The sequence below is a fragment of the Felis catus genome, chromosome B1 (assembly GCF_018350175.1).
Source record: "Felis catus isolate Fca126 chromosome B1, F.catus_Fca126_mat1.0, whole genome shotgun sequence".
Taxonomy (NCBI): Eukaryota; Metazoa; Chordata; class Mammalia; order Carnivora; family Felidae; genus Felis; species Felis catus.
Genome location: NC_058371.1, coordinates 118,480,582 through 118,624,760, shown reverse-complemented (window position 1 = coordinate 118,624,760; position 144,179 = coordinate 118,480,582). Strand labels below are relative to the sequence as shown.

The window sequence follows — 144,179 nt, the reverse complement described above, 5'->3', positions numbered from 1 at the left end:
TAATTATAGAAGTATGCGTCATTTATAACAGTGTTGCTTTGCATGGAGATCCTTTCATTCAAATTAACTAGCGTATGTATAATGTTCAACAGTTTTACTCAAATTAATTAACATATGTAAAATGTTCAACAGTTTTACCATACAAAAAGCTGTTTGGTAATGACCTCCTCTCATAGGAGAAGAAACATTTTGGCTCAACGTTACTTCTCCCTGGGAATCCTTTAGCTCTGGAGGTCTTAAGATGCCCAACATGAGGTCTAGAGAAATGAGAACTGAGTACCAGTTGTTTGAGTTGTGCTCTCATCTATGGGAAAATGTTGATAATGATTTCTGATAATCTGCCGATTGGGGTTTAAGGCACAAACTCAAGGCCATCAGCATCCTTAAACCTTTTACTTGTTTTTACTGCAATTTTCTCCCAATTCACTATGTTTATTTGAGGCTTCAAATCACTTTGTTCTTGTTGCGCTGATGCCTTCCCCCCTTCTCTCTGGTTCATTCCTTATTTACCATGTTTGAGGGCAGAGCCCAAGTGAAGCTTCACAGTGAAGCTTCCAGTAGCTTCTCTCAATCATATTCGGAATAATTTATTTTGCAAACTGATCATGTGATCTAACTTTGATATCCATTTAGTGAGATTATTAAGATACTATGTAGTAAGGGCACATAAAAACTAGCCATAATGCGCATATAGAACTAAAGAAAAAATACTTGCTTCCAATAATTTTTAGTCCTTCCTTTTTTTCTGCATAACAGCATGTTGGATTTGGCAAAAAAAAAATGTTGAGAATAGGGACTATGTCAGTCCTACATTTAGGTTTTGCTGCATAATGTGGATATTTAAGTTTAATAGCTTTCCCTGTCTTGACTGTTAGACTTCGTAAATATCTCTATTCTATCCTTGAAAACCCATGATGATTCTAGAAAAGCTACTGACTGGAAATGGCATAGTATTTGGTACTTCATTCTAAATTCAGCTTTTCTGTGGCCACTGTGGCTGCCTAATTCCCTTCCCTCTTCTTTGTGACTCTCCTAAAGGCTTTTGGCAAACTGCGTCTTTGCCCCAATCTCCTTAGAGTCACATTAAGTTTAAATAACATAAAGCTCTTTTCCCTAGCAACTATTTTCCCATCTCAAAATTACATCTTTTGCAGAATGAGGTTATCTAGGGAAGTATCTGTTAATACATATCAGCTCAGATCAATATGCACACTTAAGTAGTTTTCCTAAGTAATTAAAGGAATAACTTTTAACTTTCTGTGAAGAAAATAGTTGCTGAGTTAATTTGATTAAGTACAGGGAAATAATTGTGTTTGCAGTTATTAAAATTTTTCCATGTAGTAAAACTATGATTCACAGATCTGCTTAAAAGTCTATCATATAGTTCTCTTAGTAGAAATTGTTTTAGTGCAAACTAAGTATAATACTGATCCTAGTGATACAACATAAGTTAATCTGCAAAGATCATACATCTTAGTTCAGTTTTAGGGCATCCCTAGCAAGATGGTTTTGATTGATTAATATCAGCTCCTTGGCATTAGCTCTGGAATTTAGTGCTCTGGATTTTAAATACCAATAATTTTTTGATTTTTGAAACATCCAGTTTCTCTGCTCTAACTTTTATTTGTTTTTCTGGGGGATAATTTACTTGGTAGAATGATAATCTGTAAATATTATTTTCCTTCAATAAAACTTCTCTCCTGCAAGAATAATTATTTTTAATTGGGGGTTATAATCCAATGCTAACATTGTTTATTTTGTTGCTCAAATTTTTTATCTTTAGTCGTTGGGAGCTTCTTCAGGTTGTCTTCTGTATATTTTTTGAAATATCAAATTTTCCAAGCTAATCTTGAATTTTCCCTGACTTCAGACTTAGCATCAGGTATTTTCCAAGGGGAAATAAATTCTTCATTTTATTGGAGAATGATATTTAGAGAGCATTATCTGGGCACTGGGTGTGCTCATTGCTGTTGGGGTGTACTGCTACTAAGGTCTCTAAACAGACAGAATAAGGAAATATTTGTATGTCTATGACTATGTATACACATATATCTGTACTTGTTTGTCTTTGTGTTTATATAAAATAATTATGTATTTACAGTAATATATCCAACTCTAATGCAGTACGAGAGGGTTTATTCTAGCCTTCCTTCTTGCTTATTTGTAACTTTTTTTTTCTGACAGTGAGTACCCTCTCATTATCTACAGTTTATTTAATTATTATTTATATATTGATATACATACCTATACATGGCACATATATATTTGTGTGTATATGTATACACACACACATATATACATGTATATGTATACAAATGTATATGTATATATGTATATGTATGTGTGTGTGTGTATATATATATATACACACTATACCTATGTAATATACCTATTACACTGTGTGTGTGTGTGTGTGTGTGTATGTATATATGTATATTACACTGTGTGTGTATGTATATATATATATATATATATATATATACATACATGTATATATATGTATACATGTATATATATATACATACACACACACACACACACACACACACACACACACAGTGTAATAGGTCCAGAATTGCTAACCTGTATTCCTGTGAGAATCAAATTTGTCATTGATAATATAGTGTTTAGGGGTACCTGGGTAGCTCAGTTGGTTAAGCATCCAACTCTTGGATTTGGCTCAGGTCATGATCCCATGGTTTGTGGGATCGGGTCCCACCTCAGGCTCTCTAGTGACAGCACAAAGCCTGCTTGGGATTCTCTCTCTCCTTCTCTCTCTCTGCCTCTCCCCTGCTCATGCATGTGCCTGTGCACATACCTTCTCTCTTTCAAAATAAATGAATAAAGTTAAAAAAAAAGAATACAGTGTTTATATGTAGTTTTTTGGGGTCTTTAGTCTTGCAGTATCCAGTCAATATGCTCTTTTCCAAAATTACTTAGATAAGCTTCTCTCCCCCGCCCCAATCCCCAAATGCCCTTCAGTGAGGTTACACCAGATATTTGCAATGCAGTTAGATTAATTTCACAGTCTGCTTTCTATCCTGGGATCTCCCAGCAGTCTGTTAATTTTTTAAAACATTGTATAAAGTAAAGTTTATTCTTTGTGGTATACTGGTTTCTTGAGGAGGGACGGTGACAAAAATACATAAAGAGATGTGTCCACCACCACAGTACTACACAGGACAGTTCCATTACCTTAAAATTTCCCTTGTACAGCCCTTTTATAGTGGGAATCTCCCTCTCAACCTCTAGCAATCACTGATCTGTTTTTCATTTCCATAGTTTTGCCCTTCCAGAATGTCATACAAATGGAATCATGTAATTTGTAGGTTTTGGGTTTGACTTCTTCTACTTTGCAAAATGCAGTTGAAGTTTCTCCATATTGTTGCTTGAATCAATAGTTCATTTCATTTTATTGCTGAATACAGAACTCCATTGTATGGATGTACCACAGTTTTTGTTTGTTCGCTTTTACTTTTGTTTTTATTTATTTATTTACTTGTTTTTATGAATTTACCTGTTAAAGGACATCTTAGTCATTTTTAGCTTAGGGCAATTATGAATAAAGCAGCCAAAAGCATATGTGTGTAGGTTTTTGTGTGAACATAAGTTTTCAATTCACTTGAGTAAATGCCTAGGAGTGAAATTTCAGGTTGTCGGATAAAGGTTTGTTTACCTCTATAAGAAACTGTCAAATAGTTTTCCAGTTACTCTATTGGTTTGTATTTCCACCAGTAATGAATGAGAGTTCTTATTGCTCCATACTGGCTTTTAAATGAGTTAAAATTCCTTTTATTTTAAACTGTGCACAGTCTCAAAATCACACTGCAACTAAGCTGATATAATATTATTAAAAAAATGTTTTATTGAGTAGTGCCTGGGTGGCTTAGTTGATTAAGCATCAGACTTCGACTTTGGCTCAGATCTCATGGTTCTTGAGTTGAAGCCTCACTTTGGGCTTTGCGTTGACAGTGCAGAGCCTGCTTGGGATTGTCTGTCTCCCTCTCCCTCTGCCCCTCCCCCACTTGTGCTCTCTATCACGTATGTGCTCTCTCTGTCTCTCAAAATAAATAAGTAAACTCAAAAAAAAGTTTTATTGAATAAAACGACACAAAACAAGGTAAATTATTAATATCTATAAAACTAAGGGAAAGGTAACTTGCATCATATTTTTGTGTTGTTATTTATAGTTTTATCCAGTTTCTTTGGAGTGGGCTGCTCTCTTTTAAAACTAATGATCCATAAGAAAAACTTTTTTTTTTAATTTTGGAATTAAATATTTTTAAATCCTAAAACAATAGCAGCTCTACATAAAATGTAAAATTTAGAAAAGTTTCCAAAAAAAATTAAAAACTATTTTTACAAAACAAGATTAGGCAGTAAACTTGCTTGTTTTATTTCTATGTAGGAAATAATAAGGAAATATGAAAAAATTTGGAGATTTAAAAGTAATGATTTACTGTGTGGTAATGAAGTTATAGAGATTATGGCATGTATAATCAAAGAACATAGTAAGAATATAGTAGAGGTACTGAGAAAAAAATGAGTTAAATCTGAACACGTAGACTTTTATGCCTTAAGCCATACTTTAGAAAACTCTAGAACATAACAGAATGCACAAGCATGCTTTCCATTAGCTATCAGAGTGATGATGTCATCATACATCATTTAATCTCCAGAAAACACTACCATACATTTATGAAGAATGGGAGTGAAATGGGCAACTTACATTTTCAGCTTATTATGAAAATAGTCATGTGTCTGTCCACTGCTACACACTGAGAACTGCTGTTTTAGGCTGTGACTAGCCACTGACAGGTTGGATTGAAGGAGAAATATAGGAAAGCATAACTAAAGGTTTAAATTCTTAGGTGCCTTAGTCATGGAACATTAGCAAAGTGAGAACATCTTAGTCTTTGTTAAAATAATTAAGAGACAAAGTCAAAACCACTTTGTATATCTGTACTATTTGTTTTTACTAATAGAGCCCATGAACTTTTTTTTCTTCCAAGATTTTATTTAACTTCAAGTTAGTTAACATATAGTGTAGCATTGGTTTAGGAGTAGAATTTAGTGATTCATCACTTACATATAACACCCAGTGCTCATAGTAACAAGTGCCCTCCTTAATACCCATCACCCATTTAGCGCCACTCCCCCACTTCCCTCCATCAATCCTCAGTTTGTTCTCTTAACTCTCTCTTAAGAGTCTTTTATGGTTTGCTTTCCTCTGTGTTTTTATCTTATTGGCCCATGAACACTTTGATAAACATGTATTATCAAAATTTGATAATGCAATAGAGTTTTGTCATCAGTAAGCAGGTAGGCCAATAATCTGTTATCTAAACAGAATGAAAGGGGTGTTACTAATTATTATGCAGAGCCAACAGATGCAAAACAGGTTTGTCCCAGGGGACAAACCAGAATATAAAGTCATCTTATCTTTGAAACATATGTTCTGGAGCTTGTTGGATTTCTAAATCCGTGAACACTGTAGCTTATACATTTCTCACATTAAGACTCAGTAAAGTTTAAATTCCTGAGGGTTGCTGAATTTTTATGATAAATAGCAACATTTAGCAGTGATGAGATTTGAATGCTGAAATTTTGGTTGGCTCACTCAGTAACTAAGTTACTTCTGTATATCATTTTGACATAATTGAATCTATTTTATATACGATGGAATTGAATGAAATGAAATAATGAAAAGCATTGTCTGGTCCTAAATTATATGTAGTTACCATTAGTATGTTCTCTTGACTGTGCAAAGGCTTCACATCAATGCCAAACATACAAAATAGGTGCATACCCTTTGTGAAAAGAAAAGACCAGAAGTAGGAGAATGAATCTTTAGCCCAATAACTTATTATTATTGATGTTATTGCTATTTTGGTTATATGTAAGTGTGTTATATTAAACAAGAATAATGTTGACAGTCTTATGAAGAAAAATATTTAAGATTGTACCTTTATAAAGGTATATTTGGTGGCAGAGAGAGCCAATGAAAAATGATTTGATACAGTTTATCTCTTTTTTATCTACTAGTGGCTATAGACCAGGGCAATTACCTTGGAACAGAAACAACAGAATGAAATATTTATGAGGATTGGTTTAGAAAAATCTTTGGGAAGTAGTTACTGTTTTTACAATGTTTTCATCTGGGTTTTGCAATATCGAGTGATTGTCATGTGTGGTGTTTGTTCCTTTAAGAAGGAAGGAATCCTCCCCAGACAAGTGGAGAGCTGACACATGGACATGAAGGAATGGTCTCAGAGATGCCACTGTCTTGCTTTGCGTAGTCTTGAGCCACTAACCCACCTTTCCTTCAGTTGGTAAAGAATGGATTATAGGAATATTGCACTATTCCCCAAAAGCCATTGAAATGAGTAATTAATAGGAATTATTACAAAGCAGTAGTTTCTGTTTTGTAGCCCTCCATGGGCCTAATTATCCACTTTCCAAGTTGTCTAGGATCCTCACAGTGCCTTCTTTCTTATGCTGCATGTCTTTTTGGATATTTCTTCCTGAAATAATGCTTTCAATGGAGAAAGAGAAAATTCGTTAGTCTACAGCTTTTTTTTTTTTTTTTCAGTCAGTGAGGTTAATATCCAACATTTACTGAAAAACTAATTAAGGGTATTTGAAATACAATAGCCATTTCTTCCCACCCTCTTAAAAGACTGTTTTCTAGTCACATTCCCCCAAAACTCTCATCATGAAGCTCTCCATCTACAGAGTACTTTATCCTGCCAAGCTTTGGATCAGGGGGTGGTGAGCTCATTTCTTAAATCATCCTCTACCGCATCTGAATTCTTTCATAGAATGTCACATTTAAAGCCTTTATAAACAGGTTCTAGCTCTGTGGGTTTTTTTTTTTTAATTGTAAAAAGTAATAAACTGTGATAGATGATTATTTCAATATACATGGCCTTTAAAAAACTTCATTAAAATTCCATTAAATTAGTTCAGTCTCTATAGTTTGATTGAAATCTGTGGATCTTGTCTTTCTTTTATTGACTGTTATTCTTTTTGTTTGTTTGTTTTTTTAACTGCTTTTTGTCTAAACCTTTTGAAGAAACCTTCTGCTTTCTTTGGGAGACATTTTATTAATGAATTAATTAAAAATGTTTATTTTGTGTGTGTGTGTGTGTGTGTGTGTGTGTGAGAGAGAGAGAGAGAGAGAGAGAGAGAGAGAGAGAGAGAGAGAGTGGGGGAGGGGCAGAGTGAGGGTGAGGGAGAAAGATTGAATACCAAGCAGGCTCCCTGTTGTGCAGAGCACTAAACAGGGCTCCATCCCAGGAACCCATCCCAGAGACCATAAGATTGTGACCTGAGCCAAAATCTAGAGTCCTACACTCAACTCAACTGACTTGAGCCATCCAGGAGCCCCAAGGAGACATTACCTTTACAGTGAGGAAAGGTAGTATAGTGGTTAGGATGTGAGCTCTGGGTCCAGACTGCCTAGGTTCAAGTGAGGATATTAATTGGGCCTTCCTCACAGGGAAATTACAAATATTAAATAAGTTAATTCATGTAAAATGCTTAGTATTATGACTGATACGAAATAAGTATTTAATAAAATTTATTGAGGGCCTACTATAATTCAGGGCCGGTGATGTAAACACTTAGGGATATAGCTAAACTAAAAAGAGAACACATCCTTAAGAACTGAGTTTAGAAGGTCAAATGCACATTAAAACAAATAAATGGAATGGAATGCAAATGGAAACTGCATTGTACTGACATCATACTGGTTATAGAGGTGGTATAAACCTGGGTGGTTCTTCAGTCTTCCTAGAGGAGGAGTATTACAACTAATCTTGAACTTCGGCTGGATAATGAAGAAGAATCGGCCGGCCTCTGTGACTTTGGAAAGACAGAGCAGGTGGCATCCTGCGCAGGTGGGGTCTGTGATGCCCTTGCTGGAGTCATTCCTAGGGACTTGCCCAGGGTCCACTTCTCAAGCATTCTAATGATTTAGAAAGTTCAAGGAATTAAATTGCTTTTTGCCCAAACTAGGTAGAGTAGATTTATATACTTTTTTCAGTAGAACCCTGACTAATATAGTGACTTACATATATTTTTTTCCACATTACTTTTAAAGAAATCATACTCCTGACAACTGTCTGCTCCTAATCTTGGTCATCTGTTTGCTGTCAATCAAGTAAGGTAGGCATCACATCTATACTTCTGAAATGCCAAGTCATTTTCTGGATCATATTTTTAAAATGTATTTTAAATATACATTAGTATCAATTTGTACATTTCAAAGAACTTAACCTTAATGAACTCCAACTTGCTTAAATGTAAAATATAGACACTAATATCTATTATATATTATATATATATAATATGCATATTATATATGCTGTGAAGAGACAAAATAATTGTTTTCATCAAAATGCTTTGAAAACTGCAAAGGACTAATGTAAACATTAGACACTAAACCTATTTTTTTCTATGATCAAATCTTCAGGAATTTTTTGTAGTGAAACACATAAAAGGTACTGTTTCTGAGATCACATAATTAGCAGTAGAAACAGACACAAAATCACATGTATTAACCTATGGAAAGGCTAATAAATATTTGACAATCTAAATGGAAATTTAATGTGCATCTATGTTATAGTTTCATTTTTCTCTGTATGTGTGTTTGGAAAAGCATATTAATGAAAGCATTAATTGAATGAATTAATTAATGAAAGCACTAAAGGGCGTGATGGCAGGCTATGTCATCCTATTTTCCTGAGTGAAGAGCTAAGGAATTATATAGATACTTCCAGTCTTTAAATATTTTGCATTTGTTTTCTGATCACTCTAGACATTTTCTTATCTTGAATTGTTAAAGTAATTTCTCTGAATTTGTATGAATTATTTTCTTGTGTTTCTGTTGTGTGAATCATTTCTTTTGTGGTGTTAGGTTTCGAGAACATTTTTATGGTCTAAGAGTCATCTTAAACATGTTTGTGTGGTTCTTTTAAGATTCTTATTGTTTTTGGGGCGCCTGGGTGGCGCAGTCGGTTGAGCGTCCGACTTCAGCCAGGTCACGATCTCGCGGTCCATGAGTTCGAGCCCGCGTCAGGCTCTGGGCTGATGGCTCGGAGCCTGGAGCCTGTTTCCGATTCTGTGTCTCCCTCTCTCTCTGCCCCTACCCCGTTCATGCTCTCTCTCTGTCCCAAAAATAAATAAAAAACGTTAAAAAAAAAAGATTCTTACTGTTTTTAACATTTCATGATGGACCAAACAGGAGTATATTGAAGTCCCTTCCTGCTGAACGCAAGCAAATGATTTCACTGCTACAAGTACCTCAAAGGAGTTTCCAAGTAACTTTTTAAATAAACAGCAAATACAACCAATAATTGAGTTCTGACTTAGATTCAAAAATGGTATCAGTGATGTCAATATCTTTGGTATCTTTTATCTCATTTTCCAAAATGTTTTCTTTTTCTTTTTCTAATGTAGCTACAGCCATATAAATCCTTATTATCTATTTTCATTCCAGTAGAAAACATATAAGCACCAAGAACAAAATTTGGATGAAACTGGTATTGTATTGAATCCCTGTTAGAATATTTAATCACATAGTCCATCACAGATTGACTCAAAATACTTAAGTTGTGAGTTCCTTTGAAGGAATGCTTTGGAAAGGATTTTGAATATCCTTTTACTTGGGCAGGCAGCATTCAAGGAATGCAAAAACAGTATGTGACAGAGACCAGCTATTTCCTTTTTCCTTGTATTTTTCTTTCTTTCTTTCTTTCTTTCTTTCTTTCTTTCTTTCTTTCTTTCTTTCTTTCTTTCTTTCTTTCTTTCTTTCTTTTTTCAGTATATGAAGTTTATTGTCAAATTGGTTTCCATACAACACCCAGTGCTCATCCCAAAGGGTGCCCTCCTCAATACCCATCACCCACCCTCCCCTCCCACCCACCCCCCATCAACCCTCAGTTTGTTCTCAGTTTTTAAGAGTCTCTTATGCTTTGGCTCGCTCCCTCTCTAACCTCCTTTTTTTTTTTCCTTCCCTCCCCCATGGGTTTCTGTTAAGTTTCTCAGGATCCACATAAGAGTGAAACCATGTGGTATCTGTCTTTCTCTGTATGGCTTATTTCACTTAGCATAACACTCTCCAGTTCCATCCATGTTGCTACAAAGGGCCATATTTCATTCTTTCTCGTTGCCACGTAGTACTCCATTGTGTATATAAACCACAATTTCTTTATCCATTCATCAGTTGATGGACATTTAGGCTCTTTCCATAATTTGGCTATTGTTGAGAGTGCTGCTATAAACATTGGGGTACAAGTGCCCCTGTGCATCAGTACTCCTGTATCCCTTGGGTAACTTCCTAGCAGTGCTATTGCTGGGTCATAGGGTAGGTCTATTTTTAATTTTCTGAGGAACCTCCACACTGTTTTCCAGAGTGGCTGTACCAGTTTGCATTCCCACCAACAGTGCAAGAGGGTTCCCGTTTCTCCACATCCTCTCCAGCATCTATAGTCTCCTGATTTGTTCATTTTGGCCACTCTGACTGGCGTGAGGTGATACCTGAGTGTGGTTTTGATTTGTATTTCCCTGATAAGGAGCGACATTGAGCATCTTTTCAAGTGCCTGTTGGCCATCCGGATGTCTTCTTTAGAGAAGTGTCTATTCATGTTTTCTGCCCATTTCTTCACTGGGTTATTTGTTTTTCAGGTGTGGAGTTTGGTGAGCTCTTTATAGATTTTGGATACTAGCCCTTTGTCCGATATGTGATTTGCAAATATCTTTTCCCATTCCGTTGGTTGCCTTTTAGTTTTGTTCGTTGTTTCCTTTGCTGTGCAGAAGATTTTTATCTTCATAAGGTCCCAGTAGTTCGTTTTTGCTTTTAATTCCCTTGCCTTTGGGGATGTGTCAAGTAAGAAATTGCTATGGCTGAGGTCAGAGAGGTCTTTTCCTGCTTTCTCCTCTAAGGTTTTGATGGTTTCCTGTCTCACATTCAGGTCCTTTATCCATTTTGAGTTTATTTTTGTGAATGGTGTGAGAAAGTGGTCTAGTTTCAATCTTCTGCATGTTGCTGTCCGGTTTTCCCAGCACCATTTGTTAAAGAGACTGTCTTTTTTCCATTGGATGTTCTTTCTTGCTTTGTCAAAGATTAGTTGGTCATACGTTTGTGGGTCTAGTTCTGGGGTTTCTATTCTATCCCATTGGTCTATGTGTCTGTTTTTGTGCCAATACCATGCTGTCTTGATGATGACAGCTTTGTAGTAGAGGCTAAAGTCTGGGATTGTGATGCCTCCCGCTTTGATCTTCTTCTTCAAAATTAGTTTGGCTATTCGGGGCCTTTTGTGGTTCCATATGAATTTTAAGATTGCTTGTTCTAGTTTCGAGAAGAATGCTGGTGCAATTTTGATTGGGATTGCATTGAATGTGTAGATAGCTTTGGGTAGTATTGACATTTTAACAATATTTATTCTTCCAATCCATGAGCACGGAATATTTTTCCATTTCTTTAAATCTTCTTCAATTTCCTTCATAAGCTTTGTATAGTTTTCAGCATACAGATCTTTTACATCTTTGGTTAGATTTATTCCTAAGTATTTTATGCTTCTTGGTGCAATTGTGAATGGGATCAGTTTCTTTATTTGTCTTTCTGTTGCTTCATTATTAGTGTATAAGAATGCAACTGATTTCTGTATATTGATTTTGTATCCTGCAACTTTGCTAAATTCCTGTATCAGTTCTAGCAGACTTTTGGTGGAGTCTATCGGATTTTCCATGTATAATATCATGTCATCTGCAAAAAGTGAAAGCTTAACTTCATCTTTGCCAATTTTTGTGCCTTTGTGTTCCTTTTGTTGTCTGATTGCTGATGCTAGAACTTCCAACACTATGTTAAACAACAGCGGTGAGAGTGGACATCCCTGTCATGTTCTATTTCTTTTTAATAGAAATTATTTGTTTCCTTAAAAAAATCAATAAGACAAAGGTAAACAACCACCACTGTATCTACTAGTAAACTTTTCTATAAAAAAACCACAACCTCCAATAGCTCTAAAATTAGCTTAAAATAACAATTTATTTAGCTCCCATTGCCTCTGGGTTGTTCTGATCTGGGTTGGCCTTGCTGATCACAGCTAGGTTTACTTAGGTATCTATGATCAGCTGGTGTGGTGGCTAGGTCTGACTGGTTCTGTATGGCCTCAGTTACATGTTTGGCAAATGCCTGGAATGACCAAAGAGCAGGTGGACCATATATCTCTCCACATAGGTTTTAAATGCAACAATAGGCAAGCTCTATTCTTGTTCCAAGCATTAAAAACAAATTCTTGGCAACCTTCTACTTGCATAATAATGCTTGCTAATGTTCCATTAGGTGAAGTAAGTCACATGGCTAACCCAGATTCAAGGGCTGGAGAAATGGACTCTTCCCTTTGATGGGAGAAGAAGAGTTGGTAGCCATTTATGCAGTCAGTTTCAACATCATTCAAAACTCTTTGAAAATACAATCACTCTCCAAATTTCTATACAGCTACATGCACAAAGCTGCAATGATCAAAGTATTAGTAATAAAGTAGATGACCTTCTATTGACTGAATGTGTTTCCCTAAAATTCATATGTTGAAACCCTACCCCTTAAGGTAATGGTATTAGGAGGTGGGACCTTTGTGAGGTAGTTAGGATTAGATGAAGTCATGCGGGTGAAGCCTTCATGAATGGGATTAGTACCCTTATAGGAGTCACCAGAGAGCTCACATCTGCTCTCTGTTATATGCCATGTGAGGGTACAACAAGAAGTCAGCAGTCTGCAATACAGGAGAGGGCTCTCATCAGAGCCTGACCATGCTGGCACCCTGATTTCTGACTTCCAGCCTCCAGAACTGCAAGAAATAAATTTCTTTTGTTTATAAGGCACTTAGTTATGGTATTTTGTTATAGCAGCCTGAATGGACTAAGACGATGCCCTTACTGCTGAGAAGTACTTTTCTCTAACGTTAAGTCAAGACACTTATTGTAGAGAGGCTGCTATTAAAATAAACACGTTAATGTGCACACCCTGAGCAGTCAACTAAAACTTAGTTCTTTGCAGAGGTTTGGGTGAGAGTTAGTTTTTCAAAAGTTAATGTAGGTTAAGTCCATAAAAAAATAAAGATACACTTCCTGAATTGTATTTTCTTCTAGAAAGAAAGTATATTCAGTGATAATAGTATAGGGAGATATTTGTGTAATATATTAATGTATTACATACAACATGTATAATCACATATATTTTATTTTCTCTAACAATTATTAGGATATTACATTTCAGGGTTTAAAATTATTTTTTAATATCTATGTTTATTCATACTGATGGGAACATGTACAAAGTGGCCATGATGGGAGAGATGGAAGTATGTCTGGGCCTAACAGTATACGTCTTGACTTATCTAGGTGGATGTAGCTTTGCTAATGTTGAATGTCTAACTTTCCAACAACCGAAACCAATGTTGAGCCCCAAATATTGGAATGGCTGAATAGATTGGGACTTTTCACTCTGAAGCTCTTTTGAGAGGAATATATACATACTGCAGGTAATGGTTTGCCTGCAGGGTCTCAGCCATCACCTTTATCTGAGAGTATAGTGTTTGATCCACTGTCATAGAATTCTCAGAATTCTTCATCATATTGGATGAAGAGACCCAATTTATAGCAAGAGTGTATGGAAATACACCCATGAACATGGAATTCACTGGTCATATGACATTTTGCACCACCCAGAAGCTGCTACCTCGTAGAGGGTTGTAATGGATTGCTGAAGGCCTGGTGAAGTTCTGTTTAAAGACAACATTTTAGTAGCATTGGGAGTCATCCTCTAGATCTCAATATATACCATAAGTAAAATACTTTTCTATGGTTTTGATCTTCAAAAAGGGTACTACATGGATCTGGGAAACAAGGGGGTCTAAGCAGGACCCGTCACTTGCCATCATTCCTATTGACCACTTTGGAGAAATTTGAGTGCCTCGTTTCTAGAACTCTGGGTTATTGAATTATAAGCCATAATTCCACTTGTGTCCTCTGTCCTCCTCCTGGCAGAGGTAACTAATTCTTATGATCAGGACAGAGTATGGACATTATTACAAATTGAGGGCAGGAAGAAATATGTTTGACTAGCAAGCAATCCACTCAGTACTCCCCTTCTTAGTACTCTCCTGCCCATTTTTTTTAATAGTCAAAATAGTTTATTTTGTTTATGAATATGGGTCTTGAGTCAGCCCAGGTAGGCTGTTCTAACACAAGTTTTGTCACGCTGTTGTGTTCAGATAGTGGCTAGGGCTAGAGTCATCTCAAAGGTATCTTCACTGATGTGTTTGAGGCATAGTCTGGGGAGACTCAAATAGCTGAGGGCTGAAATAGCTGGGAGTCCTTAGGCATCTCTCTCTCTCTCAACAGCCCATTAATTTTTGTTGCTGTGTGCAAAATTGCTGTTGCTCTACTTTTTTGAATGAATACACCACAATTTATTTATCCATTCTACTGCTGATGAGCATTTGGGTTGTTTCTAGCTTGGGACAATTATGAATAGTACTGGTATAAGCATTCTTTTTTTTAATGTTTATTTTTGAGAGAGAGAGTGAGTGAGAGAGGGGTAGAGAGAAGGAGACAGAGGATCTGAAGAGGGCTTTGGGCTGTCAGCATAGAGCCTGATGTGGAGCTCAAACTCACAAACTGGAGATTGTGACCTGAGCTGAAGTTGGATGCTTAACTGACGAGCCACCCAGGTGCTCTGGTATAATAAGCATTCTTAAAAAAATTTTTTTTTCATGTTTATTTATTTTTGAAAGAGAGAGAGACAGAGTGTGAATGGACAGGGGCAGAGAAAGAGAGATGCAGAATCCAAAGCAGGCTCCTGGTTCCCAGCTGTCAGCACAGAGCCCAACATGGGGCTTAAACTCACAAACTGTGGGATCATGACCTGAGCCAAAGTTGGACGCTTAACCAACTGAGCCACCCAGGCACCCCTGATATAAGTATTCTTGAATGCATTTCGTGGTACACATATGGGAACATTTTTAAGATATATACCTAGGACTGGAACATTACAGGTTTAAATTGAAAATTAACATCTTTCAAAAACAGTTCTAGTGTATGTTTGAACAAAGTAGTGATAAAAGTTTCAACAGCTGTTTGCTTTGGTTTCTTTCTTCCAACTGTCTCTCCTTCTACCACCAACACAAGGGTTTTTTATATCCCTCTGATCTGGTGCTAACCACAGTTGTAAAATGAATCATTTGCCTTCTCGAATTTGACCATCTTTTACATATAAATAAATGAAAAGTATTTTTTCTCTGGATGAAATTGTTGATTGTGTCAACATTTTTCTGTAGTTAAAAACTTTTCTGAGTTGTGCCTGAAACTTATAAAATCGTTTTCTTGGGATGGTAGTCAATCCATCCATCATCCATCTATTCATCAATTCATTGTTTAGCTCAGTGGGCCCAGTGTAATCATAAGAATCTTATAAAAACAATATGTTTGATAGAGACATTAGCATCATGCCCCCCTGTGATGGGAGCAAAACAAGTATGACTACTATCATTACTTCTTTATTTATTTATTTATTTATTTATTTATATTTTTTTATATGAAATTTATTGACGAATTGGTTTCCATACAACATCCAGTGCTCATCCCAAAAGGTGCCCTCCTCAATACCCATCACCCACCCTCTCCTCCCTTCCACCCCCCATCAACCCTCAGTTTGTTCTCAGTTTTTAACAGTCTCTTATGCTTTGGCTCTCTCCCACTCTAACCTCTTTTTTTTTTTTTTTCTCCTTCCTCTCCCCCATGGGTTCCTGTTAAGTTTCTCAGGATCCACATAAGAGTGAAACCATATGGTATCTGTCTTTCTCTGTATGGCTTATTTCACTTAGCATCACACTCTCCAGTTCCATCCATGTTGCTACAAAAGGCCATATTTCATTTTTTCTCATTGCCACGTAATATTCCATTGTGTATATAAACCACAATTTCTTTATCCATTCATCAGTGGATGGACATTTAGGCTCTTTCCATAATTTGGCTATTGTTGAGAGTGCTGCTATGAACATTGCGGTACAAGTGGCCCTATGCATCAGTACTCCTGTATCCCTTGGATAAATTCCTAGCAGTGCTATTGCTGGGTCATAAGGTAGGTCTATTTTTAATTTTCTGAGGAACCTCCACACTGCTTTCCAGAGCGGCTGCACCAATTTGCATTCCCACCAACAGTGCAAGAGGGTTCCCATTTCTCCACATCCTCGCCAGCATCTATAGTCTCCTGATTTGTTCATTTTGGCCACTGACTGGCGTGAGGTGATACCTGAGTGTGGTTTTGATTTGTATTTCCCTGATAAGGAGCGACGCTGAACATCTTTTCATGTGCCTGTTGGCCATCCAGATGTCTTCTTTAGAGAAGTGTTTATTCATGTTTTCTGCCCATTTCTTCACTGGGTTATTTGTTTTTCGGGTGTGGAGTTTGGTGAGTTCTTTATAGATTTTGGATACTAGCCCTTTGTCTGATATGTCATTTGCGAATATCTTTTCCCATTCCGTTGGTTGCCTTTTAGTTTTGTTGGTTGTTTCCTTTGCTGTGCAGAAGCTTTTTATCTTCATAAGGTCCCAGTAATTCACTTTTGCTTTTAATTCCCTTGCCTTTGGGGATGTATCGAGTAAGAGATTGCCACGGCTGAGGTCAGAGAGGTCTTTTCCTGCTTTCTCCTCTAGGGTTTTGATGGTTTCCTGTCTCACATTCAGGTCCTTTATCCATTTTGAGTTTATTTTTGTGAATGGTGTGAGAAAGTGGTCTAGTTTCAACCTTCTGCATGTTGCTGTCCAGTTCTCCCAGCACCATTTGTTAAAGAGGCTGTCTTTTTTCCACTGGATGTTCTTTCCTGCTTTGTCAAAGATGAGTTGGCCATACGTTTGTAGGTCTAGTTCTGGGGTTTCTATTCTATTCCATTGGTCTATGTGTCTGTTTTTGTGCCAATACCATGCTGTCTTGATGATGACAGCTTTGTAGTAGAGGCTAAAGTCTGGGATTGTGATGCCTCCTGCTTTGGTCTTCTTCTTCAAAATTCCTTTGGCTATTCGGGGCCTTTTGTGGTTCCATATGAATTTTAGGATTGCTTGTTCTAGCTTCGAGAAGAATGCTGGTGCAATTTTGATTGGGATTGCATTGAATGTGTAGATAGCTTTGGGTAGTATTGACGTTTTGACAATATTTATTTTTCCAATCCATGAGCAGGGAATGTCTTTCCATTTCTTTAAATCTTCTTCAATTTCCTTCATAAGCTTTCTATAGTTTTCAGCATACAGATCTTTTACATCTTTGGTTAGATTTATTCCTAGGTATTTTATGCTTCTTGGTGCAATTGTGAATGGGATCAGTTTCTTTATTTGTCTTTCTGTTGCTTCATTGTTAGTGTATAAGAATGCAACTGATTTCTGTATATTGATTTTGTATCCTGCAACTTTGCTGAATTCCTGTATCAGTTCTAGCAGACTTTTGGTGGAGTCTATTGGATTTTCCATGTATAATATCATGTCATCTGCAAAAAGCGAAAGCTTGACTTCATCTTTGCCATTTGATGCCTTTGATTTCCTTTTGTGGTCTGATTGCTGATGCTAGAACTTCCAGCACTATGTTAAACAACAGCGGTGAGAGTGGGCATCCCTGTCGTGTTCCTGATCTCAGGGAAAAAGCTCTCAGTTTTTCCCCATTGAGGATGATGTTAGCTGTGGGCTTTTCATAAATGGCTTTTATGATCTTTAAGTATGTTCCTTCTATCCTGACTTTCTCAAGGGTTTTTATTAAGAAAGGGTGCTGGATTTTGTCAAAGGCCTTTTCTGCATCGATTGACAGGATCATATAGTTCTTCTCTTTTTTTTTTTGTTAATGTGATGTATCACGTTGATTGATTTGCGAATGTTGAAGCAGCCCTGCATCCCAGGAATGAATCACACTTGATCATGGTGAATAATTCTTTTTATATGCCGTTGAATTCGATTTGCTAGTATCTTATTGAGGATTTTTGCGTCCATATTCATCAGGGATATTCTCTTTTTTTACTGGGTCTCTGTCTGGTTTAGGAATCAAAGTGATACTGGCTTCATAGAATGAGTCTGGAAGTTTTCCTTCCCTTTCTATTTCTTGGAATAGCTTGAGAAGGATAGGTATTACCTCTGCTTTAAACGTCTGGTAGAACTCCCCTGGGAGGCCATCTGGTCCTGGACTCTTATTTGTTGGGAGATTTTTGATAACCGATTCAATTTCTTCGCTGGTTATGGGTCTGTTCAAGCTTTCTATTTCCTCCTGATTGAGTTTTGGAAGAGTGTGGGTGTTCAGGAATTGGTCCATTTCTTCCAGGTTGTCCAATTTGTTGGCATATAATTTTTCATAGTATTCCCTGATAATTGTTTGTATCTCTGAGGGATTGGTTGTAATCATTCCATTTTCATTCATGATTTTATCTATTTGGGTCATCTCCCTTTTCTTTTTGAGAAGCCTGGCTAGAGGTTTGTCAATTTTGTTTATTTTTTCAAAAAACCAACTCTTGGTTTCGTTGATCTGCTCTACCGTTTTTTTAGATTCTATATTGTTTATTTCTGCTCTGATCTTTATTATTTCTCTTCTTCTGCTGGGTTTAGGCTGCCTTTGCTGTTCTGCTTCTAGTTCCTTTAGGTGTGCTGTTAGGTTTTGTATTTGGGATTTTTCTTGTTTCTTGAGATAGGCCTGGATTGCAATGTATTTTCCTCTCAGGACTGCCTTTGCTGCGTCCCAAAGCGTTTGGATTGTTGTATTTTCATTTTCATTTGTTTCCATATATTTTTAAATTTCTTCTCTAATTGCCTGGTTGACCCACTCATTCATTAGTAGGGTGTTCTTTAACCTCCATGCTTTTGGAGGTTTTCCAGACTTTTTTCTGTGGTTGATTTCAAGCTTCATAGCATTGTGGTCTGAAAGTATGCATGGTATAATTTCAATTCTTGTAAACTTATGAAGGGCTGTTTTGTGACCCAGTATATGATCTATCTTGGAGAATGTTCCATGTGCACTCGAGAAGAAAGTATATTCTGTTGCTTTGGGATGTAGAGTCCTAAATATATCTGTCAAGTCCATCTGATCCAATATCTCATTCAGGGCCCTTGTTTCTTTATTGACCGTGTGTCTAGATGATCTATCCATTTCTGTAAGTGGGGTGTTAAAGTCCCCTGCAATTACCACATTCTTATCAATAAGGTTGCTTATGTTTATGAGTAATTGTTTTATATATTTGGGGGCTCCGGTATTCGGCACATAGACATTTATAACTGTTAGCTCTTCCTGATGGATAGACCCTGTAACTATTATATAATGTCCTTCTTCATCTCTTGTTACAGCCTTTAATTTAAAGTCTAGTTTGTCTGATATAAGTATGGCTACTCCAGCTTTCTTTTGGCTTCCAGTCGCATGATAAATAGTTCTCCATCCCCTCACTCTCAATCTAAAGGTGTCCTCAGGTCTAAAATGAGTCTCTTGTAGACAGCAAATAGATGGGTCTTGTTTTTTTATCCATTCTGATACCCTATGTCTTTTGGTTGGCGCATTTAATCCATTTACATTCGGTGTTATTATAGAAAGATACGGGTTTAGAGTCATTGTGATGTCTGTATGTTTTATGCTTGTAGTGATGTCTCTGGGACTTTGTCTCACAGGGTCCCCCTTAGGATCTCTTGTAGGGCTGGTTTAGTGGTGACAAATTCCTTCAGTTTTTGTTTGTTTGGGAAGACTTTTATCTCTCCTTCTATTCTAAATGACAGACTTGCTGAATAAAGGATTCTCGGCTGCATATTTTTTCTGTCTAGCACCCTGAAAATCTCGTGCCAATTCTTTCTGGCCTGCCAAGTTTCAAAAGAGAGATCAGTCACGAGTCTTATAGGTCTCCCTTTATATGTGAGGGCACGTTTACCCCTTGCTGCTTTCAGAATTTTCTCTTTATCCTTGTATTTTGCCAGTTTCACTATGATATGTCGTGCAGAAGATCGATTCAAGTTACGTCTGAAGGGAGTTCTCTGTGCCTCTTGGATTTCAATGCCTTTTTCCTTCCCCAGTTCAGGGAAGTTCTCAGCTATGATTTCTTCAAGTACCCCTTCAGCACCTTTCCCTCTCTCTTCCTCCTCTGGGATATCAATTATGCGTATATTATTTCTTTTTAGTGTATCACTTAGTTCTCTAATTTTCCCCTCATACTCCTGGATTTTTTTTATCTCTCTTTTTCTCAGCTTCCTCTTTTTCCATAACTTTATCCTCTAGTTCACCTATTCTCTCCTCTGCCTCTTCAAGCCGAGCCGTGGTGGTTTCCATTTTGTTATGCATTTCGTTTAAAGCGTTTTTCAGCTCCTCGTGACTGTTCCTTAGTCCCTTGATCTCTGTAGCAAGAGATTCTCTGCTGTCCTGTATACTGTTTTCAAGCCCAGGAATTAATTTTATGAGTATCATTCTAAATTCACTTTCTGTTATATTATTTAAATCCTTTTTGATCAGCTCATTAGCTGTTGTTATTTCCTGGAGATTCTTCTGAGGGGAATTCTTCCGCTTGGTCATTTTGGATAGTCCCTGGCGTGGTGAGGACCTGCAGGGCACTTCCCCTGTGCTGTGGTGTATAACTGGAGTTGGTGGGCGGGGCCGCAGTCAGACCTGATGTCTGCCCCCAGCCCACCGCTGGGGCCACAGTCAGACTGGTGTGTGCCTTCTCTTCCCCTCTCCTAGGGGTGGGATTCACTGTGGGGTGGTGTGGCCCGTCTGGGCTACTTGCACACTGCCAGGCTTGTGATGCTGGGGATCTGGCGTATTGGCTGGGGTGGGTAGGCAAGGTGCACAGGGGCAGGAGGGGCAGGCTTAGCTCGCTTCTCCTTAGGTGATCCACTTCAGGAAGGGCCCTGTGGCAGCGGGAGGGAGTCAGATCCGCTGCAGGAGGTTTGGCTCCGCAGAAGCACAGAGTTGCGTGTTTGTGCGGAGCCAGCAAGTTCCCTGGCAGGAACTGGTTCTCTTTGGGATTTTGGCTGGGGTTGGGCGGGGGAGATGGCGCTGGTGAGCGCCTTTGTTCCCCACCAAACTGAGCTCTGTCGTCAGGGGGCTCAGCAGCTCTCCCTCCCTCCCTTTGTCCTCCATCCTTCCCGCTTTCCGAGCAGAGCTGTTCAGTTATGACCTCCCAGACGCTAAGTCACGCTTGTTGTCGGAACACAGTCCGTCAGGCCCCTCCGCTTTTGCAAGCCAGACTCGGGGGCTCTGCTTGGCCGGCGAGCCGCCCCTCAGCCCCGGCTCCCTCCCGCCGGTCCGTGGAGCGTGCACCGCACCCCGCCCTTCCTTCCCTCTCCGTGGGCCTCTGGTCTGCACTTGGCTCCGGAGACTCCGTTCTGCTAATCCTCTGGCGGTTTTCTGGGTTATTTAGGCAGGTGTAGGTGGAATCTAAGTGATTAGCAGGACGCGCGGTGAGCCCAGCGTCCTCCTACGCCGCCATCTTCTCTTCCTTCCTCATTACTTCTATTCTGTATTTTACTGGAGTTCTTAGCAAGTATAAAAAAGCTAGAAATAGAAATAAATGTTAAAGAACTAGGAAAAAAAATAAAATTGTTATGGTTTGCAAGTGATATGGTGCTGTTTGTAGAATATACAAAAGAATCTGTAGACATATTTTTAGAACATATGAGTGAATTAACAAGGCTATCCAGATGCAAAATCAACATACAAATATCAATTTTATTCCTATGCACCAGAAACAAATAGGTATAAGATAAAATTAAAAATTGATACCATTAATATAGTATCTTAAGATACCTAGTATTTACGAATAATTCTAATGATTTCTACACAGAAACTTACAAATTATTATTGAGAAACACAAAAGAAACTTAAAGGAATGGAAGTATATATGTTCATAAATTAAAAACTCAATATTGTTTAGGTGTCAATTTTCCTCTCATTTATTCTTATATTCAGTGCAATCTCAACTAAAGGTGAACAATTTTCCTGTTAAAATGACAGGCTAATGCCAAACTTTAATGAACCTAGAGTAGCCAAGACTGCTGGAGGGATTTCACCTAACACATATCGACTTACTAAAAGCAATAGTATTAAGACAGTTTGGAACACAGATAAATATACCAATGGAATAGAACAGAATCCAGAATGATATGTACACATATTCATACTGCCAGAAAGTGGCATTTCAATGTGATGAGGCAGGAGAAAGATGGTCTTTTTAATAAGTGGTGCTGAAGCAATTAGATGTATGTAAGAAAAAAAATCTTGACACATACTTCACACCATACACAGAAATCATTCCATACAGATTCCAGATCTAAATGTCAAAAGTAAAACAAAAAAGATTCTAAAAGAAATCCAAGGAGATTATGTTCATAAATTCGAGGTAGACAACCATTTCTTTAAAGACACAGAAAGCACTAACCATAAAGGGAAATATTGGTAAATAGTAGTATATTGAAATTAAGAACTATTATTCATCAAAAGATATTAATCAAATCTTAGAAAATTCAAGCCAGTAGAAGAATATATTTAAATGCACATAACTGACAAGGTACTCATACTTAAAATGTATAGCTATCCTACAAATCAATTAGAAGAAACAAGCAATCCAATAAAAAATTGAGCAAGGGTCTCAAGTAAGCACTTCATAAAAGAATAGGTTAATATTGCCAATACATTTTTAAAAAGGTGCTCAACTTCACTGGTCCTAAGTAAAGAATTAAAACAGTAATATAACTTGTCCTGGCAGGGGCCAGGTCAGCTATTGTGAAAAAGATAACCCAAAAGTTGATGAGGGTGTGGAGCAACTAGAAACAATAGGAGAATAAGTTACTGCAACCACTTTTAAAACCTGTTTGGCAGCATTTACTAAAGCTGAACATACATATGCCCTACAACCCTATGACCAATGCATCTAAAGACAAATATAAGAATATCACTTGGCATCACTGTTCGTAATGACCCAATACTGGAAACACCCCAGTGTTCAACCATACAATATAGTATGATAACTACATACAGTGGAGTACTATACCAAATTAATCTAACATACCAATTTTCAAATCTCATACAGTAAAAGAAGTTCCCAGTGACTACTTTCAAATGTTACTTAAGTTTTGCTTCCAGTGTTGAATTTTATTTTTGGTCGTGCGCTATGGATTTGACATAGTCTTAGAACAAGGATAGAACAATTTCTGTCATCATATAATAGATCCTATGTTGTATGTTGGAGATGGTGTGAATGGAAATAATTTGGGGAAAAATGTTCAATGTCTGTTTCTGATAAATGTTTGGTTTTAGTGTTGTACACAATTTCATAGAAAAATCATGTTTCATGATGAAATTAATCTTTCTCTTGTCAACGAAAGTTTGTTAGATACATGTCATGATCATTTCTCAATAATGTAAAATGTATAGCATTTGTAGCTCAAAAGGATGAGGGAAGTTGAATTGCGTTTCAGCTTTTTAAAACTGCATAATAATTTTTCCACTCTTTTAATACCAAGCACCTACATAAATTTTCAGTGTAGCATTATAGCACTGTGACTTTTGTATATTTCTACACAATTGTCCTGAGCCTTAAGCATTGTTTGAGAGATAGTATTTAATATAAATAATAAGATTATAATCCAGTCAAATGAGCTGTAAAGGGAAGACTTTCTCTCATAAATACTTCTTATTAATAGCTTACTTATTTTGCTATTATTTGAAGGGTGGATTATAACTAGAAGCTGGCAAGGAAATTATACAACTTCTGTTCAATCTTCTTAAAGAAACTGTCTAGCAACTGAGTAATCTGAATGAATTGGAGTTTGTGATTCTGATTTACTTATTTCTGTGTGTTGTTTCAAATTTTATTAGAAGCTGACTGAAGCAGATAGTTATTATTATTATTATTATTATTAATTATTATTATATTCTAGGAATTTCTTAGAAAAATAAAAGTCACCGTATCTAATTTAATTCCCAGAAAACCCCTGTGAAATCGTTATCATTCCCATTGTACTGAAGAAAACTAAGATTCAGAGAGATCATACATTGGGATTTAAACAATGGCCTGTATGAATCCAAACTTTATGCTTTAACAATTGCATTCCTTTGTTTAATTCATTTGTTCTTTTAACCATTAATTTTTCATTATATGTCAGTCATAGCTCTGGATCTGAGACTGCATTGGTAAATAAGCCAACCAAGATTCTTGCTCTCATCAGCTTTCAGTCTGGTAGCAGAGACAGATATAAAGGAAATGAGCAAATAAATAAACAAGAAAGATATCAGATAGTGATAAATGTATGAAGGATATTAAAAGATGATTATATGATAAGAGATTGAGAGATCAGGGAATATTTCTAAGAGGAGATACAATTGTAACTGAGATCTGATTGACAGTAATTAGCCAGCCATGACAAGATCAGAAGGTACTCTTTCCAGGCAGAAAGAACAACTAATGTAAAAGCCCAAAGGCAAAAATCTAGTCCTAGGGACAGAGGAAGGTTAATATGGTTGAAGCAGAGTGGGTGATGTAAAGCATAAAGCCAGATGAATCAAGGAGGCAGGCAGAATACAATCATTTAAGACTTTGTAAACTAGGGAAATATTGTATATTTTAAGTGTGATGAAAAACCACTGGAGTTTCTTTAAACTGACTGTTGTGTGAATGATGAATTGTTTATGATCAGAGTAAAGGCTAAGGATCCAGCTCCGTGGTCACTGTAGTGATATAGGTGAGAGATAATGTTAGCTAAATGTAGGAAGTAATGCAGATGGAAAGAAACAGTTTTTAAGACAGAGTTGACAGACTTTTAAACTGGTTATTTTGGGTAGGAGGGAAAGAAAAGAATCAAAGATAGCTTACTGGTTTAAGCAACTTGTTGGATGGTAGCATCATGTATTGAGATGTAGATCAGAGGAAGAGTTAGTTTTGGGGGTGTTATGACCACCTCCGATTGGTCCCATTGGTGAAGGAAGGATCCTATCCCCAAAATCTAGGAGATGGTCAAACGTCCTGATACTGGATGGATGAGATTGACAGCAGTTTATTAGTCATGTATTCTTAGCCCAGGGGAAGAGGGCACTACATGCTAGATTAGGCCATATAGGTGTTGTACTTGGAGGCTGGCTGAACCAGACGGGCTGTGGAAGGCAGGCCTTGTGGTAACAAGAGGGTGCAGGGCCCATCGGTTCCTGCAGAGGATATGATTAGCTTGTTTGAGGAATTTCATGGGCCAGCTGGGAGGTGAATCTGTTAGGTTGAAGACGAGGTGGGAGGGGTGCATTTGGTCCAGCTGATCGGAGAAGTACTAGGGGAACCTTTCCCACTGGGTAGGAGCACTTCTGGAAAGAGCAGGGGAACTCACAGCTAGACTTTTGAGACCCTGTGAGACTTGAAGACATCAAGATATCACTTGAAATGTTAGTTCTTATAATACAGGTGGGGCATTGAGTTCTTTTGACCATATTATATTTGAGATGCCTGTGTGAAGATTCCATTCATGTAGAAATGTCAAGTTGGATAAACACAACTAGAACTGGAGATAATGATTTAGGAGGTAGAGATATGTATCTAGAAGTCAGACTTGGAGGTAATGATTTAGGATATGTAACTAGAGATCAGTATTGGAGGTGATGATTTAGGAGATAGGGATATGTTAAACAATAGGTCTGGGTGGGAGAATATATAGACAGAGAAGAGAAAAGGGCCCAGGATTTAGCTTTGGATACATTTCCACATTGAGAGGAGTATCAAAAAGACCAAGAAGAGTAGCTGGAGAGAGAGGGAGAGGGAGAACGGAAGGGTGAATTACCATAATCCAAGAGAAGCACTTCAAGAAGGAAGTGATCATATGTGACAAATGCTCCTGAGTTGTCTTGTAAAAGAAGTAATCATTGAATTTATAACCTGATAATCTTGAGCAGAGAGTATCTGTGGAGTTGTGGGAAATGGGGAGAAAATTGGACATTATTTGCTGGTCCCCATTTATAGTTCAGCGAAACCAGTGTTGTCTACTGGTCTCTAGCATTTTGTTATTGTTTAATTTTGACAGTAGCAACAACAAAAAATACCCGATGGAATCTGAGCCACATGCATATAGAAAATAAGCATTCATTTTTTTTGCATGGGAAGTTAGCCTTATCTCTCTTTCAGAGGCCACTGTAAGAATTTGTGAGGTGAGTATTTATCACATGAGAAACTGCAGTAGGGCAGAGGTACAGCAACCACCACATGGCCCTGCTTCCTCTCATGTCACACTCCCTCAATACCTACGCCAGAGCCTTGCTCACCTTTTGGTTTCACAAGCAAGACAGGTCCCTGCTTCAAAAAATTGGATACACTTTTATCTGTGCCTGAAAAAATAATCTCCCATTTTCTTCTGGATAATCAGGATCATCCTAGGTTTCTGTTTAAATGTCTGTTTCTCAGGAAAACCTCCCTGGCCTCTCAAATTAGGTTGTTTCCTTCCTAAGCATTCTCATTGTGATTTTTTTTCCCTTTACAGCTCTTCAATGGTCATAATTAAATGCATACCCAGGTAATTGTTTGAGTACCATCTCTTCACTTGTCCGTAAGTTCTAGGAAGTCCTGATCTCTATTTTGTTCTTAATGATATTTGTAGTGTTTGGCACAAATCCTAGCATAGCATGAATGAACAGTACGTGTTTTGATCTTTTCTCAGTCATAAGTAGAAGTGAAAAGGATTCATTTAACAGTAAGGATAAGAACAAAGCCCATTTCAATTTTTTTGTTGTTGTTTTACCTATGCCTAAGATGACTTATTGGACTAGTTTTTTTTAGAATATTAGTATTGTGGGGGCGCCTGGGTGGCGCAGTCGGTTAAGCGTCCGACTTCAGCCAGGTCACGATCTCGCGGTCCGTGAGTTCGAGCCCCGCGTCAGGCTCTGGGCTGATGGCTCGGGGCCTGGAGCCTGTTTCAGATTCTGTGTCTCCCTCTCTCTCTGCCCCTCCCCCGTTCATGCTCTGTCTCTCTCTGTCCCAAAAAAAATAAATAAACGTTGAAAAAAAAATTAAAAAAAAAAAGAATATTAGTATTGTGCATTCAACTTTGCTTTTTATAAAAATCTACTCAAAGTTTGAACTGTCATATTAACTTAATAATAATAATAATTCCAAACAGGGCCACCCTAATTAATATAAAATTCTGCAACAAAATAATTCTATCTATCTATCTATCATCTATCTATCTATCATTATTTTAATATTGCATATGTCTCTTAAACAGTAATAAATGACAGTTATGGGAAGGCTTTGTTAGTAATGGAATAATGCCTCAGAGTTACTTCATGCATGATCCTCACTCCAGCTTTGACTCATTCTGAACTTGATGTCACTCCATTCCAATCTCTCCATATGTCTTTCTTCCACCTTAAGCCATTTATCTCTCCACTCAAACTTGATCCTTTTCTTTTCCTTCATCTCATCCCTGACATTAAGAGGTTAGTGTCAGACATCGAGTGAACACATATGTTTTGTATTTTTTTTTTAATTTTTTTTCGTTTTATTTATTTTTGAGACAGAGAGAGACAGAGCATGAACAGGGGAGGGGCAGAGATAGAGGGAGACACAGAATCTGAAACAGGCTGCAGGCTCTGAGCGGTCAGCACATAGCCCGACGCAGGGCTCGAACTCACGGACCATGAGATCATGACCTGAGCCAAAGTCGGACTCCTAACCGACTGAGCCACCCAGGCGCCCCTGAACACATATGTTTTAAATACCATGGTAATGAAACAAAGCTAAATATTTCATATTAAAGTCTTCCTGAAATAAACATAAATTATTGCATTAATGTTTCTGGGTCAAAATAAAATGTTTTGTATCCAATAAAGCCAACGGCTTATACCAATAATGTAGAAGAATAAAAGATCTATTTCATTGCTTGTAATGATTCAGAAAATTCACTTCACACTGAGTTTGATCTGAAATATTATAGACAGGAAAGGCGTTGGTCATTTGTAATCAGATTAGTGTCCATTCCTATGACTTTGATGAATGGCTGGAAGAACCTAAGGAGAATGTGAGGAAGATTTGAGCACTTCTTTGGTTGTGTGAATCTAAATTGATATTGTAAAAGGTAACTGGCTCTATCTGGCAGGAGTAATTTATTATTTGGCATATTCAAACCTCAAGGCAATTTTAGTGTTGCCTAATGATGTACCATCATCTTTACTCTTTTTTTAAATAAATTTTAAAGTGTTTATTTTTGAGAGAGAGAGAGAGAGTGAATAGGGGAGGGGCAGAGACAGGGAGACACAGAATCTGAAGCAGGCCCTAGGCTCTGAGCTCTCAGCACAGAGCCTGACGCGGGGCTCGAACCCACAAACCGTTAAGATCATGACCTGAGCCAAAGTTGGACACTTAACTGACTGAACTACTCAGGGGCCCCTATCTTTCTTCACTCTTAATTTTGAAAGTAATTTAGAGTTAGTGGGAAAAAACTTGTGGATTGTTTAGGCCTCTTTCCCTCTGTGCACTCTGATTTCTATGCTTGACTTTTTCTTCTCTTTGAGAATGCCTATTTATCCTTCAGGATCTACCTCCAGCATCACCTGTGAAAATTATTCTCTATCCATCTCTTCTTTCCTCATAATTCTTCCAGGTAGGCAGAGGTGCTCTCCTCAGTCTGTTCCCATGGCACCTTACCATATATTTTTTAATAATTTATTTTGTTGTAGTGAAATTATTTTTCATAAATGACTGGGCTTAATGTTTTGAGGATTCAACAAGATAGATGCTACATTTATCAACAGTGTCTTAGTAGCAGATAAGAATTGCAGTCTGAGGGAAAAAATAGAGAAAGCCAATAAAAGAAAATGACATTATATAATAGCCTTTTTTGTGATTCTGTGTTCTTCAATTTCCTGAATAATTGTTTTTCCATGGAGGAAATTAATGCGCCGTTTAGCCAATATTCTGATATTTTCTCCAGTTCCCTGTGAGGTTTGCTAAAACAACTCTCCTGATTTGGAATCAACCCTGGGATACCCTCAGCTTAGAATAAGAACCAGAATGGGAGTTTATTCATCAGGATAACTAGACCTCGTGAAATATCTCAGCATCTTATGGATCAGCATCTTCTCTGAAACACCACATATTTTGAGAGGTTTGGAAGTAGTAGTTCATCTACTTCAAAACTGCCACATAATATTCACACTTTAAAGATTAAAATGTCAAAATGTGTCAGGGTTGTTTGTTTCCTAAGATTATTATCAGAGACAGACATATACAACCTTTGCTTCACCAAGGTCATGTGGCTGGATCTCACTCTACTAGTCGAAGGCATAGGTAGTTTTTGGAGTCAGACTGCCTGGGTTCAAAGTTAAGTTTTACCAGTAGCAAGCTGTGATTTGGGCAGGATGTTTAAAATTTCTGCTTTAATTTCTTTATTACTTTATAAGATAGTGTGAAAAATTAATAAGCTATTCATGACTAAAAATATAGACTAAGTGCTCTAATTGGTAATAAGGAGGGTGAGGGTGATTGAAGCTGGTGATGAACTTGATTTGCCGAAATAAACACATTAACTTAAAAGTAAATCTCCTACTAAATTGGGCATGCTTTTCTCTTGCCTTCTCACAAATATTTGCTGTTCAAAACAGACAAAATAAGAGGAATAAATTGAGCATCCTCTAAGTCTACGTTGAAAGGAAATCTTCATGGCCTCGGTAAAATATTATGGACTATTGTGAATGGTCTATACCCTAATAGTCTATATACTCACTATATTCTCTGAGGATGGTCATAATAATAAACTGAATTATTATTACATAACGTGTAATTATATTTTGCTAATTATGTAATGTTTAGATATTTTTAGTTGCTTTCACTTTTATCTATAAAGGGCTGTCCTTCATAGTCTGCTTTTCTGTTATCATATGAGGTAGGTGGGGACTACCTTTTATATTTGACCATGATCTCCATGGACTCTGACAGGCATAAAAAGGAAATAGCTGATTCACGGATGCAGAAGTTCCTTTGATTTCTGAGAGAAATCAGGAGATGAAATCTGAGAGAGACTAAGCCAGGAGAGGAAGCAGACATATCTAAATTTAAGGTAATAGGTTTCTCAGCCTGAGGAGAACAGCTAGCATGTAGACCTTAGTTGTCATACTCAGGGTCAAAAGAACTTGCAAAGAGGTTGCTTAATTTTGGTTCACTAAGAATTTGAACCTCCAAGTCTGAAAGAAGGTTTCCCATAATCCAAGAACAAAGAGGGATACTTCCTATAAAATCTTTCTTGCATGCATACTCACAAAACTTGAAAACAGTTTTTTCCTAAAATATTTAAATCTTCTAAATTAAGAGTTCCATTCTTCAATGTTCATATAAGACTGGTTAAAATATTTGTTAATCGCCTAAGAAAATATAGCACCTTTCAGTATTTAAGAGTAAGCGATTGAATTACAGACCAGAATATTAAGAAAAACTTACATGTAATTAGTGAAAAATTAGTGTAATGATTAATGATTTTGCATGTTTATTTGCATATAAGGAGCACTTTTACTTATTTTATGTTTTAATACCCATAGTCAATAGTAGAGGAAGCTAATGATATCTCATTTTTCCATTTGAGTATATACATATGTTTGTGGTGCATGTGTTTTTATTTTATTTATTTATTTAAAAATTTTTTTAACATTTATTTATTTTTGAGAGATACAGGGAGACAGAGCACAAGCAAGGGAGAGGCAGAGAGAGAGGGAGACATAGAATCCAAAGCAGGCTCCAGGCTCCGAGCTGTCAGCACAGAGCCTGATGCAGGGCTCAAACCCACGAAATGTGAGATCATGACCTGAGCTGAAGTCAGACGCTTAACCAACTGGCCACCCAGGTGCCCAGGTGCATGTGTTTTTAGACATGACAGCCATTACAATGTGATACTAAAGGAGTCCATTGCCAGGAGAAGAGGTATACCCAATACTTATCCTCTGGAATTTCATCACTGCTAAGGACCAATGCTGGCTGTGTGCTTCCCATGCTTCCCTTTTCTGAATTTGAGTTTGTAATTATGTTCATTCTGTCCCTTCTCCACCATTGTATACTGGATGTGGAGTGGGGCAGAAGGCTTGCCATTTTAGATTGTCGATTGCAGGACCATGAGTAACCCTAGCCTTATCAGATGGAGAGGACTGTGCACCACCAGGATATCCTGGTCTTTGAGCTGGACACAGTAACTGGACGCCATTTTGCGATGTCTACAGTGGGGTGTGTGGGGGTATATTCTGTGTTGAGCACTAATGTTGCGCATAGATATTTGATGATCAGATGAGTAATCTGCGGCAGAAGCTAGATTTCCATCAAAGAATTATGCTGCCCTGCCACAGTGCAAGGTTGTTGCTAAGAAGCAGCTGCCTAACCAAGGTCTATATTTCTCTGGCTCTCTTGCTTTAGGTGGTACCATGCGTCTAGTTCTTGTCAGTGGAATATAATTAGGAATGAGGTATACCTAAACTTTCCCACATGCCTTGATTCAAGAAAACTCACTCACATTGGAAGCTGAGTTTAGAAAATACCAAAGCCGCAGAGGAAAAGAGCTTAGTTCATTGAGAGCCACATACTCTAAAAGCAAGAGTTCTATCTTTGGACTTCATATGAAAAGTAAACTGTTTAAGGTAAAGTTTTTGGCATCATACATTTAATTGATCATTACTTAATGCAAATATGTATTTGGTATTTAAAAGTCAAATTATCAAAAGAAAAATTATTTAACTTTTATTTTCTGATGGCTTTAAGTTGACTATATGTTTGTAGAACTATTTTCAACTTTTGTCTGTAAGTGAATGCCGCATCTGATTTTTAAAACTATTCTTCATTTTTTTTTATTGAGGAAGTTGTCAACTTTAGTCAGTTCATCATAGACCTATGTTTTCCATACTATAATCTTGTTCTTTAAGTTGTAGAGGACTAAGAAATCATTTGTCCCTCTGGTTCCTCTTAAAGCTTTTCTGTTTGTAGTCAACTATCTCTTTATCATTCCCACTGTAAGCATTCGCAGACTCCACCTTGGGCTAACATAAGTGTAGGAAAAAGGCAGAGCACTGACTTGGCCAGGGGTGGTATGGGACAGAGGGAATGGGTGAGATGCAACTGGAAAGGAAGAGATGGAACTCCTGTGTAGCAGCAAGGTCTACCCTGGTGAGTAGGGAGGTAACGTTTCACAATTGTTTGGACCAAATAGTCTGGATGACTATACTTAAGTAAACAAACACTGTTATTCTGACCTATACTCACAAGGCCTTGAATGAAAGGGTAAAGAGTGTTGTGTAGGAAATTGATGCTCTTTTTGATCTCTTGTGCCTTTATTATGTAAGCAGAGAAAGTTTAATTTCAGCCAAATCCTTTCATTTTTTAGTAATTAGCCATATTTGTCAAGATTGTCATTTCAGCATGAATTCTTTGAATATACAAATATATTTTAAGGTATGCAAATTGTCTTTGAGATGTCAGGGTCCTTTTCCTAGTACCCAACATTTTTAAGTCAGTTTCTCTTGCTTAAAAGCCTCATTCTACTCTTCATTGATCCAGGGTCTCCATTGGACCCCCCACTAGGTCAGTTTCACTTGGTTTCTCTTTGCTTCGTTCAGGTTCTCAGTGGCTTCTTGGGCGCTCAGAATTTGTTGGTGTCATGATTGCATATTTTGATATCAATTAGTTCAACCATGCATCCTGCAAACTCTCTCCACCCACTATGCTTACTTATGTAAGACTTAATGGTGCTATGTTAAATAAGGAGTCATTTACTTTTGGGTCTGCCTTTTAGGAACACAAAGTTGAAGCTTTACATGTTTTAGTGTTTTCCTTAGCCTGGTGCATAAACATATATGCTCAGGGGATAAATTCATTAAAATACCATTTGTCCTCTCAGGCCACCTAAGGCCACCCACACAGATCCACTCTTGGGCTATTTGGAGGTTGGAGGCAGAAGAGACCCAGCAATTGAGATCTCTGGTACAAATGAGAGTTCTGATTTAGCACACAGAACCATATTCTGATGCCTTTTCATTTATACACTAGGATCTTTTTCTGTAGCTTTTCCCATACACTTTAAAAGGAACTACAGTTGTCTTGTTATAAACTGAAAATAGCATTTTATTGGTAATAAAGTATAAATTAATCAAAAGAGTTCTTCACCTAGTCCTCCTGAAACCTCAGGCTGGGAAGGGTTTCAAGCTCATTAGGAGGAGTTTGGGTCATTCCTCATTCCTTGTTTGTCTTGTCAGAGTCATAGAAGCTATTTTAATTAAACATATGTTTATGAAGGTGACATTATATCTAGACAGCAACTATGTTAATTTCCCCTAGTGGTGATGTCATCTGCCAATCAGTAGCCAAATATTCTAACCTCTAAAAACTGTGTCAATTGTTCTTCATGTTCGCTAGCCACAGTAACAATAACCTTGAAAAAAGTGAAGAAATTTCCTGAGAATTTAATTAAAATAAACAGCTTCACCTTTTTCCTCAGAATAATGCTCTTGAAAATTTTGTAAAATATGGTTAACAATAGCCATAAAAATAAATAACCGAAATAAAAGGAAAATTGCAAACTGTGCTTGTAGTAAATAAGATATTTACATAACATTTAAATACATTTTCTTTCCCCAAGGCACCTGTAACAGACATCTATCATTCTTACTGAATACCTAGCGTGTGTGTTTGGGGAATTTCCACTTATAAGGCAGAGCCTGTCTCCCATGTTATAAACAGAAATTCTAATAGTCCTTTTCAACTGGGCTTGGAGCTAAGGGCAAGCACCCAGCCTAGGCTGTACCAACTGGATGCAGCCACTGTGGGCTTTGGATTGAAAGCTAGTGAAGCAAAGCAGCAGAGATGCAGGAGGACCCATTCCAGTGGAGGTGTGGCTGCGGTGGCACCGACATGAGATTAACAGAGGCTAAAGCAGCAGCAATACTAGCAGCAGCCTTGGGTGCCTGGTTTTGGTGATGAAAATTTTGCAAATGATAATGATTGTGCCCAGCAGTTCTGGTGGCAGTATTGCCACTTTAACGGCTCTGAGATGTTCTTTTGTCTATGGCCGGTGACTGCATTGCCCCAGGCCTGATGTTCCAGCTCTCAAAGAGAGTTTGTGAGTTACCTTAATGTGTTTTACAAAATTCTTTTTGACTAAGATTACCTGAATTCATTTCTTTTTTTTTCCTTAATTAAAAAGTATTTTTTTTAATCTTTGTTTTTGAGAAAGAGAGAGACAGAGCACAAGCGGGGGTGGGGGTGGGGGCAGAGAGAGAGGCAGACACAGAATCCAAAGCAGGCTCCAGGCTCTGAGCTGTCAGCACAGAGCTCGATGAGGGGCTCGAACTCATGAACCTTGAGATCATGACCTGAGCTAAAGTCCGACATTCAACCGACTGAGCCACCCAGGTGCCCTTGAGTTCATTTCTATTGCTTGTAACTAAAAATACCGAATCACTGGATTGCTTTTTATTATATGATTGGAAACCTATTGCGACATGCGTCTGAGTCTAGGGTAAATTTTATCTATGGGCTGGGATTCTCTGAAGGAAATACTTAAGTTCAATTTCAGAGTCTTTTGGTTCCTGGACCCAGTTCCAATGTGTGTGTGTGTGTGTGTGTGTGTGTGTGTGTGTGTGCAAGTGAGGTCTTCCCACACAACACCAAGCAATTCTCAGACACTCGCAGGGAGTTTCTGAGAATTCAACTCAATTCTGACACTGTCTACCCGGAGGTAGCATCAGGATCCACAGGTTAGAGGCTCGGTCCTATAAGACTGACTGCTTCCCCAACTGGCTCCACCTCATATGCCAGTCTCAAGCCAAGGTTGCTGCCTGTGTTTCTTACCCTTTGGTGACAGACTGGAGTTTCCAACAACCCTCTCCAATTCAGGATGTCAATTGCAAGTCCTGGTTGTTACCTATATTTCTGACCAACTGGCTGTAGATCAGAGGTTCCCATTACCTCCTCCTGGGGTTCAATTAATTTGCTTGAGCAGCTCACAAAACTCAGAGAAATATTTCACTTACTAGATCACTGGCTTATTATATACTTATAAAGGATATATAAGAACAGCCTGATGGAAGAGACGCATAGGGCAAGGTGTGAGGAAAGTGTGTGGAGTGTCCATGCCCTCTCCAGGTGGGCCACTCACCTAGTGGAGACTGTGTTCACCAACCTGGAAGTTCCCTGAATCTAGTGCTTTTGTGTTTTTATGGAGATTTCATTACATACGCATGATGGATTAAATCACTGGCCACCAGCAATTGATTCAACTTCATTCCCTCTCCTCTCTCTGGAGGTGAAAGGGTGGGACTGAAAGTTTAATAATGTGGTTAGTTCTCACGGCAACCAGTCCTAATCCTTAGGTGGAGTCCAAAGTCACTGCATTAACATAACACCTCATCATTGCTCTCAGAATTTAGGAAATTCCAAGAGGTTTATAAGCTTTGTGCTAGCAATGGGACGTAGGACCAAACACATATTTCTTATTATAAATCACAATACCTCATAGGATAATGGCCATAATAAGGGCAAACATTATAAGAAATTCAGTTGCATTTGTAAAAGAAGAACCAATCCTTCCACTAGTTTGTAAGGTCCTGTTAAGGTCTGTTCAACCAACAGTTTTTCTTGCTGATTTGATGGGTTTTTCCCTTTGGGCTCTTTTAATGATATAGGATATTGATATTCCCATTAGATTTGCTCCTTGAAATCCTTATTCCTTTTTGTTCAAGCAGTTTTATTGATGTATAATTTATACCTGGTTAAAGCATACAATCCAATGGTTTTTAGCCTGTTTACAGAGTTGTGTAGATAACACAAAAATCTAACTTTAGAGCATTCTCATCATTCCCCAAAGAAACCTTGTACCCACTAGCAATCACTACCCTTTTCCACTCCTTTCTCTCCCCTCCAGCACAAGACAGCCAGGGAACAGCAAATCTGCTTTCTTTCTTTCTAGATATATCTATTCTGTTCATCATATAAGTGGAATCATACAGTTTGTGGTCCTTTGTGACTGGCTTCTTTCACTTAGTATAATGATTTTGAGTTTCACCTATGTTTGTAGCACCATTATTATTTCATTTCTTTTTATAGATTGCCAAATATTTCATTTTATTGAAATATCATGTATTGTCTATTCATTTGTCAGCTAGTAGGCATGTGGATCATTTCCACTTTTTGAGAATTTGAATAATTCTGCTATGAATGTCTGTGTACAAGTTTTGCGTGGACATGTTTTCATTTCTCTTGGGTAGATACCTAGGAGTGGAATGGCTGGAACCTATGGAAACTCTACGTTTGACGTTTTGGAGAATTACCAAACCCTTCCACAGCAGCTGTACCATCTTTCACTCAACTCAATTTCAGTATATCCACGTTTTTGCCAAACTGTGCTATTGTCTCAATTTTAATTATGGCCATCCTAAGTGGATGTGAAGTGGTATCTCACTGTGGTTTCCCTAGTGACTAATAATGTTGAACATTTTTCATATGCTTTTTTGGACATTTTTATACCTTCTTTGGAGAAATGTCAATTCAAACCCTTCAACCATTTTGTTTAAAAATTTTTTTTTAACGTTTTTATTTTTTGAGGGATAGAGACAGAGTGTGAGTAGGGGAGGGGCAGAGAGAGAGGGAGACACAGAATCCCAAGCAGGCTCCAGACTGAGCTGTCAGCACAGAGCCTGATGTGGAGCTTGAACCCACGGATTCATGACCTGAGTTGAAGTCGGATGCTCAACCAACCTGAGCCACCCCACAAACCCTTCATCCATTTTTAAACTGTTTTTTTTTTGTCTTTTTGTTGTTGAGTAGTAGGAGTTCTTTATATATTTTGAGTATGAAACCCTTATCAGACATATGATTTGCAAATATTTACTCCCATTCTGTAAGTTGTCTTTTTACCTTCTTGAGAATGTCCTTTGATGCTCAAAAGTTTTCAATTTTGCTAAAGTCCATTTTATCTATTTTTTCTTTGTTGCTCATGCGTTTGGTGTCATAGCTAAGAAACCATTGCTGATTCCAGTGTCATGAAAATTTACCTCTATGTTTTCTTCTAAGAATTTAATGCATTTAGTGCTTATCTTTAGGTTACTGATGCATTTTGGATTCAGTTTTGTATTTTGTATTGTAATTCTTTGCATCCTTATTCTTTTCTTTTTTGTGAATCCAGTTCTCCTAATTCCATTTGTTAAAGAGATTATTCTTTCCCCATTTAATGGTTTTAGCACTCTTGTCAAAAATCAATTAGCCATAGATGTACAAGTCTGTTTCTGGACTCTTAATTCTATTCCATTGGCCCAAGAATATGTCTGTTTTTGTGCCAGTACTACACTGTCTTTATTACTGTAAATTTGTACTAAGTTTTGAAATTGAGAAGTGTGATTGGAGCCCTTCAACTTTATTGTTCTTTTTCAAGATTGTTTCATCAGTGTGGCTACCCTGCAATTTCATATGGATTTGAAGGTTGACTTTTCCATTTCTGCAAAAAAATGCTGTTTATAATTTTAATAGGGATTGAATTGACTCTTTAGATTGCTTTGGGTAGTACTGATGTCTTAATACTAAGTTTATTATTTGTTTGATCCATGAACATAGAATGTCTTTTCATTTATTTGTTTTTAACTTCTTTTGGCAATGTGTTGTAGTTTTCAGTGTATGAGGTTTTCACTCCCTTTAGTAATATGCTGTTGGATTCAGTTTACTAGGATTCTGTCAAGGATTTTCGTAACTATATTCATAAGGGATATTTGTAATTTTGTTTTCTTGTGATTTTTTTAATCTGGCTTTGTTATCGGGTTAATGCTGGCCTCATAGAATGAGCTGTAAATCTTCCTCTTCTAGTTTTTGAAAGAATTTGAGAAGTCTTGCTGTTATTTTTTCTTTAAATGTTTGCCAGCTGTTCTTAGTCTTTTTGTTTTTATTTATTTATTTATTTTTTACTAATTCCATCTTTTTATTTGTTATAGGTATTTGAGATGTTCTATTACTTCTTGATTAACCTTAGGTAATTTTTGTATATCTAGGAATTTGCATTTTAACTGGATAATCTAATCTAGTATTCTTTTATCATTTTCAGTTTTGGTTTTAGTTATTTGCATCTCTCTCTCTTTTTTCTATGATTGTCTAGCTAAAAGTTTGTCAAATTTGTTGACCATTTCAAAGAACCAACTCGTGGTTTTGTTGATTCTCTCTATTGTGTTTCTATTCTCTATTTCTTTTATCTCTGCTCTAATCTTTATTATCTCCTTCCCTTTAGTAGTTTAGGGTTTAGTTTGTTCTTATTCTAACTAGAAAGTGTGTAAAGTCGAGCAATTGATTTGAAATATCTCCTCTTTTTTAATGCAGCCATTTGCACCTGTAAATTTCCCTCCAAACACTACTTTCACTGCATCTCATAAGTTTTGGAATATGTTTTACTTTTCATTCATCTCAAGTATTTTCTAATTTCCCTTGTGATTTCTTCTTTGATCTTTTGATTGTTTAATAGCATGTAATTTAATTTCCACATTTAATTTATGTCCTGATGCTTTGGATATGTGGTGGTCAGGTGAAAATATCCTGTTTCTTTTTTTCTCTTCTGTTTATGGCAAGTTGGTAAGATAAGGTAGGGGACACTTGGTTTCTATCTGAGTGGGACAGAGGAATGGATCACAGCAACTCTTGGAAATGGGTAGGTAATGAGGGTCATTGCTGACTCCTGACACAGAATTATCTTTGGGCATTCTTCTCAAAGCACATGGGAGAAGGCGTTGAGAGAGCAGTCTGTGGAGCTGCCCAGGAAGCCTACAAAGAAGTTTTTCTGCATTCTCAGCTATCAGCTGGTGGGACTTAGGTTTTAAACTTGTCTGTTGATTGTTAGAGCCCTGAAGTCATGGCTCTACAATGCTATGTTATATACTCAACTTCATACTGTTTCAGCTCCACATTCCAATTCACTTGCTCCTGGTATCCACACCGAATATTTTTCTACATTTTGATAACTTTTCTTTCTATAGATTTTTTTTTCCTGCATCAAGTTAACTTAGGAAAGCTAGATATTTTTAATGAGAAAAGATAAGGAGGATAGTTCTGAGGGTGAGTGTGTTCAGACAAGACAGGACCTTCCATAATATATGTTTTGCTAGCCAGTAGGAAAATATTAGGGCTGCTTTCATTTTTAATCCTATTTTTAATATTTTACAGAAAAAAAAGCAAAAGCAAATATGTCAGATATTACCACATACACGAAGGGTATGAACATATTACACCCTATTCAGTACAATTACCACAACTTAAAAATGCTTTATTCACTAATTACAAACTTTATATTCATTTATTTCTTATATACACAGAGTTTTCACCAAGCTATTTTACAACACACAATCACTGACCTTGTACAGAGAGCTGTTGTACTTTATTCTTCATTCCTGCTTGGCCCTAAGGGGTATTATTACAATATTATTCTACATGACCAGTGTCATGCTTCATTTCCTTAACTTTTGGAACACTATTGGCAACAAGTGGGATCTCAACTTGTTACTGTTAAACCTGTGAGAAGTTGTAACTCTCCTGCGTTTGCATTTGATGGAATCATTTACCAGACACGAATCAGAGGTTTTCTGCTGAAATTCTGCATCAACAAAATTCAAGTTCAGATTTAGAGCTGGCCAGCATTGATTTCTCACATTTATTTTGTGCTTCTGAGGTTTGATACTAAGCTCCCTGGCATTCTTCTATGTGCTTTGTAAGAGTGGAGGTCACTTTGAAGTTGGTCGGATCTCTGCTGATAAGAGATTGGCAGGATCTGGAAAGGAATACAGATTTGGCTGCTGGGTCAGAAATGTCACCATCATGAAATTGGGAGATGGAATAATGCAGCAGCATACTAAGCTTACTAAAAAAATAAAAGCTCTTAGGTAGGATTCTACAATAATCATGTTTCTTTAATTTTTTCCTATGCAAGTAATTTCAAAAACACTTTTTCCAGATGCAAAATAATGAAAATACAACATTAATTATTTATTTATTTTTGTCTTTTATAAGTATTTAAAATGATGCAAAGCTTCTTGATTCTCTCAGATTTTTCCCAAAATATTTTGTATTTTTCTGTCACTGATATAAATCCAAAATATCCTAGGATATTTTAACTATCTCCCTAGTATTTCTAGCCAGTTTTTACCTTCAAACATTGAAAAAGATTTGCAGTGAACTTTAACCTCAGAAGGTAGGGTGAATTTTGGAGAGAAATTATTCCAAGCCCTGACAAATGTGAAAATATCAACATAGCTTTATTTAAAGTGACCTCTACTGAAAATTACTTCCATGTGTATTATTGTATAATTGTCAGTGTCAGAATTCAGGCAAAAGGGCTAAAATCTTCTCTCTTTCATACTGTTCTTGTTTTATAATTATTTTTTAAACTTTTGACCTTAAAAAGTTCTGCTTTATAAGTTTTCATTTAAGAGTCACAAACAGTGAGTTAATGATGTCAGTTTCCCCTTAAAAGTGTTAGAAAAGTACGATCTGGACCTCAGGTATTTCTGTCACACTCAAAGGATGATACTTGCTATACCCAGCAACACCAAATCTACTGAAAAAGACCAAAAAACCAAAGCCAAACCAAACAAAACAAAACAGCAGATTGAAGGACTATTTTTCCTTAGATGTTTTAGCAAATTATACTAAGTGCTCCTACTATGTGTGAAGGCCAAGAGTTGTTTTTCAACCTATATTTGGTGGTAGCTGACTACAGTGAAACTGAAGGCCAAACTTCACATCCACATTCTGCAGCTAAAGATGGTCCTGTGTATCTAGAATGTTAATTAATGCTAGTCTCATAATCATTTGTAAGTTTAAGGAGATAATGTGTGCTTTAAAATATTAGACTTTTGTTGACACTTTGACATTGTATGATAAGCATTTACATGTTTTGGAATGAACATTTAAAAACATTATATTCAACAATGAGATACTAAATAATGATAAATTTGCTTATCCAAAGCATGCACACAAGCTTCATAGTGTATTGAACTGTTTGTGGCAACCCTGTAATAACCATTGACTATTTTAGCATTCAAGTTTGAATTTAGTTCTTTGAAGTTACATATATTGAGATGATTGTATTTGCATACTCGTGTCTTTATGTATGTGTGTCTGTTTATCGGTGTAATCAGAAGAAATCAGCTTACATACATGGTGGGGTTGTTTAGACTTTGAACACTTTGTAACAATCAAATATTTCTGGCTTTGGGTTCAAAATAGGAAAAAGGATTGGCAAATTTACTTTAGCGGTGGCAACAGACTGTGATTTCCTCTTGAATAATTGCTTTTATCTTGTTTTTCAAAACAATAGCTGATTCTATATTGATGGAGGTATAACAATCCAGTAAAGCATTACAGGTAATTATTTTAGCTGGATAGCTTTAAAAAAAACTAACTGAATATTTTAGACTTTCTGAAAAGTTTGTGTGGTACATCCACATTCTCACTTGATCTTAGCCAAAAGGCCGAGAAGTGATGACATCCACATTCTCAGAAGGTTTCTGCTTTTTTGAGGAAGATTGACAGTATCTTTAATCCAAGGAAAGATGATTTATAAGCACTGAGGTCTGGAAGATAAATTCTACACTTAAAGTAGATCTTATTTTGTTATGGTTCTCAGAAATATGTCAGTAAATTTTTGTTATAGTAAATAGATGCTTCCTCAGGACCATTAGCTCACTTCTTTCTAGGGGGCTTCTGAATTATTTAAATAGACAAAATACACCTCTCTGTGGAGTGGTGTATATCATACTCTTGTTTGCCTACTATTAGTTCACATACATCCAAAATATTGTCCTGCTTTCTATTCTAACAGTTGATTCACCTTTCTACATATGTTTATTAGTATATACAGGTAGTACATAGACTTTCTTTTCTAAGGATTTTCATTTGAGTATATCTTCTGATACTTTTCCCTAGTCCTTACACATTTTTCAGTGGGAGGAGAAAGAGGATAAGGATGCTCCAAAATTGATAAAGTTGATGTCCAACTTCTTTGTTTCTCTTTGAGTTCTGGGGGAGAGACACTTCTTTGGTGCTGGTAGATATTCCTGTCTGCCATAATAATTATGAGTTTCTGTCTTTAATTCTTGCCTACAAAAATTGGTAACCCAGTTTCAGAGACAATTGGGATTCTCCCCTTCATTAGAAGGCATCTTTAGTGTTTTATAATCTGCCTATTTTCTTTAAAAATTTTTTTTAATGTTTCTTTATTTTTGAGAGAGAGACACACACAGAGCGAGAGCAGGAGAGGCGTAGAGAGAGAGAGAGAGGGAGACACAAAATCTGAAGTGGACTCCAGGCTCTGAGTTGTCAGCACAGAGCCTGATGCAGGGCTCAAACTCACGAACCATGAGATCATGACCTGAGCCGAAGTCAGATGCTTAACCGACTGAGCCACCCAGGCGCCCCTATAATCTGCCTATTTTCTAAAAATTTTTAAGTATTTGTGAAAAATAGAGGATCATAGGAATTTGCTTTGTCCTTTTAAGATCCTAACTTTGACTATTTCTTAGCTTGGTATTTTAAAATATGTAACAGTCAAAAAGTAAAGGATTTTTTTTTCTTTTGATGCCACTTTCTCAGAAAAAATAATAAAAAGAGTGACATGTACGTTGTATAATAATTTTACTAGATTTCCTTTCCAGTTACATTTCATGGAGAAAAATCTTTAAATCTTTAAAATTTTTCATTCTTCCAAATGAGTTCATTTGAGTAAAGATTTTCATTAATTCCTACTTTTTGAGGCTGATTTTCTTTCATTCTAATGAGAAAAATGAGTCATTTAACTTTTTTCTGTTTTATTAGATGAAAATATTTAATTTATATAGATTTTGTTGTCACTCACCACAAAGCTTCTTTAATCTTTGGGAAAAATCATATGTCACTTTAGTGTCACAAATACATATGCAATTTTAAAATTTCTTTTATTTTTAAAAAAGTTTATTTTGAGAGAGAGAGAGAAAAAAATCATGAGTGCAAGTGGGGGAGGAGCAGACAGAGAGGGAGAGAGAGAGAGAGAGAGAGAGAGAATCCTAAACAGTCTCCTCACTGTCCATGCATGGCCTGACTAGGGGCTTGAACTCACCAACAGTGAGATCATGACCTGAGCGGAAATCAAGAGTCTGATGCTTTAACCGACTGAGCCATCCAGGCACCCCTGTAATTGCAACTTTTAAATGAGAAAAATGGAACATTTTAGAAGTATTTTTCAGATCTATGTTTAGTTTGTTGCATGTAATAATTTGGAATTTTCAAAGCATAAATTAAGAGCCCATTTTATTTTTGAGGGGGTAAATCTCTTAATAGTGTCTTTGTTACATTTCTCTGCTACCTTTCTCAATTGAAGCATAGCTGCTCCAAAATTGCCCTCTGTTTCCAGAGAGTAGGTAAGACAGGACTGCTAAACAGGAGAATGGGGGCTTATGCTGGCACCATGATGCCCTAACGCTAGTCTTGCACTTCAGAAAATGGATTTAGGAATATTCATCCACGGAGGTATAGGGTGAACTTATGAAGCTTGACGTGGTGGAGGCAGATTTGGAATTCCTGCGGGAACAGCCACTGAAACTTGGGTCTCTTGGGGTTGCTCTCTTCTTTCGACTGGCTTTGGAGTTGTCTGGGTCACTGGGCTCAAACACCACTGTCACGGACTCCATCCTGGTCACCGTGTAAAGGCTGCTTTGCCGAGTCGGGTGAAACCTGGTGGTCTTGAGCTCCAGCTCATCATAGCTAGAAACTTCAATGAAAGGGCACCAGCGAAATGCTCTCTTGAAGCCAGCTCGAAATCTGAAGAGAAAGAAGCAGGCCACAGAGAGAAAAAGCCATGTTTTCAAGTGGAAATTTCCTTCAATTGCCACAGAAAACCCTATTTAAGGCAATTAAACACAATCAGTTTTTGAATTTGATTTTCTAGTCAAACTCTTAAAATGTATGCTGCACTATTGGTACTAATCTTTTAAGTTTTCTTCATGAATTGAGTCTTAACTTCCTGTCAGTTAGAAGCAAGTCATTGAATAGTAAAGTTGTCCAGCATCAGGTAATCCATATGCCAAAGAAACAGTGTACATTTCTTCAGTAATTTTATACATCTGCATAAGTGCACTTGAATTAGGCTTGCCAGTTAAGGCACTTAAAAATGATGCATTTCAAAATAGCTTCTTTTAGAAATGATTACACATTTATAAATTAAAGTCTCGTTTAATGTCAGAATTAATTACTAACCTTGATGGTTTTTATCTAATCATATGTGAAAATACAAAATCCTTTGCTTTGTAAACCATTAAGTGAAGTTGATGAAAAACAGATGTACTCTTTGTGGGGTGGCTTGAATTGATATATGCTTTATGCAGTTAATGAAAGAAAAGAAGAATTAAGTAATTAACAAACGTAAAGCGCTGCATAGTGGAGGCCAACTGGAAAGAGAGCCTAGGATTTAGCTTACAGTTACTTACATGGAGTTCTGTTTCTAGTTGTGCTCAAAACACATTGGTTTATTTATTTTTTTTTAATTTTAAAATGTTTATTTATTTATTTTTGAAAAAGAGAGAGAGAGAGAGAGAGACAGAGGAAGAGAGAGCACACAGGCAGGGGAGGGGCAGAGATAGGGAGACACAGAATCTGAAGCAGACTTCAGGCTGTGAGCTGTCAGTACAGAGCCCGACACGGGGCTGAAACCCGCGAACTGTGAGATTATGACCCCAGTCAAAGTCAGACGCTTAACCGACTGAGCCACCCAGGTGCCCCAGAACACACTGGTTTATTAAGGGAATTATCAATCTTCTGAAATTTAACCATGCCCTTCCATGTTCTGACTATTACAACCAAGATGATTTTATCTGGAAACGCCATTTTATGATTCTTTCCAGTCTTAAATCTGACTACAGTCAAATACTGCTTTTTAAAAAGTTTACTTTAAAAGTAGCTTTTCCTGGGGCGCCTGGGTGGCTCAGTCGGTTGAGCGTCCGACTTCGGCTCAGGTCATGATCTCACAGTCAGTGGATTCGAGCCCCGCATCAGGCTCTGTGCTGACAGCTCAGAGCCTGGAGCCTGCTTCTGATTCTGTGTCTCCCTCTCTCTTTGCCCCTCCCCCACTCATGCTCTGCCTCTCTCTCTCTCTGTCAAAAATAAATAAACACTAAACAAATATTTTTTTAAAATAGATTTTCCTTAGCGTCTGGGTGGCTCAGTAGGTTAAGCGACCAACTCTCCCTTTTGGCTCAGGTCATGATCTCACAGTTTTGTGAGTTTGAGCCCTGCATTGGGCTCTGTGCTGGCAGTGCAGAGCCTGCTTGGGATTCTCTCTCTTTCTCTCTCTCTCTCTCTGCCCCTCCCCTGCTCAGGCTCTCTCTGTCTCTTTCAAAATAAACTTCTTAGAAAAAATTGGAAGTAGCTTTTCCCTGGCCACCTCAATTTCTTCAGAACTCATTTCCATGGAGGCTGCACCCTCTCTTACTCACTGACCTCATTATATAGGAAGGAGGGTTGGAATTCTCCTTGCCCTGACTGTTGCTTCTAGAACCCTCGCAGCAACATCCTCTATTTTGAAATGTGTTTACACAACATCCTTCTTAATAGAGTCTACTCACATATGCCATCATCTTTTCATTTTGTAGAAATTATCTGTACATTTCTATGAATTATCTTCATTTCTTTGAACTGGGCCTTTTTTTTTTTGCCTGCGCAGACAAAATTCTGATGGGTTTGGAGGCAGAAATAAAAATTTCCCAGTTAGAACTTCTAAGCATATTGTTTTGAGAATGTAATGGTTAAGGTGGGATACTTCATAAAGTAGGAGGAAGTCTAGAAAAAAAATCATGCTCTGTACTCCCGTCAGTGAATTTTTCAATTTTTCCTTCTTTTTGCATTAAAAATTCTTTTTAATATTTCTTTATTTTTGAGAGAGAGAGACCCAGAGCACAGATGGGGAAGGGGCAGGGAGAGAGGGAGACACAGAATCATAAGCAGGTTTCAGGCTCTGAACTGTTAGTGCAGAGCCTGATGCAGGACTCGAACCCATGAACTGTGAGATCATGATGTGAGCCAAAGTCAGATGCTTAACCAACTGAACCACCTCGGCACCCCTTACTTTTGCATTTTTAGTGCAAAAGGGGGAACAACATTATATGCTTTCAGCTAAGCCAGGAGTGGCAAGAAACTTGCATTTAGTAATTTTGTTTTTACCTTTTATTCAAACAGCAGTAGATGATGGGGTTGTACATGGTGGAGCTCATTGCCAGCCAAAAACTAGCCAGGTAGACCTGCTGGATGTATTTCCATCTATTCAGCTGTTGATAGATTGCTGTGAGGATGAAGTAAATATGATAAGGCAGCCAGCAGATGGCAAATGTCACCACGACAATTATCATCATTTTTACAACCTAAAAGGAAAGAAGTAAAGAGGTCAGTTTTGGAAAATTCAAAAGTCATTAAATGTACTGCAAATCATATGTTTCTGCCAATATAGTTAAATACATGGCATGCTTAAGGCTTAGTATTAGAAAAGTAAGAGGTAATACAGGGACAGCTGCCTAAGGTAAGCCTCAAGAAAGCATGCTAATGTCACTAATCCTTCTTTACCTAGCCCACATGAATGGGTGGCACTAACTCAAACAGAAACAAATGTATCTTAACTGGCATGAAGACAATAAGTGTTTACAAAAATCCAAAGAGTTTAGGGGAGAGAGGAGCAAGATTTGGCTGTGCTAGCCTGCACAGTAAAATAGCAGAGATATTATACCTAGACAAACTGCTGCCTCACTGGGGATAATTTAGGCTGTAAGGGCTGGGCTGGTTCCTCAGTATTTATTATAGCCTGACTATAGTGAAGACTATTTGGTTTTCTTTACTCTCATACCATGATCATGAGGCAACCTTCTGAATATTAATATGGTTTCTCTTATAATCTGATATTGGGGAAGTTTTCTCTGCATAGTGATGATGAATATTCACATTAGTCTGAGGAAATATCATTAACTTTAAATTTGTAAATAGGCAATCATCTGGCTTATACATTAGGTCTTTTGGTAAGCATGAATCATTTCCTCGGTTTCCACACCTCTGAAGCAAAATATTCTAGAAAGCCCTGGCCGCAGAAGAATATCAACCTGTATTTCTCTACCTCTAGTCTTTAAGTTCCTAAATGGCAAAGAGAATGTCTTAATTATCTTAATATCCCCAGCATCTAGCACAATCCCAAGTACATAGCTGAACATAAACAATTAGATATAGAATGAACAAAAAATGAATGACAGTGTACAATTTGCAATAGTGGGTTGAATGAGAGGATGTTTTATGTGTCCCTAAATAAAATAAAATCTGTGCATTGTCTGTGACTATAAGAAAGGTAAACTCAAAGTAGCTTGGCTTTGTGTGGAAAAGGAAATAATACTACTATCCTATGATGACCTCATTTAACATTTCTCATTAGCAATCTCTCTACTAAATTTGTTCATACTTCTTTTGGCAATATGGAAATAGTAAAATGTTTAGAATAATATATGCTAAATAAACTAACTTGGGAGCTTACCCATAACAGATCAGAACACAAATCAGAGAAAGTCTTGACATAAATGACCTATGGGGCATCTTAGAACTGTGGAAACACACTATTTATGACCTGGGCTTGTCATTTCTCTGCAAGCTAGGGATTCAGATGAAATGTTGGCAAGGTTAAGAGTCAGGAGAGATTCTAGAACAAGGCAAATCATGAAGTGGATCACTGTGGAAGGCAAAGCTTTCCTAAGGGTCTCATCACTCTAACATCCACGTGACTAGCATTGATCTGATGGACATTGGTCATCAGAGCTGAAGATCCAGGTCAATAGCTCACAGAATGTCATCACTGGCTGCACCATCTAAAGCCTTTTTTCTCAGTGCTCTTTAAACTGCATTTCCACCCCCTGAAAAGCTATGTTCAGATTTCTGCATTTATCTCTCCTATTTCTCATTCATGGATTTGTGGCATACAAGTTAAGAGTTATATTTTATTATAATTCACACTTATACAATAACTTATTAGTTGGTTTTCAATGTGTTTTAAGAAACTGAGGCAAAGACCAAGAGTTTTGACCGCTATGGTTCATGAAACTAAACTAGATTTTATTTATTTTTTAATTTTTAAGTATATATTTCTTATTTTTTTATTTCAAGAGAGGGAATGGGAGGGGCAGAGAGAGGGAGGGGGAGAATCCCAAGCAGGCTCTGTGCTGTCACTGTAGAGCCCGATGCTGGGCTCGAACTCATGAACTGTGAGGTTATGACCTGAGCCGAAATCAAGAGTCAACCAACTCAGTCAACCAACTGAGCCTCCCGGGTGCCCTTAGGCTAGAGTTTTAAAAGTAAGATTTTTAATTCTTTTTTCTCCCTTGCCTACAGTTAACATTTATTGAGTGTCTGGTAGGTCTCAAAAACAGTGTAGAGAAAAATAATGAATAGAGGACTATTCCTTATCTTGAAGAAGCTTACAATATAATGAAAAAAATGTAAATTAAAAAATGCATGAATATAAACATGTAGATAAAATTGAAATAATATTTATAAGAACTTACTAGTTTATTTTAAGCAAGAATGACGCAGTGCATGGTAACTGTAGTCTCAGGGGATGTAAGAGGAATGAAACAAGTTCTATTGCCTTTTTATCTTGAACATATGAACATCATACTATTCCTTGAACATGATAGGCAAGCTCCTGCCCAAAAGTATTCTCCCTCCAGAACATTCTTCCCGTAATTATTCCCACTGGTAACACCCTCATCTCCTTCACGTCTTGGTACAGCTGTCGCTTTCTCTGCTGCTCCTATTCTGACCGACCTGTTTAAAATTGCAGTCTGCCTTTCCAGTTCCCAACCCCTTAGCTTGCTCTTTCTTTTCAGTTTTTTATGTTTATTCTTTACTTTCTGTCTCCTCATGCTAGAATATAAAAGGGCAAGAATTTTCTTCTTACTTTGTTTGTTGATGCATTTCAGGCACATAGGCTGGACTTCACATATAATCAGCTCAAAAATTTTTTTAAATTAATGAATGAAAATGAATACAAAATGAAAGAAACTAAAGGACATATAGTTGGTTAAGAGATGTCCATAATTTTATCCAGTCATTGATTACTGGTATCATTTGTCCTCCAAGTTTAAAATGGGCATGCATATATAAAATGAGCATGACATTTTATTGCTGTTTCATATTTCTAGGCAAACAAATTCAAGAGTATGAGCATACAAACAATATAACCAATATATTTTTTGGGGTGCATGAAAGCATTAAATTTTATTCTGAATAAGTGTTAAGGGCAAAAAAAAATCTGTAACAGTGTGAACAAGGTACAGGCTACTATGTTAAATATGGTATGAACAAATATGCATAAACACTTCTTTGAATGCTTTTTTGCAGGCTGACCAGAAACTCCCTATGCATGAAATTGTTTTCCAATAATAGTTAAAGACGTACAAAGGCTACCAGAGTCTTTTACGTGACTTCCAACCACGTGGAAGAAGTCCATAATGGGGGAAAAATAAAGTGTAAGTGGAGAATTAAATGAAAATGCCTCTGGAAGAGAAGTTTCAGATAACTTCTAATGCACATATATAGAGCCTTATGGACCTTGATATAAAACATTTCAAAACTTATTTGACAATGTTTAGGAAAAATCTAAAAGACCCTAAAAGAAAAGATCTTTCACAGTGAAACACGGCTATAATATACTTCATTCATTTATTTTTGACTGTTAGCTTCAGTCTCTGCTCACAAAACCTTGTGGAATTATTTCTGATATCAAACTTTGAGGACCCAGGTTTAATGTAAATGCAAAAGTGGGGTCTTGGGTGGGAGTAATTGCATTACTTTGTGAAGTGCCAAAGTCATGAAATTGTAATCCTACTCTTTAAATTGCTAAGGAAAAGAACACTTTGAAACACAAACTATGGGCAGTGACAGCTGTGCACATGCTGTGAGCAGTTCCCCTGTGTCTCATGGCTGGACAATGGCACTAGCACATAAATACTGGGCAGGAAAGGCATTCAGTTGGTAGACTTCCTAAAAATCCCGAAATTTTTAGGCAAGATAAAGAGACTGAAATGGAGATGATTCAAATCTTTCATCATGTTCTAACAAATTTTGTTGTGACTTGATAAAAACATGGATTGATGTTGAGTATTTCATGAAGCTGAGACGTGCGCCTGCCTCTGAGACAAGGGGATTTGTTTTCCATGGCAACATGGACAGTTGTGGCTACCCACCACTGTCCTTGGCACAGACATTTCCTAGCAGGAGGAAGAAGGGAGGTGTGACAAGCAAACATAGGCAGGATGGAAATGCATGTCTTGGTTAGTGAAAATGAGCTTTGGGCACCTTTTCTTAGTGTATCAAAGGGGAAAAAAAAATCTTTGATTTTTGTTTCCTGTACAGGTTAGACTGGAATGCCTGCAGCTGTTCTTATCTTTCATATTAAATTAGTGTAGGGTGGATGATTTTGAGGTTTAGGTCATAAAAGAAAAAACGTAAGTCTAGGAAATGAAATAAAATACTGCCAACTGTAAAAAAAAATCTAGGAGTCATATACTTCAGTGCAGGATTTATTCTTTATAAATGTCCGAACTGGAAATTACCAACTCCATGTGAGAGCAAGCTTTTGTTTTGATTAGAACCTCTTCAGAACATGCATTCTGGAGGACCATCCCATGGATCACACCCTAACACTGGCCCATGCCTTTTGTCTGCGCAAATGTTCTTAAATGGACCATTATATTTCTTTAAGTCAAAATTTCAGGGCTGTTCATTCTAACCACACATTAGCAAATTAAAATGATATTCTCAGGAGCAAGATATGGAAAATATTTCAATAACAGCATCAAAATTTAAGGTACCATTTCATGGGCTACTTAGGCTGAGCTTTTGCTACTTCTGTTTCAAAGACTAGTCTTAAAAAGTTCAGTCTCAAGTGAGAAAATAAGAACTAAGCAATGATAGCTGTGAAAAAAGTGCAGGATGGTCCAGAAGCCAAGTTGAATTTTGCTAGCATGAGAATGGATGAGAATATGGGCATACTGGGTAAGTGCCATCCAAGAAATGTGACATTGTGCCAACTCCAAGTAACATGTGCATGCAATTAACGTTAATTTAGAGTAATGCCTATAAGAAATTATGTCAAGGGGATATGTTTAGAACTTTTTATCCAAAAACAGCAGAATACACATTCTTCTCAAGTGCACATGGAACATTCTCCAAGACAGATCATATGATGGGTCAGAAAACAGCCCTCAATAAATATAAAAGAATTGATATCATACCATGCATATTTTCAGATCATGATGCTATGAAACTTGAAATCAACCACAAGAAAAAATTTGGAAAGTCTCCAAATGCATGGAGGTTAAAGAACACCCTACTAAAAAAAAATGATTGTGTCAACCAGGCAATTAAAGAATAAATTTAAAAATATATGGAAGCAAATGAAAATGAAAACATGACAGTCCAAACCCTTAGGGATGCAGCAAAGGCAGTCCTAAGGGGGAAAATACATTGCAATCCAGACCTATCTCAAGAAATAAGAAAAATCACAAATGCAAAATCTAACTGCACGCCTCAAGGAACTAGAAACAGAACAACAAAGAAGCCCCAAACCCAGCAGAGGAAGAGAAATAATAAAGATTAGAGTAGAAATAAACAATATAGAATTCTCCCCGCCCCGCCCAAAAAAGAAACAAAAACAAAAACAAAACCAACCTACCAACCAAACACCCCCCCCCCCCAGTAGAACAGATCAATGAATCTAAGAGCTGGTCTTTTGAAAAACTAAACAAAATTGATAACCCCCCAGCCAGACCTCTCAAAAAGAAAAGAGGGAGAATAGATGGATAAAAATCATGAATGAAAGTGGAGAGATCACAACTAACACCACAGAAATACAAACAATTATTAGAGAATACTATGAAAAATTATATACCAACAAATTAGACAACCTGGAAGAAATGGACAAATTCCTAGACACCCATACACTACCAAAACACAAATGGGAAGAAATAGAAAATTTGAAAACAACCCATAACCAGCAAAGAAATAGAATTTGTTATCAAAAATCTCCCAACAAATAGGGGCACCTGGGTGCCTCGGTTGGTTAAGCGTTTGACTTCAGCTCAGGTCATGATCTCATAGTTTGTAGGTTCAAGCCCTGCATCAGGCTCTGTGCTGACAGCTCAGAGCCTGGAGCCTGCTTCAGATTCTGTGTCTCCCTCTCCCTTTGTCCCGCTCCCTCTCATGCTCTATCTCTCTCTCTGTCAAAAATAAATGAATATTTTAAAAAATTAAAAAAAAATCTCCCAACAAATAAAAGTCCTGGGCCAGATGGCTTCCTAGGGGAATTCTACAAGACATTTAAAGCAGAGTTAATACCTAACCTTCTTCAACTGTTCCAAAAAATAGAAATGGAAGGAAAGCTTCCAGACTCATTCTATGAAGCTAGCATCACCTTGATTCCCAAACCAGACTCCACTAAAAAGGAGAATTACAGGACAATATCCCTGATGAACATGGATGCAAAAATTCTCAACAAGATACTAGCAAATTGAATTCAACAGTATGTTAAAAGAATTATTCACCATGATCAAGTGGGATTCATTCCTGGACTGTAGGGCTGGTTCAATACTTGCAAATCGATCAATGTGATGCATCATATTAATAAAAGAAAGGATAAGAAACATATGATCCTGTCAATAGATTCAGAAAAGGCATTTGACAAAATACAGCATCCTTTCTTAATAAAATCCCTCAAGAAAGTTGGGATCGAAGGAACATATCTTAACATCATAGAAGCCACATATGAAAAGCCCACAGCTAATATCATCCTCAATGGGGAAAAACTGAGAGCTTTCCCCCTGAGATCAGGAACACAACAGACATGTCCACTCTCACCAGTGTTGTTTAACGTAGTATTGGGAGTCCTAGCTTCAGCAATCGGACAACAAAATGAAATAAAAAGCATCCAACTTGACAAAAAAGTCAAACTTTCACTTTTCGCGGCTGACTTGATACTCTACATGGAAATCCCTAAAGACTCCACGAAAAATCTGCTAGAACTGATACATTAATTCAACAAGTCGCAGGATACAAAAATCAATGTACAGAAATTGGTTGCATTTCTATACACCAATAATGAAGCAACAGAAAGAGAAATCAAGAAATTGGTCCCATTTGCAATTGCACCAAGAACCATAAAATACCTAGGAATAAACCTAACCAAAGATGTCAAAAATCTGTATGCTGAAAACTATAGAAAACTTATGAAAGAAATTGGAGAAGACACACACACAAAAAGGAAAGACATTCCATGGTCATGAATTGGAAGAATAAATATTGTTAAAATGTCAATACTACCCAAGGCAATCTACACATTCAATGCAATCCCAATTAAAATTGCACCCAATTAAATTTGCATTCTTCTCAAAGATAGAACAAACAGTCCTAAAATTTATATGGAACCACAAAAGACCCCAAATAGCCAAAGTAATATTGAAAAAGAAAACCTCAGTGGGAGGCATTACAATCCCGGACTTTAGCTTCTACTACAAAGCTGTAATCATCAAGACCGTACGGTATTGGCACAAAAACAGACACACGGACCAATGGAACAGAATACAGAACCCAGAATTGGACTCACAAATGTATGGCCAACTAATCTTTGACAAAGCAGGAAAGAGTGTACAATAGAAAAAAGACAGTCTCTTTAGCAAATGGTTCTGGGAGAACTGGACAGGAACATGCAGAAGAATGAAACCAGACCACTTTCTTACACCAAACATAAAACTAAACTCAAAATGGATGAAAGACCTAAATGTGAGACAGGAAACCATCAAAACCTTAGAGGAGAAAACAGGCAACAACTTCTTTGACCTCAGCCACAGCAACTTCTTACTTGACATGTCTCCAAAGGCAAAGGAAATAAAAGCAAAAATGAACTATTGGGACCTCAACAAGATAAAAAACTTCTGGCCTGCAAAGGAAACAATTGATAAAACTAAAAGGCAACCGATAGAATGGGAGAAGATATTTGCAAATGACATATTGAATAAAGGGTTAGTATTCAAAATCTATAAAGAACTTACCAAACACAACACCAAAAAAACAAATAATCCAATGAAGAAATGGGCAGAAGACATAAATAGGCACTTTTCCAAAGAAGACATCCAGATGGCCCACAGACACATAAAAAGATGCTCAACATGACTCATCATCAGGGAAATACAAATCAAAACCATTTTGAGATACTGCCTCACACCAGTCAGAGTTGCTAAAATTAAGAACCCAGGAAGTAACAGATGTTGGTGAGGATGTGGAGAAATGGGAACCTTCCTGCACTGTTGGTGGGAATGCAAACTGGTGCAGCTGCTGTGAAAAACAGCATGGAGGTTCCTCAAAAAATTATAAATAGTACTACCATACGACCCAGCAACAGCACTACTAGGAATTTATCCAAAGCATACAGGAGCACTGATTCATAGGGGCACTTGTACCCCGATGTTTATAGCAGTGCTTTCAACAATAGCCAAATCATGGAAAGAGTCCAAATGTCCATCAACTGATGAATGGATAAAGAAGATGTGGTTTATATACATAATGGAATACTACTGGGCAATGAGAAAGAATGAAATCCCGCAATTTGCAACAACATGGATGGAACTGGAGAGTATTATGCTAAGTGAAATAAGTCAGTCAGAAAAAACAGATATCATATGTTTTCACTCATATATGGAACTTGAAAAACTTAACAGAAGACCATGGAGGAAGGGAAGGGGAAAAAATAGTTTCAAACAGAGAGGGTGGCAAACCCATAAGAGACTCTTAAATACAGAGAACAAACTAAAAGTTGAATGGGGAGGGGGGTAGGCAGGGGAGAGGGGAAAATGAGTGATGGGCATTGAGAAGGGCACTTGTTGGGATGAGCACTGGGTGTTGTATGTAAGTGATGAATCACAGGAATCTACTCCCGAAACCAAGAGCACACTGTATACGATGTATGTTAGTTAACTTGACAACAAATTATATTAAAAAATAAAATAAAAAGAAAGAAATTATGTCAAGGGGTGCCTGGGTGGCTCAGTCAGTTGAGCATCAGACTCTTGATTTCAGCCCAGGTCATGATCTCCCATTTTGTGAGATTGAGCGCCATGACGGGCTCTATGCTGACAGTGTGGAGCCTCTTGGGATTTTCTCTCTCCCTTTCTTTGCCCCTTCCCCATGCGCATGCACTCTCTCTTTCAAAAATAGATAAACTTAAAAAAGTACGAAATTATGTCAAGCCTAACAAATGAAAAAGAAAACTATGTGTGTATGTGTACAAATATGGAAAACATTTCTGTCTACGTGTGTGCATGTGTGTGGTATTGTACTCTACTTCTTTACATGTTATTGGTCATGCTTCATTTTTAGTGTGTTTTCATTTTTTCCATTGGAAACTTAGACTTTGAGAACCTTGTAAGATTTTAGGCTTATGATTATCTAAAGCCAAAGAAAATGATGCAGCCATAAAAGGGAAGATGAGATGAAATTAGAAAAGGAAGTACATTATAGCAACAAGAATAAAGACTGATGTTATGGATCCTGGTTAGAGATGAAAATGAATGGAGGCTTCTTATGGACCGAACTGTGATCCCCCATTTTTAAAAAAATTATAAGATTTATTTATTTATTTATTTAGATATAATTGATATATACTGTGTATGTTTAAAATGTACAATGTGATGATTTGATGTATTGAGAGATGATTACCACAATAAGTTCTCTCTCTTCACACGTAGTTACTGTTTTTGTATTTTTGTGCCTGGTAAGTACATTTAAGATTTACTAGCAACTTGCAAATATATAACCCGGTATAGTTAGCTACAGTCATCATGCTTTACATTAGATCCTCAGGACATATTAATTTGGTAACTGGGTCAGTGGGAGACCTGCAGGAGAGCCATTCCCAGTTGCTTGTGGATGGGCCTGTGGTGGAGTCCATAACGGGTTAGTAGAATCCAAGTGCTTCTGATGATAGGTTCCGTTTACCCTGCTTGCTGTTTTCCCAATCACTCACCAGCTTCCTAGTCCTGCAGCTCGTGACCCAGTTCTCTGGATGGAGAGAGAGAGACGTGGGCCTTTTCGGCAGCACCTGCAGAGCTGGGGTAGTGGATACTCACTCACTCACATGCTCTCATACCCCCTTGGGAGGAATCACCTCTGAGAAAGACTCTGTTGGCATTGGGCTGGGTCACTTTTAGGGAGAGGCAAATTTCTCTTAACTTACAGCTAAGGGAGCTATAGCCAAGTTCTCAAGGGTATAGAGATGTTTCTGGGTCTATAGGTGGGACTTCGTTTCAGCCTCCTGGATGCAGGCCTGCCTTCTCAAAATGATTCTCCTCTTTCTTGGACTGCATCAGAATAATCAAGAGTGTCCTATTTGGATCCTTCAACTCCCCAAAAGGCACTTTTGCCTGTGGATAGATGCCAAATTGTTATTGAGTAAGGATATGACAAGACATGTCTTATTTGGTCATCTTGCTGATGTCACTTTTCAAAATTCCTGTTGAAGTCCTAATCCCCAGTATGTCAGCATGTGACTATATTTTTTGATAAAGTGTTTAAAGAGCTAAGTAAGTTAAATGAGTTCATTAGGTTGAGGGCTAAATCAGTATGACTGGTGTTCTTGAAAAAAGTGACTAGAACACTGACACACAGAGGGAAGACCATGGGAAGACAGAGGTTTGCAGCATTCTGCAAACCAAGCAGTGAAGCCTGAGAAGAAACCAACCTTTTTTTTTTTTTTTAATTTTAACGTTTATTTATTTTTGAGACAGAGAGAGACAGAGCATGAACAGGGGAGGAGCAGAGAGAGAGGGAGACACAGAATCTGAAACAGGCTCCAGGCTCTGAGCTGTCAGCACAGAGCCCAACGCGGGGCTTGAACTCACGGACCGTGAGATCATGACCTGAGCCGAAGTCGGACGCTTAACCGACCAAGCCACCCAGGCGCCCCGAGAAGAAACCAACCTTGATGACACCTTCAACTCAGACTGCTCACCTCCAGAACTGTGAGAAAATGCATTTCTGTTGTTTAAGCCACCAGTCTATTGTATTTTGTTATGGCGGCCTGAAAAGACAATAATGGTGTTTGAAATGCTGATGATGCTAGGTAATATGGTTTCATGCCAGCAAAATAGGAGGCAAAATACTATGCAGGGTCCCAGAAAATGGAGATTTCTAAAGAGGTTTGGATTGCTTGTAGAATTGCTTTTAGCAATATAGAATTCCTTTTAGCCATATTGCTTATGGCAATATAGCATATATAGCAAGATAGGCTAGGATCTCTATTTACATCAGTTGATCCTCTCTTAGGTTATAGATGGTCTTCCTCATGAGCACTGTTTTCCATGATAATTCCTTTGCAGCAGAAATAATGTCAAGCACATAGAAAGCTTGCTTGCTGAATGAGATGATAGATTTTTCTTGGTTTTTATACAATTCAAAATCCAATTGATTAAGGCAAAACTTCTTTGTTATCACACTTAGGTGTTCACCTCTGAAGGAGCAGGGCCGTTATGGCTTATAGGTTAGAGGAAGAGAATTAAAACAGAAAATAGCCAGAAAACAATTTCTATAGTTTAAAAAAACAGTAGAAGTAGATTTCTTTACCAGCATTTCACGGGTACCCAAATAATCAAGAGCAATTTTAACAAAAGCTTTTAAAAAAAATTTTTTTTAATGTTTATTTATTTTTGAGAGAGAGAGAGACGGAGTGCAAGCAGGGGAGGGGCAGAGATGATTACATTACAAAAATGTAATAAAAGTATACTGTTCACAACATATGGACAAAACACAAAAATACTAATTCATAATGGACTATGAGAAGGTGGTCTGATAATGAGAATAGAGTCTGAAATTCTTTGATCAGTATCTTGTGCTGTTACCTACCGAGAGGGGATGGGTTGTTAACAGTTTAACTGGAGTGCAGTAAAGAGCTCGTTCCTGACTCTGCATTTCAAATTTCTCCCTTATATAAAACTCTAGAAGATACCCCAGTATTTTCAAACTAAACTTGTGCTCTGCTTAATGACGTTTTCATCCTACCTTTCAAAACTTCTATTCCCTTATTACCTTCCTGCTCCAGTTTCTGTTGATACAGACTGTGTGCTACAGAATGCAATGCCCAGCACGAGTGCTGTAGAGTATGCATCGGCCAGGTAGTTCTAACACTCACTTTGAGACTCAACAAAGGAAAATCGTGCTGATAGCAACATTGTCCTTTGAGAGAGGCAAGGCCAGCAGATGCATTTGTGGGTAACACTGATGGATGACCCAGTGGAGTTGTGTTACAGGCTTAGTAACAAGCTTAGTGCTTTTTATACTCATTAAAAAAAAAAACAAAAAACAAAAAAACCTTTCAAATGTATGAACTTATCATGATAAACCTTTGACCATAGTTTCTTTATTTTATGAATAAGAGACTTAAAACCAAGGAGGTGGAGTGTTTTCTCAAGATCACAAAGACAGGTTCAGAGCTAGGACTCCTGGGTCTCTTAATTCTTCATTGGCTAAGGACTCATTTTGCATACATTCTGCTTCTCAAAACCTTTAGAAAAATAGCCCTTGCTTCTTTCTGCATTCAGAAGCTCAGGGGATGTGTAAGTAAAGGGTAGTCAAACATCCATTTTTGCTGAGGATCTACCCACTTGAACTTAATGTGAGATGAGACATTTTCCTAAAGCTAGAAGATGAAAGAGTGAGAAAAGAAGTTGGAATGGTGGAGTGGGCCGGGAACAAGAGGTTAGAATTCGGTTTGTCTAATGCAATGTGAATATGGACAGATTTATGTACACTAAAACTATGAAATAGGGATTGAGTACTACAAATGTTTTATGTGCTCATGTGGTACCATTTACTTCGATATATTTCATTTATGTAGAGCGTGTTTAAAGACAAATGGAAAAGAAGTATAAGTTCTTAACAATGCTGTATTCTTTACATCCGGTAGCCATAAAGTAGGTCTACTGAGAAGACTACTTTAGTCCCAAATAAATAGTTGCTGTTAGGATTTAAGACCCTTTGACATTCACAGAAGGGGAGAGAGTGAAGAGAATTTTTTCTCAGTTACCTTTCCGGGGAAGTGAGTGTAAAAGAAAAAAACAACTGCAACCAGTTGCCATAGGGCAACTCCTTTTCTGTGCCAGGAATTTCTGGGGTAGATCTGGTATCTTGGGAGCATGCCTGGCCAGGAAAAAAGGCTAGGCTGACATCATTTGCCAGAGAGATTTTGTCTTCCTCTATATTGACATCACTTGTCCTTTTAAAAACACACTGTTACTAAGGGGTGCCTGGGTGAGTCAGTCACTTAAGCATCCAACTTCACCTCAGGTCATGATCTTGCAGTTCATGAGTTCGAGCCCCATGTTGGGCTCTGTACTGACAGCTTAGAGCCTGGAGCCTGCTTTGGATTCTGTGTCTCCCTCCTCTCTGCCCCTAACCTGCTCATACTCTGTCTCTGTCTCTCTCAAAAATAAATAACATTTTTAAAAATTAAAATCAAATAAAACACTGTTATTAATACATTGTGGTCTGAAATGTTGATCCAGTCAGTGTTTTAAGATACTTTTGCAGTTGGTTTTTTATCTTGAAGGTGTGCACACTTTAATTGCTTTTTGAAACCGTATAAATCTAGAATGTTTAAAATTATGCTTTCCAATATCAAATCTAGTAGACAATAAGATCAGCCACTGAAAATTAATATTTTTCTCTATAATATATGATAAACTAAGAAAGCATGGCTTATAAATAATGTTATTATCCTTATCTGTAGTTACCTTGAAATAAATCTTTGTGATTTGCACATGCTTATCACTTTGCCTAGAGTGCCCTGATCTGATACCTTTCCATGTAAACTTCTCTATCCATTTTTTAGGAGGTCACCTCAAGTTCACCTCTCTCAGTAGCTTCTCTCATTTCTTCATGCAAATAGTGTTAGATGCTGTCTAATTGACTTAGCATATCATGCTTATATCTTATAACACAGATACATGTTACAGTCAAGCATGCTTCTGTTTCCTTCAGTCCAGATATGGGCATATGCATTATACTTCTTTGTGTCTCCGGAACCTAGAATAGTTCTTGACATTGAATAATTACCTGTTGACTGAAGTTATCTGATTTTCCCACTCATTTTATAAACACTTTAATTGTAAGAAGCATATTTATCTTTGTTTTACCAGTGTTTTGCCCTATTATGCATGTAATAAGATTTCAAAAATATGTATTTTTGAACATGGAAGGAAGAATTTCATTTTCTTTTTTCCCCCTTATGCTGTGCTTTTTATTCCCATGCCCTATGCTTTCCATAACTGGAAGCCTGTATCTCCCTCTCCCCTTAACCCAGTTGCCCATCTCCTCCTTCCCTCCCCTCTGACAACCATCAGTTTGTCCTTTGTAATTATGGGTCTAATTCTGCTTCAAAAATATTATTTAAGTGAATAAAACAAAAGTGCATTTAAATATCTTATATCTAAATTAAAATAATTATTATTGCCCATGACTTTTGTGTTTAGCAAGATATTTGAAAAGAATAGCTATTTGAACCATGTGATGGCACAGCCTTCAGAAGGAAGTCAATTATTTTTGCTTATCTAATTTATTGTACACTCAGATTATGAATGTTGTACAATAATGCCATTTTTCTAAAGAAACCAAGGCCCCAGCCTCTAGAGATACAGTGCTAAATTAAAAAAGAAAAAAAAGTGGGGCACCTGGGTGGCTCAGTCAGTTAAGCATCGAACTTCAGCTCAGGTCATGATCTCACAGGCTAGTTAGAGCCCCACATCAGGCTCTGTGCTGACAGCTCAGAGCCTGGAGCCTTTTTAGGATTCTGTGTCTCCCTCTCTCTCTGCCCCTCCCCTGCTCATGCTCTGTCTCTCTCTGTCTCAAAAATTAAAAAAATAAAATAATTTAAAAAAAAGAGAAAAAAGTTATCTATTTCCCCACCATTTACATCCTATTAATGAGACATTTATTAAACGGTAAATATAAAAATACTGTGAAATTACAAATTATGATAAGTTCTATAGAAAAAAAAACAATCAGGGGCACCTGGGTGGCTCAGTCAGTTGAACGTCTGACCTTAGCTCAGGTCATGGTCTTGCCATTCTCGAATTTGAGCCTCACATTGGGCTCTGTGCTGACAGCTCAGAGCCTGGGGCCTGTTTCAGATTCTGTGTCTCCCTCTCTCTCTGTCCTTCCCCTGCTTGCATGCTTTTGCTCTCTCTCTCTTTCTCAAAAATAAATAAACATTAAAACAATTTAAAAAAAAGAAAAAATAATCATGTCTAGATTTGTAGAATACTATGGAAGGTCGACTTGAGGAAGCACTATTTAAGCTGAAACCCAGAGGATGTACAGACAGATGAATAAAGGGCACATCATTTTAGGCCCTGATAATAGAGTGTGAAGACCAAAACATGGCAGATAGCTTGATGTGTTCAAACAACTAAGAGCCAGTGTTACTGGAACATGGTGTGTGATGGCAAAGTAGTACAGAACGAGGTTGGCAGAGTAAGTGACAGCAAGGTCATGTAGGACCGTATAGCTTATTTTCAGGATTTGCAATTTCCTTTATTTATTTTTTGCAATTTCCTTTATTTATTCTCTTAAGGATATTGGGAAGCTACTGAAAAATTGCAAGCTGATAGTGAGTTGATTTACATTTTAATATTTATTTATTTTGAGAGAGAGAGAGACAGTGCTCTTGGGCTTGCATGAGTGGGGGAGGGGTAGAGAGAGAAGGAGGGAGAGAATCTCAAGCAGGCTCCACACTTACAGCTTGGAGCTGAGTTGATTTATATTTTAAAAACACCATTTGTAATATACAACATAGTGGCTATATTGCTAACACTGTATTGTATACTAAAAGATGCTAAAGGAGTAGGTTTTAAAAGTAATCAGAAGAAAATAAAGTATTTTTTTTTACAAGAAAAGAACTTTTAACTATATGTGGTGATAGATGATAACCACACTTAATGTAGTGATCATTTTGTAATACATACAAATGCCAAATCATTATGCTGTACACTTGAAACTAATAGAACGTTATATGTAAATTACATCTCATTAAAAACTCATTGTGGCTGCTGAGTGAAGAATGAATTTGGTGTGAACAAATGCAGACCTGCAGAAGTGAGTGGGAGAGACTGTTGTGGTAGACATGTTGACCATGATAGAATCTTGGAGAATTATTTCGATGGACACAGAGAAAAGTACAGAGATGGGAGATATCTTAGGGAGGAAAACCATTAGGATTTAGTAGTGGATCAGGTGAGGGCGAGAGAGCAAGGAGGGGGGCAGTTTAAGAATCACTCTTCTTAGGAATTAGTATCATGCACTGGTATTTGGAAAAGTCAGACATGGAGACTCAGAGATCAGTTGTGTATCTTATATTTTTAAATACCTGAGAAATACTCAAAGCAAGGACATCAAGTATGTAACTGATCACATAAACTTAGAGTTCATAGAAGTAGTATTGATTTATAATATGCACTTCAGAGTCAGTGATCTATAGATGATATTTAATGTCATGGGAATGAATGAACATAGGAATGAATGAATTATATATATTAAACATAGTCATATATATGAATTAATTATATATGTGTGTAAATATATGTGTAAATACATATATTTCCTGTTGGTTCTGTTTCTCTGGAGAACACTACTACAACTATGACATCCACTGTGCTGCACAGCTCCCTATTATATACTACATATTTCCCTATTTTTGGCTTTCCTAGAAGCAGCCAATTTCTAAGCATTTTCATATAAAAAATGTATTTGATCTAAGAGAGAATACATTTTTTTTCCTGATTATCCAACCATTTGTAATCAGTTTAGCTAATGGCATTATGGCATTGCTTCATACTTAATTAATTATTTCTGCAAATATATTGAACATTTTATATGTGTGGTCTTGGTTCACACAGCGAGGAAGGCTGAGTAATGCCATGATTGCCATGTGCAGGCTGGAGACCCAGGAAAGCTGGTGGAGAAAACTGATGTCTCAGGTGGTCAGGCAGAGAAAAATTCAACTATCCTCTTGTTTTTTATTTTTGTTTTTTCCAGACTCTCAACAGATTGGATATTCACCTACACTGGGGTGGGCCATCTGCTTTACTCAGTCCACCAATTCAAATGCTAATTTATTCCAGAAACACCCTCAGAGACACACCCAGATATGTTTAAGTAGGTCTCTGGGCATCCTGTGGCCCTGTCAAGTTGATGCATTAAATTGACCATTACAGTAGCATAGCCTTCATATGCTCTTGGATTTGACTTTGATATGCCACGAATAGAGTAAGTTAGATACATGTCTGTGTTGTTCACTGCATTTTATTTCAATGGTGGCTACAGAAACTATTTCCACACACAAACTTATTTTTGTAGAATGTGATCTTGTGTCAGGATAGATTTATTTACACCCTAAGGCAAATATAAGTCAATAGAAGCTTGTGCTTTTGTCCTTTAATAGCAGCAATGGTAAAAAAAAAAAAAGAAAAAGAAAGAAAGAAAAGAAAAGGAAAGAAAAAAGAAATGACTTTTCTTTGTAAGTAACTCAAAAATGTAACAACATGTTGTACTTTTGGTTTTATAAGACAGTTTAGGAAAGAGGATAATACATACATACATACTTACATACATAAGTACATATATACATACGTATCTCAAAAAATAAAAGTAAAGAACAAACAGTTGTCTCCTAAGTTGAAGGGAAACTAAAATTTGTTGAGAAATTGTTATCTGAAAAGCACTACGCTACATGCACTGTATGAGTTACCTCAGTTTCACTAATGCCAATTGGTACATATGGGAGGTGCCTGGCAGTGTTTTAATTACAGTTAAATGTCAAGTAGATATGCATTTCTTCTCTAACAGGGAATATTGTCAAGAAGTACAAGAAGCTCATTCTGGAGATAAAGATAAATAAAACATTCTTTTTTTTTTTTTTTTGAGTTTATTTGAGAGAGAGTGGGGGAGGGGCAGAGAGAGAAAGAGAGAGAATCCCAAGCAGGTTCCACACTTTCAGCGCAGAGCTCAACGCGGGACTTGAACTCATGAACCATGAGAACATGACCTGAGCCGAAACCAAGAGTATGACACTCAACTGACAGACCCCAGGCACCCCAATAAAACATTCTTGTATACAGTAAGTTCTTGGTTATTCAAGTGAATGAATTCATATCGCTAACCTAGACCTCTCCTCTAACCTGTTTTTTTCCCCCTCATAATCCTTAGATGTTTTGTATATTTGTATTTTGATCTATTTCTTCACTTCTCAATGGTGGCATCTTTTTTAAAAGTTGGAGTTTTACATTTAAAAACCATATATTTAGTCTCATATCATAATTAAATGATCTTTTGTGTTTTAGTTCATGAAGTATAGCTTATTGTTGGTATGCTGCTTCTTGTTTCTAAGCAGCTGGGTTCCCTATGGTTTGTTTTTATTTCTTTTTTTAATTCTTAAAGATTTAAAAAAATTTAAAGTAATCTCTACACTTACCATGGGGCTCGAACTCACAACCCTGAGATCAAGAGTCACAAACATATTGTACCAACTGAGCCAGCCAGGCACCCTTGCTTTTATTTCTTTTATCCAACTCCAGGCTCTGTTCATCCTTGCCTATGAAGATAAACTGGAAGTGTTCTCTTCAAGCAGCAAATCTGCTTATGTGTTCTTGGAAGATGCAGAGGGTAGTCTGCCCCACGTGTACATAATGGGAGCTTTAACATTCTCACAGTCTCAGCAATGATGAGGTGTATTTCACACACCCCCCTGAGCTCTGCCCACTGTCCTATCTCAGTTGCTGCTTCACTCAGGAAAATTAGCAAGTTGTAGATGAGAAGGTAGAGCTTCAGGCCACCATCTTCCCCCGGATAGATAATTCATCGGGATGTCTTAGAGACATCTCAAAATTTTATGTATAAAAAAAGCTTCCATTCTCTTCCCTTCTTCAAAGCTGGTTCTTCTGTGAATGTGCCTATCTCACTAAGTGACACCACCGCCCATCTAGCGCTGGAAGCCAGACACTCAGAAGACATGCTTGTTTCTTTGTACCCCTCATTTTTACTGCTGCATTCATTGGCGAGACAAATCCTGTTGGCCAAGTCACCAAAATATGTTTTAAATCTCTTCATGGCTTTTCATCTCTACTGCTATAGCTTCTGCAAAAGTTACCATTATCTTTCTCCTGGTTGAATGTAATAATCACTTACACTGGTCTTTACTTTCATAGCTAGAGTGACTTAAAAAAAAATGAAATAGATTGACTTTCTAGTTAAAATGATTTCCTCATCATATCTGGAATAAATAAAACCAAATCTTCTTTCTGTTGCTTAAAATTTCTACCGCATTTTGCTTCTGCCCTGTTCTCTAGTCTTACCCATTACATATTCTCTTTGGTTCTTTATGCTCCAGCACTCGTCTTTCTCATCCTTAAACACGTCAATCTCCTGTTCCAGGTATTACTACCAGTACATCTTTTCATTATTTTGTTTATCTAGGAGGTCTCTCTGCTCTGCTTGAATGCAAATCCCATGAGGGTCTTGAACATTTTAGTTTTGTTTATCCCTATATCTCTAGAATTTAGAACAATAATACACACAAGACATGATTATGCTTTTTCAGATAAATAAATAAATCTATATGTGAATGGAATAGTATTTAATATATAAAATAAAATAAAATATAAAATAAAATAAAATATAAAGTATAACATATATATTTTAGAATTTTTTAAAAAATGAAATAATTGGCATTCTTATACATAGTCCAAGGCTGTGGCAGTCTGAATAAAATATACCTTTATCTTCATAGAGAGAGAGCATTATAAAGTTTCTCCTTGGATTCTCTCTATATTGCAGAACTAATTAATATTATATGGATAATTTTGCACTGTGCAAAAATAGTCTTTAACATTGTCATATTTTTAACAGTGATAGATGGTGCTAATGCTAATGAGTCTTCACATATGCAAAGCGGTTATTATTTAGTCTCACAACATGGGTATGGAGATAGAAGAATGGATGCAGAGCCAGGAGATAAGAATTCTAGTCACACAGCATCACTAGCAAATTATCTGTGTGATCTTGTGCAAGTTATTTAATCTCCCTAAACTTCAGCTTTCTCGTAGGATTGTGATGAAGATTATTTAAAATAATGCTTTTAAAGATTCCATGGGGGAAAACTGTCAAAACTACTATGATATTTTAATAGCTAATAATAAAACAATTGTGTTAGCTCATGCTGCTATAATAAAATATTGTAGACTATATGGCTCAAATCGCAGACATTCATTTTCTCATAGTTCTAGAAGCTACGAGTCCAAGATCAGGGTACCAGTATAGTCAGTTTCTGATGAGAGTCCACTTCCTGATTGTAGGCAGCTACCATCTTACTGTGGTCCCACAGGATTTCTTCTTTGTATGTTCACAAAGAAAGTGAGCTCTCTGGTGTGTCTTCTTATTAGGACATTAATCTTATTGAATCAAGGCCCCATCCATCCTTATGACCTCATTTAAGCTTAATTATCTCCCTATTGGCCCTATCTTCAAATACAATCATATTAGGGATAGAGCTTCAAAATGTGAATTTTTGGGGGCCGGGGGGGACACAATTTGGTCCTTAGCAATAATAAATGTAAGATATTATATTTTCAATTGCTCATTTATGGATGTGTTTAGTTCTTTTATTTTCTAGACTTTTCCTTTGAGTTGTTAATTATCTATTGATATTTTCTAGGAAGTAATGTTTTTCTTTTGATATTAGTTTTAATATTTATATTAATATATCACAATTCATTGTTTGGCCTAGGAAGAATGATTTCCAAATTTGGAGAGACCCAAAACACAGAATTTATTTAAGGAGCTGCAGAGAGGAATTCTTTCCCTGATATTTAAAGGATTTATTAAGTTGGTTCTATTTAGTGTTGAGGCCAAAAAATTTTAATCATTCATCAAATGGCTAATCAGTGGTGTATGTTTAAGCACAGACTCTCTGGAATAGTTACAAGGAAACCTTGAAGACTTCATTGCACAGAAATATATATGGTATCAAGAGCACTAGACTCTAAGACTTGATTTAAATCTAGGCCTTGTTCAGAAACAGCTCTGTGGCGTTCAGAAAATTACTTAATCTTTCTTCATATAAATAGTGTTACTAGGAGGGAAAAGACAAGAACACTCATCATGCAGGGGGTTGTGATGTTTAAATGGAAATATGGATGCCAGGCTCATACGATACTCTGGGCATGCTGAGATATTCATTTTTATTTTATTCCCAAATCTGACTAGTTTATATGTGTGTTTTAAATCATTGACACACTGGCCTAAATTGACTATGAACATGCCTTTTTTAAAGGCAAAGAGAGGCTATGGCGGCAACAGGGGGATAATGGGTAAAATGCAGACTGAGTACTAGAGAGCCAAGAAATTTTGTCAAATTTTATAACAGAAAATGTGCAGACAATAAGAGTTTAAAAAACAGCTCTTTTTTCATTATAGTCCCTGTTATTCGTGTATATATGTGTGTATGTGATTGTGAATGATAGAGACAGAGATATTAAGAGAGAGAATAAAAAAGTGAGAAGTGGCATCAAATCTATGTTTTCCATTACAGTGAAAGAAAATAACAAGCCTAACTATTTTATACTTAACAGTGGCTTTGCCATTTCTCCAATATAACATATTTCTATAAAATAACAGGATAAAATGTATCCCTTGAAAAGCTATCCTACATTAAACACTATTATGTTACCAGGAAGAAAAAGATTAATAAATGTTCTGTTGTTGATACTTGTTTTAGCTTTACCACTGGAAAATTTGTAAAGTGAAACTTATTTAATAAACAATTGACCAATAAAAACATCATAAAATTCTTAAAAAGTTAAAAAACAGTTTGACTGTAATGACCATTTAACTGTTAACCATAATACATAGAACATAAAATCAATTCAAGGCATATAATCTCAGGATTTTTTCCTATTACTATTTGAGCTTTCAGTTGGTTTGTGAAGTTTATCTGAGAAAAAAGAACATAACCTATGTATCTACTCCTTTAGATGCATGAGTAACTTTTGGGAAAAAGTGATATTCTCTGCTCTAATGATTCCAGAAATATATTCTAAAATAGAAAATTTAAGTCTTCCTCATCATGTGTCAGGAAAATTGGAAGTGATCTAGAAAATTAAATTTTGGGGGTTCAATTAGATTAGTAATGTCAGAAACTAATGACTTGTGTTAGAGGAAACTCCTAGCTGGGATATTGGAGAATATGAAATGAAACATTAGTCCAAGTTCGTGGGTCACTACATAGCACAAAAGGTACAACCAAAGATAAAGGACAGGACGTATATAAAGATGTTTCCAAAAAAACCCCCACAATATATTATGTAATTTGTATATAATGTATACAAGTATGTATAGAGGGTATACTGTATTGCATACAGTACATAGACAGTAGCTTGTATATGTATACACACAGGTACACATATGTATATGTGTGTACACACATAATTCATTTCTCCCCCAAATAGTTATAAGTTCTTTAAAAAATGTAAACAACAGTAACAACAGCAAAACTGTTTCATAACACTGGAGAGTGATCAAAAGGAGAGTGAACGTGCATATATATATATATGCAAATATACATATATATATTTGCATATATATATATATATATATATATATATATATATATGCAAACTTTTCCTAAGTCCTTGGCCGTCCTGCACTCACATGTGCAGGACCAAGGCTATGAGCAATTTGGGAGGTAAACAATAGCTAAAAGGATGCAAGAGTGGAGAGATTTTAGCAGCCACTTCTAAAGGGGGAGACAGAATTTTAGAGTTTGAGTCTCACCAAATTAGACGGTCTCAGTAAACATCTTGGGTTTTTCCAGAAGAGCTAGGCTTTAAGAGTAAATACTATACCCACAGTTAAGAGATTAACCCTAAAACTAAGGGCAAAACTAAAATAGATTTACCCTAACAAAGTATAAAACCAATTTCCACAAATTTGAATGATGCACCAGTAATTTAACTGACCGCTAGAAGAAAGCACAGCAGTTTTCAGATGAAGATAGTAGCATACAGAGTCTCTTAACATCCTATCTCATGATATCCAGTATAAAACCAAAATTATTATATAAGCACATATAAAAAATGTGATCCATAATCAAGGAAAAGAGGAGTCGATAGGTTCGGCAGTTCACATATAAGGCCTGTAAATAACTATGATAAATATGTTAAAATAGTTACAGGAAAAGGTGATTATAATGAATTAAAGGATGTAGGTTCTCAGGAGATATATCAAAACTGTTACAAATGAAAATGTTATAACAATACCTGAAATCAATACAAGGTATTAGATATTTCAATTATGACTATGTGAATACTGATAATTACTTGATAATACTTGATTCGTTTTGTCAGTATTTCATATCACTTTCCAAAATTATACTCCTATAATACGATTTTTTTCTATCACTACTAGAAGAGAAGAATAATTTTCTTACAACCTTTAAACTAGCAAAATCATTGAAGTGTTGAGTTCCCATTAATTGCTGCTATTTTTGACTGGAGTCTATTCTTGTTAGCAACTTATAAAACATGAACATTAGTGTACAATGTCTTATCAAAAATTAAAACCAGATTTGGAGAGCCAAAATGAGTCATGATCTTTTAATATTTGAGTCATAATATTAGAAGACTATGATTCACTTGAGTAATGGCTTAAGACACATAAGCAAGCAACATATAGCAACCTTTGATTCATTTGAAATATTCTATTCTTCACATTATGTATAAACTTTCACATATGATAACAATTATTTTTAAAGTAATGACTCACTTGAATAAAGGAATAGCAGAATTAAGCTATCATCTGTCCCCACTTTGAAAGAATTATGTTCATCAGGCATCCAGGAGAAATGTCAATTATTAAAGAAAATATACCTTGAGACCTCATGAAGCTTATAGGTAGAGAAGAAAAATGAGGAGTGACAATTATGCAAAATATTGAAAGTTCAATGTCTATGAATTTAGAAGTATCAAATTCTCACTGTTTTTCAATCTTCTTTCAAGGGCATTTGGTCATCAGAAAAAAAATCCAAGGAAACAGCTTCATTAGTTCATTTTAAAAGCATTTATAAGAGTTCCTGAATTATGCTAGACACTCTCTAAATTGTTGAATATCTAAAGATGAATAACACATGAACGTTGCTCTTCAGCTTTGTAGAGTTTGTTGGAGGAGATAGTTAAGCAAATGGATATTTTCTATATAATGTAGTATAAGTTGCATGCTAGAGTTTTCCATATGATATTGTGAGTGTCTGAATGCAAATTGGGGTGGAGGTATCAAAGAGGCTTCCTACAAGAAGTGGTTGTGATATAATCAAAAGACAGAAAGGAAATAGCCAAGTGAGGGGAGCAGAAAAGGAAGGGGTGAAAGAGTAGGAGATAAGAGTGTCCTGGTCACAGAAAATAAAATATGCAAAATTTATGCCTTACTCTAGTAGTACAAATGGTTTGACCCACTTGCATATAGTGTATAATATAAGACGTGCTGATGACGAACTTGGGAGGAATAGATGGAAATGAGATTAGGGAGGGGCAACATGCAGTTTATAGGCCATAGAAGCCATTAAAGGATTTTATGGAGGGCATTAAAAAATTCAGATCTTAGAGAGATCACTTTGAAGACACTGGAATGGATTTTATCTGAGTGAGACTTAATGGAGGCAGGAGGTTCTTTCGTAGGCAAGTATATAACCTGGGGAGAAATTATGTATATCTAAATAAGAGTAGAGGCGGAGTTTACGAAAGAAGGTAATCTGAGTGCTTTCAGAGTTAATTTGACCTTGTTATTGATTCTATTTCGGTTGATAAAAGGGAGATGTTACAGATTATTTCCAGGTTTTGTTGTTGTTGTTGTTTGTTTTGTTTTTTGTTCTGTTTTGTCTGGGCCATTTTACAGCTATTAGTAATATTCTATGAACTGGGGAAGAAGAATTCAGAAATAAAGATGATTATTTCATTTTGACCAGCTTATTTTGAAACATTTATTATATTACACATAGGACTGGGGTGAGAGATGATTAATAGAATTTTAGTCTGGAGCTTACAGCCTGGACCTCAGAAGAAAAGTCTAGATATGGGCATAATGTAAATGTAGATTTGAAGTAATTTTCAAGGTTGTTGACGTAGATGAAATGATCCCAATAAGACAAAAGCTAGACAAAAGCTATACAAAAGCTATAAAAATAAGGAGGATGGGCCTCTGGGGTAAAGGGTAGCATTTAGAGGTGGCTAGAGGAAGAAAAGCCAGATAAAGACACTGAAGAGGAATGGCCTGAGGCAAGAAAAGAGACAAGTAACACAGGAGAGACATGGCAAGTGGGAAGTGATCAGAGATATCTATTTCTTCTATCTGGTCAAGGACTGAATATATCCAATGAATTTAGCAACAAACATGGCAAAAGTAACTTTGGCAAGAATAGTTTCAGGAGAATAGTGTATTGGAAGCCACAAAGCTTTAATGAGAGGAGTAAAAGATTGGTTAACAAGAGGAGAAAGTGGATGTAAACAAGAGAAGGAAGAGATATGAGTATGTTTGAATTTTGAGGGGAGTCATAGTAAAGTGAAGGATGGTTTAATTGATGGAAGACTGCTCTTGAGAGGAAAGTGCAAAGATCAGAGCCCAAGTAATGCGTGGATAAAGAACATGAGAACACTGTGGCCACAGGAAGATCGCAGAAGCATGATGAAGTGTGTAGATGATGAGCCTTGTGAGTAATAAGCTCCACCCTGAAGTGAATCCAGATAGAATTCCGGGAATTGTTCAGTACTGCAGAAGAGCTGTGTTGCTGTGGAGCTAAAATCAAGGAGCAATCAGACCCAGAAGTGACCATTGTTAAGGCCTTAAGGGAATGGCATTTACCAGCTTTAAGGAGCCATACTTCCTAAAATTAAAATGAAATGCGTATTGAAGTTTGAATCAGAATGAATTGGAAGACAAAAATCAGTAGAAATGCTTTAAGGTCATTTGCTGGATCTACCCACCCTCAAATTGGAGTATAGCTACAACACTCTTAGGAAAAGGATTCAAGGGGGCACTTGGGTAGTTCAGTCAGTTAATTATCCAACTCTTGATTTCGGCTGAGGTCATGATCTCATGGTCAGTGAGATTGACCCTTGCATCAGGTTCTGTGCTGACAGTGTGGAGCCTGCTTGGGATTCTGTCTCTTTCCCACTCTCTGCCCTTCCCCTGCTTACTCTCCCTCTCTCACTGCACCTCTCCTACATGTGTGTACTCTCTCTCTCTCTGAAAAATAAAATAAAAGAAAGAGAATTCAAAATGAATAGATTCATTCTTTTCTTCTTAAAATTAATATAAACAAAACTAGAAGCTAAAAAAAAACAACAACCTAGAAGCTTTTTTTTTTTTTTTCATCCAACTAATATAACCTGGTACTTTAGTTGGATGAAAAAAGATGATTGTGTGTGAGGCAACATATTGCAGAGAGATGAGAATCTGATCTGTGTTGTTCAATCACCCAAAGACAGGGATTCTGTGACTTTTTTCCAAAACCTTTAAAAAATATTAACAACTTCACATGCTGGAAAACAGTTCCTTTTGCTTATGGCAAAATATTTTTTGGTTTGTTATATAATGGATATAATCAAACAGCCATTTGTGTATCACATATGTATTAAGAAATGAAATCACTATAGCAAAACATTCCTGAACTATGCTTCCCTTTAGGACTATGGGACTTGAGGAAGGTGTGGGTAAAAACATTCACATCTGAATCATTTTCTCAAAGTTGCCTAAATTCTAAAATGTCTTATAGGAAGACAGGAGATCAATAGAAACTGAGTTATAAGGTCTATGGTTTCCCACTCAGTGTATTACAGGTGATCTCCAAGTAAATGCAAGTTGATGTATTAATTGTCTCCCAGCAGTGGAATTAGAGCTCCCTGTACAGAGTCCTTCCTAGTAAAAATCCTTGGTCTGGTAATGAAATGTTCTGTGAGATGTCCTATGAAATCTTATGGCTAGAATGTAGCCTGGGGTTATGATGATGGAGACCTGGTTTATTTTCTCAGTCAAGTGAACGAAGCAGTGTCTTCTAGTTGTCCATGAAACCTTGTTTGAAAATAAACCAGTCTGTGGGATTCAAGCTGGATTAACTGTAGTATATAAGCTTATGACCATCAATCATCAGTTTTCAATTTCCAGTGAGGTGCTGTTAATATAAAGGAAATTACTATCTCATACATGATCTTCCGCCTATTATTCAGTATGGATAGCATTGAAGGACCTGTTGTTTATTCTAATTAGTACTGGAATTCCTGTTCTCTTCTGGTATGCAACTGCTATTCTATCCATTGTTTTCACTTCTTTTAAGATGCTCTTTTCCTATACAGAATTAATATGTGAAACATGTGTGCGTTCCTTTAAGGTGTTGATGTGAAAATCATTCTTCTCAGCTGGGCTTAGATGGCTGTGGCAAAAGGCTTTAGAAATTCCTATTTCAGAGATTTGTATAATGCTGCCAGATCATGTTGGAGAATGATAAAATAATGAGGCAGAAATAATCTGAGGATAATACCTGAGAATGAAAACATAAGAAAAATTCACAATGTACGACTTCACCAGTTCTAAATATTTCCAAATAAAAACAGATTAAAGAGAGCTTTGGAAGGAATATAAGTGTATTTATGTATTATGTATCAACAAATACATAAATTTGGAAATACACTGAGGAAAGCATATAGAAGTACAGAGAATCATGGTCCTTTAGCATTAGCCATCTACACAAAGGAGTAAAGTCTCTCTGAAATCTTTTCAGAGATGAAATGAAAATAAAAAAAGGAGCAGAAAGACATCTGAAAAAGGCATAGAGCAAATAATTAGAATCACATACATAAAGGGTTTATGCAACGTACTGTGACAGAAAACAATAATGACGACAACAACAACAACAACAACAACAACAACATTATCTTTCTATTTGGAACCATCTCCTGTCTTGGAAGGGAGTAAAATTGAGTATAAAGAAGGATATATTGTTTGCTGAGAAGGGTAATAGACATAGATGGGAATTTGCTAGTTTGGACTTATTTGAATTCTAGGAACAGTGCTACAGTTTGAACTAAATTTGGGACAGTGCTAAATTTGTTTTTAAAAATTGTGGATGCATTGGTCTTTCTGGAGCAGAGAAATGGATCAAGCAGGGACTGCAAGAAGGAAAGGTGGAGAAAGAGAAGATAAAGAGGGAGAGAGAGATGTACATAATTACCTGGTTGCTGACTTGGGAAGACATGCCAAAGGAGTTTTATGTTTTGAGAGACAAATTCTCCCTTTCCACTAATCTACAGTCCTTGGGAAAATTTACATTTTTCATTCAGGACACATGAGAAAAAGTGATATACATGAAGTTAGTTAAAAACCAGGTCACATAACTAATGGCCAATGAAAATGGGAGATTACTGGGAACTGGCTCTCATTAACCATGGGTGGGAGTGGGGAGTAAGAATCATAGATCACTGGGTTGGGGGGTGCAGGTATCATGTCGGGCACTTCGAATCACTGCAAAGATTGTGTAAACATGGGAAGGTGAAATAGTTTTAAAAGGAACTGTTCCATTGAGGGTAGGGATGAAAAAAAAAAAAGGGCTGGAGGATAACGGTGGTGAAAGGGCTCTCAAAAGCAAACTGCCAAATAAAGATGAAAAAGAGTAAAATGTTCAAGTCAAACACAAAAATGGTTTCGACTTTTTCGGTTGACAATAAGCCTATTGATGAAGTGGAGGGGAGCACTAACCTAGCCACTCTCAACTTGTTAAGGAACTTACATCTTTGTAACAGCAGAAATAGAAATACTCCTTGGTGCCAGCAAGTTCCAGAACCCTGAAATGACTTAATCAGAGGATTTCTTTCTAAAAGTTATGAATAACTTCTTTGTTAAGGGCTGAATCATGCCCACCTCCCAAATTCATGTGTTAAAGTTCTAACCCCCAGTACCTCAGAATGGGACTGAATTTAGAAGCAGGGTCTTTAAAAAGCTAAATAAGGTGCAGTGAAGGTCATATGGGTGGATCCTAAGTTAATATGACTCCTGTCCTTACTTAGATACTGAGGGAACTCACCGGAAGATTCTAGAGGAAGATGGCCATCTATAAGCCAGGGAAAGAGACCTTAAAGAAACCAAACCCTACCGACACCTTGATCTTCTGAGGCTGCAGGGTCTCGGGAAAATAAATTTCTGTTTTTAAGTCACTTAGTCTGTGGTTGTTAATTATGGCTTCTCTATCGAACTCATACATTTTCCTTGCACCTTTCTCCCCCACATCACCTCAACACTCCTAAATCATATCTGGCAGATATTTTGAAATATAACTGATATGCATATTCTGTTACCTAACCAAGGTAGATCCACGGTGAGCCCTATACTTACACATGTGGAATTCACATAGCTGCTACTCCAGTGGCTGAAGTGGCTAATGTAATCTGATATCTTGTACTGGTTGCCTCCAGCAGAGAGAGAGCCCTTGATTCTGTCAACCCCTGTGTCCTAGATGTCAACCAAAGGGGCACTAAGAAAGAAAAGCTTGTTCTTCAATGTATTCTTTGGGTTTTTGGAAGGGAGTTTTCTTTCTTTCTTTCTTTCTTTCTTTCTTTCTTTCTTTCTTTCTTTCTTTCTTTCTTTTTTTTTAGGAAAAAGACTTATAGCTGAAGTTTACCAGCTGAGGGCATGGGGCAGAATGGGAAGTTTGTGGAAATGTTTGCTAGGCTAGCAAGTCTGCTATGGAGATACAAAAAACTTAAGCATAAAAGTATATCCCTGCTACCCATCATTCTGTTAACTGAACCTCTTGATTAATTATTTTACATGGTCAGGCAATTTATATTTGATATTGATAAGGGCTGAATTGTGTCCCCCTCCCAAATTCATGTGTTAAAGTTCTAATCCCCACTACCCCAGAATGGGACTGAATTTAGAAACAGGGTCTTTAAAAAGCTGAATAAGGTGCAGGGATGTGTTTTTCTCCTTTATGAAAAGAGGCATTTTTTTTCTAGCATAGTTTTATACTAAAGGGATTTAGAATTGTATAATGAGTATTATATGCATAATATAAAGTCTTTTTACTGACTAGACTTCTCAGCTTATTGGAAGAATCTGTACAATAGGGAAAGTCCTATACCATATTTTACTTGTGGCTGGGCTGAGAAATACTTTTATTTAATGAAATATGAAAACTTTTCAAGAGCAGTTTAACTCATTCAGCAATAGATAAGTAGACTTCATTTTTAGTGCTGAGGATATTAACATAGTTCTGAAGACACTGACCTTATTCTGCAGATTTAGACTCAAATCTTTCCTGTGTGTGCTGGGACGAGGGGCAGAATAGCAGGGTGGAGCTCAGGAAGTCTAAATTCCAGACCTCGTTCTTCCCTTCAATGATTTTGACTTTTAACAAGTCACATCAGGTGACTTCACATTTTATAATCTATATAATCAGTAGGTAGCTGATCCAAAACATTTTTCTTTCATCCATCCATCCATCCATTCATCCAGAGGCATTATGCTAAGCACTGAGGATACAATGGTGAGTAAGGCATATCTCCTACTCAGTATTCTACAATAGATCAGAAGCTTTACCTGTGATAAAATGACCCACATTTGTTAGGAACACTACAAACATAAGTTTAAATTAATTTTAATCTACTGTACTCTTTCAATACTCTGTTTTCTCTTCAGATCATATAGATCATTTGCCTTTTTAATCTACCTTATTCTTTCATTCTCTACTTTTTAGAATACTCTAAAAGTACTCAAACTTAAATACAGCTTAATTCTAAAATTAAATATTGTAAATGGTTATTAAATAATATGTCATTGTTGGCAAAGTGGATATTTCATGTATGCACACATAGCCTGGCTAAAAGTTTTTAAGTTTACATTAAAAACTACTCAAGCATGTGAAACAGGAGGACACAGCATTTAGAGATGGACGTTAGTCTTGGGAGGGGGAAGAGACATTAATGTTTATAGAGATTTACTTTATCAGATAAGAGGTGGAAAACATTGAAATAAATTCTAACAAGAATCTTGTCAGCCTCAAAGCTGTATGTACTGAAAGTGGAATGAAAAGTCATGAATGAAGAAGAAAATTATACATTAAAGAACAAAAACCAATCTATTTCCAGATAAGAGGTTCCATGTAGAAAGATGGAAGATTATGTCAGCACTAAATTAAAACAAATCTAACATAAAATTCCATGATGAATGGAACATTCATGGATAATTGAAAGAGGTGAGAGGTACTGTGAGTTACATGGACAATAGAATAAGACTGATTTAACTTATGGAAGGAATTTGTTTTTTTAACATTTATGTATTGAGCATTCATTGTATAAAAAGCTAAACAGTGTTAGAATGGTAACATGAATTATTTCCCTTCTTTTTAAAATCTCTTTTACTGATATTATGCATAATGTACTCTAACTGTATAAAGGGAGATAGGATAGCAGTGGGTTATTTCCTTGACTTTAGTGTTAGTTTAGGATCCAAATAAGATTCCTCTACTCACTTAATACATAATTTTAAGCAAGTTAAACTCTCTAAACTTTGGTTACATCAGCTGTTAGGTAGTACAGTAGAACCTCAGAGTTAGTGAGACTATTAAATGAGATCATATACGTGACTCATGAGTAGGTAGCTGATTCAAAACCTTATTCTTTCATCCATCCATCCATCCATTGATTCATCCATCCATCCATCCATCCATCTACCCATCAGTGCTTAAGCTTCTGATCTTATTATAATTAAAAATAGTTAACTAAAGAAACATTGAGTATCAATGTTATCAAATCTAGATTTTATAATCCTAATGGCCATATATTTCAAAAATGAATAAAGTAACAGAGGTCCATGCTAGCTTATTTACTATGAATTTGAATGAGAGGACTTCTGTCTTCATTTGAATTGCTTAAAAAAAATGGCCATCTGGTTTTATGAGCTCATTTTCTTAGGGTTTAGGTTAGCTGTATTTGCTTTAATTTTTTTTTTTTTTTACCACAGGTATCCCAAGTTAGCTCTTGTTCCAACAAATGGGGTCTTTTGAAATGGAAGCTGGAGAAAGTATATAAATATGAGTCAGTACCAATCAATCTGTCACCATGCTGAATAAACAGCTAGAATCATCCCCTGCTGACAAAGTGTCAGAAGCTGAAGACTACACATGACTATTAACACAGCCTGTATGACAATGATGCAAAATTAAATAGGAATAGAAGAAAACAGGTGATATTCACTCTCTTCCTTTTGGAAGCACACAAATAGCTGCATAAATGATCACTCGGCAATTCGTCTCTTTCAAAGAATGTTTTACTAACCTGTTATTAAGTAGTTACCTCTAGTAAAGAGGAACAATGCTATCAATGGAATTTTCTGCATTGGTTGAAAGTTTTTTTAAAATGAATTGGAAATAATAAAAAGTTGAAATAAAATAAATGTAAATAGGAGCAGGTAGTTCTGGCAGAAGGCGTTTTCTCTGCAGCTCTGACTTGGGCTTCAGTAGGTTGGTGTGGAGAATGGAAGGAAGGAGCAAGAGAGATGAGCAGAGGAATTTGTGCTCACGATGCTCAGTAGGTGGTTGTGCCTATATTCACTATTATTATCCTTCAGAGGATGTGATATAATGTTCTTCTTATGAAAATTTGGGGAATTTTTATGATTTGTAATGATCAGAAACACATTTTTAGTGCACATTTTTACATATCTAAAGTAGATGCCTCTTCAGTTTGGTAACCGCATGCAGTCTTAGTTTACTAATGAATTGTTTATTAAGAATTAATTTTTAAGTTGATTGCTGGTACTAGAAATAAATTTTAAGTTGACTGCTGGTACTGGGAAATAATTATTTTTCCAAAACATTGTTATATATTTTGGTTAGTTTAATCTTCAAATGCCTTTTAACTCAGAATATGTCAATAAAAATGGGGCACTTGGCTGGCTCAGTTGGAGGAGGGTGTGACTGTTGATCTCAGGGTTGTGAGTTCAAGCCCATGTTGGGTGTATTATTAAATAAATAAAACTTAAAAAAAAGAATGTCAGTAAATAATATAATAATGTAATTCAATTGTATTGTTGGTAATTAAACAAATCAAAAAATAAGTAAAGAACTACCTTATCTTATTTACTTCCCTCCTTGAGCAACATACAGAAATGATCAGTGTAATAGGTTAAGAACACATTCTCTAGGGGGCGCCTGGGTGGCTCAGTCGGTTAAGCGTCTGACTTCAGCCCGGATCACGATCTCGCGGTCTGTGAGTTTGAGCCCCGCATCGGGCTCTGGGCTGACAGCCCAGAGCCTGGAGCCTGCTTCCGATTTTGTGTCTCCCTCTCTCCCTGCCCCTCCCCCGTTCATGCTCTGTCTCTCTCTGTCTCAAAAATAAATAAACGTTAAAAAAAAAATTTTAAGAACACATTCTCTAGAATAAGATTTGCTGACTTCAAATCTTTATTATTCAATAGATGAGGCAGTTCCTTAACCTATCTATTGACTGCTTCTTCATCTGTAAAATGAAATAATAATAGTTCCTTCTCCATGTGGTGGTCAGAATTCAATTGGCTAATCTATTTAAAGTACCGAAATCAAGTGTCTGGCACAGAACAAGCACAATAAATGCTTGTTGCTTTTATAAAGCTACCGTAAGCATTGTTCTTTTTATTGGTGATCATAATTAGGTTTATTTTTGTCTCACGAATAGATGAAAGTGAGAGCAGACTGGAATCGCATATTCATGAGCATTAGGTACCAGACACTTTAATACATACATTATCTTGATTAGCCCTCATCAAAAAGTTTCTAGAAAAGAAAAAGTATTTTGGTATTTTATAAATAAGAAATGGAGGGTGAGAGATTAAGAGTCAGAGAACCAGTAACTGACAATCCAGGAATCAAACCAGCCGATGTGACTCCACAGTTCATGTTTTGTTTTGTTTTTCCCATTAACCCTGAACAAATATGTTACATGTGTTTGTTTTAGGTGTGATGTCAGAAATGCAACGAAATCATGATGGCCCTTTTGTTACAAAGAAATCTTTACTTATGGCTTAAGAAAATTAGCAAAAATAAGTATATATGTGACACAATACAGTTGAAATATACAAGACACGTAATAAGAAGCAAGAATAGAGAAAAAATATTTCAAATATCAGAATCCTATAAGCAAAATGTTAAAGGAATCTTATTTTTTCTAAGAATCTAATGGTAGAATTGCTAATTTTCTTCAATTCTTACTATATTATCACAGTAAGTGAGAGTAAACACTGGTTGTATAATAATTAGTTGGTTTATTGTTCTTATGCCTTTTTAGAGCATCACTGATAGGAATATGGCAGTCACTACCCAGATGTGATGATTTAAATTTCATTTTACATTAATAAAATAAAATAAAATAAAATAATTTTCATTTCTTGTTATAGTAGCTGTACTTGGTGTTAATTCATTGGATACATGTGGCTAATGACTACCACATTGGACATGGCAGATATGGAACCTTTCCTTCATTACAGAAATTTCCATTGGACAGCACTATTCTAGAGTAAGCTCGGATGTGTAACAGAATGACCAGGCAGAAAACTTTAATGAGCAAAATATTGGTTAAGGGTAGCTGCCAATTCTGTGCGTTGAACGTAATGGAAGGAATGGTTATCTTGCATTCCATAGCACTAAATGGGTTCCATGTGTACAACTACCAGCTGTTTAAGTTTGGGCAACGTTCACCTTCCTAGAGCTTTAATTCCCTCATTTGTTGAATGTAAGGAAATACCTTCCATGAGGCCTACTTACTGTGGAAATTATGAAGGTCAGTACAGACAATATATAGGAATGTACCTTGTATAATACAAGTAATAGACATAAGGTATCATTCTGAAACCTGGGTCTTTCAACTAGTTCTCTAAAAGAACACAGCCCTAAAAACTTGTGTCCAGGATTCAAGTCCAAGTTCTGCCACTTACTAGTTTTATAAGTTTGAGACTTGGTTTCATTTTTTCTGTAAAGCAAGAAAAATTCATATAGCTATTGTGAGAATTAAATAATATGTATGTGGAAGGAAGTCAGTGTAGGCAGGTGGACGGATGGATGATATAAATGAAGGGGATTAAGAGCACAGACACAATGTAGGTCAATATTATGTTTAAAAAGACAAATGGCCAACTTTATACCTCTTTAATTTGCTACCACATGATGCTTTCTGATCTCTACAATACTGGCATGTATATTCATGGTAAAGTGCCTAAAGTAACAGATATCAATTACTGAGAACAGTTCTTTTTTTAAAAATTTTTAACATTTATTTATTTTTGAGACAGAGAGACAGAGCATGAACGGGGGAGGGTCAGAGAGAGAGGGAGACACAGAATCTGAAACAGGCTCCAGGCTTCAAGCTGTCAGCACAGAGCCCAACGCGGGGCTCGAACTCACGAACCGCAAGATCATGACCTGAGCCGAAGTCGCACGCTTAACCGACTGAGCCACCCAGGTGCCCCACTGAGAACAGTTCTATGAGCTAGGTACTTTTTGGAGACTTAACATGTATTGCTTCACTTAATGTCTATACAACAATATGGATATGCATGCATTATTATTATTTTCACTTCATTTTAAAAGGGTTGTAGCCTCTCTGGGGCTCAGGTAGTTTATACTACCCAAGATATGCCCCAGAGTCAGCATTTGAATTTGGCACACTAAGAATCTCTGCTCCCAGTCATTACATTCAATTGTCTCAAGTAACATAAAAGAATGCCATTGGTTTATCCACTCATTAACCCTTTCTGTTTCTCCTTACTAAATATTTATGGTCCAGTTCTCCCAAAGTTAATAAATGTTATCATCTAATTCCAAAAACAAAAATCATTTTTAAATAGACAAAATGTTTTTATAAAATTTTTATGTAAAAGTAAACAAGTAAAAATAGCTAGGAAGATTCTGGAAAGAAAAAAGACAAATGCAGTGGAGAGTTGCCCTGTTAGATATTAAAATACATTATAAAGTTTCATTAATTTAACCAATGTGGTGATGAGCATGAACAGCCCCATAGAACAGAATAGAAAGTTGACTGAGTCTCAAACACATTTGAGGAATTTAGAATATGATAATTGTGACATTTTAAGTTAGTGTTGGAAACGATGGGTTATGCAATAAATAGTGGTGGATACAACAGAGAAGCATCTAGAAAATAAAACTGGAATCTCAATCCACAACTCATATAAATAAACTTGAGCTGGATCTAAGTTTTAGATAACACACATCAGTAGATGAGTTTTATTCAATCTCATCTGTCCATATAGAGAGTGGTTTTGTAAAACCTATAATAATTGATACTATGCTCATGTGTACATTTATGTGTTTGTGTGTCCTGAAGTATTGAGAATTGTAAGACAGTGGTCCAGTTTCATTTTTTTGTATGTATCTGTCTAGTTTTCCCAATGTCATTTATTGAGCATGCTCTCCTTTTCTTATTTTACATTCTTGGCTCTTTTATTGTAAAATAATCAGCCATATATGTGTGAGTTACTTCTAGGCTTTCAGTTCTGTTCCATTGATTGATGTGTCTGCTTTAATGCTAATGCCATAATATTTTAATTACTATACATTTGTAATATAGTTTGAAATTAAGGATCATAATACCTCTATTTATGATACCTCCAAGTTTGCTTTAGCTGGGTATTCAGGGTTTTGTGTGTGTGTGTGTGTGTGTGTGTGTGTGTGTGTGTGGTGGTTCCATTCATATTTTAGGATCGTTTGTTCTATTTCTGTAAAAACAATCCTATTGGAGTTTTGATAGGAATTGCATTGAGTCTGTAGATTGCTTTGGGTAGTATGGACATTTTAACATATTAATTCTTCTAATCCCTGAGCCTGGACTTTCACTTATTTGTGTTACCTTTAATTTCTTTCATCAATTCCTTATCGTTTCAGTGTACAGGTCTTTACCTCCTTGGTTAAATTTGTTCCTAGGTATTTTCTTTCTTCTGATACAATTACAAGTGGGATTTTCATTTTTGTTTCTGATAGTTTGTTATCAGTGTATAGAAATGCAACAGATTCCTGCAGATTGATTTTGTAGCACTTGTTATAGATTTCACACACTAAACTTAATTTTCCTGTGAGAAATCCATGATTTCTGAACCTGGTCCCAATCTTCCTGCACCTGTGATTGCAGAATGAGAAATATTAATGGGTAATCCATAGAGAAATCTTTTCAAGTGATTGCCAAGCACTGAAGGGCTGTAGATATTTCCTCCTAAAGTGCCATCTTTTCAAAAAGGAGTAAACAATTACTCTTCTTGAGTATTACTGGAAAAGCAGAAATAAATATATAGAAACTTTTCTAGGCTTTTAGAAATGATTCCTATCCACTGCCACCCATAGAGAACAGGGAGAAGATTTAATCAAAGGTTTTAAACCAAGTGGCATTTGCAGTCAATGCAAAGCTCAGGTGCAGGAGGCACTCCTGATTGCGGGTTATAGCCCCAGGTGGGGTAAAAGTTAGTGGACTGAACAGGTATTCGTTTTCTTTTTTTAAAAAATTATTTTTTAACGTTTTTATTTATTTTTGAGACAGAGAGAGACAGAGCATGAACAGGGGAGGGACACAGAGAGAGGGAGACACAGAATCAGAAGCAGGCTCCAGGCTCTGAGCCATCAGCCCAGAGCCCGACGCGGGGCTTGAACTCATGGACCGTGAGATTGTGACCTGAGCTGAAGTCGGACGCTCAACCGACTGAGCCACCCAGGCGCCCCACAGGTATTCCTTTTCTTTAAGCTTCACTGTTTCAATTAGAAGTACTTCATGGTAATATTCTTCCTATCTACCATAAATTTCAAGTATTTTTTTACTTTGTTTTGATCTTTGTTCTTTTTCTTGAAGACAGTAAGGTTTTTAAAGACCCAATCATATAAACATTCATTGTGTCCTGATGGACTAAAATATTTAGATAATTTTCAAAGTTAAAAAAGCAGATATGTTCTAATGATTCTCATTGATCCACCAGCCAAAGCACAAACTTTTCTCGAAGTGCCTGAATGAAAAATTGTTGATAAATTATCAAGAACTTCTATATAAAAGTGCTTAAAATATTTTTCTTTATGGAGGAGATATTTTGTGATACATGATGAAAACTTAAAAATATATTTTATAGTTCTTGATTTCATTTCCCTAGAAAATCCTACTATTATAATACTGATTTTGTACCTGGACGATAATATACATTTGAAAAGAAAGAACACATGAGAAGATGTATATTTCTTAAAATTTGAGATATTTGAAAAGGGATATATGGTTTTATGATTAATAATATGAATAATAATATTGTGCCAAGTTATTGGGGAAAGATGCATGGAAATATATGTAAATGTGTCATAGAGGCAGAGAAATGAAGGAGGAACACAAAGATAGGAATATCACACTGCATTATATACAAGCTTGTACATCTACATAATGTATTAATATTTTTTTTTCAACGTTTATTTATTTTTGGGACAGAGAGAGACAGAGCATGAACGGGGGAGGGGCAGAGAGAGAGGGAGACACAGAATCGGAAGCAGGCTCCAGGCTCCGAGCCATCAGCCCAGAGCCTGACGCGGGGCTCGAACTCACGGACCGCAAGATCGTGACCTGGCTGAAGCCGGATGCTTAACCGACTGCGCCACCCAGGCGCCCCTACATAATGTATTAATATTTGAAGTCTAAATTATATCAAGTGTTTTTATTGCAACAAAAACATAAGGATTAAACAATTGCTTATGGAGAAAGAGTTCAGACACAAACTTCTAGTTTATTCACAAAGCCAACATTTCAGCAGATTTTCAGTTAATCTGAACATTTGCCACTGCTGACATTGCACAGTGAGTTCTCTTTTAGAAAAATGTGCACATGTTGTATTACTTTATTTGCTCCCGCTGGGTAGCTAAAGGAAGACAATTGTTAGGAAGAAGTTCAGATTAATAGCATAAAGTTTGATGTAAATATTAAAACACAGAGAAGGAAATGTGCTATTAAATTATTGATTCACCTTATTTTAATGGAAATTTTCTAGGAATAAGGGGTTTATAGGGTGAATTTGAAAAGTTGAAGCTAACTCTTTTTCTCCCTGTGGTTGAGCTGTTGTTGTACTTTGGTTAAATGTCATCACAGGAAATTTTCCATTTATATTTTTTGTTAAATTAATATATAGGAAAAAACAAGCAACTCTAGGCTTCTTGAAAACTGATTTTATAGTTAATGTATTTCAACTCTAAGTCTTGATAAAATCTACAGCCATCTTAAATGTAAATCACTGATTTATTAAAAGGAGTAAAATGAGAGTTGGGTGTAAATGTCCAGAATTGAATTCTGCATTCAGTTTTAGGTTCTCCATATTGAAAATGATAGAAAATGGCATGAGAAGAGGGAAATACCAGTAAGAATCAAGTGCTTGCTAGGTAAAAGGCATGGTGCTAGGCATTAGAATCAAAGAACTTTAATCCCAAAGGGGCCTTCTTCAAACCTCCACAGTCTTCAGTAAACAGGGCCTAATAAAGCTAAAGAGATGTGTCTAAGATCACATGTTGATAGTGCAATAACTAGAATAGAGATCACTGACATCCAAACCCTGCTCTTTCTGGTCAGCCATGGGATCAAGACCATACAAGTGTGGACAACTTATCATGCATATGACACTGTGTTCTTGGCCTTCCTAGTTATTGATTCAGTCATCTAATATTCTGTCTCTATCTGTAGACTTATTTATCATGGCCACAGAATTGATATTCATGTTATTTATCAATTCTGAATGAGCTAGTACTAAGAGTAGATCTCTGTGGCATGCCCCTCAAAGCCTCCATTTAGACTGACTTCATTCTTTTCATCAGCACACGTGGAGCATCCAAATTCAATCAATATTAATGTGATTTGCAACAGGGCCATTTTTCTTTACCTGATTTATAAGAATATCACAAGACAAAACAAAAAAAGAATATCACAAGACAGCTTTTTTTTTTTCTGATATCAGACCAACTTTATCAATGGTCTTTCCACAATGGGAACTTTTAATAAATCACCTTTGATGAATGAATTAAAGTTGATCAGATATAATTCTTATCATTGGTTTTCATTCTCTATCTAGCCACATTTATTTTTCTTATAGATACATTTAATAATTATAATTAAAGTATTAAGCTATTTTTATGTCTACCACGTATATCTATTAATAAGTATAATTTATTTTTTCCACCTTGCTGATCACTGAGCTTCTGGAATTTAAGTTGTACATGGTTACTCCAAGATGCCAGCAGACTCATACATATATTTTGGGATATATTTTGTCATTGCAAAGAATTTAGTATCATTTATAGGGGAATGTCACATTGCCAAAAGTAGTCAATTTATGAGAATACTATGTGAGAGAGACGGATAGCAACTCTTCTCTGTTTCTAAAGTGAATGAGTTCAAATCGTAGCTGTGTAGATTTAGTTGTAGATAAGATCCTAACTCAAATAAGCATTACAATGGTTTATGAGACAGTATCTCTAGTTTTCTGACTCCTAGAAACTGAAGGAAATGGAACAATATGGACAAAGCTGAAAAAAGTCAAAGTATGTTTGATTTCTTTCACCAAAACATCCTAAATATGAGATGTTAGCACCCCCTACTCATTTCCTCCTTATACTGCATTTGATTTTAATCTAGAATAGTAAGAAAGGGATTCATTAAATTTTAGCTTATGATCAGAGCTATCATTCTAGTATAGATTTTTTAAACTGCAAATGTATTTTAAATCAGCTTGTGAGTTATGTATTTGATATTTAAAAATTTTTTAATGATTATATATAGAGAGAGAGTGTGTGCAAGCAGGGAGGGACAGAAAGTTGGAGGTAGAATCTGTACCAGGCTCCAGGCTCTGAGCTGTCATCATCGAGACCAACATGGGACTCGAACACACGAGCCGTGAGATCATGACCTCAGCCAAAGTCAGATGCTTAACTGACTGAGCCACCCAGGTGCCCCTGCACTAGATATTTAAAATCTGACTTTTTATATTCCAACATAAAGAGATACAGCTTCAGATTTTGGTGTATAATTGTTATGACTTCAAGTAGATTACTTTCATACATGGTATCTTAGCCAGGGTTTTAAAGGTAGCCAAAATCCGTGGCTATATCCACCTGTAAGTAGAATAAAGTAGACCAGGGTCAGTTTTTTCTTCTAGACACTAAATTATTCTCACACTGGAATGTAAGCATTAGTATAACAAGTTCAGTAAACAGGATAATGTTAGAAAAACATTCTGTCTTAAAACCTTAAAAATATTTCAAATTCAATTTTCAATTTGAATATTATAGCAACGTAATGTATGAAATAGTACACATTTCCTGAAGGAGAGCTTTGGCAAGAATATTAACCAATTACTACAAAAATAATAAAACTAATGAGAGCCAAGACTTTTGGGATTGTGTGGTTTTAATCAATACTTTATAATTTGCTACTATTTGAAAATACTCTTGTTTGAAGTGCCGAGATTCTCAAAGGATACAAAAATGCTGATTCAAAGGGGCACATGCATCCCAATGTTTATCACAGCACTATCAACAGTAGCCAGATTATGGAAAGAGCCTAAATGTTCGTTGACTGACGAATGGGTAAAGAAGAATATATATATAAAGAAGAATATATATATATATATAGAATATATATATAGATAGAATATATATATATAGAATATATATATAGATAGAATATATATATATATAGAATATATATATATAGATAGAATATATATATATAGAATATATATATATAGAATATATATATAGAATATACAGAATAAAGAATATATATATATAAAGAAGAATATATATATAAAGAAGAATATATATATATATATATATATATATATATAGGAATATTGGCGATCAAACAATGAAATCTTGCCATTTGCAACAATGAAGATGGAACTAGAGTGTATAATGCTGAGTGAAGTAAGTCAGAGAAAGATAAATATCATATGATGTCACTCATAATGTGGAATTTAAGAAACAAAACAGGTGAACATAGTGGAAGGGAAGGAAAAATAAGAAGCAAAAGAGAGAGGAAGGCAAACCATAGGAGACTCTTAACCATAGAGAAGAAACTGAGGGTTGCTGGAGGGTTATTGGGTGGGGGGATGGACTACCTGGGTGATGGGCATTAAGGAGGGCACTTGTTGGGATCAGCACTGGGTGTTATAGGTAAATAAATCACTAAATTCTACCCCTAAAATCATTACTATATTATATGTTAACTAACTTGGATTTAAATAAAATAAAAAATTAAAAAAAATAAAGTGCCAGAATTCTTAAGTTAATCACTTTATTACATTAAAGGTACATTATTATTTCATTTTAAATATTTCATTTTAAATAGTCTTATATTGAAAGCCAATAGGTATATAACATACAATAATTTAAAATCTAGAACATTTACTATAAATTAAGGATATCTGGTTGTGCAATGAGGTATACAATGTGATTTGAAGTTGTAAAATACGCTTATATAAGAAAGAGTTTGTTAGTGTGATTGTTACCATTTTTTTGGAAGACTAGTTCTATATATGTGACTCAAATATCAGACAATCCTTCTAGCGTTTTAGTGAGCTTTGTAGAGTCATTGGATTTTAATAGTGATTTTCATTTTCAGCACTCCAGTTTTAATGAGGAAATATTTCCAAAAGTATTAACTTATTTCTTAGGACTAATATTTAGTCTTTTTACCTGGTGTTGGCTAGAACTAGTAGTATTATTTTCAAACAATATATATATACTTAGGTAGGACATATGTAAAGATTGAACAGGGAAGTTAATCTTCAATTATCTGAAAGTTTCATATTAGTTTAATGTTTGGATTGATACATTCTCTTTAACATAGACATAGTAATTTATTTTACTGACTGTTCTTCAGCGAATTTAATCAATGTTTGAAATTGAGCACAATTTCTGCAGATTGGGGGAGAAAGAGAAATGAAAGCAATGTTTCTCAACAGTTGCAAAGATTTCAGTGATTTGACTAAAATTTCTTAAGCTTTCATTTATTCATGTATTTGGGGCTTCCACTACTCATTTATTACCAGGAGGCTGGCTGAGAGTTTCTTACGGAGTTGTTTCCCCCCATGGTCATGATGAATTTGCACTGTTATAACCAATACTCTCTTGTTTAATCTGTGAAATCCAATCTATATTATCAAAGATTTATTCTCCAGAAGATAGCGTATAATTAAAAATGCTCATCCAGAGCAGGGTTTATATTTTTGACCTAAGTTATCATATTAAAATATAAAAATCATATGGGGCGGGGCACCTGGGTGGCTCAGTTGGGTGAGCGTCCGCCTTCCGCTCATGTCATGATCTCTGGTCTATGAGTTCCAGCCCCACGTTGGGCTCTATGCTGACAGCTCAGAGCCTGGAGCCTGCTTCAGATTTTGTGTCTCCCTTTCTCTGCCCCTCCCCCACTCATGCTCTGTCTCTCTCTGTCAAAAATAAATAAATGTTAAAAAAAATAAAAAAAAATCATATGGGGCACCTGGGTAGCTCATTCGATTGAGCATCTGACTTTCGCTCTGGTCATGATCATGGTTTGTGGGTTTCAGCCCAACATCAGGCTCTGCACTGACAGCTCGGAGCCTGGAGCCTGCTTTGGATTCTGTATCCCTCTCTCTCTGCCCCTCCCCTGCTCGTGCTGTGTCTTTCTCTCTCTCAAAAATAAACATACATTAAAAAAAAACCCAAAACATATGATTACTAGATAAAAAACTATATTTCAAGCCATATCAGACAATATTTTAATTTTGGATACAAATAATTAAGAGGAAAGCCAGCTCAATTTTGAAATTTTAAATTTTTAGACAAAATGAGTATTACTTCTGAGATACTGATGACCATACTAATAAATGCCTGTGAACGAAATCCAAAGACAAGTTGATTTATTATGAGAAGTTCATGGCATGAATGTCATTTTGTATTATTTTAGCCCAGAACACAATCTCAGAGAAATATGGACTGGAGCTTTTAAATGTCTGACTTTCTTAAAATGTTCTAGAAGGGTCACTCTCTCAGTTTGAGTTGATATTCATACTTTGAAATTGAAGAGTAATGAAATAAAAATTAAATATTTATGCCTTACTTTCATCAGGTATATAAGGCCAAAGACAAAAATATTCTTTCTTGCTTTTCCTGTCCCTGGGACTCAAATCAAAAATGAAGAGGAACAGTTAGATTAACTTTTCATTTCTTGCTAGAAGATATCACATGTATATGAGAAAAAGAGAACTATAATCAACAAATACTGGGCTTATTTTAATTTGTTTAGGAGTAAACAGGGAAAAAATGTGAAAAAAGAAAAAAAAAGATGCCTAAGCCATAAGAAGGAAATGAAAGATGAGAAACTAGGTGAGTAATACAAAGACAGACATTATTCTGAAATTCGTATCAGTTATTTAATGTGATGAACCTGAAGTATAGCTATAAGAAAATAGTACCTGCAAAGAGTATCTTGCAATATGAGCAAGATGTTAGCAAGTGAGGGTTGAAATTACAAAGTAGAAAGAGAAACTATTAATTTAAGGTCACCATGTTGTTGAAATTCTTCTAGTTTTAGAGGCTTTTTTTAAATTTTAAATTTTAATTTTTTTTAGATGCTAAAGGCATGATTTAGTTGTTTGTGTACTTCATTTTTAAGGTAGTTTTTTGAAAGAGAAATAAATCCATAATATTATAGGCTGAAATGACTAAATTAATGTGAACTTCATGCTTACTCTTTTGTTTCCAAATACTAGAGACCATGGTGAAATGTTAACTGAACATAAGTCTTATGTTCCACTATTTACCGATAACAGAGGAAAAACATATCAGTACTAAAATAGAATCAAATTTCTACATTAGATTTTAAAACCTGATTGATCTTTGTTAAGTGAGTGTTTGTAGGTAAGTGGTTTTTAAGTTGTTGAGTGTTTTTTAAGGGAAGTGTCCATGTAATAGGTAGTAGTTCTACATAAATAAGTGAATCGTAAATGGAATAAATAATAATTGGCATAATCAGTATGACTCTTATCTTTGGGAAAGCATTTCTGATTTGCATTAGGAATACATCGACTGAAGAGAGAAAGATGGAATAGATGACTGTAAGATTCTTTTTAACTCCACACATTTGTTTAAAATTTCACATATTGAGTCACATGATAGTAAAAACATCTTAATGAAAAAAATAATCCTAGTAAAATGTCAATATAATAATATTTAGAAGCTTTTTGTTTCATGCGAATTGTTCAAAAGTAAGCTTTTTCATGCACCCAATAAGTTGTAGAAGAATATTAATGCAGCTCTCATCTCTTAATCAGACATACATGATGGCTGTGTACAGATGGGGATGAGGGAAGGGAGGGGCGGGTTGGAGGTAGGGGAGGGGCAGGAGGCGTGGGAGAGGGATAGGAAGATGGATATTAGGAAACTATAGCACATACTAAGAGAGATCCTGGGGATAAAGGAAACTGCTGGATGATTAGAGGGCATCTGAGGCATTCTGTTCAATAAAAGACAAAGATAGCTACAGCTGCAGAAATATAATCACTGGGCTTAAAGTGAAATTTCATAAGTTGCAGGTGGAGTAATTGAGAATACTCTATAAAAGGTAAATAAAAGTCCTGTAAGAAAGTGACTATTCCAGACCGATTCTGTACATGGATAGTGCTTATAGAAGACAAAAAGAAATTAAAAGAAAGAGTTGATAAAAAGAAAGAAAACAAGACAAAAAAATAGGAGTAAAGCATTAAATCATATTATATTAAAATGTCATAACTAGGTTTTTTCCCTCTGATGAGCCGCTTACACAAATGCTGGGTAAAATTATATGAACAGTACCTTTCTTTTAGCCTTTAGCTGCTCATGGTACTTGTTGCAGGTGTCTCCTGGGATCTCTCCTCCCCAAAGAGTAATTCCAACAATGGTGTATGTGACACCCATGACGAGCAATGGAAAACAGTACACCAGTACAATGACAATAATATGGTAGCTGCAAGAAATAAAAGCAAACAAACGCAAGCTGAAGATCATATTGAGATGCAATATGTGGGGAACTTTGAATTCATTTTCTTTTAAATCATAACTGAAAATTCCAAAGATTATTTCCACATTTTCTCCAAGTCCTCATTTCACAAATTTATCAAAATATCATGCTCTTGTCTACTATATTTGTCCAAATGCTACCAGCTGATCCTTGCCAATCTTTGATTCATATACAAAAAGTATAGCTGCATTGCAGTGCTAATTTAAACTGCCCATGCTCTCCTTACCTAGAGGTTCTGGACGAATGCCATTTCTCTGCTTGGTAATTGTTGAGCTAACCTAATTAAATTTATCATCAGAGACAAAAAGATGAGACAGAATAAACAAATCAACTGACAGGTATTTTCTCATATGCAAAATTATTCTATATACCCTTGCAACATCAGTAATATTTGAAATAAATTGTTTTTATCCAAAGAAAAAAATGTAACTAGATATTCTAAACCACACTGGATCCACAAGATATATTTAAAAAAATCAGGTAAAGACATTTACATGCATTTCTAATATCATGACACATTTGATAGCATTATTAATTTGGTAAATAACATTCGGGTGTGTTAGTCACATCAGTGTCAAGATGCTATAAATTAGCAAACTAAATTCTACGTTTTTATAGATTTAAGTCAAAATGATAAGGATGTAGGGGCACCTGGCTGGCTCAGTCAGCCAAGCATCCGACTTTTGCTCAGGTCACGATCTCATGGAGACGGATCCTCTGTCTCCCTCTCTCTCTGCCCCTCCCCCGTCTCTCCCTGTCTCTCAAAAGTAATAAATAAATATTTAAAAAATTGATAAGGATGCAGTTGGGGAGGAATAGAAGGGCAATTGATAATATAACCACACAATTAAAATTTGTATAAAGTTTTGTGTAGTTTCCGCTGTCTTAGGAAGGCTTTAAGGAAATTAAAGAATTCGGTATACTAGTCTTCTCAATACCTGTTTCTTTGTAAAGGGAATCTTAAACCTCCTTGCCTTCCCGTTTCCTGATAGCTTTTTAAGTATTGAGTTACAGTCAGTGGGAAGCGATTCAGTCAACAAATAACTTGATTTTATTATTATGATTACTTTTATTTTGTTATACAGCTAAGATTTATTAATATCAGATAGAATAACAGTATTCAGTTTAATAACTATTTCCTGCTTTTCCTTCAATTAAATACTTCCTAATATTTTTCTTTAAAAATCTGGACTCTGGGAAGTCAGAGAAAAACAAATACCATATGATTTCACTCATATGTAGAATTTAAGAAAAAAACAAATGAGCAAAGGGGGAAAGAGAGAGAGAGAAATTAAAAAAACAGACTCTTAATAAAAAAAACCCAAACTGATGGCTATTGGAAGGGAGGTGGGTGAGAAAGGGTGGGTTAAAAAAGGTGATGGGGATTAAGGAGTGCACTTCTCATGGTGAGCACCAGATGATGTATGGAATTGTTGAATCATTATATTGTACACCTGAAACTAATATAACAATGTGTCTTAACTAACTGGAATTATAATAAAAACTTAAAAACAAATCTGGACTTTGGGTAGAGAAGTTTGATAAAGTGACTGCTTTAAAAAATGACCCTTATATTAAACGTCCTATTTCAGCTCAGGTCATGATCTTGTGGTTTGCGAGTTGGAGCCCCATGTCCAGCTTTGTGCTGACAACTCAGAGCCTGGAGCTTGATTTGGATTCTGTCTCCCTCTCTCTCTGCCCCTCCCCTGCTTGTGCTCTGTCTCTCTCTCAAAAATAAATAAACATTAAAAAAATTATAAAAGATTACCATTGTATTTGCATCATTGGTTATTTTTTAAAGAAAAAATAGGACACTGCATTAGATTTTATTGAATTAAAATTTAAATTATCGGAATAAAAAATGCAAACAGTTGCCCAATTACTTTTTTTCCTTTTGCTTTTCTTAAGATGTGCCCAAAATAGGAAATACCAAATTCTATTGTGTAACATTCATAATTATTTTCCAACCTAGTGTTTATGTTTCTTTAATGCTAAAACAAAGGAGCACAACCAAGAACCTACCAGAACTGCCTATCCCTAACCAGGACTTTAAAAGGACAATCAGCACCTTTGGGCTTCAGTTCTTCCTTTCCCATTCTTTTCTCAATTAATAACAATTTTGCTTTCCTTTGTGCATTGCTTTCATCTCCAGGGATTTTATCACTTCCTCCAGGAAACTCTCTAGAGTTACCCCATATAAAAGTCATCTCATTTTTCATGTTAGTAACCTTTGTAATTTATAAAACTTATTGACCATACCATATTGTAGTATTTTAAACTTTTTTTTTTTTTTAAAGATTTTAAGTGATCTCTACACCCACTGTGGGGCTCAAACTCACAACTCTGAGGTCAAGAGTTACTCTACCAACTAAGCCAACCAGGCACCCATGTATTCTAGTACTTCAATGTGTCTCTTTTCCCAAATAATATATGGACCCTTGAGGGAAATGTTTATGTTTTATTTGCTTAATTGTTGCTCCCAACCTATAGTTCTTTAAGTGTTCAATAAATTGAATTGAAAACCACAATAGAGAATTAACTTACGTGAAATGTTGTTTAGGACCCTCTGGCCATTGCACGTAGCAAAGAGTACGGCCTGGCATGACTTTAATTTTGGAGTAAAGACACTGAGGGAAGGCAAGTAGAAATGCTAGAATCCAAATACTTCCAATGACGATCTTGGTTGCTGTGGCAGATAGTCTGGGTTTCAAAGGATCAATAATGGCCATATACCTATACAAAAACAAACAAAACCATTTTGTTGGTTCTCTTGCTAGCAGAGTTAAAAATGGAGTTTCAAAGGAGTTATCTGTCTCTGGTAAGCAAGTTGATAAGGATTTTGCTTTGTAGAGGCAGCATGGAATGATAATCATGGCATAGTCTTAGGAATCAGGCATACTGAGGTTCAAATCCTATTCTGTCACTTATGCAAACTTTTTGAACCTCAGCTTTATTATTTTAAAAATAGAAACAAGAACATTCACCTCATAGGGGTGAAGTCAAGATCAATAGAAATAAGGTAAGTGAAAGGTATTGATTATTTGTGCTGTGCCTTGCACATTATCAGAATTCATAAATGTCTGTTGAATGGAAATGGAAAAGTGCATAGTAAATGCTTAAAAATATGAGTTCTGTACCTCAAGACCTCCATTTTTCTTCTGTATGTTTAACTTTTTAGAAGAAAATTCTGGAGAACTAATATGGATAAACCTATCTGACAAATATGAGGAATCCCTTATAAAGGATATCATCAACTCCATCTAAAAATATCGAGACAAGATCAGGATTCAGATAATAATAAATAAGTCAAGTTTGACTAAGGCCATGCCTTGCTGTTACCTCTAAAATTGAATTCATGGTTTACCATGAAAATCTTCATAGTGCCTGTGTAACTATGTATAACATAATAGTTATAGAAAAATATACTTGAGACTCTCAAAAACACACATAGGATTTTTAGAGAGCAAAGTTTTGGGAAATTGGAAACTTTGAATATGGTAACAAAAATCAAGTTTTATTCACTTGTTAAAATATTAATAATATGTCTGGGAGAAACAATTGACAGTTTCAAATTGTATAATGTGTCTAATTGCCAAATTCTGGCTAATAGAGTAGAAAATTAATTTGAAATTATACACAAAACTAATTATATTTTTACATTTCTATCAACAAAACATTGTTGACATTGTTTTTGCTATTGACCATTATGTGTTTCTCAAATATATTTTGATTTATGTAAAATTTTCAAAGGCAACAATATAATCAAAGAATGACTATTACTTAAGTCCAAAACATTTTAATTTTAAGAATAAATATTTCAAGATAAGAATAATTTTTTTTTAATTTGCTTATTGCCCTCTGTTTTATGACTATTAGGCAGAATTGGATATAGATAGATATATTGGAACTTACCTATGTACTACTCATCATATTAACTTTAGTTGAAATTTACTTAAAGGAAATATCCTTAATTTATTATGTATGACAGCTAATAGGTAAAAATGAATGTTAGGTAAAAAAATCATAAAAACAGTACCATAGTTTTGGAAATAAAGTGAACCACACAATGAAAATAAAATGCCTATGTTTGTTTGTTTGTTTTCCAATACATGAAATTTATTGTCAAATTGGTTTCCATACAACACCCAGTGCTCATCCCAAAAGGTGCCCTCCTCAATACCTGTCACCCACCCTCCCCTCCCTCCCACCCCCCATCAACCCTCAGTTTGTTCTCAGTTTTTAAGAGTCTCTTATGCTTTGAAAATGCCTATGTTTGAAATTGAAAATTGTTTTATAATTTACCTCTTATGCTTATGTTGGTGAATAATAGCAACATTTCCTGACTGTCAACCATAAGCAGGCAATTTATTATACACATTATATATATTTAACATCCAAAACAGTCTAATCAACCAGATAATATTATTATTTCTATTTTACAGAAAAAGAAACTGAAGCTTAAATACATTAAGTACATTGGTCAAAATGACCCAGATGGTAAGAGCTGGAATTCTAAAACAGTTCTGCCAGTCTCCAAAGTCCATATGGATACAGATGAAGACGTTGAATATGGCAGTTCATATAAGGAATTGTGGAAGAGAGAGAAAAATATTCAAGGTAGATGCCGTCCAAAGAATCCTATTTTGCCTCTGAATCTGAAAGCGTTTATGTGCAATATTAAAGACAAGAGTCAAGCCTAGAAAGGGAATAATTATAGTTGGGTATTTCTGTTTCCACTGCTGTTGGTTATGATTCACCACAGCATTTCTCATTATATTAGCTGGTTGCTTAAGGAGTTTCTAGAGTCAAGCACTGCACTTATCAATAAATTTTGTTGTACTGAACTGAATATTCCTCAACTCTATCATGATATTTTGCTTTTTTACTTGCCTGGAAGTTTATGAATGCAATTTGGATGTTTAGAGAGTTGATTTTTTTGAGACTGAAAAGAGAATTTGACTGGCATGTGCAGGGTTAAAGTCCTGTATTACTATTACAGCACAGATAATTCAAAATAGTACAAGTTGCTTCTTGATTTTGATGTTAAGTTACTCTATATTACAGAAATTATTTCCAAACAGATAGAATATTGTTTTGTTGGGATTATATGAAGACAGTCAATTTATGTTCTCATTAACTAACACTTCAGTGAAGGCAGAAATTTAGGAACTTCAAGCTGACATTTTTGTCATTTCTGGTGTGATCTGTTATTCATTCAACCAAACATTTATTGAATGCCTACTGTGGTATATGAAACAATAGTAAGGAGAAATGACCTTCACAGAGCTCACAGTCTAGTGAAGTAGACAGATAATAACCAAGGAATGTAAAATAAACAAAATTACCAATATGATAAGTGTTAAAAGGCAAGGAATATATAGCCAGGTGAATGCATTTACTGGGAAAAACATATTTAGGTTGTGACTCAGTCTTTCCTAAGACAAGTCATTCTGGGTTGAAATTTGGAAAGGTAACTAGGCAAGGTGGCAGAAGAGTAAGGGTTGCCAGGAAGATTTCTGGAAGAACAAATGACATGTGAAAAACTCCTGCATAAATGGTGAGTTTTTATTGGTTGAATTGTGTCCCTCTAAAAAAGGTATGTTTAAGTCCTAAACCCCAATACCACAGAATGTGACTTTGGTTGTAAATGGGGTTTTTATATAGGCAAGTGAGTTAAAATGAGGTCATTAGGTGGGCCCTAACCCAATATGACTGATTTAAAAGAAATTTGGGAATAGAGAGAAACATATGGAGAATGCCACATGAAGATGGAAGTTTCACTGATGCATCTAAAAGCCAAGGAATGCCAAAGACTTCCAGCAAACCACAGAAAGCTATGAGGAGGCAAGGAAGGATTTTCTTACAGTTTTCTGAGGGAGCATGGCCCTTGCCAATCCCTTGATTTCAGACTTCTAGCTTCCAGAGCTGTTAAGACAGTAAAATCCTCTTGTTTCAAGTCACTCTGTGGCACTTTGGTACAAGAGGCCCAGGAAACCAAAGCGAAGGGTAAGGATGGGGAAAGCATTGTGCACTTGAATAAAGACTACTGTAATGGAAACAGAGTGTGAAGGAGGAAGTGGTCTGAGATAGAATTGTACAGCAGGTCGTAGATTTTTTGTCCTATGGAGAAAAATCAAGGTGATCAGTCAAAGGAAGAGAATAATCAGCCTTTAGTGAGGAAATTTTAGTATTAATTGAAGGAAGGAAAATAATGCAAGCAGTGGGAATAAGTAAACTGGCTATTGTTTTGTTTTGGGTGAGAGATGATTGCTGCTTGAAATAAGGTGTTACCAGGGAGATTGAATTATGGTAATGGTTTGAGGAAAATAAAGGAATGTTAAAACATTGTAGAAAGGGAGAGCCAGTTGGCCATAGAAGTAGGTACAGTTGCCAGGCACTGCTGACAAGATTAATTTGAAACTGGTAATTAGGAATTCATTGGGGCATCAATATTTCCTGTTCTGTGGCTCTCTCCAACAATAACAATTTGCTCAAAAGTAGGCATGAAAAAAATGGATCCTTAGGCTCATCCAAATAAATATCCTCTGGACCTTGAGAAGAAATAATCCAATCTGCGATATAATATCACTCAAGTGATTGTTAGTACTTTATTTCTCCTTTAAAGAAATACGTATCTTTGATATGATCACATTAGCTTTTCCAAGGTTTTTGTCTGAGCTTCTCACTACCATTCTTACCTTTACTAAACAGATTCTCAAGTACATTAGTGCCCTTAGTATGATCATTTGATATGTAATAGCTAAGATTGGATTCTTCACTCTTTCAATTAGCATATCACTCAAACAAGTTTAAAATTATGTTTTATAGAGTCTGTAATTCTCAGAAGCATCCACTGAAAGCTCCTATTTTAAATGCCATCTTTTATCAATTTTCCTTTCCATTCTAAGACAAGACCACATTCTTTTACCGCTTCTGGTTCTTTTCTGGTTCTTTGATGTCTAAACAGAATATTTCGACATACCGTTACTTACTTTCAATAAGCAAGCCTTTTCCATGTGCGATTGTTCTTGATATCTGGTATGATTCTTCCTTTTGTTAGCATTTTTAGTAAGCTCTGTTTCTGGATTTTTATATGCCTCTACACATTTTAAAATTTTGGTATGAAAGACAGTGTACAGCCTTCAGATATGCACTTGATTAACAATGCAAAGAATATTTGCCTCAAATGATGTGGATTTTGCTGTTTTCCAATTTGCTTCCGGTCACGGTAGACAATGTTTTAGGCTGTAAAGCCCATATATATAATGTTGTCTGCCTATTGTCTGTACAAAATAAAGATTCGTTGTAACAGCTGTTCATGACCCATACTGTTTCAACTTCTGGCCTTTGGTGCTAAGGCATTTTCTGCTTTGAAAAATCACTAGAGAGAAATATAATCTTTTTTGAAATGGCATTTTGCAGACAAATTTTATTTATGCTTTTTCATAAGTATTTTAAATAAGAGTGAGCCAGTTAATTATTTTGTCATAACTATTGTCTTAGTGAATTTTGAAGGGAACAAGTATTTATTAAAATAAGCTTGTATATACATACATTCAAATATATGTACACATATAATAGGAACTTCAAAATACTATCAAGCAAGAAACAAATAACTTGCTTATTTACCCAGATTTTTTGATTTTTATAAGTAAAATTTATAGACTAGCACTTGAGGAAAATTAGATTTAAAAAATAAAGTTTCAGGGGTGCCTGGGTCAGTTGGTTAAGTGTCAAACGCCTGATTTGGGCTCAGGTCATGATTTCAGGTTTCCTGAGATTAAGCCCTGCCTTGGGCTCCATGCTGACAGTGCAGAGCCTACTTGGGATTCTCTCTCTCCCTCTCTCTCTGCTCCTCCCCCGCTTGAATGCATGCATGTGTGCTCACTCACTCCCTCTCTCTCAAAATAAATAAATAAAACAAAAAAATTTAAAAAATAAAAATAAAGTTTCATAATAGTGAAAGTACTTGACTTTCATTTTATATACTTTTGGTTTAAATTCAGCAATTAGATTTACCTATTCATTTATTAATTGACTATCAGCTATTTGTTTTCAATTATTTCTTGAATGCTTTTTTCCCAAGATTTTATTACATTCTTTGACCATATTGATAAATAAGATAGATATGGTTCCTACTCTTGTAGAATTCAGAGTCTAACACAGAAGAAAGACATTATTCAAATAATCACACAATATGTAAGAAATTACTACCTAAATGTTCTTTGGGAAACATCGCCTCTTGGATATTTGGTTAAACTTTCCATGGAGCTTTACTGTAATGGCCTGTGTGAGTTCAGCACCTTCCCCCATGGTTTCTAAGTGAAATACAATCTAACCTATTTGGTACCCTCTGTTTCCATTCTTGAATCTGTATAAAATACTTTCATGTCACCCGTTATGAACCTGAATGCAAACTTGTACTGTCATATGATTTCCACAACAAATCCAATTATATAAAGCATTTCAGATTTCAAAATTTTATTGGATTTAGGAATTTAGGGGAGGGGAGAATACACCACCACTTTTTATCCTATGATTCTAAACTTGACTTTTTTTCTCTTTGTTATACTCATTTTATATTCTGCAATTTTTAAAGAACTTTACATGTACCATGGGTGACCCTGTCATTTACAACCCCTTGACAAGTTTAGCCCAGTTTTGCATTTCTGTCAGTAGGCTAGTTTATCTAGCCCAATCCTTTAGGAAGTCTGCAAAATTATCTCCACTGTGTACACAGTGTTAAGACATGTACTAGTAATCATAAAGCATAAAATAGGCAATTTGACCTAGTCTGGGATGTGGGTTGAAATGATGGTAGAGATATTAGTAGGCTTCTCCGAGGAAACAACATTGGTTTAGAACAATAAATAGGAGTTAATTAGAATTGGGATTTGAAGAAAAAGTGGAACAGCAAGTACTGAGGTTGGAGGAAGCAAGAGGTATTTGAGAAACTAGAAAGGCCAGATTCTCTACAGCACAGAGGAAGGAAAAGCAAAGATGTCAAATAAAGCTGGAGAGGTATTAATCATGACTTCACTGATATATATCCAATATATATTTAGGTTTTCTTTTTTAACAATAAAAGCAATAATTGCTAACACCTGTACCAGACTCTATTCTAAGAGCTTTATATATAAATCAGGTAATCTTTAAATTCTAATTATTTATAATAATTACAAAATGATTTATAATAAAATGCTACCTCATTAGTGAGTACCACATAAAACAATTTCTCCTCAAAATTTCAGACCTCAATTTAGAAGTAGTTTTCTATATTAACAATATAAAATTTACTGTTAAAAATTATTTTATGCTATTTATATTATCTCTGATGATAAATAATTTAAAAATCAGAAAATAATAGGTTATTTCATCTATGAAATACCATAAATACTGTAAAACTATAAACCCTTTTTTTAAAGTCCAATTTACTAATATTTTGTGTCATCTCTATATTGTCTCAGAAAATTAATGGGAACATATATAACCACTTCTATATATCACTTTGAAAGTGCTGCTTTCACAAAGTCATCTTTATGTTATCAATCATATATTGAAAAGTTAACTTTGTTAAGAAACTAGTTCCTGTGGTGCCTGGGTGGCTCAGTTGGTTAAGCATCTGACTTCAGCTAGGTCATAACTTCACAGTTTATGAGTTCCAGCCCTACATCACGCTCTCTGCTGACAGTGTGGAGCCCGCTTCGGATCCTGTGCCTCCTTCTCTCTCTCTGCCCCTCCCCTGCTAATGCTCTCTCTTTCTTTCTGTCTCTTAAAAAATAAACATTAAATAAATTATATATATAATATATATAGAAACTAATTCCCCATGAAAATAGTTTTGAACTCTTAGCAGATTATTTTCTTGAAAGCAATGCTTTCATTAAAATATATTTGAAGCTGAAAAGGACTTATATTTTTAGTATTCAATATTTTATATTATTTTATTATTATTTTTTTTAATGTTATTTATTTTTGAGACAGAGCATGAATGGGGGAGGGGCAGAGAGAGATGGAGACACAGAATCGAAGCAGGCTCCAGGCTCTGAGCCATCAGCCCAGAGCCCGACGCGGGGCTCGAACTCACAAACCGTGAGATCGTGACCTGAGCTGAAGTCGGACGCTCAAAAGACTGAGCCACCCAGGCGCCCCTAGTATTCAATATTTTATACAGATAACACAAAACACTAGATGTAATTGTGTATGGTGTAATTATACATGATATTCTATTTATACTATAAGGTAATATGCTTCCTAAAATGCATCCAAAGCCCTTTTTCAGGTCAATAAGAAAAAAAAAAATTCAATCCAATTTTATTTCATTCTATAAGGAAAAGAGTTTTTAGATGAAGAGAGAATTCAAAAGTTTGCCCCAAAATGGAGGAGTTAGAATAAGAGCTAAAGAAACTCCTAGGTAAGGGCAATAGACAGGTCATATTATAGTCAATGGGTGAAGGAAATGAAATTTCTTAACCAGAAAAGACTTGAGATACTTGCAAGCTTTAGTCAAATGTTGGGGCACCTGGGTGGCTCAGTCGGTTAAACATGTGACTCCTGATTTCAGCTTAGGTCATGATCTCGTTGTGATATTGAGCCCCAAGTTGGGCTCCACGTTGGGCATGGAGCCTGCTTAAGAGTCTCTCTCTCCCTTTCCCTCTACCTCTCTCTTTCTCTCTCTCAAAAAGAATATATACAATATATAATACATAAAATATGTTATATAAATATATAATTATTAAAATATATAAATATAAAATGGATATTAATACACATATTAATATATATGTGTTTATATATTTATATTAATTTATATTAATATAAATATAAAATAAGTATTAATACACATAAGTGAAGAGCTATAGTGTAGATAGTAGAGCAGTTTTAGATTGCTACAGGAGGTAGAGCTCAGACCACATTTTCTGGAGAAAGATGAATCACAACTATGTAGGGCACAATGGACTGTCTCCAGTGGTAATACTTTTTTTTTCCTCTGTTGTTGAAGGCACTGAAGAATCAGGAATAGAATGAATCACCACTTATTGAGTGAATTAAGGGATTATAAACTTCAGGTGAATTGTTGAAATAGATGAAAGTAGTCTCCCTCATAACTTTGAGATTATAATTTTAATCAGAGGGAGGTTGTCTGAAAACTAATTATGGTCCCAGGCCCTTGTAATCAGAATTATGACAGGAAGCAGATTGTTGGGACAACCGAGTGAAGTAACTTTGTGTAATTTGCAGAGTACTACAGTATGACTTATATATCAAATAGTATTGAGCCAAAATTTCCTTCCATCTATTAGCTTCCCCTTATAATTACTTGGCTTTTATATACATGTGATTAAGTCTTTTATATGTCTTTTATATACATGTGATTAAGTAAAGCCACATATTATAACTGGTACTGCAAGTCCATAGTTCTGGCAGACAGTTTTATTTTTTTAAAAAAATTTTTAACATTTATTTATTTTTGAGAGACAGAGACAGAGCATGAGCAGGGGAGGGACAGAAAAAGAGGGAGACACAGATCTGAAGCAGGCTCCAGAAACCGAGCTGTCAGCACAGAGCCCAACATGAGGCTCAAACTCACAGACTGTGAGATCATGACCTGAGCCGAAGTCTAATGCTTAACCAACTGAGCCACCCAGGCCCCCCTGGCAGACATTTTTTTTTAACCAACAGTGACATTAAGAGATTTATGAGAATGGATGGAAATGATTTTATATCTATCCTTTTACAGTGTGAATATCTTCAGAAAAAACGTGAATATTACTATGCATATATGAAAAAAAAGTTTATGTTTCAATAATAGGTTTTTCACATTTGGAAAATGAATACTTTTTTGAGTATACTCATTATAAATATTATTTGTATATATGTATGAGTTACTCTGAACCTCTTCTTTTTCTCATTTCCTTTGCACAATCATAAATCTTATCAGTCCACCTTCTGACATCACCAAATCTGTTCTGTTCCTCTCTTCCAACTCTCAATGCCTGGATTATTGCAACATCACCATAATGGGTTTCCTGGATGCTACTCTTTCTTAGCTTTCTTCACAATGTCTTTCAAGTTATCTTTCTAAATAATTTCACTGTTTCTTCACTTTTGACAGGATTAGCTGCAATTCTGCACGCATTTTACTACAGTGGCACTAAATATCTTAACTGGCACTAAATATCTTAACTTTTGCTCAAACTTGCTATGTTGTATAAGTCAGAGCTCCAGGAAAAACAATGGCACACTCCAGTGGGAAAACTGAAGAGAGTTTAATAAAGAGGTCATTTAAAAAATTAAATAAGCCATTTACAAACCCCATTTTACAAAGTTGTTAAAGGAAATCAACTTGAAATGAATATTCCTGGGACTAGCAACAGCAAGGAGTTGGGAGGCATGGGTGTCCTCCTGCCCAGGTCTCAAGGATGAAAGGATGCTATAATCTGAACTGAGGAGATGAACACTTTGGGGGGTATCACTTGACAAGAGATATGGATACTGTTTTGGGCTTAGCCAATTTGCAGCAATCCTGAATGGAAGGAGAGTGGATACATTCCAAAGTCGCTCTCCTCTCTTCCTCCCATCTCTTTCAAGTGTCTCCCACTAGGCAAAGCCAAAAAGAGGCCAGAGAGCAAGGGACCCTTTCGATGCATATAGTCCACAGAAATATTCAGCCTGGGAGGAGGGGACAGAAAAAAGAATAGAATAAGCAGAGAGAAGATCTGACTTGAAAAATAGAAATTGTCCAGCTCACATATCCTTTGACAATTTCATGTTTCTCACATGGTAGTTTCTTTGCTGGAATGATTTCCCTCTCGCTCATACATACATTATTGTAAAGTTCTACGACTGCTAAACTTCTAGGCATCCTTCAGTTTCCACTCAGATTACAGAATGATCACTGTGGATTTCTTCCCTTCCCTCTGTCCAGAGTTAGTTTTTAACCTTCTCAGTGCTCCAACAGTATTATGCTCATACTTTGATTTGAACTCATTGGAGATTCTGATTTATTCATCTCTGTGTTCTGTAGCACCTAACAAAGTATCTATAGGAGTCAAATGAGAGCTGAATACTGACTGCAAATGGCTATTGCATATTGGGACAGTTGAATATTTGACTACTTCTAAGGTTGTTGAATATTTGGATAGAGTGAATAACTGTTTACAAAAGGAGACTTCAGCATGTATACACTTTTTTTAAAGGAATAGTTTCCTTAACTTTACTAAATGGGAATAATAGAGTATGATCATGAGGTTAAAATGTCATTAAATAACACACTATATACAAAGAGATGTAGATAATGTCAGGCACAGTAGACACTCAATCTAAATCATCCCAAACTATGTTGAATAAAATGAAATTAACACCTAGGACAAAAACAAAAATAAAAAACCAGCTACAGAGGTAAGTTTGAGATAAAAACAAACAAAAAAATTAACATGGTTCTTAAAACTTGTGATTGGCATGGAAAGAAAAATAAGTTTATGCCAAAATTCTAATCTAAAGATTGGAAAATCTTTTGATATTGTCCCTAGCTCTCTAATACAAACCTATCCCATCAGGGTGGCACAGTATATCAGTTATTTCTTTTCTAAATCTCCATCTGAAACAAATTTCTATACAGAGAATAATGAAATTTTCTATGCAGCTTCAATAAGAACAACTCCTGCTTAATGATTCAATGATTAAATGGAAACATTCAGTGTTACACTTGGAGATTGTTAAATTTCTTTGCGTGTACTAGGAATTAATTCCCACCAGTTTTGTCTAATGTGGATCTACACTACATCAGACTGCTTTCTGAAGTAAATACTGGCATGTAGCAGCTCCACTAGATTATCCTTAAAATCATAGGAATGATGACACTCATCAAGCAGGAGGATTTCCAAATCTGTGAGTATTTACATTGTGATGATGTAAAGGCTTATATAACTGTGCAAATGGAAGAAAAACAGGCAATGGATAACCTTTAAACTTGGATAATAAAGATGGAAAATGAAGGCTTTTTCATATCTTATCTTTCTTTTTAATTATATTTTCATTATATCTCATTAAGGTAAATTGTGCCCACATTATTCAATGGTAGGAAGTGATAGGAGAGCAATTTAAAAATGTCTTCTGTTCATCCATTCAGCCAGTCATACAAGAAATATGTAGAGTGCCAACTATATGTAGTCAGTATCCTAGATGCTATGAATATAGTAGGAAACAAAATAGTAGTAAACATTGTGAAGGAAAATAAATTAGAAAACGTGGATAGAAAGAAACATGAGGCTACTCTTTAGATGGTGATCACTCAGTTCACACATGAGATACACTGAGAAAATGAAAACGTAGTTATTCACTTTTTTGTAAGAGTTGCTTCTTTCTCCTCTTACAATGCACCTGTAAATATAAGATAATTTTATCTTAATAGTCTTTCTTCCTTGTGGGCCATAACTGTAACAAGTCTTCCTGAACAACAATATGCCAACAAACTAGGAAACTTAGGTAATATTGAAGAATTTTTTTTTTAATTTTATTTTTTAATGTTTATTTATTTTTGAGAGAGAGAGACAGAGACAGAACACAAGCAGGGGAGGGGTAGAGAGAAAGGGGGAGACACAGAATCTGAAACAGGCTCCAGGCTCTGAGCTATCAGCACAAAGCTCAACGTGGGGCTCGAACTCGGGAACAGCAAGATCATTCCTGAGCCAAAGTCGGACACTTAACTGACTGAGCCACCCAGGTGCCCCCAAATTGAAGAATTCTTAAAAGGGAACAAAAGACTGTATACTCAAAACTCTTCCAGTAAACAGAGGAGGAAACACTTCCCCCTCTCATTATGTAAGGTTAGTATTACCATGATACCAGAACCAGAGGGTGCATAAAGGTTCAAACTTCTAGTTATAAAATAAGTAAGTCATGAGGATGTAGCTTATAGCATGGCTACTATAGTTTATACTGTTTACATAGTTGAAATTTGCTAACAGAATAGATCTTAAAAGTACTCATCACAAGAAAACTATTTTAACTGTGTGGTGATGGATGTTAACCAGACTATAGTTAATATAATTTTATACAATAAAATTTTATAATTTATACAATATTATAAATATTGTATACTTAAAATTTTATAATTTATACAAATGTCAAATGTCAAATGTTGTATACTCAAAACTAATATAATGTTATATGTCGGTTATTTCAGAAACATACGAAAAGTATTATCCATCGTGGAAAAGTGGGTATTATTTTGGAAATTCAAGTTTGATCTGAAAATTGATTAATGTAATATACTATAGTAATAGGATAAAGAACAATGACCACATGATCATGACAACAGATGCAGAAAAGAATTTACCAAAATCCCAAATCTTTTCAGAATAACAACTCTCCACATACGGGGAATATAAAGAAACTTCTTCAACTTGATAAAATGCATTGATGAAAAAATCTACAATTAACATAATACTTAATTGTTAAAAATTTAATTATTTCTCCCTATAATCTGGAAAAAGGCAAGGATGTCCCATTTCATCAGTTCCATTAAAAGTTGTACTGGAGGTTCTAGCCAGGGTAATCAATCAGGCAGAAGCCAAACAAACAAAAATAAAAGAAAAAATAAAGAAAAGAAAAAAAGGAAATAAAAGTCACCCATATTGAAAAGGAGAAAGTAATGTCTTTATTAGCAGATGGCATGATCTTCCATGGTGAAAATCCTCAGGAATCCACAAAAAACAAAACTCATTAGAATTAATCAATAAGTGCAGCAAGGTCACAGGATACAAGTTCAATCAATTGGATTTCTACACACTAGCTATGCACAATCTGAAAATGAACTGAAAAATTCCATTCAGTAGCACCAAAAGTGAAACCATTATTACATTATATGTTAACTAACTTGGATTAAAAAAAAATTAAAATAAATAAAAAGCCGATCTTAAAAAAATTTGGAAATGCAAATCTCCTAGAATAGTCAAAACAATTTTGAAAACTAAGGACAAAGTTGAAGGACTTACACTTCCATATTCTAAAACCTATTACAAGGCTACAGTAATCAAGATAGTATAGTACTGGCAGAAAAGTAGACATATAGATCAATGAACTAGAAATTCCAAGGGTCCAGAAATAAACACTTATATTTATTGCTTGATTTTTGACACATGTGCTAAAGCAACTCAATGGGGGGAACTGGAGTCTTTTCAACAAACAGTACTGGGACAATTGGATATTCACATAAGAAAAGGTGATTTGTCCTGTTATCTCACGCTATACACAAAAATCATCTCCGAATGGATATCATATGCAAATGTAAGATCTAAAACTATAAAACTATCAAGAAAACACATAGAACTGAATCTTCACTATCTTGAAGTAACTAACGATTTCTTAGAATTGACCACAAAAGCACAATGAAGGGAAAAATGATATACTGTACTTCAGCAAAATTAAAAATTTTTGCTCTTCAAATACACCATGAAGGAAGGGAAAAGACAAGCCAAAGACAGGGAGAAAATATGTGTAAATAATATGTCCAATTAAGGACTTGTGTCCAAAATACACCAATACTCTTACAATTTAATAAGACATATAACCCAATTTAAAAACAGAGAAAACAGGGGTGCCCTGGTGGCTCAGTTGGTTAATTGTCTCACTCTTGATTTCAGCTTGGGTGGTGATCTCATGGTTAGTGAGTTTGAGCCCCACGTCGGACTCTGCACTGACAGTGTAGAACATACTTGGGATTCTCTCTGTCTGTCTCCCTCTCGCTGCCCCTCCCCTGCTTTCTCTCTAAACAAACAAACAAACAAACGAACAAACAAAAAACTAGATATTGTATGATTCCGTTTATACCAAATTCCAGAAAAGAAAATCTATAGCAGGAGAAAATAGCATAGTAGTTATCTAGGTATGGGTGTGGATCAGGCAGTGACTACAGTTACAGTGAGGTTTTTCTTTGGGGTAATGAAAATGTTCTAAAATTAGATTGTGTTAATGGTTACATAACTAAAAACTTATGAATAATTATTGAATTGTGTACATAAATGACTGTATTTTATGGAATGTAAATTATGATTCAATAAGGCTATTAAAATAGTATCTCAACTATAAGAAAACAATCCAATTGAAAAATGGGCAAATGGTTTGAACTTCACCAATGAAGAAATAAATATTAGTGAGAAGCACATGAAGATGTCCAACATAATTATCCATTAATGAAATGTGAATTAAAACCACACTGGGATACAGCTGTACACACACTAGAATTGCTAAAATCAAAACAAAAATTCTGACAGCATCAATTGCTGATGAAGATCTGCAATAAGTAGAACTCTCATATACTGCTGGTATGAATACAAAATGGTACAGCCACTGTGGAAGACAGTTTCATAGTTTGTTTCTCTTTTTCATTGAAGTATAGTTGACATACAATATTATATTAATTTCAGGTGTACGTCACAGTGATTTCACATTTATATACATTGCAAAATGCTTACCAAGATGAGGGTAGTTACTATCTGTCACCATACAACGTTATTATAATATTATTGACTGTATTTCCTATACTGTGCTTTACATCCTCATAACTTACTTATTTTACAACTGGAAGTCTGTACATCTTAGTCCCCTTCATCTGTCTCGCTCATCCACCCACCCACCTCCCCTTTGGCAACCACCAGTTTGTTCTCTATTTATGAGTCTGTTTCTGTTTTGTTTGTTTTATCTTTTAGATTCCACATATAAGTGAAGTAATATGATATTTGTCTTTCTCTGTTTGACTATTTCACATAGCATAATACCCTCCAGGTCCATCCATGTTGTCACAAATGGTATGTTTCGATTCTTTTTTTTTTTCCTTTTCCTTTTCCTTTTTTTTTTTTTTTTTTTACAGCTGAGTAATATACCATTGTATACATATACCACATCTTCTTTATCCATTCATCTACTGATGGGCAAACAGGTTACTTTCATATCTTGGCTATTATAAATAATGCTGCAACGAACATAAAGGTACATTTTTTTTTTCATGTTAGTGTTTTTGTTTTCTTTGGGTGAATACCCAGAAATGGAATTGCTGGATCATATGGGAGTTCTATTTTTAATTTTTTGAGACATTTCCATACTGTTTTCTATAGTGGCTGTTCACCAACAGTGCACAAGGGTTCCCTTTTCTCTACATCCTCACCAACACTTGTTATTTCTTGTGTTTTTGATGACAGCCATTCTAACAGGAATGAGGCGATAGCACAACTTTATCATAGGGTGCACCTTTATCATAGGGTGCAGCAATCTCACTCTTTGTTATTTACCCTAGAGAAATGAAAGCTTTTGTTCACACGTAATTCTGTGCATGGGTGTTTGTAGCAGCTCTATTCACAATTGCTCAAAACTAGAAACAACCCAAATATTTTCCCAGGGGGGATGAACAAACTTTGGTACATCCACACAATGCAATACCCTCAGCAATAAAAAGGACCAGGCTTTTGAAGCACTCAAAAACTTAGATAAATCTCAGAGATGGTAGTGAAAGTATCCAGTGTCAACGCGTATATATTATATGATTATGACCAAACTACAGTGGTGGATGATAAATCAGTGATTACAGGAACTTAGGCCAGGGAGAGGGTATGAATACAAAGGTATAGCATGAGGGGAAAAATTGTTTTGTGTTCTGTTTGTGGTGGCTGTTAAAGGAATCTATACGTGCATTAAAAGTCCTATATTTGCATATCAATTAAAATCAGTTTTACTGCATGTGAATTTTGAAATGAAATGAAGTTATATAGTTGGAACTTAGATTCCCACACACCATTGAAATCAAATTTGTGATTTCTAATAATATTAGATATTCTTGGTATAAAAACATTTGCACAGTGGAGGTTATCATGTAAACATTAACTCCCCCAGAAAAGGTTGGCTGTGTAAGTATCACAAACATTAGACTTTAAGGCATGAAGTGATACTAAATAGAAGAATGGACATTTAATAATGATAAAAAGATATATTTAAAAGGAAAGCATAACAAATCCTAGAATTGTATTAACATTGCTATAAAATAAGCAGAGCAAAATGGACAGAACTAAAATGAAAAATACATTCTCATAGTTGGACTATCACATACTTCTCTCAGTAGCTGATAGAACAGAAAACAAAACAATGACTATAACAAAACCTAGTAGAGATGAGGAAGATTTGAAGATGATTAATGAACTTCATAAAACTACACAGGAAAGTTCATCATATCGGACAATGTCAACAATTTTCTCCATCTCCATTTATTTTGAATCTTTATATATGTGGTGCTTGTAGTATTTTTTTAAACAACCTATCAGAGTGTTTTTCCCTGAAAATTAACAAATCAAATAGTTGAACTGTATCCAAATAGCACACAAATGGGAAATACTGTACAAAAGGTCATTAGATAACCTCTTTTATATAACTCCAGAGATTTGCAGAAACAAGTACATGTAAAGAAACTCAGGATGAGTTCTAAGGAACTGGTTATAGAAAAGGCAGAACCATTGTCCAGGCTTCTATGGAATAAATCAATAAAATAACAGAGTAATGAGAAAGCATATGAACATTCAGGTCTCACTACAAAATGAAATTCTGGAAAAATAATCTTATCCTGCTTTAGAGAAAGTTACAGTTTTTCCCCAGATCCTAGGGTATGCGAAGAAAATACAAATTTCCCACAATCCTCCTACTGAAAGACAACATTGCTATATATCCTGGTTCATTTCTCATTTCCTTTATGTGATTTTATTTTTGTGTATGTGTATTTATTCATATATCATTATATAATTATATTTTTTATCTATTTAAATAATTACCTACATGCTCTTTAATTAATATTTTATTGCATGCTCTTTGAATATAAATATTTTCAAAACACTATTCTTAATCACCATATAATAGCCTAAAACATGCATAAGAAAGTCTATTTCTGACCTATTGTAATGTGAAAAAATTACAAACAATGAATCATTCTTTGCAACTTTATTTTTTATGGATAGATACCTACAGGTAAAATTGTTGTGCTTAAAGTAATGAGCAATTTCAGTATACACATTACCAAATTGATTTCTTGAAAGGTTGTTCTGATTTCTATTTCTACCTGCTTCTTTCTTTAGCACTGTATTAATATAAAATATTTTTAGGTGTATGTGCATTTATTTTATTATTGTGAAGATAAATATTTTTCATTTATTTATGTAATAGTTTTATTTTAAAAAAATTTTCATGTTTTGCATTTTGCATTAATATTATCTTATTGATTTATAGGAGTTCATTATAAGTTAAAGTTATTAACCCTGTGTCTAACACTTATATTGAAAATAATGAAAGCAGTTTGCTTGCTATTTAATTATGCTTTTGATTTTATGGTTAAACGGTCTAATGATTTGGTTATACAGTTTCTTACAGTCAAATCAACTGATATCTTTCTCTATATTCTTCTGCTTCCCTATTGCTTAGGAATTTTTTTCCTAGCTAATATTATTTAATGATAATATTTTGTTTTTTCTTCATGGTTTAATTGTTATATTTTAAATATTTAGTCTATCTGATATTTATATTAACACATAGTGTAAAGTGAGGCTCTAACTTGTTTTTTCCTAATTAGATAAATTCTGAATTTCTTATTTTTTTTTTACTAATTATGCTTTTTTTATTGCCTACTGGTATTTTCTTTGTATAATCTTACATGTCTAGGAATTTCATTACATATACTGTCAACCCTCCTTGGTTCTTGTTCAAGTTCCAAATTTTCTCTTTTATTATAATTTATAGTATTTTCTCATTCTTATTGGCAATTTCCTTTATTATTCTTTTTATTATTAACAAACATTTCTTGATTAATCTAAGCAACTCCTTCTCAAAAAATTTTTAGTAGACTATTTTAGATTCTATTCAACTTCCACTGTGGTTTTACTAGAATTACACTGAGCCTTAAAACAATAGATATATTATTACTATTTAGTTATTTTTTACTATATATCTTCTGTTTTCAAGCGTGTGTGTGTGTGTGTGTGTGTGTGTGTGTGAAGTTTATTTCATGTAATTCTGACATACTGTGTTTGGGGATAAATATTTGGTTATCATGTTAAGAAAATATCATATATTGTAATTCACCAAAAATTGTTATTAGGAATGTGTATTGAGTTATCCTGCATGCATTTCAAAACCTATTTAGATGATCATTGGCTTTATTTTGACATCATATATACATAGTTTCTGGTATTCAGCTGTTCTTATTTGTCTGGGTTGTCTTTCCTTGCAGATGTTTCCTTTCTCCCATTTCCCTTGCAAAGCTATATAATTTGTATCTCTGACAAAGGTACTTTTTTAAAGTTTGCGTTTAAATTCTATTAGTTAACATGCAGAGTAATATTAGTCTCATGTGTACAATATAGTGACACAACACTTCCATACAACACTTGGTGCTCATCACAAGTGCACTCCTTAATCCCCATTACCTATTTAACCCAACCCCCCACTCACCACCTCTCTGGTAATGTTCTTTACAATTAAGAGACTGTTTCTTAGTTTGCCTCTCTTTTCCTTTTGCTTGCTTGTTTTGTTTCTTAAATTCCACATATGAGTGAAATCATATGGTAATTGTCTTTCTCTGACTGAATTATTTCACTTAGCATAATACATTCTAGCTCTATCCATATCATTGTGAATGGCAAGATTTCATTCCTTTTTATGGGTGAGTAATACATTAGTTATATTTGGTGAATAGAATGGTCTATATGTGCCAACTAGCAAAATAGTGTGCAAATGTCTCAGAGAAATGTATCTATTTATTACCAAACTTAGGCAATTAGGTTGTGATATTTGACATACAAGCAATTCTCACTTTGGAAAGTATTAGGGGAACATCATATTGACCATGCAAGTTGAAACTGCAAAGTCATCTTAATAATCAATGAGAAAAATGACAAATTTTCTGTGACCTTTAAAAATTTCTGTCAAAAAATTTAAAACTCTTACTTTCAGTTACATATACATAAGGAAATGAAAAAATAGTAAAACTAATATTGAATTCAGTATAATTTGAAACATTAGAAATGTTAAAAAATTAACTTTTTTATAGAAAATAAGCATCATGGGACTTCTGGTTTCTGGTTCTGTATGTAGGGAGATTGGAACTTGCTACTCCATCCTAACAAGTAAAATGGTGCACAGACTGAAAAATCAACAACTTTTCTTGGGTCTGTAAGAGAGGGGAGGATGCACTGCCCCGAAGCTTGGTAAGACAGAAAAGCAAATACCTGAGCAAAGGCTCACATGCAAAACCTCTGTTGGAACTAGTGTCGAGGTAGGAAAACCTGGGCTGTAGTAGATGAATTGCTGGAGGCCCAGAGTGGACATGACTGGAAGTTAAAGACTTCCTTTATGCTTGGGTCCCCCACAGTATCATCAGATTTATCTCCAGGAATTTGACCACGTTACCACATTAATTATTGGAGGAACAACCCCTCATGCTCTGGCAGGGAGAGGGGAAAAGGGACCATTTTGAAATGTATCAAAGACTGTTCTTCTCAGCAAGGCCTGCCCTCAGAGGAAATTAGCCACAGCCTAATCAGACAGAGTACTATCAGAGTCCAACTGTCCTAGGGGAAGCGTATAGTCAAGTCCAGCCCCATATAGCATTTCCAAGTAGGAGAAGAGAAGTATCCCAGTCTAACCCACTCTAGCCATCCTGGCCCATCTAAGGGGTAGTAAAAAAAAAAAAAATAAAATAAAAAATTAAAAAGTTAAAATAAATAAAATAAATTAAAAAAAGGAAAAACACTTATGAAGTTCACAGGCCAGAGGCATATGCTCACTCACACTGAGACCATGACAGGACTCTAGAACACCCACTCTTTCTTCACACTTCACCAGTACATTGAAGTTAATATGACTTAGTAACTGAAATTTTAGCCATGTTCTTGAGAGGACTGATATTATATAACTAAGTCTGCTAACTGAAATGTGTGCAAAGTATAAAATTGGTAAACTATTTATACAAATATTTATTTATTTATTTATTTATTTATTTATTTATTTATTTCATCTTTAGCATGTGTATTCTGTTTGTGAGCTGCTAAAGCTATAAAATTGGTATCTATTTATATGTTTCTAAACAGATCTGTTTCACTCCTGGTCATTGAAGATATTTATCAGCAATGGTTCTGTGACTGGCGAATGAGGATTGCCAGTAATTTCTTGGATAGGAAAGATATTTTAACCTATTATTTTTACTTTTTACTTTTTAATTTTTTATTTTATTTATTTTCTTTTGTTTTTGAGAGAGAGGACACAAGTGAGCAAGGGGCAGAAAGGGGGAGAGAGAGAGAATCCCATGAGGGGCAGAGAAAAAGGGAGAGAGAGAGAAGCAGGGGTCACCTGAAGCAGGACTCATGCTCACCCGAAGCAGTACTCGAGCTCACCAAGTGTAGTTCAAAGTCACCAGGTGGGGCTGGAACTCAAACTGTGAGATCATGACCCGGGCCGAGGTCAGATGCTTAACCAACTGAGCCACCCATGTGCCCAAAATCTATTATTCTGTTTTTAATAATATTTGATTATACCTGTTTTGTTGGATTCTGAAATGCTAGAGCCTGCAACATGAAATTAGGATTATGTAAATCTTTGTTGAAAAGATCTTGAAAGTATTTTGATTTAAGAAGTAAAATATTTTAGCTAATGAAAACATGATGCATAGTTTAAGCATTTTGAGCTCATCCTGGGAAGATGGCGGCGTAGGAGGATGCTGGGCTCACTGTGCGTCCTGCTGATCACTTAGATTCCACCTACACCTGTTTAAATAACCCAGAAAACCGCCAGAAGACTAGCAGAAGGGAATCTCCGGAGCCAAGTGCAGACGAGAGGCTCACAGAAGAGGGGCCCCTCCGGAAGCGGATCTCTGAAGAAAAAGCGAGCTGAGCCTGCCCTTCCCACCCCTGTGCACCTTGCTGGTCCACCCCAGCTAATACGCCAGATCCCCAGCACCACAAGCCTGGCAGTGTGCAAGTAGCCAGGATAGGCCACACCACCCGACAGTGAATCCCGCCCCTAGGAGAGGGGAAGAGAAGGCACACACCAGTCTGACTGTGGCCCCAGAGGTGGGCTGGGGGCAGACATGAGGTCTGACTGTGGCCCCGCCCACTAGCGCAGGTTATTCAAGACAGCACAGGCAAAGTGCCCCGCAGTCCTGCACCACTCCAGGGACTATCCAAAATGACGAAACGGAACAATTCTCCTCAGAAAAACATCCAGGAAATAACAACAGCTAATGAACTGATCAAAAATGATTTGAACAATATAACAGAAAGTGAATTTAGAATAACAGTCATAAAATTAATTGCTGGGCTTGAAAACAGTATAAAGTACAGGAGAGAATCTCTTGCTACAGAGATCAAGGGACTAAGGAACATCCAGGAGGAGCTAAAAAAATGCTATCAATGAGTTGCAAATAAAATGGAGACAACTATGGCTCGGATTGAAGAGGCAGAGGAGAGAATAAGTGAACTAGAAGATAAAATTATGGAAAAAGAAGAAGCTGAGAAAAAGAGATAAAAAAAATCCAGGAGTATGAGAGGAAAATTAGAGAAATAAGTGATGCACTAAAGAGAAATAATATACGCATAATTGGTATTCCAGAGGAGGAAGAGAGAGGGAAAGGTGCTGAAGGGGTACTTGAAGAAATAATAGCTGAGAACTTCCCTGATCTGGGGAAGGAAAAAGGCATTGAAATCCAAGAGATACAGAGAACTCCCTTCAGACATAACTTGAATCAATCTTCTGCACGACATAGCATAGTGAAACTGGCAAAATACAAGATTAAGAGAAAATTCTGAAAGCAGCTAGAGATAAATGTGCTCTAACATATAAAGGGAGACCTATAAGACTCGTGACCGATCTCTCTACTGAAACTTGGCAGGCCAGAAAGGAATGGCAGGAGATCTTCAATGTGATGAACAGAAAAAATATGCAGCTGAAAATCCTTTATCCAGCAAGTCTGTCATTTAGAATAGAAGGAGAGATAAAGGTTTTCCCAAACAAACAAAAACTGAAGGAATTCGTCACCACTAAACCAGCCCTACAAGAGATCCTAAGGGGGATCCTGTGAGACAAAGTACTAGAGACATCACTACAAGCATAAATCATACAGACATCACAATGACTCTAAACCCATATCTTTCTATAACACTGAATGTAAACGGACTAAATGAGCCAACCAAAAGACATAGGGTATCAGAATGGATAAAAAAACAAGACCCATCTATTTGCTGTCTACAAGAGACTCATTTTAGACCTGAGGACACCTTCAGATTGAGAGTGAGGGGATGGAGAACTATTTATCATGCCACTGGAAGTCAAAAGAAAGCTGGAGTAGCCATACTTATATCAGACAAACTAGACTTTAAATTAAAGGCTGTAACAAGAGATGAAGAAGGGCATTATATAATAATCACAGGGTCTATCCATCAGGAAGAGCTAACAATTATAAATGTCTATGCGCCGAATACCGGAGCCCCCAAATATATAAAACAATTACTCACAAACATAAGCAACTTTATTGATAAGAATGTGGTAATTGCAGGGGACTTTAACACCCCACTTACAGAAATGGATAGATCATCTAGACACACGGTCAATAAAGAAACAAGGGCCCTGAATGACACATTGGATCAGATGGACTTGACAGATATATTTAGAACTCTGCATCCCAAAGCAACAGAGTATACTTTCTTCTCGAATGCACATGGAATATTCTCCAAGATAGATCACATACTGGGTCACAAAACAGCCCTTCATAAGTATACAAGAATTGAAATCATACCATGCATACTTCCAGACCACAATGCTATGAAGCTTGAAATCAACCACAGGAAAAAGTCTGGAAAACCTCCAAAAGCATGGAGGTTAAAGAACACCCTACTAAAGAATGAGTGGGTCAACCAGGCAATTAGAGAAGAAATTAAAAAATATATGGAAACAAATGAAAATGAAAATACAACAACAAACGCTTTGGGATGCAGCAAAGGCAGTCCTGAGAAGAAAATACATTGCAATCCAGCCCTATCTCCAGAAATAAGAAAAATCCCAAATACAAAATCTAACAGCACACCTAAAGGAAATAGAAGCAGAACAGCAAAGACACCCCAAACCCAGCAGAAGAAGAGAAATAATAAAGATCAGAGCAGAAATAAACAATATAGAATCTAAAAAAACTGTAGAGCAGATCAACAAAACCAAGAGTTGGTTTTTTGAAAAGATAAACAAAATTGATAAACCTCTAGCCAGGCTTCTCAAAAAGAAAAGGGAGATGACCCAAATAGATAAAATCATGAATGAAAATGGAATTATTACAACCAATCCCTCAGAGATACAAGCAATTATCAGGGAATACTATGAAAAATTATATGCCAACAAACTGGACAACCTGGAAGAAATGGACAAATTCCTAAACACCCACACACTTCCAAAACTCAATCAGGAGGAAATAGAAAGCTTGAACAGACCCATAACCAGTGAAGAAATTGAATCAGTTATCAAAAATCTCCCAACAAATTAGAGTCCAGGACCAGATGGCTTCCCAGGGGAGTTCTACCAGATGTTTAAAGCAGAGATAATACCTATCCTTCTCAAGCTATCCCAAAAAATAGAAAGGGAAGGAAAACTTCCAGACTCATTCTATGAAGCCAGTATTACTTTGATTCCTAAACCAGAGACCCAGTAAAAAAAGAGAACTACAGGCCAAGATCCCTGATGAATATGGATGCAAAAATTCTCAATAAGATACTAGCAAATCGAATTCAACAGCATATAAAAAGAATTATTCACCATGATCAAGTGGGATTCATTCCTGGAATGCAGGGCTGGTTCAACATTCACAAATCAATCAACGTGATACATCACATTAAGAAAAGCAAAGATAAGAACCATATGATCCTGTCAATCGATGCAGAAAAGGCATTTGACAAAATTCAGCAACCTTTCTTAATAAAAACCCTCGAGAAAGTTGGGATAGAAGGAACATACTTAAACATCATAAAGCCATTTATGAAAAGTCCACAGCTAACATCATCCTCAGTGGGGGAAAACTGAGAGCTTTTTCCCTGAGATCAAGAACACGACAGGGATGTCCACTCTCACTGCTGTTGTTTAACATAGTGTTGGAAATTCTAGCATCAACAATCAGACAACAAAAGGAAATCAAAGGCATCAAAGTTGGCAAAGATGAAGTCAAGCTTTCACTTTTTGCAGATGACATGATCTTATACATGGAAAATCTGATAGACTCCACCTGCAGTGTGCTAGAACTGATACAGGAATTCAGCAAAGTTGCAGGATACAAAATCAATGTATAGAAATCAGTTGCATTCTTATACACTAATAATGAAGCAACAGAAAGACAAATAAAGAAACTGATCCCATTCAAAATTGCACCAAGAAGCGTAAAATACCTAGGAATAAATCTAACCAAAGATGTAAAAGATCTGTATGCTGAAAACTATAGAAAGCTTATGAAGGTAATTGAAGAAGATATAAAGAAATGGAAAAACATTTCGTGCTCATGGATTGGAAGAGTAAGTATTGTCAAAATTTCAATACTACCCAAAGCTATCTACACATTCAATGCAATCCCAATCAAAATTGCACCAGCATTCTTCTCGAAACTAGAACAAGCAATCTTAAAATTCATATGGAATCACAAAAGGCCCCGAATAGCCAAAGTAATTTTGAAGAAGACCAAAGCAGGAGGCATCACAATCCCAGACTTTAGCCTCTACTACAAAGCTGTCATCATCAAGACAGCATGGTATTGGCACAAAAACACACACATAGACCAATGGAATAGAATAGATACCCCAGAACTAGACCCACAAAAGTATGGCCAACTAATCTTTGACAAAGCAGGAAAGAACATCCAGTGGAAAAAAGACAGCCTCTTTAACAAATGGTGCTGGGAGAACTGGACAGCAACATGCAGAAGGTTGAATCTAGACCACTTTCTCACACCATTCACAAAAATAAACTCAAAATGGATAAAGGACCTGAATGTGAGACAGGAAACCATCAAAACCCTAGAGGACAAAGCAGGAAAAGACCTCTCTGACCTCAGCCGTAGCAATCTCTTGCTTGACCCATCCCCAAAGGCAAGGGAATTAAAAGCAAAAATGAACTACTGGGACCTTATGAAGATTAAAAGCTTCTGCACAGCAAAGGAAACAACCAACAAAACGAAAAGGCAACCAACGGAATGGGAAAAGATATTTGCAAATGACATATCGGACAAAGGGCTAGTATCCAAAATCTATAAAGAGCTCACCAAACTCCACACCCGAAAAACAAATAACCCAGTGGAGAAATGGGCAGAAAACATGAATAGACACTTCTCTAAAGAAGACATCCGGATGGCCAACCGGCACATGCAAAGATGCTCAACGTCTCTCCTCATCAGGGAAATACAAATCAAAACCACACTCAGATATCCCCTCACACCAGTCAGAGTGGCAAAAATGAACAAATCAGGAGACTATAGATGCTGGCGAGGATGTGGAGAAACGGGAACCCTCTTGCACTGTTGGTGGGAATGCAAAGTGGTGCAGCCACTCTGGAAAACAGTGTGGAGGTTCCTCAGAAAATTAAAAATAGACCTACCCTATGACCAGCAATAGCACTGCTAGGAATTTACCCAAGGGATACGGGAATACTGATGCATAGGGGCACTTGTACCCCAATGTTTATAGCAGCACTCTCAACAATAGCCAAATTATGGAAAGAGCCTAAATGTCCATCAACTGATGAATGGATAAAGAAATTGTGGTTTATATACACAATGGAGTACTACGTGGCAATGAGAAAGAATGAAATAGCCCTTTGTAGCAACATGGATGGAACTAGAGAGTGTTATGCTAAGTGAAATAAGTCATACAGAGAAAGACAGATACCATATGTGTTCACTCTTATGTGGATCCTGAGAAACTTAACAGGAACCCATGGGGGAGGGGAAGAAAAAAAAAAGAGGTTAGAGTGGGAGAGAGCCAAAGCATAAGAGACTCTTAAAAACTGAGAACAAACTGAGGGTTGATGGGAGGTGGGAGGGAGGGGGGGTGGGTGATGGATATTGAGGAGGGCACCTTTTGGGATGATCACTGGGTGTTGTATGGAAACCAATTTGACAATAAACTTCATATATTGAAAAAAAAAGAATTTTTAATTTATTTTATACCACGTAGTTAGCTTATTGGGAAAACCTACCTACAAATATCCATTCAATTTGAAGGTATAAAAATCAGTACACATGGCAGTATGCCATCTTTTAAACTCAACAGGTTAATTCATCTGGGAATTCTGAACTGTGATTAATAGTATTTATCCAACATAAAGACTCAATTTTGTGAGTATTTCATTTTCTTCAAAATTGTTCCATACGCCTATTTGAAAATCTCCAAGTCTTTTTCTTCATAGATAATTCAGCTTAATGTTATAATCATGCATTAGGTTGGTAGAGTATTTAAAATGTTTTGTTTTTATTTAAATGCTAATTAGTTGTAGTCAATTTATTAGGAGATATTTTCTATTGCTTTTTACAATGAACTTTAAAAATGCTTCTACAATTTCGATTATTTTTTGCTCTAACACTCTACATGTGCTTTCCCCTATGATGTGTTCTCATGGTTACCACGAACTTTATTATCCATTCATTCAGTTGAAATACAGATCTCACCTAGTCCTAATGGAACTTACAACCCAGTAGGACAGATAGACAAAAACCAATAAGCAATAAAGATGAGCTAATTATATGGTATTTTAGAAGGTGATGCATGTGATTAAGAAAGAATAAAGCAATTTTAAGTAGCTTAGTCATGGTTCAGAAGCAGTACAGGGAATGGACAATATGGCTATCTGAAAAAAGCATGTTTCACATAAAATGTAAGATCCTGGGGGCACCTAGGTGGTTCAGTTAGTTAAGAGTCACCCTCTTGATTTCAGCTCAGAGAACCATGATCTCATGTTTTGTGGGATTGAGCCCCGTGTTAGTTTTTACACTAGCAGTGCAGAGCCTGCTAGGAATTCTCTCCTTTGCTCTCTCTCAAAAATAAAGAAAATAAACTTAAAAAAAAAAAGAGTGTAAGATCCTGAAGCAGAAATATGCCTTGTATGTTGCTGAAACAGTGAAAACTAGTGATGGTGGAACAGTAAGTGAAAGAGATAAGATCAGAGAGTAACAAAGGACTAGTTACTTATAGACCACTGTAAGAACTTTGATTTCTACCCTGAGAGAACAGGGGAACCACTGGAGAATTTATTGAAGGGGAAATGATCAGATTCATTATTAACAGGATCACTCTGGTGGTTGCATTTAGAACAAACCAGAGGAACAAGAGGGAGAGTAGGAAAGTGGGTTAGGTGGGACATGAATTGACTCAGACTAGGGAGGCAGCAGTAGACATCTTAAGAAGTGATTAGATTCTACATATATTTGGAAAATAAAGGTGCTAGATTTGCTGATGGATTGGATATGGAGTATGAAAGAAGAGATGAGGCAAGATTACTTCCAGGAGTTTTGGCCTGAGGCTCAGATTTTGACCTCAGAAGAGTGCAGGGGTAAGTTTGGAGGAATATCAGGAACTCAGTTGGGATGTAAACTCTGGGGCTATCTCAGTCTCAGTAAAGTCTGGGCTGCCTGTTAGACATCTGAATGGTGAAGTTGAATAGGTTGTTGGATTTAAAATTCTGAAATACAGCTGAAGGGTTCAAGATAGATATATTAATTCAGCGTTTCATTAGGGTATGGGCCATATCTAACTTGTTTATTCCAATGTGCACCATACCTACGTTTAGTAGTTGGAAGGTACTCGAGAAGTATCTGTTAAGAGAGTAACTACAAATATAGTGAGTTATGTGCTGGTAAATGTTTAACTACAAGAGCTCTGAGGGGAAAAAAAATCAAACAGAAAACAAAACTTCTGATTTCTAGTGTCTTCAGATTTTCAAAGTGTAAACTCTAACCATGATTTCAAGCTACAAAAGTAATATCACTAAATGCTGAGTTGGGAAGAAATGCATGCAATTGATTCCCTCTAGCCAGCTCTAGAACACTGAGCCCACTTGCTTGCTTAGTGATATAGTCATATACATATTTTCCTTACTTTACAGGTATGCATAAAAGATAATTTTAAATAACCTTGATACTTGAGCAGATGGGAAGAAAGATAACTGATAGATGATAAAAAAGCTCAAAATGGGAGATTTAAGCAAATATTTAAAAACCTATGTCACCCACTAGGATACAAGTGTGCTGTTTCAAAGGGACACATGCACCTGCATGTTTATAGCAGCACTATCAACAATAGCCAAAGTATGGAAAGAGCCCAAATGTCCATCGATGGGTGAATGGATAAAGAAAATGTGTTATATATATACAATGGAGTATTACTTGGCAGTCAAAAAGAATGAAATCTTGCCATTTGCAACTATGTGGATGGAACTGGAGGGTATTATGCTAAGTGAAGTTAGTCAGTCAGAGAAAGACAAAAATCATATGACTTCACTCATATGAGGACTTTAAGAGACAAAACAGATGAACATAAGGGAAGGGAAACAAAAATAATATAAAAACAGGGAGGGGGACAAAACAGAAGAGACTCATAAATATGGAGAACAAACTGAGGGTTGCTGGAGGGCTTGTGGGAGGCGGGGATGGGCTAAATGGATAAGGGGCATTAAGGAATCTACTCCTGAAATCATTGTTTCACTATATGCTAACTAATTTGGATGTAAATTTGTAAAAATTAAAAATAAAATAAAAAATAAACCTATGTCACATACCAAACTAAATTTATCCTTGTACCTTTAGCCAGGCTTTTAAATTATTCCACACAGCTGAGATATCATTATACAGTTCCTGGGAAAAAGACTTCACAGCCTATAAACTAATCTGTTATAATGTTAATAGTACTGTCTTGCCAGAGATTTCTTCATAAATTTGAATTCAGCTTGGAAACTGTGTTTAATAATGTTGCCATAACACATCTACCACAAAAATGTCTGTACAAAGGTTAATCAAGTTGTTGTTCTATTCTGGAGTCCAAACTGTTTGGCATATACCTTAGAGTCACTATTGGTTCTTTAAAAATATGTATTTTAATTAATATTTAAAAAACTTATATTGTGGCAAAATATAAATAAAATTACAATTTTAACAATTTTTTAAAAGTTTATTTTTTTTTTATTTTGAGGGAGAGAGAGAGAGAGGGAGAGAGAGAGAGAGAGAGAGAGAGAGAGAGAGAGAGAGATAACTGGGAAGGGGCAGAGAGAGAGGGAGAGAGAATCCCAAGCAGGCTCCATGCTATTAGAGCAAAGCCCTATGTGGGGCTTGAACTCACCAACCATGAGATTATGACCTGAGCTGAAATCAAGAGTCAGATGCTTAACTGACTAAGCCACTCAGGCACCCCTGTTTTCTCTGTTTTTTAAGTGTACATCTCAGGTATTAAGTATATTCATATTGTTGTGCAGCCTACACCATCAATCTCCAGAACTTTAATTATTTGTTTCATGTAAAAGAAGTGCATTTTGTTATAGATCATTAAAAAAGAAAAGTACAAAGCAAAATAAAATTACTGACAAAAGTCTCACCAATCAGAGCAAGTCAATCTTATTGCACGTATAGAATTATATTAGACTGTTAATCCATAGTCTAAAAATTCTTCATGTGTTAGAGATCCTGCTGAGTCTCAATGGGATTCAAACTCTGTGTCTAATGAAGTGGTAGGTCTGCCAACCCCAATTTTATATTTTGCAGAATTTATTTAATGTACCAGTGATCAAACCTCAATAAAAATGATTTATGTTCAGAGTGATGAGGCATGGGGGAGAGGAGGTATGGACAATTCCTCATCCTGGACATGCCATTTATTGTTGAGCCCCAGGGAGAGAAAGTTGCAAGTAGAAGATGAAGGAATATTAGTCATTAAGAAATTGTTAATGGAGCAAAGTTTAGGGACAAGATCATTCTTCCAAAGTCTCTTTCAACACAAATAATCGTAACAAAAATTTCAAGCCGAGGGCAAAGTTTGTGACTTACGAGTTTTGCAGATTTAGATGAAATTTGCCCGAAACAACAATCTGGAGTAGGACTTGGCTTCCCCATCCAGAGAAACTGTCATGCTCTGGACCAATGTAAGGATGCTGATTTTCCTTTCTTTTCTTTTTTCGCTAGTGTGGGATGGGGGGAATAGAAATGCTAAAGAGGACTACTGATGAACTGTTTGTCAGACCTCCCTAGGGACTCTGAAATTATTGGAGACTAGTAAGAAGGGGTTTATAAGGAAAGGTTATAACGTTTTAAAAATTTTGGATATTTATGCTAATGTTACCACATTAATACATGTGTACCTGGAGACTTGAGAGGACCTATGTTGTATTCAAATGTGATTTAAAAACTGAGAACAAACTGAGGGTTGATGGGGGGTGGGAGGGAGGGGACGGTGGATGATGGCTATTGAGGAGGGCACCTTTTGGGATGAGCACTGGGTGTTGTATGGAAACCAATTTGACAATAAATTTCATATATTAAAAAAAAATAAAATAAAATAATGAAAAAAAGAAAATAAAAAAATAAATTTCTACATGGAATTTCATTTTTTAGATGCCTCATTATTTACTCTATCATTTTCTTTTGTTGGAATTTTTAATGTTTTCAGTTCTTTGAATTTTAGTTTGAAAAATACCCTTGAATATATTGGCAAATTGAACTCTTGAAAAATTTTGACAAAATATACACAACTGCTAGGTTAAACCATATGAAATAGTAATTGACATTTTAAATGATAAAAAATGGCAGTTGCATAAGGTTCAACCTAAAAGTTTGTGTAAAAATGCCCTTTTTACTACATACGTGCCAATGTCTGATAATTTTAATAGACAAAGATTTATATCTCATTATTTTAATTTCCATTTGTTTAGTTACTCTTCTGATTCATTTATTCAGCAGTCTGGACTGTGTGCTTATCATGTGCAAACCGGTATGACAGGCATAAGGATACAAAGAGCACTCAGATCAGAATGAAACCTGTGTTCATGGTGTTTACAAATCTATTAGAGGAAATTATTAATCACATAGCCTTAAATATAAATATGAATTTTAATATGTGAAAAATGCCATGACAGGCATATGCTAAGAGAGTCGATAAAGGGACATCTATTTAAATTAGAAGGCTCATAGAAGGTTTCCCTGTGAAAGTGACATTTGAGCTCTTATCTAATAGATAAGTAGAATAGAAGAGTACACTTTATAAGAATAAATAGAAGAGTACACTTAACTTATGAAGAATTGGCAGAGGGGAATTTGAAATGGTGTACTGTGTTCAAAGATTTTGTGGCAAAAATATAGCATCATACATTCAGGGACTTGAAAGAGGATAGGAGTGGCTGGAACAGAGCTTAGGCAGTTGAGTTATAGTATGAGATTAAATTGGACAGGTCAAGAAATCAGTCATTATTGTCTGGCTTAAGAATATTCTTTTTCTCACATGAGCAGTGGGAAAACATAGTAGGAATTTTAAGCAGGGGTGAAGAATCATGTTCTTAGATATATTTTGAAAGCATCATTCTTTTTTTACAATAGGACCATGATGGTAGCTTGGACTTGGGAAGTGGAGACAGAGACAGAGAAAAGGTAATAGACTTGGGAGCTATTTGAACAACTGAATGGATCCTTTTGCTGTGTCTTGAAATGGGAACAGTGGAAGAGAAAAATGTTTAGGGGTAAGATAACATGTTTGGTGGAGGTTAAGGAGCTTTTCAGACATCCAGGTGGAAATCTCAAGTAGATAATTGAATATACATGACCAGAGCTTGAAGAAGGGTTAGATACAGGACTTTCAATTGTGAGCCGTTTATTTTTTGAGTTTTAAACCAAATTTATGTATTATTTATTAAAAATTAAAGAACATTATAGAGTAAGATAAATTTCTAATTCTCATATCAAATAATGGCTAAGATTTATAATTTGTTCAATAAATGTTTAGTAGTTTGTTAAATTAAAAATGACATAATAATTTTGGGCACCTGGGTGGTTCAGTCATTTAAGTGTCTGACTTCTGTTTAGGTCATGATCTCACGGCTTGTGGGTTCTAGCCCCACATCAGGCTCTGTGCTGACAGCTGGGAGCCTGGAGCCTGTTTCAGATTCTGTCTCCCTCTCTCTCTGACCCTCCCCCACTTGTGCTCTGTCTCTCTCTCAAAAATAAATAAACATTAAAAATTTTTTTAAGTGACATAATAATGTGACATTATTTTAGTAATTTAAGGAAAGAAATCTATATTCATGTGTATAATTTACTGTGCACCAGAGTGTGTGTATATATATCATACATATATGTGAGATATATATAAATATATCACAAAAATGAGAGTTGGATATTTGGAATTTTTGCACTGTGCATATATGCCCCTTAAAATGAATGAGTGACAAAATACATTGCAATAAAAGACTGGTATAGAGGATATATAAGGATCAGAGATTAGGGGCTGGAATAAAGATGATTTGGAGAGTTTTAGCTGTGTATTACAACTTTGAGTTATCTGCTTCCCAAGGCATATCCAAAGTTCAGGTGAGGAAAATACTTCTAGCAGAAATGTGCTTTGTCCTTTCTTATAATTTCTTCAGTGCATCAAATCTGGCCTCCTGGAAACTGTTCAAATAGAGATTTGGTTCCCTGAAGACTTCATTCACTGAATTCTGCTTTGGCACATGCCTCTAGCTCACCCAGAGGAACACTTAACAAACATCTGTAGGAAACCTGCTTTTGCATTGTGACAATGTGGTTGAGGACAGTGTCCTCTTTATTACCCATACAAAGAATTTCTTGAAACTCAATACTAGAAATCCCTTAGCCCTTAAGGAATGTGTATGTGTTGTTTTTATAGATAGTGTAAACTATATTACTAATTGTATTCTTTTGCATGTATATTAAGAGTCTCAGACATATTTCAAGTTCACCTTTCATAAATGATTAGGACTCTTTCTTTCATAAATCATAGGACTCTATCCATGTTACAACTTCACCCTGATTTTGTTTGTATTTTCTCTCTTTGTTTTCTCCAGTCTTAATTTTTCATTCATTTATATTTGTCTACTGTATAGATTGTTATGCATTTTTATAATCCAAAAGAAAACCAATTTGATAATAGAAAAAATGGTAACTCTTTATTCAAAAGTGAAAAATAAAGCCATGGGTTTAGATGAGTTTACTTGGGGAGAGAGAATAAAGTTAGGACAAAATTAGGCCCAGGATTTAGCATTGAGGAACCTATATATTTAATCACTACATAGAGGCAGAGAATCAGAAATACAAGCATGGAAGACAGGCCAAAGAAGAAGGAGGGGACCAGGGAAATTGGAAGCCAAGAAACAGTAGCCACATGATAGGTGGTAGCCACTACTGAAAAATCAAGGAAGTTGAGGACTGAAATGCCCCCTGGATTTCACAACAAGCCTCTCTAGATAGAGTGTTGGGAGATGAAATCAGATTTAAGTAGCTTGAGGAGCAAATAGCAGGTGAAGAAACGGAGATACAGAATGTAAGCAACCCATAAATTTATGTTTGTTAGACACTTTAATTTTTCTTCTATCAACTCTGTTTATGACTTTGGTTCTTTTCATATAGTACTATATCTTCTTATTAGTGTGTAAGAATGTGTTATGTATTTTAAAGGTTTTGTTTTTACACTAGGTCTGTTAAATATGCTGCAAACTCTTTTTCAATATATTCTTTCCCATTATGGTGAATATAACCTTAATATCAACTGGAGTTCTGCTAGTTATATAAAAGCATTTGTGATGACATATGCTATGATGATCTGATGTTTTACCCATTCGATTAATGCATATTTACTGCTTTCACTATGTGCTCATGACTAATTTTGTAAGAATTTGCAGTATAGGGGTGCCTGGGTGGATCAGTAGGTTAAGTTTCTGATTTTGCCTAAGGTCATGATCTCACTGTTGGTCAGTTTGATCCCCGTGTAGGGCTCTGTGCTAACAGTTTGGAGCCTGGAGCCTGCTTCAGATTCTGTCTGTCTGTCTCTCTCTCTGCCCCTCCCACACTCCACACTCACGCTGTGTCACTGTCTCTGTCTCTCTCAAAAATAAATAAACATTAAAAAACTTCAAAAAAATAATAATTATCCATACTTGGTGTGTCCCTGGATTTCAAGAATATAAGGTATTTTTTGTTATTTTGTTAATGTTTTTGGACTATTAAATAAAACATACTGAATTAGTTCCTTAAGGTTTCCAGGTAAGAAACAGTGAATGTCATTTTAAAAATTCTTTAATTAAATATTCCAATTAATACTGGCCTATGAGCTTGGAAATTGTTCTTTACTATATATTAATAAACCTTCCTAGAGCTTCTAACTTGATCTCAAAAATGCACTTAGAAAATGGAAGAAAATATTTTCTGTTTTTAATATTCCCATATATCAAGTAGTATATGCCATAAATGAATCAAATGACAATATTTTTATATATTTCCAATATCTACATTCTTAATTAAAACAACGGTAATATATATATAAAATGTGTTTATTATACATGTAAGAGATATAATATATATATAGTTATATAGTTTATGTACTATAAATAAGCACTGAATTCTAATTTAAATGAAAGTAATAATTTTTGTCTAATTAAACTCTTCAATCATCAGAATTCCTTAGGAGCCGTAATAGCGTAGAGGCTGAGAATAGCACAGGCCCTTGAGTGGATTACAGTGGTTTGAACCTCGGCTTTATTGTATGATTTTGGGAAAGCTTAGCATCTTTTAGATAAATGTTATATTTAAATGTTAAAATTCAAAATGGCAAATTTGGGAAGGATGGTGAAGAGAAACGATGACCTTGTTGGCAAAGAATTCCAGTATGTGTGTGTGTGTGCATGTGTGTGTGTATTATGGGTGTGTAGGGATGCTGAAGTAGCCTTCCAGGCAAAAGGAAACTTTGTAGAACTGAAAGATGGTTTCTAAGCCAATAAAAACTGTTTTGTAGATTCGAATAAAGCAGAAGGTAATGTGTCTCAGGATGAGACCAGAACCTGTGATCTCACATTCGGATCGTTAGTACAGATATTAATATTATACAAAAAAAAAAAAAAAAAAAAAGTGGAAGTAGAAAGCGAGCAATTCTCTCAGTGCAGAATGAGTACCAAACACTTAAAGAAATGCGCAGTGCCTTTTATTCAACAAAATGTGTGACCGTTACCGTAAGGTTCTCCATTTATGAAATACAGGTGTTCATTAAGGGATTATCTACAATCAGGTCTAAAATTTCCAAGTTCATAGGAGATTGCAAGCATTTTGCTGCAGCTGAAGAAAATCCATTTGTGCCTGTGTCAAAGCTGAAATAGTTTTTAAGCTCAGAAGATCTTTTGACTTTATGCAGAGGGACAGAGTGAGTTAAATATGTTTTCTATTGAGGCTGGGAGGATACAATTCAGTTTATATTAAATGAGGGTAGAAAATACAATTCAATAAGACAAATGTTCACACTGCAGTTTAAATGATGTATTCCTTTACCAATAAGAACTAATTAGGGAACTATTAACCTTTGTGATTATTTCAATAAAGCATTAATTATACAGGAAAATATGATTTTTGTGAGTACATACTGTTACCTATGTTCTATATGAAGTGGAGAGTCTATGCAACCATAACCAAAGGTGCCACGACTCACCTGAAATATCTCAGAGGAGGTCAAGCATGTAAACTTGAATCTATAAAGTAATTGCAGATATCACAGGACTACTTTTCCAGCTCATGTTTGATAAGACACTAGTGCAGAAAGATTCTGTGGAACGGTAAACTTTGGCAATTCTAATAACTTATATGTCTTATTTTATTCTAAAAATTTTCTTAATGAGGTTTTTCTGTATTTCTGTATTTCTTTTCATCAGTGGTCTACCCAAAGTCTTACTATAAATTACAGTTTTTAAAAGATTTTCAGAATCTGAGCTGAGCATGCTTCAAATTTTGTTGCAAATTTCATGCTCCATAAATTTTGTTTTGGTGATTAAATAATGTTTCTACTAAATAAATAGTAATGAATAGTAAAATATTCATTAATTTCAAGCCAGTGACTGAAATAACATTACATTATCAATTAAAGCAATTCCAAGACCACTTCAGACTTTGTATAAATGGAAAAATACCCCTTTTCACCCCTTAGGCTTGAAACATCAATTTCACACACACTAAATTTTCATCAAATTTCATAATGAATTATTAATATCTCAAGAAGAATATTCAGGAGAATTTTATAACATGATATGCTAATGTCCCTCCTGATCACATTAAAAGTCACATGCTTACAAGTAATGGATTAGAAAGGAACCCAAAACAAAACAAAAAGGCAGATGCTCAAACCAAAGGAACATTCATTTCTATCTTGGTATAGAGCAAGCTCAGAGGCAATTTCTCCTATTCCTCAACTTGGAGCTGATTTTTTCAGTTCCTTCTTTTTTTTTTTTAATTTTTTTTAACGTTTTTATTTTATTTTTGGGACAGAGAGAGACAGAGCATGAATGGGGGAGGGGCAGAGAGAGAGGGAGACACAGAATCGGAAACAGGCTCCAGGCTCTGAGCCATCAGCCCAGAGCCCGACGCGGGGCTCGAACTCCCGGACGGCGAGATCGTGACCTGGCTGAAGTCGGACGCTTAACCGACTGCGCCACCCAGGCGCCCCTTCAGTTCCTTCTTTATACTCACTTCTGACCCCACAAAAGTGAAAGGGTGAGATACATGTAGACGATCAGGGATAAAGGGAAGATTAGCAGTTTCAGAGGCTTTTGAAAAATGTGATTTTGTGCTTATTTATCCTCATTAGTGGCACCTAACCATTCCTCTTTCAGTTTAATCCTCTAAGCCTAGCATGTGAAAGTAGTTTGTGCTCACTGTTTCAAAATGGTAAATGCAGAGGGTGGATTTACGGAAAGAGTTGGTTTTGTCTTATTTTTTCTCATAGTAGTGGCTTCATGTAGTGAGAATATTGTCTCATTTTATTTTGAAACAGTTTTGTTGATATAGAAAGAAGCTCACTTTTCTTTTCAAAGTTGAGGACATTGAGTCTTGAAGTTAAAGTCACTTCACCCCCACACATCCCCCGTGAAGCTGCCAACCACAAAACAGGGACGGGATCAACTGTTACTGATTTTTTTAGAATAATGTTGAATCAGAGTATAAACAGCTTTCAATAATAGGTAGGGGTTTACCATTGTCTTGACACAAGTATGCATAGTTCATAATGTTCAATAGGAGAGAGCAAATACAAACCGAAACTTTAAAAATTTAGATACCAGAAAAGTATTGGAGCTTCTTTTAATTGCTTAAGAATCTCAGAATCCTCACTGTAGATGGGGGAACATTCTAAAAAAAATTACCTTAAATAGCTATGTATAAAGTGGTGTGTATTGTTTTGTAACCATTTATTATTTGGGATTTTGTTGTTGTTGTTGCCCATTATCTGAAACATTAGATTGTATGTAATCTTCCAGGCACAGGGTGTATCCAGTTTATAGCCTCCCCAGATTATTAAAAGTGAAATCTAACCCAAGACCCTGTAGAAACTTGTAGCATACAGCAATCTTTTGGAGAGGTATTATTACCTCTGATGGATGTTCCATGACTGGGAGGCCAAACCACTATTGGCTTTGGAGCAAGGATAGAGAATAGGATGGGTGGGGATGAGGACCAGCAGACCAGAGAGAGGAAGGAAGGATGGAGGGTGACTCATTGTCCATTTCTCTGACAGAATAGTGACAGAGAGAAGGAAGACCAAAAAATACATTTTACAGAGAACGTAAGTTTTGCAGCAATTGTTTGCAGCCATTTGGGAAAGTTCGTATTAAGTGTTTCTAGCTGAGTTTGTCCTGCTTGGAATGACAGACTTGCCCTATCTCCCTCATTGGTCTTGTCAGTCCCTCCAGATGCCATTAATAGAGATCAGGGGGCGTTGAGGGAGAATGGGGGAAGCCATGGAAGCAGAAACTGGTTCAGCCAGTTGGGGCATTATCAATGTGTTCGTGACTTCTTTCTCCAAGAGCTCTTTCCTAGTCCCTTTCCTTTTATCAAATCCATCTTGTCACCCTGTCATTGGTAACATTGTCCCACTGCCCAGCTTTTCGCTCTCCCTTCTCCCTCCTTCCTCCCTATTCTCTCCTCACCTGTCCACGGCAATGGCCGTCATAGAGTAGATGCTGGCGAACACCGCTGTGATGGGAAAGAAGTTCTGGAAGCGACAATAGTTGGCGCCGAAGTACCACTCGCTGTGAAGCGCATAGATGAAGTTGACCAAGGTGTTGAAGGCAGCCATAGAGGCGTCGGAGAAAGCCAGGTTCACGAGGAAGTAGTTGGTAACGGTCCTCATGCGCTTGTGGGCCAGGATGATCCAGATGACGATGAGGTTCCCGAACACCGCCACCGCCACAACCACGCCGTATGCCAGGGACCAGAGCGCGATGCGCCAGGACGGCTGCACGAATTGGTTGGTGAGGTTGGCCCGGGGTTGCGAAGGCGCCGGGGAGGCCGCGGGCAGTCCTAGGGCAGAGGACGAGGCCGAGAGGTTGCCAGCTTGGACTAGCAGGTGCAGCCACTCAGCCTCAGTCGTCCCCGGAGCGGCCCCTGCCGCGAGCGCAGCGCTCAGGTTCCCGGGATCCGCGCCCGCCGTGCTCGCGCGGTCGGTCCAGTTCGCGGCTGCAGGGAGAGAACCCATCGAGGCTAGTCTGCAGCCCCGATCTCCCCACTCACGGACGCCAGCCAAAGGTCTTCTCTGCTTCCTGGTCCCTTTGCTGGTGGGCAGACCTCAGCTCCGCCTGGAAGCAAGGTAGAGAGGCTACCGCAGCCCTTGATGGTTAAGAAATGCTTTGAGCCAGCAGGTGATGGGTAACCGGGGAAGCACTTTTTCCGAGAGGTTTGCGTCTCTAGCCGGCAGGAAGGATGAGACAGTCGAGAAGCGAGTTGTTAGGAGCTGTCACCTGCGGGGAACTCCGGGATCGCCCCTGCGCGAATTCCCGGGCACCGGCTGGATCACTGAGGTTCAGGCGCTGCAGCGGGCTTTATAGTCTCTTACAGTCCCGGCTTTGGTGACGTTGTGGGGGCCGCGGAGCTGACGAACCCCTTCGAGGGCTACGATTGCACTCCTTTCCTCCGTCGCCCCTTTTACATTTCATTCATTCGCTACTGGTAGCCGCGCAGCAGGCGCTCGGCGCGGTGAGACGCTCTGGAAAGACTGCACTTTCTCAGCTGTAATTAAAATCTGTACGAGATTGTTTTTCCTCTTTTAACTTCAAGATATTTTTACTGAGGTCTGTGTTCTCAGACATCTATTGTGGGCTGCTCGTTTCTAAACCAATTAAACTATTCACCTCTAGGGCGAAGGCACGATGCGGAGAGATTTGTCAGAAAGAGCTTGTGTGGCTATTACCTGCCGCAAGCTGGGGGCACAGCTAGACGCGCATTTTGTTAGGTGTCACTGGCTCTTGGAATTTGTCCCCACTTGCTGCTTGTGTGTTTATGTTCTCACGTACCAGATCCCTTTTCCTCTGGCTCCCATTTGCAAAGTCTACCCGTTTCTCCTCTTCTAATCTCCGTCACCAGAAACCAGTCTCCTCCGCCTTCCTCCCTGGCAGAGACTATGGATTCTCCTGGAGGATTCTGCTCCCATTGGAATGTCGTTACCCACCGAGGATAGATCATCGATTTTCTTGAAATACGATGAGGAGACTTGCATCTTTTCATTTCCCTGGCGTGAACATATCTTGTAAGCAACTTAAACATGTTCATTTGGTTATACGGCTTTGGACATTTGGCGCCTTGGTTTTCCGGCCTGTCGTGAGGACACATTGATAAGATGTGTGACAGTAACCTTAGTGTCCTGTGCAGACCAGAGGGCCTGACTTCTGAGCTTTGGCTGGCAACATGTGAGCAGCAGGGCTCTGTAGGGTACAAGCAAGAGGAAGTAGTCTGTGCTTAGATGGATGTTACAGGCAATTTATTAGTATGTTCCAGAGCAGAAACTCTTCTTTATTATTTTCTTGGGGTCAGGAATAAAGGGAATTAGGGCTAAACATATTAGCAACTCCCCCAAAACATTGAACTCTTTGAAACTCAGTTTTCTCATTTGAAAATGAATATTAAAAAAAATCAAATTTACATAGTTATAATTATATGGAGCAAGTAGTTTCAACAACAGGAGGCAAGAGGGAGACCTTAATAAATGTTAGCACCCTTTGCTGTTGTTATCATTGCTCATTTTATCTAAACGTTTTCAAGTAAGATAGACTAGCATAGCAAGTTTTACTTGCTTCAAGAAAATGTAGTGTGTGATTTGTGAACATTCTGTATTCTTTAGTTTCCTGCTGTTAGAACATATTTCTCAAAAACTGCAGTGATCATTGTTCTTTTTTAAATTTTTTGATGTTTATCTTTTAAGAGAGAGACAGAGTGTGAGTGGGGGAGGGGCAGAGAGAGAGAGGGAGACACAGAATCTGAAGCAGGCTCCAAGCTGTCAGCACAGAGCCAGATGCAGGGCTCGAACCCATGAACTGAGAGATCATGACAGGAGCCGAAGTTGGAAACCTAGCAGACTGAGCCACCCAGGCACCCCACTGCAGTGACTACTGTACAAATAGACTTAGGATGATTGGTAATGATACTGTTTTCCTTATTGTAATTTTTATGATAAACAAGGTACTATACAGAAATAAGTTTGAAGCAACCTGATAATAAATATATTGTACAACTCTGCTTCAAAATAAATGCATGCTGAAAATGATAATTATCAAGTTATTATTTACTATTTCTTCTCAGTGAGGCCTATGAAAATATGTGACAAATCATAAGTGAATTTGATAGAGATTCCACATATCCTGCTTACTAATTCTAAACTAAACCATTTTCTTTTGAAAGGCAGATTATTTCTTTCTGCCAATTCACCATTTAGAAATTACTTGAGTTACAAATGAAAACTTCTTTCTTCTCTAATGAAAGTAAGGAAGAATTAAAAAAAAATTTTTTTTGTATGACATGCACCATTCATCAAATGAGTCATGTGGTGATTTGGTAATAATTATGCATATTTTGATCAAATATTTAAAGTTGTAAAATTGCCTACTTGTGTAGAAATCCATTCAGTTTACTCTGTTGCTTTACTTATCATGTCTGTGATTTTGCCTTTATTGGACTTTGCCATGAGTGGAAATGATATGAAAAAAAAAAAGTGATAATGATGGAATTAGAAGTACTTAACAATAAAAGGGGTTTAATAAGTTCTTTCAGAGGAAGAGAGGAATCCAGGACATGGCTTTCCTTTTAGAGCTACCTTCTATAGAATCTATCTGTTTCCCCATAGAGGACTTATTGTTCATTCATTGCTTCAGTCATTCCCCTCATCGTTATTGAGTATATTTCCTTCCAAGAGCTGTGCCAAGTACTAGGAATGTAGCAGGTAAAACTAAAGATATAAGCCAGATATGAACCCTATCCTCACTGAGCTTGTAGTCCAACAGTATTTTTAACATTAGAGCAAGTATTATGAATAGTGGAATAGGAAGGTATAGAGAAAAATGGGAGTGTGCAACTGAACAAGGGGACGTGTTCATTGAATTCTGGATTCTGTCAACTTCTTTTAAAGAATTTCTTTGTGAGGAAAAGATATTTGTACCCCTCTGTTTACTGTAGCATCATTTACAATAGTCAAGATATGGAAGCAACCTAAGTGTCCATAGATAGAAGAACGGATAAAGGAGATGTGGTATATACACACAATGGACTATTACTCAGCCATCAAAAAAAAAGAAGCCTACAAGAAGTTTATCAAAGATTATATGAAATCAATCAAAGGCACACTTTAACAACAGAAGCCAGAAAAAGTAAAATCTTTTATGACAGGGGCTGCAGAACAGGTCAAGCATATCCTAGCTAATTTCAAAAGCTACCAATTCCTTATTGATGAAAACATGGATCCAGATGGCATGGTTGCCCTGCTGGACTACCACAAAGATGGTGTGACCCCATATGTGATCTTCTTTAAGGATGGTTTAGAAATGGAAAAATGTTAATGAATTTGGCTGTTACTTTGGATGTATCACCCATTGTCATAACTGGCTAATTCTCTTCCTCCACACAACACTAGAACTTAGATGAATGGGACTGATGTCATCTGTAGCTCTTCAGTTATTTTGACCTTGATTTATTTGGAATGGAGGCATTGTTTTTAAGAAATAAAATTTCGTGTGGGTTGTCTAAAAAAATGCATTTAAACCAATTTGAGAGAAAGGCTTTTAGTTTACTACATATTTAAATCCATTCTGTGTAGTGTCCTGGAGAAGCTAGAACCTGGTTGTAGACTACTGCTAGAAAGCATAAGACTGCCTGAAGAAGTGGAAACTACTTCTGGGGCTGGAATATTAAAAAACAAAAACAAAAAACAAACCAAGAACCATAAGTCTTAATTCTGAGTTCAAGTAGAGGGAAAGACCGTGCTCATAGCTGTGTGAACCTCTGAAGTGGATTCCTTATACATTTCATCATCAACAAACAGAAGTAGTTAACCCTAGAAGAGATTTCCAAAAGAATAAAAAGAGACTAATATAGTAAGAAAAAAAAAACCTCAGGAGTGTGTTTGAGCACATTTAAAACCTATGCAAATGCATGAGGATGCTAGGAAATAAGCCAAGCATGGTATCATGGGAGATGTTAATAGATTTTACATAATAGTGATTAAATCTTGATTTGCCTGCATAAATGTTAATACAAAGTATGATCTTTTATGTGAATGTTATTTATTCCTAATGACAAAGAAATATTTACCTATTTTATTATGCTAATAGATTACATTTCTTTCAAATTTTATTTGTTCTCCATATTTTTGCTTAGAAGACATATTGGTAATTGCCCTAGTACTTTGCTAACAACTTATAATAATAGAATGGAAACTGATGACCTGCTTATTCCCTCTCTTTTCTCCTTTTTTACTCTTACAACTTAAGGAAACAGTATGGCATAGTTCATACTTGTATTTTTATTTTAACAGTCCTCTTAAAAACAAGCACGATAAGGTGGAATTTCAGGTATTAGTGCTGGCCGGTGGAGAAGTTATTTTCAGAAAGAGGAGCTGGTCAGAATTTCAGATTTCTCTGACATCAACCTTCTCTTTGACAGTTCTCTCACGCTTTTGGTTTCAGTATGTTCAGCGTTCCCACTGTGTTGAGATCTCTTTTTTCTTATGAATTTCAGATCTGATAGTCCACACTTTGACTCCTGCTTTGCAATTTTTTCTTTGTTATTTCATCATAGCTGCTTTACAATTACATTGGGTCATTTTCACTCTCTGAGTTGTGGGCTCTTACAATCAGTTTACTGAGTATTGCTGGTAATCAATGAATAATCAACAATCAATACAACTCCACTCAATTGTGTACACAGGTGCTACTTGAAAATTCTTGCTCTCTACCAGATACCCTTTCATGTGGGTTTGTCTGTGATCAGTTCCTATTTTCCCGAATCCCAACTTGCCTTCAGTGTTCTTTCTCCATCATCCTTATTCTGCTCAGCAAGTTGTCTCCACTTTATCTGAAAAAAATTAAGAACATCAGTCAAGAATTTCACATTTCCATGTATTTCAACCATCTTTTCATCATTTGTTATCATTTTGGTGAAAGTGGTTTATCTTCTCCTAAGACCCATTCTTTCATCTCTGCTACCTGTTCTTTCAACATCTCTTTCCCTCTTTTTTTTTTTTTTTCCTTTAGGGTTGAAACATATGTAAGAATCTACATTAAAATAGCCCTTTTCTGACCAATTTCCTGTTAGTTACTACTTTTCTCTTTCTTCTTCTATTCCCACATGACCTTCTTTACCAAAATATCTAAACTCAATATTTTCACTTCCTCACTCACAATAATATTCTTAAGTATTAAATCTTAATACTCTTCTGTCAATGCACTGTCCTATCAATTACCTGCATGTTAAACCAAACTGTCACTTTCCCCCCTTAACTTCCTTGACCTCTCTGTAGTATTAGCATTTGACATTTATATTAGTTTCCTAGGGCTGTCATAATAAATTACCACAAACTGAGTGGATTAAAACAACAGGAATTTATTCTCTCACAGTTTGGGGGGCTAGAAGCCTGAAGTCAGGATATGGGCAAGGTTGGTTCTTTTTGGAGACTCTGAGGGAGAATCTATTGCATGCCTCATTCCTAGTTTCTTTTAGTTGCTGGCAATCTTTGGTGTTCCTGGGCTTGTAGATGCAACACTCCAATTCTGTCTCTGTCATCACATGATGTTCCCTGTGTATCTTTACATCACCTTTTCTTTGTCCAAATTAACCTCTTCTAATAATTAGATCAGTATATCAAACTCATTATATAGGGTTTATATAAGGTCAGTATATCAAACCAACATACCTCATCTTAACTTGATTATATCTGCACTTTATTTCCAAATAAGGTCATATTCACAAGACTAGGAGTTAAGACTTGAATATATTTGGGGGGGGGGACACAATGTTGAAGGTCATATTTAAGGAATGTTTTAAATTGAAGACTAACAGCTCAACTGCTGGGTATAGATTTGCAAATCAAGCACTGGGTGGGAAGCAATGACTAAAGAGACTATGAGTAAAGATACCATGAATCCCTCCCCGCTTCAAAATAATAAACATTTTTAAAAAGCCAGGCAGAGAAAGACAGATACCATATGTTTTCAGTCATATGTGGATCTGGAGAAACTTAACAGAAGACCATGGGGGAGGGAAGGAGGAAAAAAAAAGTTACAGAGAGGGAGGGAAGCAAACCATAAGAGACTCTTAAGGATTGAGAACAATCTAAGGGTAGATGGTGGGGTGGGGGAGAGGGGAAAGTGGTGATGGGCAGAGAGGAGGGCATTTGTTGGGATGAGGATAGGGTGTTGTATGGAAACCAATCTGACAATAAATTATATTTTTAAAAAAAGAATCTTAATTATCTCACTCTTCAAGTACAATAATTTTGCTCCTAGTGATTTGATCTAAGGAAGTAATTAGAAAATCAGACAAAAATGTATGTACAAAGATGTATATTGGAGCTATATTTGTGAGATCAAAAATATAAAAGTCATAAATGTAAAATAATTTTGGCATATCCAAAAATTGAATCCTACTATCATCAAAGGTGGGCTTTTCTCCTATCATTAGAAGAGCGTGTTTTAAATGTTCTAAAATTAGGTAGAAGTGATGGTTGCACAACACTGTGAATGTACTAAAAGCTACTGAATCGTACAGTTTAAAATGGTTAAAATGGTTAAAATGGTGGATTTTATGTTATGTAAATTTCACCTAAAACAGGAAACAGTTCCTAAAAAGACCAGAGAACTAAGAGTTCAGAAGGATTCATCATGTCACAATCAAGATTTATGCAAAAGAATAAAGTCAAGACATAGTCAAAGGAAGTTACAAGACCACTGGACTTCTAGATAAAGAAATAATATTATATGCAACAGGCGAAAAAGTCAAATCACCTGTAAGTTTAATAAATTAACAAATTAACATAGTCTTGAAATTTTATACATTACCTGCTGGAAGAGAATTGAGGAATTCTTAAAAATTCTTAGGGAAAGGAAAATGTATTCCAAAAAATTTATCCCACTAATGAAACTCTGTTTTCAAACATAAAGCTGACAGAAAGACATTTTCAAACATGCCAAGACTCAGATATTATAGCACTGATGACAAAAAATACTCCAGCAAACCGACCAACAAGCAAGCAAGCAAAGAGATAATCTCTTTGGAACTGAAACCCAGCCAACAAAGGTGGGCTGGAGTAACTATCATTTGAAGACTGGAGCCATGGACCAGACTTGGGTATGAACCACAGTGATGACTTTGAAGTGATTTATATACTCACTCCCAATGTTTCTAAACATATGCGTGCATAACATAGTCACAGATTACATGAAGAGTACTACATTTTGTGTGCAAGAGAAAATCACGTTACCAAAGTTGCCATAAAGAATTCTCTATATCATCTATAAAATATGATATATGTACACACCATATTTCCTAAGGAACCAAATAGCTAGTCTTCAAACTGGAATCTGTTGCTGCTTCTTCAGTTGAGCACAAGATAAATTATTACATTGTATTCAGAGTCCAGATGGTGTACAGGGTACATTTTAAACACTAGTATCATACTTATTTGCATGGAATTTTTACACAAAGAGAGATGGGAATGAAGAATGACTGAATTGAAGATACATTTCTCCTATCTCCTCTTCTCACTGGGACTATGCTAAATCAAGAAAATGGAAAGTGTATTAGCTGAAAACGTAAATTATTTCTCTTCTTCCTTTTTTCTTCCTATCTTTTTCCTTGCTTATTTCCCAAGTATATTTATTGGAATTTTAGAAAATTAAATGCATGTGTGACATAATTCCATAGAAGTATATAGTGATGATAACTTTGCTACCTGCATTTATACTCTAAATTAATTTGGAGATTATTTCCAAAGAAACAAAAATATATTCATACAAATTCATTAAAAGAATTCTAGCAACATTAAGATTTGTTTACTTTTTTGTAAAAAAGGAGAAAGGTTTTACTTAAGTAAGTATTGGGGTGGTAGGTAAGACATCTGTTGGTTATCTAAAAATACTGGCATTGCCTATGTTGATTTAAGAGATACAGGTGACATAATTAAGAGAAAAATTCATCTTTCAAAACTCATTAAAGTGTCTGTTACTCTAAATTAAAAACTGCTAAGTATGTGTGTGCGTGGGAGTAGCTGGATAATTCAGCTTTTTTTTAGTTCTCAGAATAAGAGCTCCTTAGAGAACTCCTATCTGTTAATTAAATCAAAGTTAATCAGTGCAATTACAGGATTCCATGATTGGTATATAATTTCTGTGCTACACATTCACTTACTCTCATTTAAAGGAGGAATCAGAAATTAGTGCGTACAGAAGTGCTGATATCTTTATTTACATATGTTGCATTTTGGTTGGTATAATTTTTAATTTCAAATATTATCACTGCGTAAACTCCACAAGAATGGAAGTTTATCAAAGAGAAAATAGGTAAAATTTGCTCATAATAATGCACAAAATTTTCTGAATATGCATTTATTCCAAAATGTTCTTAGTGGTCTAAGAAGATTTCTAAGAACATAGCCTATAATAAGATCAGCACTTTATATGGCTTAATCTATATTTGGGTATTTATGAACAAATTATATATATATTGCATTATTGCACTAATATATTATGTACATTTAATATATTAAAAAATAAAGAAAGATGAGGCCATTAACAATAGTTTTAAAAATATACATATAGGGGAGGAGTTAAGATGGCTGAGAATAGGGGGACCATGGGCTTTCCTTGTCCCTCAAACACAGCTGTATGGACATCAAATTACTTGGAACATCCAGGAAGTAGATCTGCAGAGCAGCAGAAGGATCTCCACAGTTGGAAGGAGACAGCTTGGCGGATGCCAGGTACATGGATCTGAATTGGGGGAGAGAAAACAGTGGAGCCATGGAGGGGAGGGAACCCTTTCTGTGGAGAGACAAAAGGGAGACAAAGAGAGAGGAGTTGAGCGAGTGTGGCATAGGGTTAGCACAAGAGGAAACGTCGCCGGACCCTGGACTGTGGAGCAAGAAGTACTGAGTGTCCCGGTTCTTTTTTGCAAACAGCTTTTGGAGCTCAAACTTTGAGGTTTTGGAAGTGCTCAACTTTCCCAGTTCTTGTTTCAACAGCTTTTGGAGCTCAAACTCTGAGGTTTTGGAAATTTGAGACTTTCCCTGGAGAGAGGAGCCCTGGTACGAATTCCTGGGGAGAAGAGAGCTGGCTCCGGAGTGCATAGCATGGTGTCTACATCTCGGGTGCACTGGGAGAGAGCAGTCCCCTTCTTGGGGTACTTTTGGAAGAGAGTTTATTGCCCTCCCCTCCCCCCAAGGACAAAAGACCCTGCAGATGCCAGCCAAAGGCCTTTAGTCAGCTGGGTGGAGAGGCTCTACTCCAGAGGAGGGGAATGGATCCGTGCTGAGTCCTTTAAGACTTTGAGTTTTGAATCCAGCCAATCCACCAGGGAGAAGGCGCAGGATAGTTGTGGAGCAGGACGAGCTGACTGCCATCGCTATTCTGTGAGGGCTGCCTGAGCAGTGGGGATTGAGATTCCCTGGACTGAGGTTGAAAGATTGGGGTGGTGCCATTTCCCGCCAGCCCCCCTTCCCCCCCCCCCCCCCCCCCCCCCACTGCAGGACTTCAGAGAGCAGCACTGCAATCCCCATTAGAGGCGGGACCCACTTACACCAAACCCTGCTCTTCTGTGCCTGGCAACCACTTCTTTACAGGGGCAAGACTGACTGAGCCAATGCAGCTGGCCTCTTCTCGAAAGCAGCATCTCCGGAGCATCACAGCCACCACCTCCTAGACACTAACAGACAACTCCTCCCATTTTCTTTTTTTCCCTCCTTTTTTTCTTTTGTAATCAGGCACATAGTTTCTGATTTGTTTTTTGTCATTTCACCTTTTTTTTTCTTGGACCAGGCTTTTTAAATTCTTTTCTTTTTCCTTCTTTTCTCTTCTGCATTTTGTTTTCTTTCTTTTCTTTTTCTTTGGAATCAGCCTTACAGTTTTTTGGTTCTCTCTCTCTCTCTCTCTCTCTGTGTGGTGTGTGGTGTGTGGTGTGTGGTGTGTGAGTGTGTGTGTTCCCTTTCCTTTTCTCTTTTTATTAGGCTCCCCCTGTCCCCCACCGCTTTGTTTTCCAGGGTTACTTCAACAAACAAATCAAAGCACACCTAGTTAAAAGTCCAAGCACTCTACCACTGCAAGCAAGGAGGAGCTCTGCAGAGGACGACAAGTGGGTAAGAGCAGCCTAAATGCAACAGCAGAGTGCACATGGCATAGACCAGAAACACTT

The 144,179-nt window shown here is 36.2% G+C and overlaps 1 protein-coding gene and 1 pseudogene across 1 annotated transcript; both read right to left on the bottom strand.

Annotated features, from left to right (window-relative positions):
* Positions 1–41,334: 41,334 nt before the first annotated feature.
* LOC123385250 lies at positions 41,335–41,509 on the bottom strand (annotated as a pseudogene).
* Positions 41,510–42,394: 885 nt separating this feature from the next.
* TACR3 (tachykinin receptor 3) lies at positions 42,395–134,637 on the bottom strand. The gene is made up of 5 exons (XM_003985120.5): positions 133,445–134,637; positions 94,778–94,966; positions 92,029–92,179; positions 46,215–46,411; positions 42,395–43,820 (listed from the first exon to the last, which is right to left on the bottom strand). Exons 1-5 carry the CDS (start codon positions 133,990–133,992, stop codon positions 43,508–43,510), a joined length of 1,398 nt encoding a protein of 465 aa, XP_003985169.3. The 5' UTR covers positions 133,993–134,637; the 3' UTR covers positions 42,395–43,507.
* Positions 134,638–144,179: the final 9,542 nt, after the last annotated feature.

Excerpts from the sequence above, each read along its gene's own strand:
- TACR3 (XM_003985120.5), bottom strand. The coding sequence starts at position 133,992 with ATGGGTTCTCTCCCTGCAGCCGCGAACTGGACCGACCGCGCGAGCACG. Across the intron at positions 94,967-133,444 it reads ACGGCCATTGCCGTGGACAG|GTATATGGCCATTATTGATC; the intron begins GTGAGGAGAGAA and ends GTTTTTGTATAG. Across the intron at positions 43,821-46,214 it reads TACTGCTGTTTGAATAAAAG|ATTTCGAGCTGGCTTCAAGA; the intron begins GTAAAAACAAAA and ends CTTTCTCTTCAG.